This window comes from Sinohyriopsis cumingii, chromosome 11 (assembly GCF_028554795.1).
Source record: "Sinohyriopsis cumingii isolate HCF-2022 chromosome 11, ASM2855479v2, whole genome shotgun sequence".
NCBI classification, from domain to species: Eukaryota; Metazoa; Mollusca; class Bivalvia; order Unionida; family Unionidae; genus Sinohyriopsis; species Sinohyriopsis cumingii.
This window is the reverse complement of record NC_142971.1, coordinates 82,713,253-82,835,148: the sequence shown is the minus strand read 5'-3', so window position 1 is coordinate 82,835,148 and position 121,896 is coordinate 82,713,253. Positions and strand designations below refer to the sequence as shown.

The window sequence follows — 121,896 nt, the reverse complement described above, 5'->3', positions numbered from 1 at the left end:
TTTTCGTATAAGAACCCAGAGTATTCATCGTTCAAACCATTCTGCAAAGAATACAAAGAAGATGGCGTCAAACCAAATGGACAAGATGCAAACCTTGCAAGACGTTTTAGACAACTTAGGAATAATGGAACAGATGCTAATAAGACTGGTTGAAGACCATTATTCCTATAGTCCCCATCGTGTAAAGATGGAAATTAACAATTTAAGAAAAGCAAAGGACAAGATTAGTTGTGTAATGAAGGAAATAAAGGAGGAGAAGGAGGATGAAGAGGAAAAGATAAGAATAAGAACATGGAACGAAAAAATTGAAAAAGAAGAGGAAAATGAGAAGAGGAAGAAAGAAGAGGAGGAAGAGAAGAAAGAAGAGAAGGAGAAAAAAAAGAAAGAGAAGAAGAGTGTAGGAGATAAAATAAGAAATTGGTGGAGAAAAAGAAGAAATTAGAAGCAGAAGAAAACCCAAAGGCCCTTTTCAGGGCCAGCCATATTTCTCGAAAAGAGATAGTCTTTGAATTGCCTACCCCTTTTTTAAATTTAAATTTAAATTTAAATTTAAAAAAACTTTTTTAAAAAAAAAAAAAATCCCATGTTAAATTCCCCTTGTACGTATAGTATCCCACGATTTATTCCCATGTTAATTCCCCTTGTACGTAGAGTGTCCCACGATTTATTCCCATGTTAATTCCCCTTGTACGTAAAGTGTCCCACGATTTTTCTCCATGTTAAATTTCCATTATACGTAAAGTGTCCCAAGGGTGTTTTTAATGCTAATTCCCATTATACGTAAAGTGTCCCCCTTCACTACTTATATATGTACCCATACACTGTATAGTAGCAATATGAAAATGTACCCCTACACTACGTAGCTGCAGTATGTAAATGTATGTCTACATTGTATAGTAGTGACATGTACATGTCCCCCTATACTGTATTCGTAGCGATACCCAAATGTACCCCTATACTGTATCGTAGCGATACCCAAATGTACCCCTATACTGTATCGTAGCGATACCCAAATGTACCCCTACACTGTAGAGCAGCAATATGAAAATGTACCCATACACTACGTAGTTGCAGTATGTAAATGTACGTCTACTTTGTATAGTAGCGATATGTAAATGTCCCCCTATAATGTATCGTAGATATACGTAAATGTACCCGTACACTGTATAGTAGTGATATGTAAATCTCCCCCTACACGGTGTAGTTGTGATATGTAAATCTACCCATACTCTATAGTAGTGACATGTAAATGTACTCCTACAATGTGTAGTTGCAATATGTAAATGTACCTCTACACTATACCGTAGTGATATGTAAATGTACCCATACGCTGTATAGTAGCGACATGTCAGTGTATCCCTATACTGTATAGTAGCGATACGTAAATGTGCCCCTACTTGTGTAGTAGCGATAATCAAATGTACACTTACACTATTTAGTGGTGATGTGTAAATGCACATTTGTTCTGAAGATGATCTAGTGCAGAGAAAGATTATGTTTAAAACAGTTTTCAACTGGTGGAGGTTCTAGGACCGTCAGCTTCCCTCGGCTAACTGTAATGTGTGTTACTTTAATCATTAATTAGACCGGGTAAAATGTCCAATCATTTTATTTAACCATTAATTAGATCGGGTAAAATGTCCAATCATTTTCTTTAACCATTAATTAGATCGGGTAAAATGTCCAATCATTTTATTTAATAATTAATTAGATAGGGTAAAAAACCAAATCATTTTCATTAACAATTAATTAGAGGGTAATAAATCCAATCACATTATTGAATTATTATTTACATCGGGTAACATGTCGAGTTATTTTATGTAACCATTAATTACGCAGGGTAAAATATCCAATCATTTTACGGTTTCTTTTTCAATTAAATACTTCAATATTATAATCTTTAGGGTTTTGTTAAACCTTTTTGTTTTACGTCATATACTGTTTTGTCTGAGTAAACTGAAAACACAAATTTAAATACTTGCCTTAAAACCATCTTCCTTAATCATTCTAGGTTTACATTCCTTTAAGATTTCTCTGATTTTCTTTGAGCGCTATTCGTTGTCTTGACTGCCTGATATTTGTCTAAGCAGCTAGAAATCCAGGATCCTAGTAGATATGTCTTAAATACTGTCTTATGTCGTCATCCATAACGATATGTAAAGATCCAATTAACATTTTGTACATTATGCATTTGCTGTAGTTTTTATCAAGAAGTTGACATGCAGTCACATTGAAACATGTGTTTTGATTTTCAACAGTTTGAAAGGTTTCCTAATGTTTGCAAATACATGAATGAAATCAGACTTACTTAAAATTGGCTATTCCTGGTATAGTAATTTTGTACACCGGGTCTTCATATATTGTACATATAGCTGAACATAAATTTGTACATTAACCCAAAATGTTCTTTATTCATTCTTTATACAACATTGTCTTAACGATGTTACTCTTCAACCAGATGATGTTTATTTATGTTATCATCATTAAAATTAGTATTTAAGTCTGCATCTTTTCTGAAACATAGGAGCTTATCTATTTATGTTTTGGAACAGTGTAATAAATATATTTGTCTTTTAGAACGATGGTAAATATTTAGTTACGTATGTAACTTTGAAGTATATACATTTTTCTTCTTGGAAAATTGGAATATATTTATTTTTCTTTTGCAACTTTGGAATAAACTTATTTTTGCTTTTGGAACATTGAAGTTAATTTATTTTTCTTTGAGAACATTGGTGTATATTTAAGTTTTCGAAATAAAAAGTAATATCTGTATTCACTTGAATGGGACTCTTCGAAGTTATTAGCTTTGAAAACACTTTTACAAACTTGTAAATAAAGAGGAATTGTCTATTGCTGTCGACAATATTGTTTCTTGTTAAGTTTGTGGAATATTTCTCTCAAATGTTTTTAAAACGCTGAACTCAACACAGTGTAGACTTGTAACATGATTTATACCGTACTGGCATTTTGCATGTTCCATTAATTTTCGTAGCCTGGCTGTTTTAGTAACATTGGACTGATCTAATAGTTCTTAATTTTTGAAAATATAACTCGCGTATATGTGGTTCGTTCATTTTACAGAAGGGAACCTTTTGATAGTTCCGAAATTTGAACTTATGGATGAATTTATTTATTTATTTCATTATTTAATTACTGGCCGAAAGTCTTGTTTTCGCGAGACTAGCAAAAATCGCGAGATTAGCAAAAGTCGCGTAAGCAAGAAAGAAAACCCTTTCCCAGAAGATATTATATTTGTCTTTTTGTGAGAATGAGTTTAAATAAAAATGAAAATGTTAAACTACGTAAAATGGCAAATAATGGACCATCGCAAACAAATTGGTATTAATAATGACATATATCAAAACAACAATAACGACAACAACTCCCAAAACAACACATTATACATTATTATTTTCCAACATGAGTTGATACAATTAGAAAGTGATTTGGATAAATGCATCCTTCCGACCAAACCGGGCATGTACTCTCGTAAAATCCCGTCAGATATTAGCATACTGAAAATCTTTTATAAGGATTCTGCTGGTACTGCTGCTGCTGCTACTACTACTACTACTACTGACTTAAAAACGACTCTCTTCGAGGCCAGATCAAAATAACGCTATTCATTTACATGGACGAGAACTCATGCGTGATATAATGATTCTCACAGGTATGAAAACAAATAAATACAATAACAGTAATAAAGTGGACTAGAGAATCCATAGTGTAGAATAAACGAACAGCCAGCCGGCAAGACAGTTTCGTAAAACTGTCGACATTCTAATATAAAACAAATGTCGCATAAAATGATATCATAGACAATCAATCGTGTATTCGCTCAGTTTTGATATGCATAATTAATAATTAGACCCTCAAAATTGCGACATCTTAAAATTAAAGCGATATAAATTAATTTTAGTTATACGTGGAATCTCGGCTGTTCAGGCACTTGCTGTAAGCATCGGAGCATACTTCTAGCCCCCTCCACATTCCCTAAACCAACACTAAACTTCTCCACTATAATAAAACAGCGCCCCCATCGAGATAAAGTCTATGTTTAGACGATCCCAGACCTTAACCCCTCACCCTTGAATAGAAGTCGAGGTTACCTGAGAACTAGACATTCTTTCCTACCCCAAATATGTCAGCCCCCAATATTATACTCATCAATACCTTTTCATTTTTAGATATCACAAACACAGACTTCAGTGTCGAAATGTCTAAATTCAATGATTAACTGTATATACCTATTACTCTGCATAAATCGTCAACGAGATAATTCACACTTAAGCTTCAGAAATAAAGATATTATCGAGATATTTTGCAATTATATACATTATGTCATGTGCAAACGAGTAATACAATAATGTATTACTTAGAAGCACAGTTATTGTCAATGTTTCTGCTTTAATTGCTGAAACAAATAATTTTGTGCCTTGGCACAACAGAATTTTTTTTTTTTTTTTTTTTTTTTTTTTTTTTTTTTTTGTGTGAAGTTCGTGAACTCTTTCGAGTACGTGATCATTGATCTGAAAGAAAATTCCGGGTTTGCTCGAAATTCTGGGCTTCAGTTTTAGGTTACATAGTTTGAGCTAGAAACTTTAGCTTCGTAGTTTTAAGTAAAATTAATTTTAAGTAAAACTAATTAATTCAAGAAAGAAACATATAGATTATCCGATGAAATTAGAATGAATTTAGCATAAAATAGCTATTCTATACCAAGAAAATAAAAAACTGAATAACCGTAAAGTACTAATATAAGAAATTGTCTATCTTTATTTGTGTTGCCCTGATCAACCAATGTTGCGTCTTAACTTGACAAAGTTGTCGTAAAATGTCTCGGATTTCCTCGACATTCGGCAAGCAAAGTAGTCTCAAATCATCGCAGAAATCTCTAGGAGGTTTGTAGCCTTCTTATTCTGCAAATATTTGAATAAGTTAATGCCCAGTTTGCGCCTATTTACTATTTAGAGTTCTAACTCTTAGCAGAACACCGACCAACCTATCCTCCCTCCAAAAAGTCGGCCTATCCATGTCTTTGAATTGCCCGCCTTTCTCCGATTACAGTCCCAGGGTCACAAATTTGTCCTTCACGTTAAAATTTCCTGACTCCAGACACGCTGACCACTGAGCATTGAGAGCATGCACAAAGTTTTATTTTTTCTGACTTGGATGAATTTTAAAATTTGAGATGACCTCCCGAATATCTGAACCATTTGGAGTTCAGGGCCCTGACGTGCTTGAGTGGAGTAGGTCTCTCAGGTCTCGTAGTCCGTCCCCGGTAAAGCATACAGCAACACGATCCCGTAGTCCATCTCCCCGTGTGAGACCACTCAGTTCTCGGCACAATTCTGCATATACAGGTATGCTACATTGTTTAGGGTTTCAGAAAGATAATCATTAGGACTTTAACTTTTGCTTTCACTTGTTTAAGAGTGTATGCAGGTTTAGGCTTGTCTGTTGCTTTCAATCCAAGCTTTGTTTTGCTTTTTATTTTAACCATTTGTATTAATCAATCTTCCCATGAATGGTATGGACTCTGATTTTGGAATGCAGTCATCAGTTTGTCTTGTTTTCTGAGATTTGTTGTTTTAAGAATATACTGCATCTATCATTTGAAGAAAAAAAATCTTTTCAGTGAAGGTGATCTACATCATAATGCAATATTTACATCAGCAGTCATGCTGGCTCAGTAGTTAGTATACTGGACATGTGACCAAATCAGGCTAAGTAGTTAGCATACTGGACATGTGACAAAATGAGGTGAAGTTGGAACAGCAGTATAACTAACCTGATGATATGTCAGTACCACACATAGAACTCACAGCCCTGTCGTGCTTCCTGTCAAATGTCAGAATGGGAAGGGAGTTCAGCCATGGATTTCTTTAAATCTACTTGTATATTATATTAACTGATGTCCTATCATATTACTATAATTAAAATGTAACTGATAAGTTAACAATATTTATTCCTTTTTTGTAAAAACTTGTTATAAAGAGTAAATATTCACAATATCATGTCTGTGATAGAAAACATGAGATTGGCCTTGATTACAGGATGGGAATGATATATGATAAATGAAAGAAATTGTGTTCATGTATGTAATGGAAGTATGTAATGCATATAAATGCTACTTAAAGGTGGCAAGATCCTAGAGTATAAATACATTCACATAAAGCATTATAAATAAAACAAGGCCCAGTCTTAATTCTTGCTTTCAATGTTTGGACCTTGCATGGGCAAAGAATCTTGGACATTTGCTCAAGCCAGATTTAAGTTTGATATGGGTGCCTGCAAGACCCATGTGAATACTCCTTTGACTCAGGCAAGCTGAAGTTTTCAAAGCAATTGCCAATGGGAAGGTACGAAAATATTGAGAGAGAGAGGACTTTTTTTTATTAACCCTGAATTAATGATTATCATTACCATTCGTATGATTTTAAATTGTGCCTTTACCTAATTATGTGTTTACTTTGCTTTGAATGCACAAGTGCCACTTATGTCTTCTAATTAGGAAGATGAAAAAAAAATACTGAGTAAGACCATACCAAATATTTGACTCCATTAACTTTTTTGTGTAGAAATGCATGAATATGAAAAAATAGGATTTTAAAAAAAATTAAATGTCAAATGCTATCATGAAATTTCTGATATTACAATAATAATAATAATAATAATAATAATAATAATATTAATAATAATAATACCCAGTAAATTTAAATAACTGCAGTATATCAATCATGGCAATAATATAACAAAACTTGAAGAAAATCAGTTCGCAAATTGAACTTTTTATTTTTTACAAGTCATATTGCCACAAAAATGTAAATATGTCATATGTATCATTGCATCATTACAGCTCTAGTGGCTAATTGGTTAAGATTTTAATGTTCAACCAGATTAGCAGTAAGCTGTTTTATGACATCTCTGGTGGCAAATTGGTTGACATATTAATGTTCAACATAAGAGCTGTCAGGGTCATAGAAAAGTCCTTGTTTGTTTATAAAATTGCTTGCAAATAATATTTGGACTAATATAACTGGAATATTTTTCCTTTGTAGGGGTTTATTTGACAGAAGTGCCACGTGCGATTCATTCACCGTCACCTCCCAGAATGGCCACATCACCCTTATTAAGGACACGTAGTGCAGCTGTACGTAAAAGCACAGGTAGCATTGCTGCAAGTCTGGGTGGAAATGCTGGGTAAGTTTTCTTGTATGAATCAGGGATTTTCTTGCAAAGAATGTAGGTATGAATTCAGGAAAATTATTAGCATTCTTAGGAACTTAATGCCATTGTTTAAGAAGGAAATTCACGTATAATATTTTTTTTAAAAATCAGGGCAGTATTAATGAGATAATAAACATTTTAAGTTCCAAATTAAATTGATTTTCTTACAAAACAATTCAGTTAGCTGAAGCAAACATTCATATGCAGGGATCAACCTAGACTTGAATTTAGGGAAAAGTGACTTCTCCTTTTGGACAGAATAGGGAAAAGTGAGAGCTGAACAGAGGGAAGTGGGTGAAAAGCAAGTCATGCAATATATATATATAGGGTTGGCACTGGCTTTAAAAAAGTTGTTGCCAAAAACATCGCCAACCTCAGTATTTTGTCATCAATTTTCAAAACATGTCGCCATTTTCATAATACAGTTCTATTCGTTTATCTCAACATCCTTGGGACCAAGGTAATATTGTCAACATAAGCAGATGTTTAGATAAGGTAAGTGGGGGGAACTGAATATATATTGAAATTCAGTAATTAAGTGACATTTTTAAGAAGTGACCTTTCGTCAATGACTAGGATTTATACAGAGAAAAAAAATCCAAAACATTGGAAATTTTGATTAAATGAAGACAAGTAGTCTGAAATACATTTGTATATTGACAACTTACATTTGTGAAGTACACTCCATAATTTGTTAAATAATGTACATGTATATGAAAAATCCACGAATTCAGGTATTTGATCATATATTAGAAAATTCATGCGTCAGTCAAATCCCATTAGAAAACACAACTAACATATATATTTAAAAATTGTCATCTTTTGATTCATATTCCGTTGTCAACAAACATTTTTTACTAAAATTCATTCTGATATTTATTATCCTGGTAGTTTGTGGCTGTATAGTTTTTTTATATGCTACATGTACATGTACTTAAATTGGCCTAGATTTTGGTCAGCCAGAGACAACTACCACAATGCCAAGGCTACCAAGAGGATGAGGCTATTCATGGGGAAATGAAAACATGTGAACAAATGAAAAGTTTAACAAACATTTTTGTGAGATGTCCTACCTTCATTTAACTAGAATGCTAGATATCTATCATTTCAAAATAGTGGAACTTTAATTTGGTTTTCTTACAATGCCATTGGTAGCAGTTGTAAGCACAGACTATTTTGTTGCATACTGGAAGCTTTCATGGCATAATAAATATGTTCCAATTACTCTCAAAAATAAAACAATGCTTTTATGTAAGTTTGTTGATGACTTCCTTTGATCAAAGGTCTTCGGCTTGCTTTGATGTACGTGGATGTGTTATTGAAGGTGCCGCTAAAGGCCCTCTTTGAAGGACCAAACAAATGCTCACTTGTTATTGATGTGGCAACATCAAATAATTGTAGAACACTGACTGAGTCATAATTTTTTTTCTCATTTGCTTAGTATATATATATATATATATATATATATATATATATATATATATATATATATATATATACAGAATGATCGGTACATTAAATGTAATCCATTGTCTTTTAAGTTTTGGCAAAAAAATATTTTTTCTGGCATATTTTTCGAAAAGATACAAATGTGGCCAGCATCTGGTCAATTGTAGTAGCTCAGAGGTGGTCGATTATAGCTGGTCAGATAGCATGACTATTTTGGTTATCTTACGCCAGACTGTAGTACTAAGGCCAGACACAAGCATAAGTGGATTATGATAAAACAATGTCGTGTTAGGGTGGTTTGTCAATATGAACAAAGGATTTGTTTATTTTACAATAGTTTCCTGTGCAATTTTACATCCAAGTTTTTTGTCTTCCTGTCATGGTACCTTTGAATTTCTCCATTCAAAACCCAGACTATATACAATTTTTAACAGCCAAAAATGTGGTCACAAAAAATACATATACGTGTGTGTAATTTTCATTCTCTTATTTGAATTATGCCCTCTATTTCCCAGTATGCATATTTGCATTTAACACTGGTTTTGAGCAATACTTTATTTTCAAGTAGAAAATCTTCAAAGTTGTATCGATATTATAAAACACATTTGGTGCATGTTTACCTACTATCATATTTCTGTATTATAAAACACATTTGGTGCATGTTTACATACTAACACATTTGTATGCAGAGTATTTTGGCAATATGACTTAAAAAGATAACAACAGAAGCTATACATTGTAATGAATTTTAACTGAATACTAACTAGATTACAGTATTGTAATTACAAGTCAGTACAAATGCTTAATCAGCTAACCTTAATCAGGAATTTTTCTTTTTGCTTTCTAAAAGTTCACTATAAAATGTCAGTTGAAAAGATTTCTAAACTTGTTTGAAACAACCCCTGAACCATGTACATGAAAGCAAATGCACATGTCTTTCAGATCATACTGTTTGTCCTAATTACTTTGTCTATGATAAGACATTACTATAACTGTTCATAGACAACACACTGAATAATGAAATCCAATATATGAATGAACTAAACCCTTTTGTAAAAATTGAATTGACACAGCCAACATGCAAGTGCATCTGTGTTTTGAAAGAGGGGGTTTCTTAATGTAACCACTCACAGGAGCTTACTACATATCTGTTGTACATGTACTATGCATCCTTCTCAAAGGGCAGCACATAAAAACATGACCCAACATCAGCATAACTTGGTGTGACTCTGGACAGATCACTAACATTCTAAAACCACCGCAGCAAAACTGAGCACTTGAAACAACCTACTCTGTAAACTGACTGGCTCAACCTGAGGCACTAGTGCTCAGACACTCGAGACATCAGCACTGGCCCTCTATTATTTGACAGCTGAGTAATGCACTCCTGCCTGGGCATGATCGTCCCATACCAAGCTAATTGACATCTCAACACAGCAATGCATGACCAAACACCAACATACCTTTTTATGACTGGACATATCACTGACATTCTACAACCACCTGAAGAAAGACCACCAAAACTGAGCACTTGAAACAACTGCAAACTCCGCAAACTATCTGGCTCAACAGAGGGAGTGCTTGTTTCATACCATGCTAATTGATGTCCAGCTCAACACAACAATGCGCATAATCTCTGGAACACTACGTTCTTCTCCTCTACCATGGCTACTGGTACTAAGCAACATTCCTCCTCTACATCTCTGTTGCCAGGAAGCAACCACAAAACTGCTGACTAAGGTTTATGCCAGTGAGAATCTTCCTCTGTACATGGGCATCACGTCATATCGAGCAGTTCGCTTGACTGCGAGACAGCCAATCTGGTTAGGTTCATTTCCAGAGGATACGATAGCTGTTTCAGCATGGAGTGATCAGTGGTCTTCAGTAGATGTTGTAAGCCACTCCCTTGTAGCTGAGCCATCTGTCTGCCCTCCTGGCTTCAACCTTCCATGACATCTGTAGACCATGCTGAACCATTTTCAGATAGGACAGGGTCATTGTGCAGGCAACCCTGTCCATTGGGGCCAGGACTCTGACTCCTCCTTTAGCTGTGGTGCTCTACAGACAATGTCACACATTATGAACAACTGTCCATTGACAAAGTTCCATGGTGAAGTGTAGGCTCTGTGCCTTGCTGACGATGGCACTGGTAAATGGTTGAGCATGCGCTGCACACGATAGATAAATATGTAATAATACAAGGGAGGATACTTTTCTATCTTCACACATGGCCTATTTAAGAATAAACTGTGATATTTCAGGCTACATTTTGCATAGCGTAATAATTATAGTTACTGATATTTAGGTATTTGACTTTATATGCTTATCCAAAGTTTGGCTTACTATGATATCTCTAAGGTATGCCAGATCAATTTCCCATGCTACCACTCAACATGGCCATGATTTCACCCACTTAATATGCAAGTGCAACTTGCTGAATGAAATACTGTCCTCTCATTGGCCATTGCAAAAGGACATACTGAACTGAATGTGTAAATACTGTTGTTGACACCAATACTGTTGTTGAATCATGACATATTGAGTGTCAGTACTGTTGTTGAATCATAATACAGTTTGAATGTTTGTAACATCTTAACATACTACTGTTTAATTTTGAATTGTTAAAGTTTAAATGCAAATTATGGGAAAATTACAGGGTATCGTATTCAAATTTAAAAATGAAGTCCGTGCTATCTTTTCTTTCCAGGAAGCTAAATAAGAGTGTAGCCCTAGATAACATTGAGGCAGAGTACATCAAGAATCTTCAACAACAGATCTACTTTCTAGAACTGGAGTCCAACTATCTATATCCTTGACATGGTAGACAATTTGAGCCTATATGTACTCATAGATAGGCAGAGCTCAGTAGAAAAAAGAAAATCCATGGCTAATATTTTCTTTTCAGAAAACTGAGAGTTCATGACCAGAAACTGGAGGTTGCGGGATCATTGGTTCAGAATACTGTTTCAGAAATTCAACATATATAGGTCCTTCAGATACTAATTTTCACCCAAAAAGAATTGTATGAAAATCAGGTTTAATAAAGCAAGTGTGTATTAAGAATAAAGTAATAAAAACCTCTATCAATTTTAAAAATAATAACATATGCTAATGAGAATCAACTTTTCTTTTTGGTTAATGTTCATCAGGCTTGTGAAAGATTTACTGGCAAACATTGTAAAAAATAATGATACAAAAATTGTGAGAATGATAGTTTTAGAAATCACAGGATGCTTTTAAGAAACTTGCAGACAAGCTTACAACAATTATTCCTTTCATTAAATGTATATTCTGGATGTCTGATAGTCGCCATCAGGATATAGTCATTGATGTATAAAATATCCCAACACTTGACACAGTCATACCATTAGTTACTTAATTCTATTTCAGTTTCTTTTCTCTCTTTCCATGAGTTTTTTCCTTTTACTATGACAATGAATTGTCTTAAAATGCTAAACTTTTGTCTCAGTGAAAGTCATTTAACGTATTAATATGTTACATGTATGTATCATTTATCTTAATATCAGTAAGTGAGAAAACAATTTGCATCAGATATTTCAAACTCAAGATGTTTATGATAGGTGGAATTTCACAGTTGTGGAGAATAGCTTTTGACTTTTAATAAATTAAGTTTCCTTGAGACAAGGCAGTGGATTTCTAGCAACCCAGAAATGTCAGATCAGGAGATTTACAAAATTTGGTTAGTCTCACAGAATGTGGAGTATTTTTGACTGATCAGATATGTACTCTGTTAAATGGACAAAAATAGCAATAATGAAGTGAGTTTATTTATATACAACTATAAGCACATTCACAGATGTAATGAAAGAGTACCATTCCTTTGCAATAGGTCAAAGGTCAATGGTTAAAGAAGCGCATTACTATGAATTTATACCAGGGTTCTCCTTAACACCAAAATATGTGTAAATGCACGCATGCTTTTTTAAGGGAAGCGGTCCTGGACTGCAACTGTCAAATTGCCATGGAACACACCATATACCTGAATACATACTCTGTTGTGATGTAAATAGAAACTTTACAAACACATATTAAAAATACTACTTTTCTAAGTGTGTATTAACCAAAATTGCTTCTCAACTTTGATTGTCTTTTTCTCCTGTGACCTCTTACTTATTGCAAAGGGACATAACTGTTGTGTTTCTTTGTGAAATGTTGTTGTTGTTGTTCAGTTTAATGCCATTTTTCAGCACACGATAGGCTATACATGGCGGCCAGTATTAATGGTGGAGGAAGAACCCGGGAAAACCCCAGAAAGAACCACCGACCTACGAAAAGCTACTGGCAAGCTTTCTCATGTACCCACATAGCTGAATCTGAGACTCGAACCCACACAGACAGAGTTGAGATGGCAGTGATCCGTAATGGAGAACGCTTTAGACCACTTGGCCACTCGGGGTCTACCTTGGGAAATGTATAATCTGGTCTATTTAGCAGCATAACAATGCAAGAGACTAAGTCAATAGCATAAGAAAATAATTACTACTGTCTGTGTACCCACATGACTTGATTACTTTTTATTTGGTACTTTATACAGTAGTGAAATTTTGGCCACAGTTTCTTCATAAACATGAAATATTTTGTTTCCCTTCCTAACTCCAATATTTAATATAAAACTGGGTTAGTATATATATATATATATATATATGTGTGTGTGTGTGTGTGTGTGTGTGTTTCTATTTGTCTTTATACTGAATAATATCTTATGAAGGATGATGACTTTTTATGATGGTTGGTAACTTTTTGTAATGAATCATAACTTTTAATCCTAAAACTGATTTTAAATCAGCAGCTTAGTCAGAACAAACATATCAAGTTAAATTGGTATCATACAATTTTCTGATAAACAAGTGATGCGATGTGACGTGATTTTGATTTTTAACATTGCTTTAACAATTGTTCAGTCATATCGCTACAATGCCTGCAGTGTGGCAGTTTATAGTGATGTCTAGCACAGGGGCATCATGCCGCAGACATGTAGCATGGATAAACCAGTGATTTTGTTTTATGTTGTACTGTATGTTGGTGGAACAGATACAAAATAGATCAAGGTTTGAATGGAGATAAATAATAGCATACAGCAGCTGTGACAGTGAGAAGTAACAAGTTACTGTTATCTGTTGAAAACATTGTGCAAAACGTTGGTGCAAGACACTTTAGAAGCCATCACAATGTTGATAAATTTACATCAGAATGCCATTTGCTGAGTTGTCAAAAATTGTACCCATTATTTATGCCATAATTTCTATGTCGTCTAGAATTGGTTAGTTCAGAAGTATTTAGTGTGGTCCGTGAAATCTCTTCCATGCACTATCATATGGAATTGACTAAGGTACTTGAATGAGTTTCTTCTCTTTGCTGTACATATAGCATTAAGCACCTAACAGTTTTACCAATAAGTACATGAATTCCATGGACATTTTATGTCATATTTTGAGGGGCCCTGAGTGGCCAAGTGGTCTAAAGCGTTCTTCGTTACGGATCACTGCCATCTCACCTCGGTCTGCGTTGGGTCAAGTCTAGGATTCGGCTAATGTGGGTATGTGAGAAAGCTTGCCAGTAGCTTCTCGTGGGTCGGTGGTTCTTCCCAGGGTTTTCCTGGGTTTTTCCTCCACCATTAATACTGGCCGCCATGCATAGCCTATCGTGTGCTGAAAAATGGCGTTAAACCCCACAATAACAATAACAATGTCATATTTTGGTTTTAAAAATGGGAGTTTTCATAATTTGACATGTTGATACTTGAAGAATTATTTCTTTTTATGGAGTGTAGTGAGACAAGGAAGGCAGTTAATAAATCATCTAGAGATTTTTAGCTTTACCACTTTTATGTTTCCTTAACTGTCATCACTAGGGAGCAGGCACGAAAGGCAACAGACATGCACCCTCAAATGACTAACGAGGCAGAGCGCATGCTGTCCAAACTACGAGTGAGTCCTATTTTTAGTATTAGCTGTAGCATCTAGATTTTTTAATAAAAAAAGGAAATCACCTGGAGAAATGCAGAAAGCACTACTATCAAGTACAACAAAACATTAATAATCCATGTACTGGTTATTAAGACCTTTCACACATCAAGGTCTGTGGAACATCCTCTGAACTTATTATATATTATTTATTGATCGTGACAATAGTTTTTTTTGTTCTGGTGAGTTCTGAGAATTGATTTTTGACTGAAACTGGTAAAGACTACCCAGATTATTGATTCTGACATATGGTCTTTATAATGAAAGAAAGGTGTGTGTCTGTGAAGGTGGAAATTGAAATGCTTCTAGTTTGATCCAGTAAAAACTGATATTTTTTCCAGAAAAATAGAAAAAGGTTCATCATTGCTGTTATAATCAGATGCCTCTATCTCATTCTGAACCAACTTGGAAATAATCCTGGGTCTTTTCCTGGATTGTTTTCAGATTTGTTGATAAAATGCCCTTTAAACCTCCAATCATGAATTTAAGTAATTTTGAAATTGTCTGCAGTACAAATATTAACTTCATGACAAAATGTGTATTCTGAATTTCACAGACTGATGATTGTGCATATGTTTGGTATTTTCAGACATTTTTAAACTTGAAAATATACATTGGCTTTTCAATGAATACCCTAAATGTTTGTCTCTTTTGCTGTCTGCGAATTGTAAAAAATGTGACAAATGTCTAATTTATTATACCCATTTATTTTCACTTGAAGATGATAATGTTGAGTCTTGTTTTGTCACAGAATTAGTGGTTAATGTCTATTGAGCCTCATTTAGTGAGATAGGTCTGAAAATGAAAACCAGGAAAACTAAATGAGGAAAACTATAAAACCATTGATCCAATAACTGTGGATAACAAATCAATAGAGAAGGTAGAGGAATTCACATACCTTGGAAGCAAAGTGTAAAAAGACAAAACTTGGAGAGAGAGGCAACAACAAGAATTAGCAAAGCAAAATCAATCTTTGGTATGCTGAACAACTCATGGAAGTCTAAACAACTTGGACTCAATTAAGCTGAGGATTTGATACAACATTGCCACCAGAGTGCTACTTCATGGTTCTGAATGCTGGGAGCTAACATCAAAAATAGCAAAATGATTTAAATCTTCCAAAATATGTGTCAAAGCCAAACAGGATAAAAAATGAGGCTCTTTGTCAATAGACAGACTAAAAATGTCTTGTTCTGATTATAATATACACAGATCAGTCTCACTTTGATTGAATTCCTTGCTGGAAACATTTAATGAGATAAATTTCTGTATGATTGCTTCAACATTGTAGTTAGAACACATACAGATGTAATGAAATGTCACTGGATGTACCACTCCGGACAGACCTCCGCTTGACCCTAGGTCGAAGATGAAAGATGAGTCGGCCGAAAGAGACAAGGAGGAGGGCTATGAGAAAGGGGTGAAAGCACTTGGTCTGACATGGAACACCATCACACGGAGGGCTGAAGACTGTCAGCACTGCTGCCTTGCCATTGAAACCTTATGTGAGACACAATGAGGGACAAGTTGAGTATGTAATGTCATTTATTTGTCTGGCTGGGAGGATTATTCTTCATATTCTAGACTTGTTTGTAAGTTTGCCATCATTACAACCTATTTCATTATAACACAGCTCTGGATATAGCATCATACCACTATGGACCCTGACCATTATAACATAGTTCTGGATATAGCAGATAGCATCATACCACTATGGACCCTAACCATTATAACACAGTTCTGGATATAGCAGATAGCATCATACCACTATGGACCCTGACCAATATAACATAGTTTTGGATATAGCAGATAGCATCATACCACTATAGAACCTGACCATTATAACACAGTTCTGGATATAGCATCATACCACTATGGACCCTGACCATTATAACATAGTTCTGGATATAGCAGATAGCATCATACCACTATGGACCCTAACCATTATAACACAGTTCTGGATATAGCAGATAGCATCATACCACTATGGACCCTGACCAATATAACATAGTTTTGGATATAGCAGATAGCATCATACCACTATAGAACCTGACCATTATAACACAGTTCTGGATATAGCATCATACCACTATGGACCCTGACCATTAAAACATAGTTCTGGATATAGCAGATAGCATCATACCACTATGGACCCTAACCATTATAACACAGTTCTGGATATAGCAGATAGCATCATACCACTATAAACCCTGACCATTATAACACAGTTCTGGATATAGCATCATACCACTATGGACCCTGACCATTATAACACATGTCTGGATATAGCATCATACCACTATGGCCCTGACCATTATAACATAGTTCTGGATATAGCAGATTGCATCATGCCACTAAGGACCCTGACCATTATAACATAGTTCTGCATATAGCATTATACTAATATGGCATAGTTCAGGATATGGCATTATGCCACTGTAGAAACTGTGACCATTATAACACGGATCATGGAATCATGTAGCTGTGGAAATTGTGACCATTATAACACAGTTCAGGACATGGTGTTGCACCACAATAGACCCTATGACCAAAATTATCAAAATTTTAAATTTCATTTTTTAATATAGAATTTTCTATCTATTGAAAAATGTACGTGAAAAACCAGTGTACTTGAATTGATTACAGATGTGAGGCAGTAATGGTTGAAAAAACAAGATAAAGCTTAGTATTCTATCTTTCTTCTATTTTTACAAGAGAGTTATTTGACAAAATTAAATACACACATTACAAAGTGGAAGAGTATATTTAATTTACAAAAATAAAATCATTACTTTATTTTAAACTGGTGTTTTGTTGATTTATTCCCATCCCACCCTCACCCCACTGACAAACATTAATTCATGCAAGTTTCAATAATTTGTGCTATACCACAGTTTGATATATAGTGTGGTTGGTTGTCTTTACTGGTATTTTGTTCTAGTTCATCCCCTTTCCAGCAGTTTACCCCCCGCCAGGAATACATGTTTGTATTGATGGAGTTTTTTGTATTATTGTTGTGATACCACAAATGGATATCTAATAAAATCAGCAGTTATGAAGGGATTGTAAAAATTGTATGCTTGTTCTTTAATTTTAGCAACTCCAGTCAGAGATGGACAGTATGACGTTGGAGATGAGAAGAAAAGATGACAGTCTGGACATTGTCGAAAATGAGAAAGGAAAACTCTTAGAGCGGTTGAAGGATGAAGAAGGTGACATATACTGGCACTAAAAGTTATGACTAAAATGGTTGAATTTTGACTGAAAAATCAGAATTAGCAAGTAGAACTTGTCAACTGGTTACCCAGAATTATATTACAGCAACAACAAAATTGCAAAACAGATTTCTCGTAAAACATATACCATAAGTTATGCTGAAAAATGTTTGAAGTTTTTTCAGTCTATGACCACTGTGGCTGCCATCTTGAAAATCCTGTTATTGTTACTCCTTCTGATTGTAAAATCATATCAACAATGATTTTCAGAAAAACCAGAAGACTGTCTAGTTGGTTCTGAATGAAAATAGTAATGGTCTGACATGTAATATAGCTGATTGTATTGAATGTTCATTTTGAAAACATAGATATCATCAAAAGACTTCTAATGATCTCCAAAAGGTCCTAAATTAAATGGTGCCAGTCTGAGCAAAAAATATATGATTATCATGGCAGCCATCTTGAAAATTTTGTTATTGCTACTCCTAAAAAGATATTCATATCCACATGTGGTTTTCACCAGAAGGCTTCTTATGGTGGCCAATTGGTCTTAAATTAAAATGGTGCTGAGCAGATATCTGCCATAGCTACCATGGTGACCATATTATAAATCTTGTTATTGCTGCCCCTTAAAAATGGAAGGTCATATTGGCATGTAGTTTTCACCAGAAGATTTCTTATTGGGGTCTAGTTGCTCTTATCTGATATCTGTTATGGCCCACATAGTAGCCATCTCAAAAATGGAATGTCATATTGGCATGTGGTTTTCACCAGAAGGTTTCTTATTGGGGTCTAGCTGCTCTTATCTGATATCCAGTATGGCCCCCATAGTAGCCATCTTAAAAATGGAAAATCGTATTGGCATGTGGTTTTCACCAGAAGATTTCTTATTGGAATCTAGTTGCTCCTATCTGATATCCGTTATGGCCCATATAGAAGCCATCTTGAAAATGGAAAGTCACATTGGCATGTGCTTTTCACCAGAAGATTTCTTACTGGGGTCTAGTTGTTCCTATCTGATATCCAGTATGGCCCACATAGTAGCCATCTTAAAAATGGAAAGTCATATTGGCATGTGGTTTTCACCAGAAGATTTCTTATTGGAGTCTCCTATCTGATATCCAGTATGGCCCACATTGTAGCCATCTTAAAAATGGAAAGTCATATTGGCATGTGGTTTTCACCAGAAGGTTTCTTATTGAGGTCTCCTATCTGATATCCAGTATGGCCCACATAGTAGCCATCTTAAAAATCTTGTTACGGCTTCTACTTCTAAATGATTGATCTTGTTGACCACATATTTTCAGTAAAAGACTTTTTCTCTTATGATGTTTATTTGCTTCTGAAAGGGTACAGGTTTAAATCCTGCCATTGGATTAGCCCAGCCTTTGGCTACCATGGTGTGTCTTTGGGCAAGGCACTTTACTCTATTTGCCTCAGCACTGAGTAAATTACTTATGTTGCTAGACTACAGACAGCAACCCAAGCTAAACTAAAACCTAATTGCAAATGGCGACAACCTTATCTCAAACATGGCCACCATAATAGCCATCTTGAATTCTTATTATTGCTACTCCTGTATGAGTAGTCATATCAACATATGTTTTCATTAAAAGACTTCTTATAATACTACTACTACTGCTACTAATAATAATAATGAGGACTTTGTATAGCACATAATCTTCAGAAGCTCTAAGCGCTTTACAACATTAGACAACACTTATAACATAAAAAACATATATAATGATATAATTACAAAAACAAACACCATAAAATTAGAAAACGCAAAAAACATGCTGAAAATATTTAAGGTAGGAAACATTATTAGGTCTTTAAGTTTGTTCTTTCAGTCAAAAAAAGTGAGTTTTAAGAGCACTCTTGAATGGGATCACTGTGTCTTTGTGTCTAAGTTCAGTGGGCAATTGATGCCATGTTGCTGGGCTCTGGTATGCAAAAGAACGCTGTTATAAAGATATAGCTGGTCCTAAACAAAAATGGTGCCAGTCTTACAACTGATATGACTACCATAGCGGCAATCTTGAAAATATTGATTGCTCCAGATTATCAGTGACAGTTTCGGCACTCTGCAGGTAAAAGGAATCAATTGTTTTATATTGGATTCTTCAAAATTCTTTTTGGCCAGTAGAGTTTCAGTCCCTTAGAGGGATTCTAGAAGAGACTTAAATGAGTAATAATTCTGCAGAACATAGTCATAACTGTATTTAAAATGCATAATATTGAATTGAATCACAACCATTTTCAGATGCCCGCACCCGGGACAAGAGAATGTTGATGGATGAGATAATCCAACTGAAGAAGAACATCGTGGGACTGGAGGGGAGACTGTCAGAAAAGGACGGGCATATGCTTCAAGCACGTGATGAGTTGGAGAAGAGTGGCATGGCTTTGAGAAATGCAGAAGTCAAAATTACCAGCCTCAAAAGTCAGGTACATTTTAAGGCAGAAGATTGTGACCTACATATTTTAAAGATAGTTATTATTGTATTAATAAAGTACACCCTCTTTGTGAGGCTATTCAGGGGAGTCAGAAAAGTGAACTGCGTTATAAAGGGACCTTACTCAAAGAGGGCTCGATTCTGAAGACTGTTCCAACAAAATTGTATTCTGATAGAGCAGTGAAAGACAGAGAGTTTTCATTTTGCCTTGAAATATTTTTTTTTAAAGAAGTTGTAAACCAGGTTTGACCAATATAAGATTAATGACTAGAATAATGAAATTCATGACAAATGTGATGAGATTCATTACCAACATGATGAGATTCATGACCAGTGTCATGAGATTAAATGGCCAACATAGTGAGATGCATGACCAACATGATGATATGATCAGTATGTGATTCATGACCAGTATGATGAGATTCATGATCGCTGTGAGATTTATTACTGTTATGGTAAGATTCACGACTAGTGTGATGAGATTTATGACCAACATGAAGAGATTCATGAACAATATGATGATGTTGTTGTTTTTGGGTTTCTCAGTGTAAGACCGTATATGTTGGTCTGTAATACTGGTGGAGGAAGAACTTGGTAAAAACCCCAGTACAAACCACTGACCCACAAGAAGCTACTGGCAGCTTTATCATATACCCACATTGGCAGAGTCCAAGACTTGAACCCACACAGACAGAGGTAAATGGCAGTGATTGGTAAAGGCAAGTACTTTAGACCACTTGGGGTCCAACCAATAAGATGAGATTCCTAATTATTATATTGAGTTCCATGACCAGTAAGGTCAGATACATGACAAGTTTGATGAGACATGACCAACGTGATTACATTCTACAATCTGTATTATGAGATTAACAACCAGTATGAGATTCATGACTATTATGAGGAGATTCATGACCAGCATGATGAAATTCATGACTAATATTATGAGATTAACAACCAGTGTGAGATTCATGACTATTATGATGAGATTCATGCCCATTATTATGAGATTCAAAACCACTATGAGATTCAAGACCAGTATAAGATTCATGAACAGTGTGAAATTCATGACCATAAATGATAAGTGAAACAGTGGTATACTGAGTAGCGGTGGTATACTGAGTAGCTTTATAAAGAGGGACCTTCAGGCGTAATAAGCTATTCTTCTCTCATGATCAAGTTAATGCACCACAAAGCATTTCAGGAGCTGCATTTTTGCCTGATATGCTTAAGCTGTTGGCAGCTATTTCATTGAGAGTGTTTAAGTTTAAATTTATATCTGACCAATTTTTCTAAATAGTGTGTGTATGGGGAAGGGACATGTTGGGCATTGCATTATTATAGAGGTACAGATAAGATGTTGTGGAATACTTACTCAAAATTTAAGATTAATAATAGGATCTTAAATTGTTTGCAGTTAATTGTTCCTATTGTGCTCTTGTGTAAATGTGGCATTCCAAAAAATCAATTTATTGAACACATAATAATGAAAGAGGGAAACATACCAATAAAGTTTTTAAGTTTTATCTGCCACTGACTCCAGACGTAAAGGAAATATGAATAAAGTATTCATGTACCCTGTTGTTTTTTTTTCATGTTGTTACATTGACTGTCATTTATGAATGTTTGTCCTTTTTATTGATACCTATCTTTGAGCAGCATTTGCTAAGGCTTTTATTTTCCTCTGCAGCTAGAACAGCGAGTAGAGCAGCACAAGATGACACAGATTGCGTTGGAGGAGAAGCGTTCAGAACTCCTGAGTGTGGAGACCCAACTTAAATCCCTGGAAGAGAAATACTACAACAGCACTGTCAACCTGCAGGATAAAGTCACTTCAGATCTTCGAGTATGTACATTAAATAACAATATGTTCATTATGTACAGTAATTTAGCTATGTAGAGTTTGTACATTATATTCTGTAATGTAGAAAGATGTACATTAATGTACCAGTATATACAGTATATGTAGTAATATAACTATATGTACATCATATGCATCATATACTGGGATAGAACGATATGTACATTATGTATTGTAATATAACAGTATGAAAGTCTTTTCTAGCATTCAGGCAAACACTTTTACAGAGACAGAAAATGAACTTTTTCAGTAGTGAATGCATGTTGAAAAAAGCAATGTCTTGTAGAGTTTAGATATTTTGGTACGAGTTGGCAAAAGTCAAGCAAAGTCAGAAAAAAACACATCAGATCAGTATTAGAATGAGATAAAGATGATGTAAATGTAAATTATGATGCTGGGAAGAAAGATGAAGGATGATTTACCACTATCTCAAAATTCTTAAAACTGCTGAATTTTTAGCTGGTATTTTAAGTCATGCAGCTTTCAAATCAGCTGCAAACACCTGTGATGATGATGATGATGATGACAGTGAGGATCATGATGATATACAAAAATAACTACTACTACTGCAAAATTTTGTTCTAATTGGACCTACAAAATATTTCCTGTAGTGTAGATCTGGCATGGGTAGAAGTAGATTCATTTAGGCAGTTTATGGAGAGAGATTATTATCAGTGTGAAAATTTAGTTTACATTAACATTAACACACCTTGGAACATATGCATGTGTATTAATTTTGTCCAGTCTTTAGTTCCACTGGTCACAGACATGTTGTCTGTCATCAATCCATTAGCACATGCTTGTTATCACTAATTCTCCTAAACTACTTGGAGGATTGCTGAGGAACTTTACACACATACATCACAATGTGGTGCTAAATTATGAAGATTCTGAATGGACAGCCACTATGGCTATCACTGCAACCATCAGGAAAAACTTGTTAATGCTTCTCCTCTAGAATAGGTGGTCATATCAACATGGTGTTTTGAATAAAAAACATTTTGTATTGTCTAATTGGTTTTAAATGAAAATGGTGTTGACCAGATATTCAGTGTTGTGGACACTGATGTGCTCTTGAAAATCTTAACACCATTCCTGAATGGAAAGTCATATTGGCATTGTATGTTAACCAGAACAGACTTGATGGTGTCTGGTTGGTCCTAAATAATAATGATGTCACCTAGTATGATCACCAAAGAAGGCATCTTGAAGATCTTATCACGATTCCACCTGAATGGATGGTCACATCAGCATAGAGTTTTCACTACAGATTTCTGTCTCATTTGAACTAAATGAAAGTGGTACCAATATAAAATCCAATATGGCCAACACAGCAACATTTTGAAATTTATGTTAGTGCAGATTTTATCTCCAACATGGCCACCATAATGGCCATTTTGAAATCTTAATGATGCACCTTCTTGATAGAAAGTCATAGCAACAGTGGGTTTTCACCAGAAGGCTGATTATGATGTCCAGTTTGTACAGAATGAAAATGGTACTAATCTGACAGAAGAGTGATTATGAGGTCCAATTTGTACAGAATGAAAATGGCACTAATTTGACAGGCTGATTATGAGGTCCAATTTGTACAGAATGAAAATGGCACTAATCTGACAGAAGACTGATTATGAGGTCCACAGTTTGTACAGAATGAAAATGGTACTAATCTGACAGAAGACTGATTATGATGTCCAGTTTGTACAGAATGAAAATGGCACTAATCTGACAGAAGACTGATTATGATGTCCAGTTTTGTACAGAATGAAAACCAGACTTCAGATGTCTTCCACTGTGTACATATTGACATTTTTGTAACTAATTCTCCTGAATGGATGGTCATATCAAAACGTTCTCACCAGAAGCTTTATAATGGTATCTGGTTTGTTTTAAATGAAAATGGTTCAGATTTTATTTCTAGTATGACTTCCATAATGGCTAATTTTAAATTATTATCACTGAAGAATACTAGAGGTTGTTTTAACATTCAATAATTTAGAAAAGGTCTTGTCTTAAATTGCTGGAAATTGTTTTCTGATAGTAGAATGTCAAACTCTTCAAGGGACTCATGTTTTACTTTAAATCGGCTACATGACATCCACAGAAATGTGTTGTCTAAATTTCTTTTCAGCTTGGGAAAGGGTATGAAAATACCACTGACTTAAAGTTGCTCTGTATGATGACTGTCAGAATTGTAAAGTCACAAGGGACATGTGGCATTGTATGATGACTGAATTGCAAAGTCACAAGGCGCATGTTGCTATGTATGGTGACTGACTGAACTGCAAAGTTGCAAGGCACATGTTGCTATGTATGATGACTGTCTGAATTGCAAAGTCACAAGGCAAATGTTGCTAACTATGATGACTGACTGAATTGCAAAGTCATAAGGCACATGTTGTATATGATGACTGACTGAATTGCGAAGTCACATGGCACATGTTGCTATGTATGATGACTGAATTGCAAAGTCACAAGGCACATGTTGCTATGTATGATGACTGAATGAATTGCAAATTCACAAGGCACATGTTGCTATGTATGATTGACTGGATTGCAAAGTCACAAGGCACATGTTGTTATGTATGATGACTGACTGAACTGCAAAGTCACAAGGCACATGTTGATATGTATGATTGACTGGATTGCAAAGTCACAAGGCATATGTTGCTATGTATGATGACTGACTGAATTGCAAAGTCATAAGGCACATGTTCTGAACCCTATGGATAAGTATCCTTAAGTTTACTGCTTACCTTGTCTCCATGGTAACATAAATATTATTGAATGCTGCAAAATTCTATGTATCCAAAGTCACATCTATATATTAAGTTGATTGATTTGGGTCATGTTGTCTGACATTTGTACCAAATTATCTTATGTGTATCAAAATTACTGACTTGTGTATCAGAATGACTGAGCTGTGTACAATATTGCATGACATATATCAAATTGACTGACATGTATCAAGTTTATGAATGTGCTTTAAGAGTGATTATTGAATGAATTGGTACTTTTGGTAAAGTCTTTACATAAGTGGGCAACGAATAGGTATTTTCGATAGAAGTCTATACATAAGTGGGCAACCAATGGGTATTTATAGTAGAAACCCTTACATTAGTGGGCAACCAATAGGTACTTTCAATAGAAGTCTTTACATAAGTGGGAAACCAATAGATACTTTTAATAGAAGTCTTTAGATAAGTGGGCAAAAAATGGGTACTTTTGATAGACGTCTATACATAAGTTGGAAAACAATGGGTAGTTTTAATAGAAGTTTTTATTTAAGTGGGCAACCAATGGGTTCTTTTAATAGAAATCTTTAAGTACACAACCAGTGAATACTTTCAATAGAAGTCTTTACATAAGTGGGAGACCAATGGGTATTTTTAGCAGAAGTCTTTACATTAGAGAGCAACCAGTGGGTAATTTCAATAGTTGTCTTTACATGAATGGGCGACCAATGGATACTTTTAACAAAAGCCGATATTATCTGTAGGAGGCTATCTGTAAATGACAAGTTTATTTTTTAAAAAGTACAGAACCAAAAATATCTGAAATATTCTTTGGGGACATGTATGAAATTTTGGTTCTAATGTCAATATAAGATAATTTTGCTACAGGGTTTGTGGCATGTGACAAAATCTCTTACTTGTCTAGCAAAAGCAGGATCTTATTCCAGGCTGCTGGACAAAGATTTGCAGTTCTCTATATCCGGCTTTTATTTTGGCCAGCTTGTACTGTTGCATTTCTTAATTTGTTAGGGACACCAGAAAACAAGTAATGTTAATAATGAAAATTATTTTTCATGATTTGTTGTTTTTCATTTCAAAATTAATTTTCACATGCATTGTAGGAGGAGATAAGGGGTCTGCGGCAAAGGCTGAAGGAGGCTGAGCTTTCTGCTGAACAAGAGCGCCATCTACGAGCAAAAGTGTCAGATGATAGCTCACAGATTGTTCGGGAAAATGCTGTGCTAAACCAGCAAGTGATTGACCTTGAAAAACAGCTTGAAAGGGTGAGATAATGCTAATAAAGAATTAATTATACTTTGATAAGTATTTTTCACAAAAGACACACAGATTAGGAGTTAGTAAATATTTATTTTCTTTCTTCTTTGGTTTATTTGATAAAGCCCTTAGCTTTGGAAACAATAAAGTGTCCAGTACAATGCCTGAATCTTCTTAGTGAAATTTTAATAAAGGCAGAACCCATGTCCTATTCCTGATGGGGGAGGGGCTAAACTAAAAATTGTAGGCATGTTATTTTATTGTTTTAACGATGTCTGAATATGCCAAGACTTCTGTCCTGTGGGCTGGGTTGGGGGGTGCTAAAGGAAAAGTGTAGACATAGTATTTTATTATTTTTCACATGTCTGTCTATATATGCCAAGACTTGTTTCCCAGGGGAGGTGGAGCTAAGCAAAAAGTGTAGAGATTTTTTAAATTGTTTTACTGATATCTGTATTTGCCTAGATTTATATCCTGTGTTTATTTCAGTACAATCAAACAAAAGGTACTTGATTGCTTGATGAACTTTGAGACTCATTGTCTTTGTGATGAATTTGATATTTGCTAATTGATATGCGTAAGTAGATTTTTAATTAGATTCTGAAGCCATATGTGCAATTATTGTACATGTATTTTTTTAATATTTTTGGACTATTGATGTTAATTCAGAATCTTCTTGGCACAACTAAATAGAAACCACTTGACATTCAGAAGTAACTAAATGCCTTTAGTAACTTTAACCTTGTAGAACTTTAGAGTTATTCAGAAAATATAATAAATCAGTTATTCTTTGATTTGAAACATTTATCTTGTAAAAATGTTGAAATTAATCCCGAGAGCAATATGAATGAATTAGCATTGTACTATGCAGCTAAATGTGCAACAGATAAATGTTTGTCTTTAAAGAAACTTTTTTAAAGTTTGATTTATCTTCACTCATCTTAGAATTTACAAGTTGGAGATTTTGTGAGTATTTCATGTGTATCTCTTACCTTGCATATTAACTTATAATCCAATTGACCCCCACCCTGTACATGAAACTTTTATCATAGATTCGATTTTGAAAATTACTTTTGTATATATGTAGGACATGGGGGAATCTAAACATGCTTCTTCTTGCAGGTAATTTGTCTGACAAGTGTCCATAAAGTGAATCAAATATTGTACCAAATATGTCCATATGAAAGTAGACAAAGCACAGAATGTGTTGTATACTATGATAATCATTATCCTAAAAACAGACAAAGCACAGGATGTGTTGTATACTACAATAATCATGATCCTAAAAATAGACAAAGCACAAAATGTGTTGTATACTGTGATAATCATTATCCTAAAAACAGACAAAGTACAGGATGTGTTGTATACTACAATAATCATGATCCTAAAAACAGACAAAGCACAGGATGTGTTGTATACTACAATAATAATGATCCTAAAAACACACAAAGCACAGGATGTGTTCAACTTTGTCATATTCATGATTCTAACAGTAGAGAAGGGAGAGACGGTATTTAAATATCCATAATCCCAAAAATAGACAAAGCATAGAGTGTGTTAAACTATGTCATATTCATGAACCTAAAGGTAATGAAGGGTGAGAATGTAGTGAAATATCCATGATCATAAAAATAGATCCAGCACCGAATGTGTTGAACTATCCTAAGGGTAGAGAAGGGAAAGAATTATTGAAATATCCATGATCCTAAAAATAGATAAAGTGGAGTATGTGTTATACAAGGTGCTAAAATAGCACCACTTCAATGTCTGAAATAATATCTCAGAATTATACTTAGAGACTGGAAGAAATTATTGGAATGCCATAACTATCTAGATACATTTTAGTGCCAAGTGTGGATTTTAAAGGATGAGTGCAGTTGTTAAACCATTTTGTAAAGCTGAACATCTTTACTGAGAGATGAATACTGTTAAGTGATATTTCTACATCGCTGTTTGACAAAGAATAAATTTTGCTTTCAGAGGGCATGCTTACATGAAGGCCTTTAAAAAATTTTTGAATAGTTAAGGGTTTGCCATCCAACTTTTAATACAAAAGTAAAAAAATGCCTTGAATGATTTTGTCTCCAAAGCCACTCCCCCCACAATTTGACCAAACTTAGATATCTTGGCATGATTGTGGTGCTCTGTAGATATTATAATCTTCTGAGAGAGTGACAGGTGTAAGGTGATGTTAGCTTCATTTGAAATATGCACATTGGAGAGAATGTTGGCATACCTCTATGTTACTTTCATGTACTGTGGCTGGAAAGTCTTTGGATACTGTATTTGTGGAAATTGTACATGACATAAGCACACAGCTAACCAAAATTACTGCTCGCATGTGTTCAAGAGATCAGACTGAATTAATCTAAAGTACATTAATGGTAGCATTTATTAAAACAGGGCCATACAAATTTGCCTGACTAAACAATACCAGTCTATGAAAGTACAATGAATGTATTACCAGATATATAAATATTAAAAAAATGATTGTCTGTTCTTTTTTCAATTTACCTCTGAAGTCACGGAAGTGAAAACTACCAAACGGATCTTTCAGTTTTTTTTATAAGTGCACATCAGAAGTAAGGCCAAGCTGTATACACAATAACCCATCTTAAACCCATTAATTATGTATCAAAATAAAGAGAATTAAAATTTCATTTAACAATTCCTAAGAGATACAGTGTCTTTTCTTAAACAGCCAGTATAAACCCAAGTGAAAAAACCTGGGAAATTCTTTCTCTTTTTGAAAATCTAACCCTATGCAAAATTTGAAAGAGTAGACTGCCACCCATGGCTTTTGCCTTTATACAAATAATACTGATTGGCTATCTAATATGCCGTTATAAAAATAAGTTTGATTGGCTATCTAATATGCCTTTATAAAAATATTTTTGATTGGCTATTTAGTATGCATTTATAAAAAATAATTTTGATTGGCTGATTAATATGCATTTATAAAAAAGAATTGATTGGCTGTCTAATATGCCTTTATAAAAATAATTTTGATTGGCTGTTTAAATGTCTTTATAAAATTATGTTGATTGGCTATCTAATATGCCCTTATAAAAAACAATGCTTATTGACAATCTAACATGCCTTTATACAAATAATGTTGATTGACTGTTTAATATGCCTTTCGAAAAATAGTTTTTATTTGGCTATCTAATATGCCCCATAAAAATTATACTCATTTGTTATATAATATGGCTTCTAATATACCAAGTTAAAAGACTGTTTGAAAGAAATTGACCAAATTTGACAGAGTATCTTGACATAAAGGCCTGTCAGTTCCTTTGTAACATTAAACTGCTGTTACGTTTGGCCAATATTACTAAATGAAATTAAAACAACTTTCATTGAGTCCATCTTAGTAGATGGCAGATAATGAAACTCTGGAATGCCATCATCATAGGGATTATTGCCTTCACTGTTTTCCTCAATAATTTGTTTGCTTTAATAAACAGAAAACAACCCTACATTTTTTTTATTTTCCAGCAATGTATTGATTTACATTCAGTTTAAGCATAAGAATCTTGTTGAATGTTGTGTTATCATTAATTGATGACATTTACAAAATTTGACCAAGTTTGATAAAAGGCACCCTCAGGAAGCCCTTTATGTTTGTTTAAATGATTCTGATCTGCTATTTGATATAACCACCAGTGCCAAAAATACAGATAACTTGAAACAATGACATTCTAGTGAATTTTAATAAATTAGACATTGGACATTTTATGGCATTAGGACCCATTTTATTTGCACAGTTACGTTCTCAGTAACTTAACATGTTCAACCGAATTTGAATGACTTCGTTTGAAAGTATTCCACTTCTTTAGATTACTTGGCTGAATGCTTCGCAGTTGACTATTTTGATGATGAAAGCCAGGTGAACAATCTCAGTCCCACTCTGGTGTCTTGTTCCACAGCAGTTTTAAATGGAATTGCATAAATGTTCCTTTTCTATCATTAATCTTTTTGTTTAATATAAACTGTTGTTATTTTCACAATCAATATATTTAGATAACGTTTAGATTTTACTAAAGTTAGCAATTAACTTTCTGTTTTTACATTCAGTGCAACATCAAGTGAGTGTAATAGTCTACTGTTGTTTTCATATTGGTATGGAACAGGCTTCGTACCCTTGAAAACAGCATTATTTGATGGGTGTTTATTTAGAAAGATTTGTAACAGGTAAAATGTTTGAAATAGTTGGGAAAATGTTGTGATTTTAAGACAGTAAGTTTAAGCTTTAAAACAATTGGCTAAAAAAAGCTTCCATTTTTCAACTGCTTGCATGTAATGGAAACACTGTGGTCAACAGTAGTGTTGGAAATTGGTTGAAATCTGATGACAGTTGTCAGTTTTATTTAGTAGGTGACACATTCTACATTTTTGTGTGGTTGATGTCATTTTCATATAGTTAGGTAAATTGCTTGTAATGTGTGGATCATATGACTGGCATTTATGTATGGGCATTTTGGGTTGAACTAAACTATCGAAGTCTATATTCACTAAAATATTTTATTTATATATTTTCATTTTCTTTATAAGATTTTATTCCAAAAAGAGTTTAAAAAATGAAAACTTTAATCATTCACATTTGATAGTTCATTATAAAAAACTTAGCCATTTTACTTTTCTGACTAGTCTTTGATTATTTTGATTAAGCATGATGTCATGAATGGACAGACTTTTCAGAGAAATATCCTGATGTATATGTACTTACATACTAGTAAAGCTGAATGCAGGTTGCCGTCATTTTCTGTTAATGGTTAACTTTTGACAATTTTAACACATTTAGCCCCTCACAAGTGTCTTTCAGTACCAAACTCATTTTTGTAAAAAAGGTGTCTTATTTATTTTTAATTCTTATGATGTTTTGATGAATGCAGTTGCTATATTAATGCTGCTTTTTCATGAAGTCCTAACTTTGCATGGGAAACCTGTTTGTTTTAAAGTTTGTGATCAAATCATGGGTGACAAATATTCAGACCAATATAAATCAGTGAAACTAGTTTAAGCTGATTAATCAAAGAATTAAATGTTTCATTTAAGAATCATATGGATTGCCTACTTTAAAATCTGCAGAATTAAAATGGAATTTTAATTTTATGAAAAGGTCTGAAATTTGCTCTAATTGTTGAATGAAAATTTTCTCATATTTACTTCATACAGGGAAACCTCATGAGACCAAAATTACAACAAGGGACCAAGTAAAAGTTTGATTTGAAGAGTTTTCATTTTACTAAGGTTTTCAAAAACAGAAATTGATTTGTAATCAGTTATTTCCCCTTAGCTATAGTATAACATGTATGCTGATTAGTGCCTGCTTTATGTTTCCTTAATATATTGATTTTGTTTCTATTGACATTTTATAGCAAAAGTGTTTAGAGAATTTTATTTGATCTGATGCACATGTACTTTTATGTAAATTTGCCTAATATAATGCTGTTAGACTGGTATATATCTGAGAATATTGTTCCAAAATTTTGTTTTTGTCGTCAGAATGTAAAAGATGAGATAATGAGCATTGTTTGTGTTTAAAGTTGATTGAAGATTTTGAAGGTGACTAGTATTGGACTTTGATAATTTGCAAATAAATATTTCCTTTGATTTGCAAAACTACTAGCACTGTATTACAAGCAAGTAATTTTAAATGCTCTCAGTTTAGTCTCCACTTATTTACACCTATGCTAACCTGTGTCAGCTTTGCTTTACTTCATACATGACTTATGGTTATTCCAGATCATTGGCTGCCTTTACTTCACACATGACTTCAGGTTACTCCAGATCATTGGCTGCCTTTACTGCACATATGACTTTAGGTTATTCCAGATCATTGGCTGCCTTTACTTCACACATGACTTCAGGTTATTCCAAATCATTGGCTGCTTTTACTTCACACATGACTTCAGGTTATTCCAAATCATTGGCTGCCTTTACTTCACACATGACTTATGGTTACTCCAGATCATTGACTGCCTTTACTTCACACATGACTTCAGGTTATTCCAGATCATTGGCTGTCTTTACTTCACATGTGACTTATGGTTACTCCAGATCATTGGCTGCCTTTACTTCGCATATGACTTTAGGTTATTCCAGATCATTGGCTGCCTTTACTTCACACACGACTTATGGTTACTCCAGATCATTAGCTGCCTTTACTTCAGACATGACTTCAGGTTATTCCAGATCATTGGCTGCCTTTACTTCACACATGACTTCAGGTTATTCCAAATCATTGGCTGCCTTTACTTCACACATGACTTCAGGTTATTCCAAATCATTGGCTGCCTTTACTTCACACATGACTTATGGTTACTCCAGATCATTGACTGCCTTTACTTCACACATGACTTCAGGTTATTCCAGATCATTGGCTGTCTTTACTTCACATGTGACTTATGGTTACTCCATATCATTGGCTGCCTTTACTTCACATATGACTTTAGGTTATTCCAGATCATTGGCTTCCTTTACTTCACACATGACTTATGGTTACTCCAGATCATTAGCTGCCTTTACTTCACACATGACTTCAGGTTATTCCAGATCATTGACTGACCTCATAATTAGGTTTAAGCAGCTCTACCAGACCATATTATGAACAAGTTTCAATTTTATGGGGTTCAGTGTAAAAATAAAATTAAATTAAAAATGTGTTTACATTTTCACAACTGATGGCTTTAAGTTTAACAAGTTTTATTGAAATTAAATAAGGAAATATTTGGGACCAAATAATATTTCTCTTGTTTCAAAAAGAATTTGTGTTTTAGAGGGGTTGTAGCCCAGATAGGCTTCAGTATATACATATCAAGGCCTGAAAATTCCTGTGGTCTGAGATTGGGAATCAATCCATTGTAGCTGCAAACTGGTCATATGTAAACAGTACTAGTCATTGAACATTTAATGTCTTTTTTGTTCCTATAGATTGAAGAAAATGTGTTTTTAAGACTTGAAATATATGAAAAGAGTAGTAAATCTGTACTGATACAAGTGGAAGTTATAGTTGAAAACTAGTGGTGTAAACAAGAACAAGAAATGCAATGCATGCAATATGGTGATAACCATCAAAGCTCAGTATTTATCAATGATATTTTGTCTGTTCTTAGCATCACGATATGGACTTATTGTATATTCTAAATGCTATGAGGCTGTTTAAGTATTCATTGATTGGTGAAGGCAAGAATCTATTTAATAGATCACTGGAGAAAGACTTGGCCATGGGTTGTCAGGTATGATGAAAATTAGATTCTATTGTTTTGTTCATCATGAACGGCAAGCTCCGAGTCAGCCAGTTTTTTGTTGTTGTTGTTGTAGGGTTTAACGCCATTTTTCAGCACACGACAGGCTATACATGGTGGCCAGTATTAACCAATTTTGTTGAAATGCCTTGTTAAAGGCACCCATTAATAACACGTGACACAAGCTGTGATCAAAGTACTTGTATCATTTAGGTTATTAAAATAACATAACCATCTCAATCATCAATACTCTCATTGCCTGGGAGTTTACAAGGCTGAGTGTTTAACCAGTTATTCACTGTATTTGAAGTACCAAAACTAGTTAATTTCTGTCCTGAGACCATTCCACACTGACTGCGTTCTTCTGAGAAAACACAGCAGTTGCCATATACACTTCAAGGGCCAAGACAAAAGTTCATTTAAGTTTAGCTAAGTACTCTGAGTTGGCCACAACAATGTCAAAATAGCTAAAACTGGGTGGCAATTTTGGAGGAAACTCAGATAATCTCGCTAAACAAGCTTTGAATGGCCAATGTGTTCTATTTGGTTGTCTAATATTTTGGTCTGGTGATGAGAATGTTAGACTTGAAGTTTTAAGTTAACCAAGACACTGGGATTCAAACACCAATAAAAGGCTTGGTCATGTGATTTTATAATTGTAAAATAAGATGATTAAATAAACAATAAAGTAGTAGTCTGAATTTGAGTTTGCATTAGTTTTTTAAAATATTTTTCATGCCTTTCATTTATTTTAATGCACCATAGTAAATATTTGCCATCAGACTTAGGTGTAGGACTGTTACTTGGCTTGTAATGACATGGGTCCTGCTGGACCTGGACCAATGAATCAGAAATATTGTCAGGTCATGTGTTTGTGTGCATATATATATAGAGAGAGAGAGAGAGGGAGAGAGAGAGAGAGAGAGGAAACCTCTAGTTGGAAGTGTAATGAACTATTCCATGCCAATCATCATTGTCATTAGATATTTTTGTATTAATATCTTTAGAACAGGCAAATATGGATTTTTGCTGTACAAAGATACATTGAATGTCCTTGCAGTACAAGTAAAACAATGACCTTAAAATTATGGATTGTTTTGCATTTTGCAATATTTTGTGACCTAAATAGACATTCATGAATTAGATGAAATCAATGTTAAAAGAGGGATATTATGAAAGACATGTATTGCAAGTTTTGAGCCAAAATTTTACATGTGAAGTTAATGGTACATTTATACAATATAGAGTTATCTTTTCTTTCAGGAGAGAAACCTACGAGAAGAGAATGAGGCGCGACACAGCACAGGAGTGGCAAATATGCTACAGCTGAAGGACAAGGAAAAAGAAGCAAGATTTGAACTGGAATACATCAAGGAGCAGCTGCGGAAAGAGCAAGAAAAATGTCTAGAACTACAGGAAGCGGTAGATAACATTAAATTAAACTCACTCTTATCATATAGAGATGAATGTGGTTTAGAGTGTACAGTCGGTAACTATTTCACAAGTTTAGGAGGGTTGGGTCTGCATGATTACTTGATTCCATGTTTTTACAAGCATAAATTCTTTTTAAGGAACAGTTTAATTGTGGAGACTGCCACCCCAGAATCCCAGCTTGCAAAGCAAAAATATCAAATAGTGTAGTGTGCATTATTTGAAATGATGTTCAGCATTGTCATGTGTCAGTCAATTGGAGAAATGTAGATTATTGGATTAACAGAATCTCAATGTAGATTACTGAATTCATAAAATCTCAGACTTGTATTTTTAACTGTCTGAACTGTTTGTGTCGCAAAATCTACTACAAATAGTTCATGTCTTAACTGTAAAATAGCTTTTCTTGTCTTCATATATTTCACTTTCTATCAAATTGCATTGAAATCAGTTACTGTGAATTCACTATTTTTCATGTGGTATTGATCCTCATGAATTTCCTAATTGCTGGAAACCAAAAATTTGAGGATCCAATGAACAGAAATCTTTCAGGATCCTCCTGTAGAAACAATGGGTCCCATTCCCCAATCCAATTTGAGGATTCAGTGAACAGTGATCCTTCTGAATTCTTCTGTAGAAACAGCAGGTTTCCTTCCCAATCCATGAGCTGAGCCTTCGTAAGAAAGTAAAGTTACTAAAAGAAACCCCACAAACATTGATAACCATGAAATTAAATTTACAGTATTCTTTTGGAATCACTTGAAAATATATCTATAAATAGAGTCTGTGTTGATTTTGGCTTCATTTTCTTCAAACTTCCCTTTTGAATCCAAGGTTAGGAGGGGAAATATCAGTTTTCACTTGATAAGCAAAGTTCCCTGGGTACAACTGGCATCAGATTTCATTGATTTTCAATGCTTGGGTAGAGGGTTCTCAGGCAAAGAGGTTCAAATTAGAGGTTAATAATCCCTCTTTTCTCAAGTTTTGTACACCCTGCTTTTATCAATCATACTTGCATTTCACTTGAGGAAGGGCAGCACCCCACTGAGTCTGTTGTCAGTGAATAAAACATTATGGTCACTGAATTTGCAACATTATGTTTTACATTGTTTTTAATAGCATAGGCATGGGATGGGGTGCATCAGCCAATCATCAGATGACTATTTCTTTTTCAGAAAATGACGATAATGTATATACGTTACACTTTGCGACAAAATAAGGAGAATGGACCTACTATTCACACTTTGCAAGAAATTGAGGATAGTGTACCTATTGTACACTTTGCAACAAAATAAGAATAATGTACCTATTTTTTAACACTTTGCTAGAAATTGAGGATAATGTACCTACTTAGCACTTTACAAGAAAATTAGGAAAATGTAACCCACTTAACACTTTGCTAGAAATTGAGGATAATGTACCTACTTAGCACTTTACAAGAAAATTAGGAAAATGTAACCCACTTAACACTTTGCTAGAAATTGAGGATAATGTACCTACTTAGCACTTTACAAGAAAATTAGGAAAATGTAACCCACTTAACACTTTGCTAGAAAATTAGGATGATGTACCTACTTAACACTTTGCAAGAAAATGAGGATAATTTACTTCCTAAACACTTTGCAAGAAAATGAGGATAATGTAACCCACTTCACACTTTGCAAGAAAAGAGGACATTGTACATATTACCTAACACTTTGCAACAAAATAAGGGTAATATACCTACTTACCACTTTCCAAGAAAATGAGGAGAATGTAACCCACTTTGCAAGAAAATGAGGATAATGTATCTACCTAACACATTGCAAGAAAGTACTTTAATATTATTTGCACTTTGCATATTCAACAGGTTACAAGGAAGGAATCCATATCAAATTCACAGGAGCATGAAATCTCTACTGCTAGAAAGAAAATGAATGAACTTACAAACATGCAGGACAGCTGTGAGAAGGAGAATATCCAGCTACGCAGAGATAAGTCACTTCTTGTCGACCATGTTGCTGATCTGCAGAAAAAGGTTAGCTGTTACATTTTTCAATGCCATGCTCCTTTGTCTTACAGTTGTGGATATCAAAACTCTGTCTTTCTTCCATTTTTGTGTTGTTGCTATCACTTCATTACAAGAGACTGTGATTTTGAAAAATTGGATCATTATATCAATCATAGTCTATGATGGTTTTGTTTTTGTTTCTTTACTTGGCAGATTTTTTTTTTCCTTTACTTGGCAGATTTTTTTCTTTTTTCTTTTTCTAGGCAGATTTTGTTTTTTTCCTTACTTGGCAGATTTGTTTTTTTTTTTTTTACTTGGCAGATTTGGGTTATTTTCTTTACTTGGCAGATTTGAGATCTACATTATTATAATAAGGAATTCTGTAACATTATGAAATTGACAACAATTTTCCATTCACAGTGGAAACTAAAATATGCTTCAAACCAAAATAACTAACAAAATAACTGTATGTGACACCACTGAACTTGACGTAAACATGAGTAATTATGATTTCTAAATGATGATACATTTTATATAAGGATGTGCATTTGAAAACATTGTTAATTTGTCTTTCCATTTCTATATCAGTCTTGTGTACCATTGCAAGTATTTTAAAAAATTAAAACATAAACACGTTAAGGAAGTGTTACAATACCTGCAGGAATAAACTGATATTATCGAGCTTGATACAGAGGTCAATTATACCAGTATTTAGGTGACATATTGGGCATCATCTAATTTTCAGATCTTTAATTGATTGCTTTCTTTGTTGAAACAATGGAAGGTCAGAAATATAAACTGTCCTTAATGATGCGAAAAGAAAAAGAAACATGGATATTTGAATTGACTGTAGACAATGTGATGAAGTATTCATTATACTACAAATTTTATAGGGTACAAATCATCCTACACAGCTTCATGTCACCAACTTTAAAAACTTGAAAATGGCAGTTTAAATTTGTTACTGAACAGAAATTCCTGTCAGTACAAGAATTAGGTTTGGTTTGGTGTTTTACGGTGCAGTAACAGGGTTAGGTTGTTTAGTGCCAATGTATTTTGAGTCTTGCCCATTGATACACCATGCTAAGTTTCCTGGTCTGACTTTAAGGTAGGTTTTAAACCTGCGTCCATTCAGTTGCATGTCTGGGAAATTACCCACTGAGGCACCATAGTCACTGCTTCCATTTATCACCATTTATGACATGCAGGTAAATACCTTGCCTTTTCTACAATTCTGAACTTGTGTCCGGGTGTGTGTGTGTGTGTGTGTGTTTCAATAAAAGCATCAGTTCCCTCCAGCCCAGTTTGTTGCTATAATTTACCATAATCACACTTTCTTCCAACACCTGTCATACAGTTGGAGTGAGACTTACTTTTGTGGATGACAAAAGCTGCAGAGAAAAAGCTGTACTTTGAATGACAGTTAAAATATGCCCTAAAGTTTTATATCCTTGAGTTATTGTGAAATGGATAGGTTGAATGGGAACAAAATTAAGCTAAGCACAGTCAGATTTTGGTGAATTTTTTTTAATTGTGTTAAATTTTCTTTGCAAATGTTACTTATAATTATACATCTTTGAACATGAAATATAGTGGTGTCCATCAGGCAGATTTGGAGGAACTAAATGGAATTTGATAGGCCAGAAATTAGAGATCTATATCCGGAATTTTGCGATGAAAGGTCATTAGGTTTTCTTACGTTTCCAGAAGTACTGCCGTTTGAAGGAAAACCTTGTATATTATTGTTGGTGACTTCTGTAATAAATTGATGATGAAACATAATAAAAGAAATTGTGACATTTTTGTAACAAAATGGCAAAGTTACTTTTAGGTCCTAATAAAAATCAACATCTGACAGGGTCAATATGGCAGCCATCTTAAAGATCTTGTTATCACTCAGATAATATCAGAGTTCAAAAGTAGAAATATTCTTGTCTTGGATTCCTGGAAATTGATTTTTGCCAGTAGAACATCAGCCCATAGGAGGACTTAAGTTATTATTATTATTATTATCATTATTTATTTTTATTCATTATTATTATTTATTGCTATTATTAATATTATTATTTATTATTATTATTATTATTATTATTATTATTATTATTATTATTATCATTATTATTACAGCTTGACTTGAAGAATGAGGAGGTAGTCCAGCTCCGTGGTAAAATTTCCTCCCTCGAGGCTCGTCTACAGGATGTCGAGGAATTAAAATCATTGGAGACCACTATTCAAAGCCAGAAGTGGGGAGAGTTTGAGCGGCTGGCAGAAAACATGCGCACATTATCTTCCTCGATGTCACGACCTCAGTCCCGCTACATTCAGCACTAGATATGTCGGATAATTTGAAAGTTTGCTTAGTTTGATATAGCATCTGTATACTGTTTTTCTTGTTTAACTTTAAAAATGAAAAATTTGTAACTGTACATCATGCAGTAAATGGGAATAATTATAATTGAAGAGGAAATGAAAGTTTGTAAGATTTGGATACTAAAATCAACCAACACTTTGTCTTAGATGAGTTAAAAATATACATGCATATTTACCTATCATTTATGTATGTCTCCAGCGCCAGTGTAAAATAAGTTAAAACTTAAGCAATCTGTGGGGCTTAATTTGTGATTTATACATGTCCATGTATCAGGTGACTCAGGCATGGAACATTAATTAACACCATTTAAGTTAAAAATATTTGATTTAGATGCATGGGAAGATTTATTTCAAGGTATTTTGTTAATATTTGTTTTTTTTTAAAATAATTGTAATTATTGCAGAAAATTTGGTATCCAGAAGATGTCACTTACAGCTGTACAAGATTTTGAATTGTACAGACTGGATTATTCGTACAATGAACTGATGGGTAAATTTCCATCCCATTATAAAAGTCAATAATACATGAGCTTGTAAAAAAAACAACGAAATAAAGCAAACTACAAGGTCTATTCTAATTAATTAAATGGATACACTCTCCTTTACCTAGGATTCACTCATTTTGCTTTTAAAAAATGCAGTAATCAGTTAGAATAACTTATGTTAATTTGCTCATGTTAATTTTTAATAATCTGTTTGATAGTATATATGAATGTTGGATTAGTTACAGTAGACTGATATTGCTGCTGGGTAACTCCTAAATTCAGTTTGTTGAAAGTCCTGCCATGTTGGTTACAGGTTGTTGACTGGTGATTGTATTTTACAGTGTGGTAACCCATACTTTGGACTGATTATTTTACAGTCTGTTAACACATACATTGGACTGATTACTGTATTTTACAGTCTATTAAACATACATTGGACTGATTTCTGTATTTTACTGTCTGTTAATACATTTGACTGATTACTGTATTTTACAGTCTGTTAAACATTCATTAGACTGATTTCTGTATTTTACAGTCTGTTTATACATTGGACTGATTACTGTATTTTACAGTCTGTTAAACATACATTGGACTGATTACTGTATTTTACAGTCTGTTAAACATACATTGGACTGATTTCTGTATTTTACAGTCTGTTAATACATTGGACTGATTACTGTATTGTACAGTCTGTTAATACATTTGACTGATTACTGTATTTTACAGTCTGTTAAACATACATTGGACTGATTACTGTATTTTACAGTCTGTTAATACATACCTGTGACTGATTACTGTAATTTTCAGCCTGTTAACACATACATTGGACTGATTACTGTATTTTACAGTCTGTTAATACATTGGACTGATTACTGTATTTTACAGTCTGTTAATACATTAGACAGATTACTCTATTTAACAGTTTGTTAATACATTGGACTGATTACTGTATTTTACAGTCTGTTAATACATTGTACTGATTACTGTATTTTACAGTCTGTTAACACATACATTGGACTGATTACTGTATTTTACAGTCTGTTAATACATTTGACTGATTACTGTATTTTACAGCCTGTTAACATGTTTGCATATTCAAACTTCATTGTCCCAGATGATTATGATCTTCCCTTCCTAATTGAATATAAACAGACACTTGTTTGCCATGGCAGATCATTGCCAACAAATCATTTAGTTTTGTAAACATTGAGTGAATACAGTAAAACATAGTACATGCATGTACAGCATACAAGTGAATACAGCAAAATATTGTACATGCATAGACAGCACATGAGTGAATACACTGAAATATAGTACATGCATAAACAGCTTACGAATGAATACACTAAAATAAAGTACATGCGTAGATAGCACACGAGTGAATACACTGAAATATAGGACATGCATAGACAGCATATGAGTGAATACAATGCAACAGCTCATGCATAGACTGCATGTGATTGAATACAGTAAAATATATGCATAGAAGATCACACAATTGAATACAGTAAAATTTACTATATACATAGCCATCATACGAGTGAATACAATAAAATATGAATTGGTGGCATGAGCGAATGCAATCAGGTATTGTAGAGGCATGCATAGCATATAAATAAATACAGTGAGATAATGTGCATGCATATACAGCATATAAGAAAGACATGTTTTGCATGTGTAGACAGCTTATGAAAAAATTACAATGAGATATAATACATGAATAGATAGCGTACAAATAGCATGTATGCTACAACAATTTGTGAATCATGAAGTGAGTATTTGAACATCACCAGTGTTGAAGACATTTTATATACATTAATACCTGACAAATTTAAATGACTGTATCAGCAAAGCTTGTATATTCTATATTGCTATAAGACCTCAGTAGTATTTTTATTTTCAGATTTATGTTTATGTATTTGTTTACATAAAATATAAAATACACCTTATATGATAGAGTGGTAGGAACCAGCTGGGGAAATGGAATTGTAGCTAGAGGATATTTAGGATAGATTACCCAGTAAGAATTAGAAACATTTCAAATTTGTACCCTGGTCCAGCAACATATTTTCTCCTCAGTGTCCATGGTTCTGCTAGAGGGACCACATGTTGATCAGTGAGGATTCTAGTAGTGGGACCACACTTTGATCAGTGAGGATTCTAGTAGTGGGACCACACCTTGATCAGTGAGGATTCTAGTAGTGGGACCACACTTTGATCAGTGGGGATTCTAGCAGTGGGACCACACCTTGATCAGTGAGGATTCTAGTAGTGGGACCACACGTTGATCAGTGAGGATTCTAGTAGTGGGACCACACTTTGATCAGTGAGGATTCTAGTAGTGGGACCACACGTTGATCAGTGAGGATTCTAGTAGTGGGACCACACGTTGATCAGTGAGGATTCTAGTAGTGGGACCACACTTTGATCAGTGGGGATTCTAGCAGTGGGACCACACCTTGATCAGTGAGGATTCTAGTAGTGGGACCACACGTTGATCAGTGAGGATTCTAGTAGTGGGACCACACGTTGATCAGTGAGGATTCTAGTAGTGGGACCACACGTTGATCAGTGAGGATTCTAGTAGTGGGACCACACTTTGATCAGTGGGGATTCTAGCAGTGGGACCACACTTTGATCGGTGGGGATTCTAGCAGTGGGACCACACTTTGATCGGTGGGGATTCTACAAAGAAGAGTATCTTGCAGCTTTTTGTATGGTAAACTTGAAGAGATGAAGGATTCTGTACTTAAAATGTGAGAGGAACTATCAGAGGAATTGGCCAGGTTGAGACATAGGTTGTTGAGAACCAGTTTGATATAGGCATATTGTATGTTTGAATTTTGGTCTGATAGTGTGCTTTGGTCACATAAGATACATGTATCAGGATAGGAAGACAGATTTAGTAAGATGTTGGCCAGAGTCAGTAGAGTACAGTGATCTCGGGTAGTACTAATTCCATCACCTACCCTGTGTGTATAGCAATGAAGTGATGACCTCATGAGGTTATGATCCATTGTAACATGTAGTGATGACCTCAAACCTGTTGCATTCTGAAAACAGTACTGGAAATAAACCTTTTTGGTATAGTTGCATTTTTTGAGGTTTGTCTCATTCATGGGGGGAATAAGTAAATAACATGAATTTTCACAAAACGGTCACGGTGTAGCGTTTCAAAGTTCTTCTTTTAAAGAAATGGTGTACATGTAGTATTTGACTTGCCTCAACTAGATCAACAAAATATATTGTACATGTAAATATTTAAATTACCAGTATATTGTCTCATAGGAAAATAAATATAGAATATCTGTCACAAAGCATATTTGTCGAACTTAAAGTTTGAATAGATACAATTGGAAGAAATGTATTCATGTATAATTACTTTTCTTATTGTGTTTGAACAGAGTTTCAATTATTGTTAACCTATTTTGAATCTGTGCATATTTTACTTCCGTCCATTTACATTCCATTATCTTTTTATTTACATAATGTATTATTTATTGGTAATATCTGATAAAAGTACAAAATCTATCAGAAATATGTATCTCTTATCTCATACTCTGTAAATACCTTGTGAAGACCACAAAATATATTTCAGTACAAAATATTAAGATGTGACAAGTTATTGATGGCTAAAATAATATTTTCCTATTTTGATCCCATGCTAATGTTGTTAATAATTTAACAGGTTCTGAATACATGTATAATGTCTGAAAATGTAAGGAAGATTTTTGTTGATGGTCAAGGTTTCAAAGATACAGGTGAAGGCCTCAAATGGTCAAGGCCTCAGATACATGGTCAAGACCCCAAAATGCATGGTTGAGGCCTCAAATAGATGAGTCTTGTATTTCTCCTTATGTCTCCAGTTTTTCAGAATAATGAAAGAAAAGGCCAGTACACTCAGTTTAAGAAGGAGGAATTTCTTAAAATATTCTTTTTTTAAATGGACACATCTGTTAAAGTTTGAAGTACAAAATAAAAAATTCAAAATCAAAATTCTGAATGTAACTTGATAAGTCATGAGTTCATTAAGGACTTAGTGCCATGTAGTTAAGATAAAAACACTGCCAGAAGTTATATTTAGTATCTGTTTATTTTGACTTTGAGTTTTACATCAGTATATTACAATGTTATTGCCATTACGGTGAGGTAATCAATTATTGTCATTATTTTTATTTAAACATAGTAATGATAATATTTCTGATAGATTTTGTCAATAAATGTATGTCTGTGATAAAAACATGTTTACACAAACTGTGTGATGAAGCAGATAGTTTTGATTTTGATTAACAAATGTGGATTTATTTTTAATCAAGGAATTGGTATAAAATGGTTTTCAGTTTTGTTATCTGTATCAAACCTGAGTTTCATGTAATAAATATTTATATTTGTTCAGTCGGTGAGTGCTATAATTAATATGTAATGGAATATTTGATGCTGAATAGTACAGTGTAATTAATTCATTATCATACATTTCATTACTACAACACATTGTAACTGACATGTAAATGAATTGCTACATATTATTTCAACATATAATGTAGGTACATATAAACTGCTTTTTGCTCAAAGGACAGTTTCTTTGTAACTGTAGTTTTTACTTGTGACATAAAATTGAATAAAAATTTTATTTAACATAACCAGGTTTTAACATTTTTTGTCATCCACTGTAATGATAATGTACAAATACCCAGCATATAATCGACTGATTCATACACCCATCAACAAATGTTATATATATATATATATATATATATATATATAAGGTGATTACCACTGACACACGATATACATTTTTATTCTGATTAAATTTGGATTCTTGGGTACAGAATATCACATGTACTCTTTCTTGTGTTATTTTATTCCACTTCTTTAGCAAATATTTAAATTGCTGTTGTTTTTGCATCTAGGCATACATTTGGGCACTGTCCCTCCATAAAGTTGGAGAAAACGGGAGCTAGTCTGGTCATAGCTGTGGGCCTCTCAATAGGACATAAAAAATGTTGCTAACAATGAAAGCTGACCAAGAAAGTGAAAATCAGCCCTCCCAGATACTACTTTTGCTCAAGGGAGCTAAACGTTGTCTGCCGACCTGTGTGGAGGTCGGATAGAGTAGTCTCCCCTTATATAAAAGACTTGGCAACTCAGGCATGATGCTTCCACTCTAAAACATATGAAGTAAAATGACAGTTTCATCCATTGGTGCACAAATGAACATATCTTGCTTCTCCAGGTATCGATACTGCAGATAGGTCAGCGGACAACTTTTAGCTCCATTTATCTAAAATTACTACTTGGGAGGGCTGGATTTCCAAGATCGTAGTTGTTCTCCTAATGGATTATTATTGGGGAATTATTCTCGAAGAAGAATATTTTGCTAGGAAAAATTGGTCTTCATTAAAATAGGAATCAATCACACTTGCAATACAGTCCGAAAACAAATTGAATATATTGTTGTTTTACAAAATGTTCTGAGGAAAAATATGTATAGCATGTTTACTGTCTGCTTACAAAGTTAGAGCATGGTTTATTGAAGATGTGAAAATAAAAAAAACATCTAGATTTTCTTTAGAAAACTTTTCTGATCCAAATAACTTCCAAAAATATTCTTGCTCTAATATGTAGTAAAAAATAAAACTAATTATATTCATTATATAATGGCGATTTTCTTTTCCTATGATAATTTCAGATATATTTCATTGTGTGATTGAAAAATGTGATATTTCAATCAGTGATATGTGAATAAATGTGATTAAAATGGAAGTGAACATATGAAAAGGGCAGTGTGCATAAGATTTTAATTTTGGTTTTGTGGAGCATGCTTTTGGCGATGGAAGAACCTGGGAAAACCTTGGGAAGAACCACCAACGAACGAGAAGCTACTGGCAAGCTTTCTTACATACCCACATTAGCCAAGGAGAGTTGCTACTTTTATGCAAAGGTGAGATGAGAGTGATTTGTAAAGGAGAGAGCCTTAGAGATCTCATCCACCCAGGGCCCCATGTACTCAAGAGTGAACTTAATCTTCAAAGCTTTGATTCAGAAGCAAATCTGGCATCTAATACAAAGACAATTGTGTTTGCTGTGTAAATACAGGATATTTTTCATCTTATGGTCTGTTTTACCATCCTATGTTTGGATGGTCATGTAAAATAACCTTACTGCAGCAAGAAACTTGATCAAGACACGAGAAAGTATGAAAACACTTTGACAAATTACTCTCAGGTAATCAAGAATTTGTGTATTGTGTTAATTTTCTTCAACACATCAACTGCCCATCATATCATGTCTTCCATCACATTGATCTTGGTAATTCTATAGTGTTGTCTCTAGCATGATATAGGTTGGTGCTGCATACTGCCTGCCCTAGATGGCAATCAGCCCTTTCTGGAGTGCACTCTATTTTGGCACCCAGTTGTCTCTGGGTTGCTCCTTGCCCTCCCTGTGTGGTGCTCAGTCCTCTTTTGGGTACACGATGCCCACTCAAGGTGATACCAAGCCCTCCCTATGTGGTACCTAACCCTTTTCATACATCTGCATGTCTATCATATAATTTTGCTGTCTCTCCATACATCAACATGTCTGTCTCATGCCTGTTTTATGCAATAGCACAGAGACTATTAATCTTAGAACCATGAAATTTTACACACTTCATCATTTAAGTATTACAACATTAAGAAATACAGTGTTCCCTCCGTTAAGTATTACAGTATTACTGTTAAGTAAGAGTGTTTTCTCCAATATTACAGTATTAATTTATACAGTGGTCCCTCCAATATTACAGTATTAATTTATACAGTGGTCCCTCCAATATTACAGTATTAACTTATACAGTGGTCCCTCCAATATTACAGTATTAACTTACACAGTGGTCCCTCCAATATTACAGTATTAATTTATACAGTGGTCCCTCCAATATTACAGTATTAATTTATACAGTGGTCCCTCCAATATTACAGTATTGACTTATACAGTGGTCCCTCCAATATTACAGTATTAACTTACACAGTGGTCCCTCCAATATTACAGTATTAATTTACACAGTGGTCCCTCCAATATTACAGTATTAATTTATACAGTGGTCCCTCCAATATTACAGTATTAACTTATACAGTGTTCTCTCCTATAAGTATTACAGTATTATGTTATTCAGTTTCCTCCTAAAAGTATCACAGTTTTGAGCAGTTCTAGGTACTTCAACTTAGCTGCACTAATTTTATTTAAGTCTGGAAAATATAGTTTGCCCTTGAGAAAAACTAAGTTTGCCCTAAACACAACAAGATAATGTATCAAAATATAACTTATAAAGTAAGATAAAACATGGAATGATCTCTTGTATCAGTCTAGAAAATTCGACATACTCTTGGGAATACTGAACATGCCCTAAAACCAACAACAACAGAATGAATAGATATAGAGGTTCCCGGTGCAAAAGAAACCTGTAAAGTCTCGCGCTCTGTCAATGATATTAGAGATTTAAGTACCACGAACAAATCATTAAAATACTTATTTTTGTCAAAATGTATGAAAACAAAACCACCAGGAGCAAATATGAATTTCAGTAATTCAAACGAAATGTTTATCAGCAAATGTCGAAGACGCATTGATGAACCTTTCGGTATATCATGAATTTACGGGACAAAAAAATAGTTGGGTTTGCTTTCGGTATCATCTTAACACAAGACGATCACTGGAGCGAATACTTCTTCAAACTTCAAGGTACTTTACTCCTTTACAAAAGTAGGAAGTTATCGCTTGTTTTCAAATCTAATATTGTCAACATTTAAATGCAGTAATTTTGGTGCACTGCTATTGCAGTGGATTTGTCTAAACACTACAATACCTTGATTAATACAAATATATTTACATGTATCTGAAATTCTAAATTCAAAATCCAAGTAAGAGCTATATGTTATAACAGCTAAAGAGAGGCTTGTCTCAGTATCCCTCATATAGAATGCAGTATAAGAGCACTGGAAATTCAGCACATGGGCACTGGGAATTCAGCACATACAAGAACTATTAAATGACAACTACTCAGCAAAATGGAAATTGTTTGCATTATATTTGATCGCTCTACAGTTGAGAACATTTAAACCAAATTTAAGCATAAAGGTAGTCGCACACCATTTGTTCCAAAATGCTGCGCAAAGTGCATAACCATTTTGACAGACTTCACAGAAAACAACACAGGGCTCAAGTTTGGCGAAATACTTACCAAGGTCATTTATGAATTAGATATGAACAAATTTACCAGTATGTTGGTAAACAAAAGCAAACGTACACACGACACAGAGTTCAAAATTCAAAGGAAACCTCTCGTCTTACGGCATTGGTTCTTTTAAATGTACTTGGTGACCCATTCTGTCTGGAACAGTGCCATCGACTTTCTTCATTGGAAGTTAGCGTAACACTGATGCCAGAAGCTGTTGTATGGCAAGTCATAATATCTTCACAGCTGATCGATGTATTATTATTTGAATAAGTAATCAATCTTCTTATAATATTCTGACACCAACGACTTAAATGTATTCCTTGTCGAATTCTTCTTTGCTTTTCTCTCTAATCTGTATGTAGTAGTTGTAAACTCATTGTCACAGCTCAGGAGTATATTCTGTCTGTACTCTTCGAATCTGTCCATTTACATTCATGTCCTTATTCCATTAGAACAAGTATTGTCAGTGGAGTCTAAAATAAATCTGGCAAAATCAGAAAGAATATAAGAGCCCCGACATTGCTTTTCGGAACCTCTTCGTATCACGCTACAATTTGGACGGTGATGAAATTAAGGTTGTTGAATGCACCTCAAACGGGGCGAGCAACACAAAAAAATGATAGATTTGAATTCTAGTTTCTTGTGAAATTCAAAACTTAAAATCATCACATTTCTAATTAATCATTTTCACAGCGTCGTTTTATAATTCATTTTCATATCTTTGAATGTAACACTGATGACTGGTGTCCAGAAAGTGGTCAACAAAATTATATCTTTTTATGTCTGGACAAACATGTGACTTTTGTGTATTAGTTCAAACCAGAATTAGGGCATGCCCTCAGTAAGTCGCAAGCACTTTTCAGCTGCAGTAATTGTTTAATGCATTGTTGCTTGTAAACGGCTTGACTGACGAATGGTAGCTTGAAAGTGGAACAATTCTTTGTTTTCCATCAGGAAAGCAAAGTTTTGAAGTTAAATACCCACGACATCTCGCTTCGCTTTGAATATGATACTCACTACTCCCTGGTCACATTCTTGGTCGCAATAATATGCGTATCTGAGAAATCCTGTGCTCATTCTAACAGCATCGAAATAATCTTGGCGATGATAAACGTGAGTGTATTTTCCGACCGGGAAATCAGGACCTTCAAACACATGAGCTTGATGAATGACTTGAGGGCATTTCAACGTATTACGTTGTGCCAACACGTTTTGAACCTTTCGCATCTGAAGAACTCTATACACGGTTTTTTCGAAAATGCCTACTTGCTATAAAAGTGGTTATACTACACTCCTTTGTTTGAATTTGTTTCTATCGGATTTTCTTATGATCTCCCATGATTTCGTTCATATAGTTACATTTTGCACGAGTTCCAGCTACTATGATGACAGGGGTTCACAAGAACTGGTCTTCGTCGTTGTTGAACTGGACTATACTTCGTTTAGATATTAGGAAACTGATCCACTGATAAAACGTTTTTACATTATCTGCTGTCTCTTAGAGGTGAAACGTTTGTCATGTGAAGTGCAGCTTTTACTAATTTTCATGTCAAATTTGTCGTTATAATGTTGGAGATTTTATTTTTCCCAACATTTTCGAAAAGGTTACTACTGCAGTTGTACTAAATTCGATCAAGACAGTGTTATGCATATTTGATTTAATTATATCTGATCTAATATATATTTATTTCACTTTAATTGTTTGTCAGTTTTAATTTTCATATATTTTTCATTACATGCTATTGTAATGTAAATTTATTCACTGGAGATGATACTTTTTCCAGAAAATAGTTTAACCTTGACTGTTTTGTAAACACGAGGTGTTTATCTAGATCCTGACCTTGATTCAAAATTAGTAGCTATTTTTATTTTAAAATGATTGCTTTTGTCGAGGTCATGATGGGATTAAATGTTTAAGATGAAAACAATTTTTTAATTTTTTTATTTCTTTGAGTAAAATGATTGGTTTTCGTCAGGGCCACACTGTGTACGTGATCTTTAACAAGTAATTAATTTCGAAGAGGTTCTGGAACATGATGACGTGACCCCATTTTTTCGTTTTAGAATACGATATAACCTTTTCTCGAGATATATTCTCAGTAGTAGTTTGACTCTTACACTTGAAGTTGTATTTTATGCTGTTTAGAGTTATTTCAAATTACTTGGATTCTAAAGGATTAATTCTTTTTTCCTAAAAAATATGTGTGCTCATGTGAAATTCTTGAACAAAGACAGCTCTTATACAAAATTTTTTTATTCAGATTTCCAAAACCGGAGTAATATTTCTTGTTTCTACAAGGAATGTAGACTTCATCACTACATATTACAGCATACGTCATCGTCTTCCATCTTGGATTCTTCGTCGGGACTCGAACTTGAAATCATTAAAACACATTGTCATTAGGATTACTAAAATTTTATTCGTGGATTATTCTTGGATTATTTTTGGGATTTGATTCTTAAAACCTGTAAGTTCATATTTTTTCATTTTACAGAATTTTTTTCTGGGAAATAATTTATTATATTTTTTCAAAGCTTGTTGTTTTCACTCTTTCTTGTGTTACTGTTTGTCCGAGACTAAACACGTAACATAAGAATTGGCTAGCTCGTCCTAATATAATTTTGAATTTTGGATACAATATTTCAGAAAACTTTGTTTTTCTACATTTGAATTCTCCATGTTTTTGAAATCTTAGCGAAATTGGCAAGCTTTTTTCAAAAATGTCATCAAATGGAGAAATCTTTCTTTCAAATCCTACCCAGGAACATAGATCTTTTCAAAAAAGATGAATTGATTCAACTTGCCAGAAAATATGATCTTTCTGAGGTAAAGGCTTCCCTAACGTTACAGGAAATAAGAAATGTTTTGGTTCAGTACTTGGTAGAAAAGAATGTTTTCGATGAAAGTGCTTTGGTCAGTATGTATCAGATTCTGACACAAAAGTAAAGAAATTAGAATTGAAATACAAGATGGAATTAGAGTTAAGGAAGCTGGAACTTCAGAAAGAAGAGAGAGAGAGAGAGAGAGAGAGAGAGAGAGAGAGTGAGGGAGAGAGACGCAAATGCAGTTACAAGAAAAACAAATGTAGTTATAACATGAGAAAGAGGGAGAGCGACAGGAAAAAGAGAAAGAAAAATGCAACCGCAGTTAGATATGGAAGAAAGAGAGAAAGAAGATGAATGCAGTTAAAAAAAGAAAAAATACATTTACAACATTTATAAGCAGAAGAAAGAGAGAAAGAGAGGGAATATCAACGTAGAAAAATGAAAGATATGAGAAAACTGCCAGCAGCTTTCCGTTGGTTAGTTTGTCTTACCAGGGATTTTCTGGGTTCTTCCTCCACCAGTTATTCTGGTCACAATGTATAACCTATCTTATGCTGAGATATGACATTAAACCATAAACAACATCAACACTAATAGGTGTTTGTAATAACTGGTTTATATTAAGTTGTATGGTCCATATGGATTCCTCCATCCGAATCTATAACAGATCATTATATTAAGTTGTTTGTCCATACGGATTCATCCATAGCTATTTACAATAACTGATTCTATTAAGTTGTGTGGTCCATATGGATTCATCCATAGTTATTTACAATAATTGATTCTATTAGGTTGTGTGGTCCATACTGATTCATACGGATTCATCCATAGCTATTTACAAAAATTTATTATGTGGTCCATAAGGATTCATCTATAGCTATTTACAATAATTTATTCTATTATGTTGGGTGGTCCATACGGATGCATCCATAGCTATTTACAATAATTTATTCTATTATGCTGTGTGGTCCATACGGATTCATCCATAGGAATTCGATAGGCTTAGTTCTAATGTGTGTCTTGTATGTAATGTCCCTGAAAACTATAGATAACCTAAAAGAGGATTTCATCTTATTGATCACTGAAGCATTCAAGCTAGGATATGATTTTGATAGCATATATTGCTCAGTAATAGATAACCTAAAAGAGGATTTCATCTTATTGATCATTGAAGCATTCAAGCTAGGATATCATTTTGATAGCATATATTGCTCAGTAATAGATAACCTAAAAGAGGATTTCATCTTATTGATCATTGAAGCATTCAAGCTAGGATATGATTTTGATAGCACATATTGCTCAGTAATAGATAACCTAAAAGAGGATTTCATCTTATTGATCATTGAAGCATTCAAGCTAGGATATCATTTTGATAGCATATAATTCTCAGTAATAGATAACCTAAACGAGGATTTCATCTTATTGATCACTGAAGCATTCAAGCTAGGATATGATTTTGATAGCATATATTGCTCGGTAATAGATAACCTAAAAGAGGATTTCATCTTATTGATCACTGAAGCATTCAAGCTAGGATATGATTTTGATAGCATATATTGCTCAGTAAAAATCTGTGTTAAGCTCAAGAATCGTCAAACCCACATGGAATATTCTTATGTATAATTCGTGACTTCAGCGTTCATGGCACTACAGAGTGTGTTGCAAAAGTTTTCTTTTCAAGATAAAATGAAATATTTCATATTAGTTTTTCAGTAATAGAATATCAATAGAACTGCTGCCAATGCTTTCATCGGTAATACAATACAAATGGAAATACTGGCAACGCTTTCATCGGTAATACAATACAAATGGAAATACTGGCAATGCTTTCATCGGTAATACAATACAAATGGAAATACTGGCAATGCTTTCATCGGTAATACAATACAAATGGAAATACTGGCAATGCTTTCATCGGTAATACAATACAAATGGAAATACTGCCAATGCTCTCACAAGCAATGGAATATAAATATAATTACCGACAATGCCCTCGTCAACAATAGAACATAAATAGAAATCGTGGCAATGCTTTCATCAGAAATAGAATAGAAATAGAACTACTAACCATGGTTTCATTACAAAGGACCCACTCAATACAATTTGTGCAAGTGTGTTGAGCAACAAAGTTAAAGAAAAGGTCATTCAGGGGCAATAGCTTCCAAAATAATGATGTGTTATGGCAGAAATCAAACTCTTTAAAGTTCTCATCAAAATAATCATGTAGGTTGAATTTGCTTGAAATCTAATGATCGTTGGTAAAGTAATGATGCTAAAATCAAAGCTGGGACAATAGGCAACCGGAGTTAATGTCAGGAAAATAAGCAATCTGAGTCACAGTTGGGAAATAGGTGATCCTATTCAACGTCGGGACAATAGGTAATCAAAGTTGGGACAATAGGCAGTCCAAGTCAATGTTAGTTAAAGTCAGGGCAATAGGCAATCCGAGTCAATGTCAGAAAAATATGTAATCAGTCAAAGCCGGGACAATAGGTAATCCACATCAAGGTCGGGGTAATTGGCAATCAAAGTCCAAGTTGGGCAATAGGCAATCTGGGTCAAAGTCAGAACAATAGGCAATCCTGGTCAAAGTTAGGACAATAGCCAATCAGTCAGTGTTGAGCAAACCAAACCCCAATCAGAATCAAAACATCTATAAATCACATGGAGTGATGCATGATTTTCATTTCAAGACGTGAGCAGTATGAATATGCATGCAAAAAAATACCTGAAATTTTACAATCCTTGCTCCAGTAATGCTGTGGAAACTGAAACCGTGAAACAGCAATGGGTGCCCTAATTGGGGTGAGGTCGCATTTAATCATCCTACGTTGGTTGACTAACGTGAATTAAATTTAATAATGAACGCAGAACATGAAATTTCACATGTTCAAGGTAAGAAAAGTAGCATGCATATCAGTTATGGAAAATACTGGAAGATTAAGTTCATTGTATATTAGCCTAACATCCTTGCTGCCAACTATGACATAACACTCTTAATGATCTAGACGCCTTTTCAAGGATGAAACCAGGATATATTCGAATCATGTTAACAACCCACAAGAAGATGCAAAATGTGTTGTACTGTCCCCACATTCTCATTTCAAATACATGTACAGTCAAGGCAGGTTAAAATGTCCAATTTTTAATGACGCATCAAAACTGGATTTGCATGGTAGTATTACTTATCATAGCAAGGATTATATAATAAAATGAATGCAATGGTAGGTATTTCATGTCCAATGGGGTTTCAAAAAAATACAAAATATGATTTTCAAAAAATATGTAATGGTTAGTGTTTAAACTATTTCCAAAATAAACCCCAATAGTTAAAAACAATCTAGAATAATCAATGCATTATTTTTCTTTAGGCAGTTATTTTAATAGTATTAAATTGTTAATTTACTGATCTTTTTAGTTCGGAGAAGATCATTGTTGAATTCACGATATTGAATAACAAGGTGCAATGAAGCATTTTATACCATTATTCATTAAAATAAAATAAGATCCCGTGTAAGACTTTTTACTTTAAATTTCTCTTGCAAAAGGTTTGAAGAAATCCTGAATTGGAGACTGCCATAAAGATATATAAAAAAAATAAGGAATCGTCTCCTAAGCATAGAGGCATAACAGTATGTTCCTCTAGCATGAATAAAGCACTTAAATGATATTGTCTATTTGCAAAATAGGCATCGATAAATAAACTGCATTCAGAGTCACGTTGAACTACTGGAGGATTGAGATATGTTTTGATCCAGCTTATTTCAGTCAAAACTACACTGAAAAGAGCATCCGGAGACCTGTTTGCCTTATTCTTAGCAATTCTAAGGCATGTGACGCTAACATATTATATGAATCACTGACTGATAATTTAGATTTGACATCTCAGCAATGCCCAACATAGATCATCTCTCTCTCCCTCTGTAGTATGATTTGTCTAAATATTTGAATCTTTTTCCAGTCATAATTAATATTACCAATCCAGTTATAATTAACAGTGTTCAGGTCGCCAGTCTCAAGGCCATATGAATTTATGACATGGAATCTACGTCTGGCATTTGTTCTTTTATTCATCAATTACACTTTGCCCCCATCCTAATATGAAAGTCATGAAAAAAAATGAAGAAAATATTAAACTGAAATGTGTTTATTTTGTTTTATTGTATAATAATAGTGATTGATTACGAATGTAAAGCATTATTCAAAATTAATCACAAAGTACAGAATTAAATTAAGTATGCACATCTATATACAAATAAATGAATATCATAATAAATTATGTCTACTGCACAAGAGATAGAGACAAATCAAACAAGTTTTGTTTATGAACAGAACTACTCTTATAGAAGGGGGTATTACTGATTCCTCGCCTAGCAATGAAAAACACAAGCCCTCGTTTACCTCACTTTCACATGCATAATCTCTAATGACCAGTCTCAAGTGTCGAACATTTACTGGATTGTGAAATCAGTGTATAAATAAAATCCATAAGCAATATTTGTGAACTTGATTAGTTCCAAACAAAAAAAGGACACGGACAGGTGTGATCTTGATTAGCTTCAACAAAAAGGAACTTGAACAGGTGTGAACACAATTAGTCTGACAAAAAACAAAGAAAGCCAGAACAGGTTTCAAGAAAATGAAAGCTTGGGCAGATGTGAACTTGATTAGTTCCTACAAAAAGACAACTTTTTTGGGGGGCACATAGGAACTTGATTAGTCCCAACAACAAAAATGCACTTTGAAGCATAAAATAATTTTTTGTGTAACATGATCATGAAATTTAACACTGAAGACTGCTTTACCATGTTTACTAAACAATATTAAAAAAAAGTAGTGGGTGGGTGAATCAGTTTACAATGTATTATGTAATGTCAACTGCCTATAACAGTGTCACAGTACTTCTTGTCTAAATTTTACCAGCTAGGAAACATGGCTCCAATAGAAGGAAAAAGGATCTTGACCACTGCTCAGGGAGAATAGTTTTAAAATGTATATTAAAAAGCATTTAGTAGTTCCAAAATTAGTGCATCGATATCCAGAACCATCTCAGTTTGATTGACATGATATGGAAAGAGATGCTTTGTATAAAACAAACAACATACTACGCATAGTAGAAAACAGGCAATAGACTAGGCATAGTAGAAAACAGGCAATAGACTATGTCAGTCCTATACATGCTTACTTCTGTCCTGTATTTGTTTACTGCATTCTAGTACATAACTACATCAGTCCCCTACTTGCTTACTTCTGTCCTGTATTTGCTTACTGCATTTAAGTACATAACTACGTCAGTCCTCTACTTGCTTACTTCTGTCTTATACTTGCTTACTTCTGTCCTGAACTTGTTTACTTTAGTCTGTACTTGATTACTTCTGTCCTGTATTTGCTTACTTCAGTCCTATAACTGCTTACTCTAGTCATGTATTTACTTCAGTCTGTAACATCATTTACGTAATTCCTGTGAAAGATTACTTGTCTAATACTTGCTGAATTCAGTCCTGTTCGTCATAATTTCACTGCTTACTTAAGTTATATATTTACGTACTACAGTAATCTATTTGCTTATGTATGTCTTCTACATACCTATTGTGTTCCTGTACTTACCTATTCAGTCTGAAGTTTGCTTACTTCATTCCTGGGGGCCTTGAGTGGACGAGTGGTCTAAAGCACTCCGGATCATTGCCATGTCACCTCTATCTGTGTGGGTTTGAGACTCAGGCTTGGTTAATGTGGTTAAAAGAGAAAGCTTGCCAGCAGCTTCCCATGGTTTGATGTTTCTTCCCGGGGATTTCCAGGTTCTTCCTCCACTAGTTATACTGGCCGCTATGTATAGCCTATTTTGTGCTGAAATATGGTGTTAAACCCTACAACAACAACTTCATTCCTGTACTTACCTATCTCAGTCATGTGTTGTGGTTAATTCATCCTGTGTATGCTTATTCAGTACTGTACTACTTATTAAGTACTGTACTACTTATTCAGTACTGTACTACTTAAGTCCTGTACATGCTTACTCCAATACTTAACTTGCTTTTGTCAGTACCGTATGTACCACAACAACCCTGTTCTTGCTTACTTTAGCCCTGCACTTGCTTACCTACCTTCTTAGCTTGTTTATACAATTGATTGTTCCTGACCAATCATATGACATTGTAGAGCTAGCTCTTCTATACTAGCTATGTGTTCAAACACTTTTGTTTTACAAGGCCAACACCATAGAATTACTAAATGATGTTTTGCTGTTGTTGTTGTTCTAGGGTTCAATGCCATTTTTCAGCACAAGATAGGCTTTACATGGCAGCCAATATAACTGGTGGAGGAAGAACCCTGGAAAACCCAGTGATGAACCACCGACCCACGAGAAGCTACTGGCAGGCTTTCCCACTTATTAAATGATACCAATGTACAGAGATACACAAACTCATCAATAACAAGCTCAACACCAAATTTGTTTGACACCAAGTATTAATTAAGGAAGTTATTTTTCTAGAATTAAAGTTATCAGTTTCAAAAATCAGGGACAGTAACTCTGTTAATGGGTGACTTAGTACATTAAAATGTTGCCACCCAGTTTATTGGAAACAACTGCGCCAAAATGAAAGATGGCAGTTCTGATAACCAGGAGCAATATCCCTGCTAAATGTTGGTAGAATGCTAACACTCAAACCCATCTGAGGCATCTTCATTATGAAAGTTCATGCCATATTGTAATTGGAATGCAAATGTAACTCAGGGAGTTACTGTGGATGGATGGATGGGACAGATTAATGAACAGACACATCTCCATCATCCTACACATGAAAAGGTTGCAAAACAAGAAAACATTGGAATATCAACACCTTGGACAAAGATCACAGAAGTTCATTTTGTGATATCTGCTAAATTCACATGTGCAAGAATGGTCTTAGATAAGAATATCTTTCAAAATGACTCAAATAAACCACATGTACAACAAGTATAAAATATAAAAAATATATTAAATACACCAATAAAACATGGTCATATTTAAAATAAAGCACATTTTTATACATGTACATTGAAATTATAACACATAAAAATCATTTTTATAAAACATGTACCAATAAAACATGGTCATAATTAAATAGATCATATTTACATGCACTTATATTGTGATTATAACAGATAACAACTATACAACATATCAGTAAAAGATTGTCATATTTTGGCATATTGTACCAATTATTTCAAAATGTTGACAACAATTGGCACTCAGACTGCTTCCAATTTCTCTGGAAATAACGTCACTTCCCACAGTTTAAGAATGCTGGTAGATAGGATCATATCACACACAGTTTAAGAATGTTGGTATCAATACTAATGCACCTGAATGCCTGCTCCAAAGTCCTGGATGTTGACCTGCTCCTGAGTCTTGCATGTTGTCTTATTTAAGTTGCTTTTGTCTCCACTGCCTCATATTTTCAAAGTGCTAACTTCGGCGTTTTATATGAATTTGCTAACTTCTGGACACAACACCAAGATGCAGATATTTTTTTCCCAGCCATCCCACTAATCTGACTGAGATGTCTATCTTCTGACATTGTCTGTGTAATGCAAGACTTTTTGTCATCTGTAAATAGTCAATTAAACTAAGTTTAGAAAGAACAGATAAACAAGTTCTATTTGCTTAATGCTTAAATTTTCTTTTCAAGTACTTTTCATGATTTTAAACATATAGCTTTCTTCCATATTCGTTTAAAATGTATATTATAATATGTACCAGTTTCTTGTCGATTTTGCTGTAAGAAGCCTTACTGTAAACCAAAGTTAATCACAACTATGTGAAACTACTGTAATCATTTATTGCTTGGTCCCCTTTGCTATACCACAGTAATATACTATATTTAAAAAGAAAACAGATTCCTCTTAATTTCAAGGAGTGCTGTTTACTTTTTGGCCAAGCATTAGCACCAGCTAATGGGAGAGCTTGAGATACACAGTATTGTTACATATTTTTAAAACAATACACAAACTACAATGCAGAAAGCTAATTTTCGATACACTGCAAATATGCAGAACAATTTTAAGCACTTAATCAAAATTGTGTATTTAAATAAAATCTTTTATTATAGTGCACTGAATCCATATAAACTGTGTATTAGGACAAGTTACAGGTGTTTAGTACATGTTCCAAAATAATAAGCATTTAACCAGGACAAGAACACATCAAAATAGACCCCCTATAATCTAGTCCATTCATAGTCCTAATCACTCAGTTACTCTTAGAAAACACATCAAAATGATCCCTATAATCTAGACCATTCACAGTCCTAATCACTCAATTACTCTTAGAAAACACATCAAAACAGACCCCCTATAATCTAGTCCATTCATAGTCCTAATCACTCAATTACTCTTTGAAAACACATCAAAATAGATCCCTATAATCTAGTCCATTCATAGTCCTAATCACTCAATTACTCTTTGAAAACACATCAAAATAGATCCCTATAATCTAGTCCATTCATAGTCCTAATCACTCAATTACTCTTTGAAAACACATCAAAAAGATCCCTATAATCTAGACCATTCACAGTCCTAATCACTCAATTACTCTCTGAACATCCATCAAATAGATCCCTATAATCTAGTACATTCTTAGTCCAGTTCACTATGCCATTATTCAATTACTGTAAGAACACACAAGAAATAGACCCATATAATTCGGTGCAATCGGTCTAACTCCTGGACACTATGCCATTATTCAATTATTGTGTAATAAGCATTAAATAGAGCAAAACAGTCTAATATATTGTTAGTCCTAGTTATTATGCCATTACTCAAGCACTCTAAGAATATCCATCAAACATTTCATAATAATCTTGTGCATTCTGAATTAATTCTGGGCACTATAATATTACCAATCGCTGTAAGGCCATCTAACATGTAGATCTCTATAACCTTGTTACTCTTACATGTCTTAATCCTGGTCCCTATACCGTTACCTGATAATGGCAAGAAATTTTGCAAAAAAAACATGTATTTAATCACTTTCTAGTACTGGTAAATGATGGGTCAACTATTTTGGGCACTACACTATGCTACTGCTTGGATGATTGTATGACAGCCACTTTGAAGCTTTCTTATAAAACTGAATAAAACTGCAGTAAAATCTGAATAAGAGTAGAGTAAGTGATTCATTATATAATCAGCCTGTGTGTAAGATTCCTTTACACAGAGCAATGAAACCTCATACTGACATTAAGTTACAGTAACCTTGACCTTTGACCTTTATACCCCAAATATCAATGTCTGGAACCATTCATTTGTTTCAGTCACTGTGACCTTGGCCATTGACCAAGCTTCATTTAAACCCCAATTGCTAGCGATTTACAAAGTTTGGTTTTAGTTACGTGATGGAAAATTAATGTTACTGTGTGAAAAGTATTTAAATTCTTTCTGTCATAATTACCTTGACCTTTGTCCTTGAAATCCGATCCATCCCCAATTTGGTTACCACAGATGATGTAGGATAATGTGACTGGGTGGGACATCCTGTTACATGGCTGTGGCATGATGCCCTAGTGCTAGACATCACAACAAACTGCCACACAGCAGACATCATAGCAATATGACTGAAATTTTTTAAAGCTATGTTAAAATTTCAAATCACACACACACACACAGACACACTCAAATGGTTTTAAAATATAAAGAGCAGAAATGAACGTTTGATGGAAAATAATTAAATGTTGCCTTGATCTTAAAGAGATTACCAACAATGTGACAGGTAGACATGTACGAGTATATACATGTAAACATGTATAAGTATATACATGTATAAGTCTATACATGTTTTAATCCCTTGATCTCAAACAGCTTTAAAACATTATAGAATGAAAAGTGCGATTAAAATGTAAAATACTGAGATAAATAATCAGGGGTGCTCAGAGAATTTCTTTTGGAGTGGGGGGAGGGGCCAGAGACATGTAGCTGTCAGATATTAAATTTTATGGCTGAAGGCCAAAAAATGTTTCAGAGGTGAAATGGGGAGGGGTGAGAACCAGAAAGTGATGAGAAAAATGAGATGTGACATTAACCTTGAAGATACATGCAGTATCCCAGTATGGTGCTTGAAACATCTTTGTATTTTAGAGTGGAAAGGATGGACAAAATGGTAGATATTGTGTCCCATGCTTTTCTTCAGAAGGGTAGAAAAAATAAAGTAGGAGCTATCAAAATGAGATGCTCACAACTGTATCAAAATATAAGAAGTTTCTGCAGCATCAAACCAGTGTTATGGAAAACAATATTTCATTGGTTTAAAATAACAATAGTTACTGACAAGAAGCAGAATGGATAATAGACCATATTTACATATTCAAGAATGGGTTTAATTAAGTTCGGATGAACACAGCTGAGGAATGACACTGTTTACGTTTTGCATCATGAAATTCAATCGTGTGGTATGGCTTGATTCCTACACGTCTCCAACATTTCCCTGTAACCTTGTTTCCCAGTCACATGCTCAATATCACTAAGCACATCATCAATATTTTGCCAGAAGTCCTCAAATTCCTGTTGACCACACTTTCCATCTGCAGTATGGCCACTGATAGAATTCCTGTATAGACGAATCCGTTCTACATTTGCTCCCAGAGTACTGTCCCGGGATTGATCATTTGGAGCCTTTCCCCATCCCGTTTTTGGACAAGAGACCGAGGAGACATTTCTGATTAGCATGTAAAGCAAAGTAATATCGAACTGGTCGACTGTTGCCATGTATTTACCATTAGGGTCCGGAAAAACCAACTTTATTTGATCCTGGTTTAGCAATCTCTTTCTGGTTAAGTTGGACTTGTTTGCCAAAATTGCCTTGTAGATGTCTGTGTATCCAGCAGGAACATGATCAAGAAGAATTTTTCTCAGGGCTGCACTACAAATGGTTCGCAGAGCCATTTCCAAACGAAACTGGTTAATGTGTTCAAGGGTGATGGGTTGTGGAGTGCTCTGCAAAAGTAATGAAAGGATTAATTTATGATCAGCCGAATTTGTGAAATTCATTTATAGCATGTGTCGATGTAAAAGTTTAACAATATTTTAGTACTTCTGGAATTTCCTGAAACTAAGCCATCAGTAGTCATGTAGTGACAAAAGAGGCCTTGAATACAAAACTTGGAAGTTCCATGTCTAGTAAAAAAACAAACATGTACGACCCAGGTTCAGCTTTTGTAAGATGATTCGTGTTCATGCAGAAATGACATATTCAGGAAAAATGCTGTAGCTCTAGTAACTGCATTGTCTGTATAAATGCCAGATTGACATCTTTGTAGTTTTATGTTATAAAACCCCTGTAGCTCTAAGGTGAAAAGCAAGGTTGCTTGCACACTGCAGTTTGAACAAGTACAAGACAAGGTAAATATGTGATGACTGTTATAAAACATGCACTTATAATAGTACATAGTTTTATAAAATACACATAACCTAGTGTTCGACTGTTATAAGTGTCATAGATATTAATATTTATAAGCAAAACTAATTCTCATTGTCATTTGTATGGGTATGTATACCACAAACCAATTTATTTTGTCCCTCATATGGGTATCAAGCTTTTCCCAAATTTACAAAAGTCAGCTTGCCAGAGGCAAGGTGACTGGAAAATTAAACTTGCCCTTGGAAAATCTGAGTTTGCCCCAGGCATAATATTCTACATAACTAAAACAATAAGATAAAATGTTGTAATTTACGGAAATAGTGTTATATTTAGTGAAATGTGTTTCCTTTGTACCTTTGTAGGCACTTTACTACCATATGCTGATAGTTTAAGATATAAAAAAAATGAATGTGTAAATATTATACATAATTAGATACGTAGATAAGAAAGATTTAGAATGCTGATATAGATGCAAGAGAGAGAAAGAGAAAGAGAGAGAATTAATCAAGATATGTAGATTAGAAAGAGAATGCTGATATAGATGCAAGGGCAAAAGTATAAATGCACAGGTATTTAGTCTAATACAGGGATAAGTAGGAAGAATTTTGGAAATTGCTACAATCTGAAATGAGAGAGAAAGAGAGAGAATTAATCAAAACTCATAACTCACTGGTTTGTAAACACTAATTTTATCCATTAAATCAGTGACATGTATCAAAACAGTTGAGAAACTGACTTTTGTGAATGATTTGAGAACATATATTTTTCCATTTAATTGTTTCCTTAGCTGTTTATGCGTAGTCTTGTTGTTGGTTGACCATCGGGCTCGATGAAGTCAATCCTGCGCTGCTCTTTGCTGATGGGTCCTCATTGGGCTGACGAGTCTGATATGAGATGCACATGTCCTGGAGCAGTGTGTACACTGGAGGCATGGGTTGGTTCTTGACGTTGAGGCCTTCCTGCATTCCTTGGCATTGGCGACTTTCGTTCTGCAGGCATCCTCGAAGGTTTTGCACCCAGTTCTAACAGATGCAAACTAGCCAGGTCTATCCTTGGCACAAGACTTGAGATTTGTCACAGATATCGAGCATCATCTCAGGCTGTCCTTGATGAAGTTTTTCAATCTTTTCTTCAGAAGACCAATTTTTCTGTGTCCACTAGATAGAGCTCCAAAATCTGACATGGCACTTGAGACTCCTCCATATGGATGACATGACCCGTCCACTGGAGTTGGGCTCTCATGACCATCACTTCGAATATGGTAAAGCCTGTTCTATCCTGCACTTCCAGGTTCGTCACTCTGCCTTGACATCTGATGCCCATAATCCAGCGCATGTGGAAACGCTCAAGTTGTTTGATGTGCTTCTTGTATGTTGTCCAGGTCTCACATCCATATAACTGCTTTATATACCTTTATCTTGGTGGACAGTTTGATATTCATGTGATTCAACACATGAGAGCGGAGACGTCCTAATGATTGACTGGCGCTGATGATGCATGCCATTATCTCTTTGTCTAGCGATCCAGCGGAAGATATGATGCTTCTATGGTACTTGAAGTGATCAATGGCTTTCATTTGTTCGATAGACACAATCGAGGGGCAAGCTATGGCACCAGGGACAGGTTGGTGAAGAAGTACCACTGTCTTGTTCAGACTGATAGTGAGTCCGAAGAGTCTCGAAGCTTCAGCAAAGTGAGCAACGATGATCTGGAGATCTGCTTCCATGTGTGCTATGAGAGAACAGTCATCTGCGAAATGTGCTTCAAAATAAGTTTCTCCATTGTTTTGGCCAGGCATTCCGTCAGCGAAAGTCGAAGAGAGAGCCATCCAGTCTGTACTTTATGTACACTCCTTTCTGGAGATCACATGTAGCATGGTTCAGGACACATGTCAAGATTAGGTTGAATAATACTGGGGCGAGAACGCAACCCTGCTTCACAAGATTAGAAACATTGACTGGCTTGGAGACATTCCCATTGTAGAGAACAAATCCCGTCATGCCATCTTAATGAACTTCTTAGGGCAACCGAGTCATGGTAAGATGACCCAAAGTGCATCTCTGTTGACCGTATGGAAGGCCTTTGTGAAGTCTATGAAGACACCGTTGAAGTTCATGTTTTTTTCAATGCACTTTTCCTGTATTTTGTCTGACTGTGAAGATCATGTTGATCATACTCTGATCTGGTCTGAAGCCACATTGGGCTTCCGGCAGTATGGCTTCTGAGACATTACTGACCAAACGGTTGAGAAAAACGCGTACCATAATCTTGCCTGCAATTGACAGGAGTGATATGCCTTGATAGTTGCCACAGTCAGCTTTGTTCCCTTTGTTTTTATATAAGATGACAATAACTGCATTGTTGTACTCCTGTAGCATGGAATCCTCCTCCAAAATATTGATCAGGATGCTGTGCAGTGTATCAAGTACCTTACGGCCAGCTGCTTTGAAGTGTTCAACAGAATTCCATCCGCATCTGGTGCCTTGCCAGAGCTGATCATTTTGATGGCTCACTTGACTTCTTCCATGGTAGGGGGCAAGTCCAGGTCTGAGATAGTTGGCTTCGGGCCAATTGCATCTAACGCTACAGAGTCTACGGTGAAGGGCATATTCAGTAGGTTGGTTATACTCTCATTCTCCTTGAGCAGAGTGGTCCCGTAAGATTAGCGGGGTGCTGCAGGCTTTCGACGAGACATCTTTCAGGGACATGAAAAACTCTTTTGAGTTGTTAGTGTCTGCTGGACTTCATCTGCTTTGTGGTCCCACCAGCTATTCTGCATAATGCGGAGTTATCTTTTGTAAATATTATGTAAACAGCATATCATAAATGCCACCTATGGGTGCTACATTATTGTAATATCATGCTTTGAAATAAAATGCTAGTGGTAGTTACTCATTAGAGACAACTGTCTTTTATTTCCAAACAGGCACCTGTCAAATAAATCTCATGTGCTGCACTTTTAACAATCTTTGAAAAGCTGATTGTTGTGATTCGGGAGGCTACCTTAGAACATGCCTGCACAAAAATATTATAACTACCAATAAAAATAATAAATATATAGCCCTTTTTTATCAAAACAAATGTTTAGTGCAATAAAATGCAAGACTGACCTTGACACTGATTACAAGATGGAAATGAGATATAATAAATGAAAGAAACTGTAGCCAGGTATCATAAGAAAAAAAAAACTAGACAAAAATACGAAATAAGTATGCTGATATATATAGTAACAAGATATCTGGGGATAAACCTTGCAGAACATAAAACATTAGGAACTGATCATGACCATATGTCAAGTAATCAACTGACAAAGAGTATATTTCATTCAAAGCACCAATGTTTAATAACACGTCTTGTATATTGTATCCTTTCTTCAATTTTGTGGACTTGCATGCAGGATAGTGCCTTGCCCAAACTAAATTTGAGCTTGCCTTGTGAGTTGGGCAGATAGATTTGGAAATCCCTCAAGATGTGGACCATATACCAAACCAATTCTCATTGTCACTTGCATGGTTATGCATAGAACATACAATATATCAAACCAATTATCAGTGTTACTCATAAGAATATGCATATAACATTCCATACAGAAAAACAATTCTCACCGAGTGATTACAGTGTATGTATGTATGTATGTATGTATCTAAGCAGCATCAAAATAATTAAATAGACAGGATTGATATTAAAGTAGCCATTTGGGAAGCTGAAGTGTATATCTAAGTCAAACAAAGACCATCAACTGCTGATGCTGAATGTAGTTTTGTATCTATTCTGTTAAAATAAACCCCTGAACAATATAAACCGTCAAGATTGTCATAAACACATAACTCAACTGACCAAAAGCGCTGGAAAATAACCCATTCAGTTTCATAAACAAATATTTTTTCAATTCCATACATTTTCCAAACCGATCCAAAGAGATATGTTCTGTGTTGTATGTCGACATACCCCAATAATTTCAAACACAAATAAATATTACATTTTGGATAGTATTATTTACTAAATAATATTTACACTTAGAAAAAAGTTACCTCATCAATGAACCAGAACTTCAGTACGTCATCTGAAGACACCAAGTGATCACTGTCATGGGAATGACAAGGAATTTCTTGTAGTTTCTGTAGCTCTGACACGGGGAACATACTGTCTAAATAATCTCCATTACTTTTTGGACACTGAATATACAACTGAAACTGCAGGCTTGAGCCAAAGCATCCAATTATTTTGGAAAGATTGTTATGTATGAATTGCCTTACTTCGATACAAACATCCTGGTTTGGGTTTTCATCTTTGCTGCTCATTTTTGCAACTCTTGCAAAAATAACATATTCTCTGAAATGTAGAGTCATTGTATGGGCAAGGTCGATTTGAAAGACGCAACAGCCACAGAAGATCAAGCTTCCACTAGCAATTCCACTAGCAATGGGCCAATGTGCTATACAGGCAGCGAGAAGTCTATGGAAAATCGGAGACGGCAAGAATTTTCCTTCAAATCTATAGCAAAGGACTGAAGAGCTCTTCATCTGGGGTTGTGGGTCAGGTGAGAGAATCTCGTTTGGTGTAGTCTCTTGCAGCATGCAGGGTGCAAGGAAGTAATCTTCCTCCTGAAATAGAAAAATTTTACGATTTAAGCAATGACCCAAAACAATAGCCTTTAAAGACATTAACATAAAGTATAAATATAACCTTTAAAATTAGATCTGTGTTGTACATCTGACATTAGATCGCTTTAGAATGGTAGTACTTATAACTGATTTTAAGAAAAGTAGGCCGAAGTGGATATATGTTGCATAATTTTGTACTGCACACAAAAGAAACCCTGTTATATAATGCATCATTAGATTGTGAACTTAGCTATTACATGGGTCATAGGTCATGGGTTAAGGGTCATGATGTTGTCATCCATATTGGTTTAACAAATCTGTTGATTTTTCCAAAACCAAAATGCATCCTTGCAGTAAGCACATGAGGTTGAGGCAAGATCGCATCATCAAAGTAAGCTTGCAAAAAAATATTTGTTAACTTGTGCAATAATGGACCATTTCTGGTCATTTTCCTACCTTGCCAGCATCTGCAAGCTTGCACAATGCACAGGCTTCCACATATTTCCGGACTCAATTTTTAGAGCATTTTTGTTCAAAGCCTGCTATAAACTGCAAATAACGTTTAAACAATTTCACATAGTAAATGTACAAGAAATAATGTTTTGCTAAAGGTGACCTCAGTTAATTTTATAATGTGGATTATTTAATTTCCAGCAATTACATTTTGTTATATTTAATATTACCAAATTTATATATTTTTTTATTTGGCAAATATCAAAACTTAATAATAATAATAATAATAATAATAATAATAAATAACTCTATTATATACAGATGAAAGACAAGTAAATAAATATAATTCATGTATATTATGTGTCCGTGTTGTCATTACTGTAAGTGTTGTTTTGAATACTATGATATAGTATCATTATTATTATCTGCTGCCAGAAGAAACAAATCATCGGCATTTCTTTTCATTCTAAATAAAAGTTTAAAATGTAATTATTGTTTTCTGAGAGAGAGAGAGAGAGAGAGAGAGAGAGAGAGAGAGAGAGAGAGAAAAAGAAAGACCCATCCCATTCTGCTACCATACCATAAAGAATTCATGAATTTTGCTTTTCTAAAAAAAAAAAATCTAATTATAAAAGGTGAAATGGTTTTCCTTGAGAAACCTAATTTGGCATTGAGACGTCAATGGTGGTTACTTCCCTTGTCTTGAGACTGGTTTACAAATTGAAATCTACACATAACATACCCGAGTCCCAAAAACAAAAGATAGCCAAAATTGGACCGTCACAATTTAGGACACACGGTACTAATGATATGGAAAAAATGGAAACTAGCCTGGAAATGGGTGAACATAAAATAGACTATAATAATTTACTATATATGGGTTTGGCTGACCAGGATTGGTTAATAATGTAAGTTATGTTTTAGGAAAAAGAATCTTTTGCGATCTTATCCTAGTTGTAAGTGGAAAAAAAATAGAGACATTGTTTTATTGATGGAATTTCAGTCCTGAGTTTGGAACATTCATTACTAAAATTAGCACCTGACTCTTTGGTGTGTAATTGAAAGCACATGTTTCAAACACAATTAGGTCAAGAAAATGCCGCAGATTATATCCTTTCCTCTTCACAGAAGCTGACATCCAGGTTTCATCTATACTGATAAATATAGGTTTAATCATGAGCACTCAAAAATTTTAAGCTATTGATTTTTTAATATCATGGTGTTTGCATAGGGTTACTATGGGAACAGAATTAGTACCATGAGTCCTTTAGCTCGTTAATTTGGGAAATTTCACTGCGAGCATTACCAATACATGTGAAGCAACTGATTGTGGAATCCCAGAGATAACTTAAAATCACGGAGTTATCATGTTGTTGAGTAAAATCAAACATTATTTTGCATTTTGCCCATTTACTGAGTGCCGATTATACTGTATTATAGTATTATTGCTATGCAGTGTTTGCTTACAATATATTAAAATCTCAAAAGGTAATTTTGTAATCTTCCTGCACATAATCACTGAGGCAACTTTGCAGATCATTATTTTTACTGCTGTGACTGTCAAACTGCACATTTCGATGCACTGTTGTCAGTTATCAAAAATAGGTTGATGAATTATGAAATTACATGCATGCATCTTAATCTCATTTTTGTTTTCTTATTTACATTTTTCTTCTCGCATATCAAATTCGGCAATGCCCCACTTGCAATTAACTTTGAGACAAGTTCAGAGGTCACTTCATTGATCTGTTTTTGTTTAATTTTTAATTTTCAAAAATGATGGTAGAGTCTTATTCAAAGACCTCAAAATATCACTGAATAATTTCATTGCTTTCTTCTGTCTAAAGATGTGAAATACCAATCATTTGGCAGATGTCATATCCCTTTTAAAATGGATGTAAAACTAATAATTAGGATCTCTTTAAAGGATGGCCAATTTATGTATAACACTTATAGTAATTTATATAACTTGTGAAATATTTCTCCAATGTTCAACTTTGATGAAATGCCTTTTCCAAATAGGTAAATAGTCAAATATATTGACTGGGTTACATGTACATGTTGCTGTTATCTATTGCAGTGGATGGTACCTGATTCTACAAGAAGCAGGGGGAGAATGAAGGATTTTATTCTGAGCAGATTTGTTTAGAAGTGGTTCAGTGTATTCAGATGGCTAACATTCTTGTTTTTCACCTAATAGCATAGTTTTAACAGAAGGGAGGGGAATGTAGCCATCTGACATCATCCTTCCCCAACTAGATTTCTATATGGATGTGAAGTATAAAGTTTCTTAAGCCATGCAAACAGAAATGTGATGTTTTCCCCACATATTCAAGAAAACGGCAGAGCAAGATTCCTCAGACTGAAGAGCTTGCCTTTCTGTGTATCAGTAAGAATTTCTGGAATGTTCCCTTAATAGATTGGATACGATCTGGCTCATGTGATTTTCAGATTTTGTTAGATTCTATTTTCTTGTTTAATATGAGCTTTATTTAAACTAAGCTGATACCGCATTTGCAATCTGCACAACATGACTTTGCATTCCATAAAGTATTACGATAATTTCAAATACAAAACCTGAATACACCCATAATGGTCCAAGTTGTTTTAGTGTCTGGTAAATGCAGTAAATGATGTAAATTTGCTGACATGTGCTTTTCACCTAACAATATTGATATTCAGCAAAGGAATTTTATAAGTTCATATCTTCTTAACACAATTTTAAAACTTTTTACTTGAAAGAAGCTGTTTCAAGACATGTGTATTTTTTGTAAATAAATCTAGTTCAGAAATAGTTGAAATTTGTTTCATATTTTTTATATATATATAATCTCCTTTCTAATTTAACTGCAACAATTTTATCAGGAACAGTATTCTTGAATGGTCTGAAATGTCATTCTTTATGCAACATTTTTACAGCAATGAACCTTGCATAAACTTGCGCAAGCTTGTTCGTCTATGCAATCTTGAGTAAGCTTATTTTTTCATGCAAGCTTAACTGTCCAGACAAGCTTGCACCAGCTTGTTGTTAATCCATGAAAGCTTGGTTGTACATGTTTAGGATTGTGCAAGCTTGCAGCACTCTTCTGCAAGCTTGTAATATTTATTTTATGTGGTTTGTGCAAGCTCTACTTTTTTTCAGTGCAGACTTGCGCAAGGTTCCAAATACTAGCTTGCAAGATAATAGTTTGCACAAGCTTGTGACAAGCTTGCACAAAGAGCTTGTGATTTCGGTTTGGGAATCAATTCCATGATATATTTTACTGTTTTAATATAAATTCCACAAGTCATAAAACAATATTTTGCAGATTTGGTTGAATTATTCTTATTATTATTCATTTCTTCATGCATGTCCATGTTTACTTGTGTTGTCTTTCATGCCCAACACTGTATTGTATCAAACCCAAAAATGCAAATAACCATACAAATGGGAGACTATTATATATGTCCTTCTGAAGTAAACAACTTCAAATCAATGTAGATTTATTTTCTTAGCAACCAACTACTAATGATTCTGGATCCCTTTCCCTGACTGTGTTAACAGGCAGTTTAGGTAAACTTTGCCTTGTCTGATGATATCATGTAAGTAAACAACTTCAAATCAATGTAGATTTATTTTCTTAGCAACCAATTACTAATGATTCTGGATCCCTTTCCCTGACTGTGTTAACAGGCAGTTTAGGTAAACTTTGCCTTGTCTGATGATATCATGTAAGTAAACAACTTCAAATCAATGTAGATTTATTTTCTTAGCAACCAACTACTAATGATTCTGGATCCCTTTCCCTGACTGTGTTAACAGGCAGTTTAGGTAAACTTTGCCTTGTCTGATGATATCATGTAAGTAAACAACTTCAAATCAATGTAGATTTATTTTCTTAGCAACCAACTACTAATGATTCTGGATCCCTTTCCCTGACTGTGTTAACAGGCAGTTTAGGTAAACTTTGCCTTGTCTGATGATATCATGTAAGTAAACAACTTCAAATCAATGTAGATTTATTTTCTTAGCAACCAACTACTAATGATTCTGGATCCCTTTCCCTGACTGTGTTAACAGGCAGTTTAGGTAAACTTTGCCTTGTCTGATGATATCATGTAAGTAAACAACTTCAAATCAATGTAGATTTATTTTCTTAGCAACCAACTACTAATGATTCTGGATCCCTTTCCCTGACTGTGTTAACAGGCAGTTTAGGTAAACTTTGCCTTGTCTGATGATATCATGTAAGTAAACAACTTCAAATCAATGTAGATTTATTTTCTTAGCAACCAACTACTAATGATTCTGGATCCCTTTCCCTGACTGTGTTAACAGGCAGTTTAGGTAAACTTTGCCTTGTCTGATGATATCATGTAAGTAATAAATATTAGATGAGAGAGGGAATTATTTTTTGCCAATTATGGTATCAGTGATTTAAATCTTCAGGTCCATTATTTGTTTGATGAATGTTCGTTTTGTACTAATTTTTTTGTTCAATTTCAATTCATTATTGACTGTTCGTTTTAAATTACATACTGCAATTCATAACCGTATCATTTTCTTTCGTTACATTATTTCAGTTATCATTTAATTCATTTTACTCAGTGTGCATCATTGTGTTAAAATCCAGTAATGGGTTTGTTTTTTTCTGCACGAGTTTGGTGAGGAGATTTCTATATTTAAACATCTTATAAATAAACATCGTATTTTCGTTTACCATTCTTAGTGACTTCATTGTAATCTGACCTGGTTCATCTTCTTACAATTATTATCATGCTTGAGGTAATTGATGCAAGTTATAAAAACAAAAAGACTAATTGATAGGTGTCAACTAACACATCTAAGTTCTTGAAAATGTAAGACCTTTTAACAGGTGTTATCCAATTCATTTGGGTCTTAAAAATGCAAGACTATTTGATAAGTGTCATCTCCCTCCTTGCATCGGTACTGACTATAATCTTGGACGGTTGTACTTGTAGATGTATACCCGTCATGAGATAAGTTAGCTTGCCCCGATTCCTCAGACAGTGCCTCAGTCATGTGCAGATGGTGAAAGGATGGTCCAGTGGTCAAACTTTAGGCCTCCATTCGGGCAGAAGAATCATTTACAATGGACACATAGGAAGGCGACGTAGGACCATGATGTCTGCTGCCCTGTTCAGCAAGCCTAGTAGGCAAATGAATCCCTGTGTGGACAGAAATGGTCTGGACATGGGCCATTACTCAATTGATCAGATGAGTAAAGAACCATGAGCTGATGCTAAGCCCCAATGGGAGTGCCTTGAAATTGTACATGGTGTTGGAGAATCTCAGGAATTTCCTGGAAGCCTCTTGAATAGGGACATGAATGTATGTGTCGCTTAAATCCACACTCATGGTGAAGTTTCCCTCATGGATGGCATTCAAAATGTTCAGTGGTGTTTCTGGTCCATGATCAGTCGCAGAGTGCTGTTTACTTTTGGGACTAAGAAAAGTCCGGAATGAACTATAGGATTCTCTCAGTGCTATATCTGTTTTGGTTATGTGAGAACTGTGGCTTTAGCTGGGTGGAGCTTCGACAGGATGCTCTTCAGAGGTTTGTGTCCAGTGAGTGGCTCTTGGTTCCTTTTGTAGATTTTCTGTACCCTCCTGTACTGATGCTGTGGTTGTGGAAAGGAGGGAAATTGGTATCTTAGGTGGCTTGTTTGCGGACTTCTTCAGCCTTGCATTAAACAGAAGGTTAGAAGATAAAGTCTGTGCTCTTAGCTTGGCTGTATGGTGGTTCTTCAGGAACGTGTAGGCAGAGAGCATTGAGTTGCGTTCCACCGACTGCAAATTGTAGCTGCAGTTATGCCATTGGCTAAAGTGTGTTGAGTGGCTCTGTTCAGTATTCGGTCCATTCTTGAGACAGGCTCCCATGCATGTCCTGAGGTATTCGGAGTGGGAGGAGATAAGCTATGTTCCGCCTGTTGGAAGATAGCTATAGAGACAAAAATCTAACATCACAGCCACAGCAATTATATTGCATACTAACTACTGTGTGTCATCAAAAGCCATCTGACCTCTATGTATGGAGTGTGGCTTTGACATGCCCAAAGCAGGTATATCACTGTCAAGGGCTGGGGTTCCCAAATTAAAAACTGGTGTGTGGCAAAGGTAGAACCGCCAACAAAATGATCATGAAAGTGCGATCAGAATGACTATAACTCTCTCAGACGGCAGAAACAATTGAAGTCAGACTCTTCTTTTCCATTGTAAGTTCAACAGATGCTGGAGTTCTGGTCCAGGTTGCTGATAGAGAGGGAGGAGGAGGACAAAACTCCAGAGGTCAAAAGTAGGACATGTCCTCAATGGAGTCTCGCAAGGCTGAATCTTCATGTACCATTGGTGATTGTAGAAAAGATGACAGTACTGGAGTACAAACAACATCATGGTTGCATGAGGTGAGGCTAAGGTCCCCTATAATGCTTTTGACCTAGCTGGTGAAGAGTGACAACATTTGTCACCAATTAAATTCGTAGAATGCCCTGAATTAGAAACCATGACCTCCAGACTGTCGCTGAGTGAAGAGTCTATTCTCATGGCAGAGTGTAGAGAAATTGCAAAGTGACATCCGACATTGTGCTGAATGAGTGTCTTGAGGTAGATTCTGGATTTTGCAAGGTCTCTTGTGATGAGAACACGGGGTAACTGACATGTTTTTAGGCTTTGCTGCCAAGTCTTATACTTAACTCATTCGGCCCCAGCACTGTTTTTAGTATCTCTGCTGATATGCCTCAGAAGCACAAAGCTGTGTCTAGCTGCTTGTGCCCCATAGTTTTTACCTGTTTGAAAACATCGTGCACATGCATTCACTCTTACCTTAATTTCTCTTCTTATATCCAAACAAAATCCACGAAATTTTCACCATTTATTTCAAATGAATTTGTCGACACATTGATGTAACTTTTTCCCTATTTGTTGAAGTCTTTCACAACTTATTTATACAGCATTTACAAACTTATGTGTAACGTTTATCCGCAAGAACTCCGTCATCATCGCTGTCAGCATCATCATCTTCGGACGATTCAATCTCAGAAACTTCTATGTCCAAATCTAAATCTCACAAAATATTCAACTGCTGAACATATCTTTCCTCAGCTTGCTCAATAATTTCAAGATCAAACCCGAGAAACTCCACATTTTTGCTCTCATCAAAAATCACTCTTTCGTCCGCCATCATTTACGATTTTTCATGAAAAGAACATGTGCAGTTAAACCGCTCTCAAACTTTAGCCTTTTGCTTCTGAACAATTCAAATTTCCACAAATGAAAATAAAATCATTTCTGATTGGTTTAATAGTTGTTTAGTTCCTGGAATAAACCATTTCTAACCAATCAGTGATGTTGTATCTAACACACATTCATCACACCTGAAGACGGGATCGGCCATTGAATGCAGTAAACAATTCACAACTACAGGCGGGATCGGCCAATGAATGCAGAAACCGGATCACGCCTACAGACGGGATCGGGGCCGATTGAGTTAAGGGGAGATTCCTCTGCCTGACTGATACATAGGTTGGCAGACAACTTTTAGCTCTCTTTAGCTTAAAGCAGTATCTGTGAGGGCTGGATTTGCGAGGTAGTAGTAGTTCCACCTAGGTATTATGATTGGGTAATGTATTTAAAGAAAAAACCCTTCAAATTAGCCACAAAGACATGAAATACGGTTCAAAGGGAACTGTTTTTATTGTAAGGCACTGGTATTAATATAGATGCATACACGTAAAAAGTATCATGGCTCTGGCATTAATAGTGCCTGAGAAACAGTGACCTCATTATTGAAGGTGCATATATAGGTCAGTGTTCTACCTTTGCAATACAGGTATTTCACTTGCCAAGATGCATATTTTCATCAAATTTCATTATTCTATGCATATATGTTTGCATCTTGGGTGCAAACAACAGCATGGTAATAAACAAATACAAAATCTTAACCAAGAATTATCACACATATAAAGCAAATACCATGCTAGCCTCCTTCGTCCAAATGCTTCCTACATATATATATATCCATCCCTTTACCATCATCATTATTTACCTATTTCCAAATGAATTTAACACTGAAGGCAAACTTACTAAAACAAATCATGCTGTACATAAACTTGCCTTGGGTTCTTTTCCTTCTTCAATATATATCCTTGGCCTGGCAATAATGTTCAGTTGCTCCATCAGATGTAAAATGTGATCCTTGTTGTCATGGAGTTCGGGGTTGTTCTCTTTAGTCCATATGACATCTTGAAAGAAACAGTTAAGCCTAATCAAAACAGATCAATCGAATTACTGTTGCTTATCATAGTGGGTTTTAGTCCAATATTATAAAGAATTGTTGTTGCCTTGACGTTATAAATAAGGACTTCATTTAGGGCTTCTGGTAATGCACATTTATGCATCTTTAATGCAATAAAATAGAAAAAGATGCATTAAAACCACTAGTGAAAGACCTGCATGATACATACAAAAATTCATGAATGGATGAAAATGAGCAAGATATTTAGCTACTAAGTTATCAACCAGACAAGTTTATTTGTTGTTAAGCTGTATCCATTTCAATTTTGTGGGAAATATTAGAACTAGAGTTTATCGTCTACATATGTGAAATCTAAATATCCCATCCTACACTGAAAATGCACTTTTCCAAGAAAGAGAAAATGACCAAACATCTGCCCACCATTTACATAGAAAACATCCATTTGGTCTGAAATGTCTGCCCATCATTTACATAGAAAACATCCACTTGGTCGGAAACGCAAAAGTGCTATTGTTAGAGATCCTCTAAGAGGACCAAATGCCTAAGAATTCTGGGTCAATGGGATTTTTTTTCTGACAATGCTGTTGGCCGCATATATTTTGAAAATAACTGTTCCAAGTTTTTTTTAAGCGTTATGACTCTATGGCCATGAATAAAGTAATAGAAAAGAAAAGCAAAACTAACAAGTTTTGTAAAGTTAAGTTATCAAAATGTGAGAGGAACTTACAATATTATGAAGTGAATCCAAACTAGTCCTTATAAAGGTCTATGAAAGTCCTAAATAAATGAAAAGATCCTAATACATTTCAAAACTGGAAATGTACTGGTCCTCAATGTGTTATAAATCTATTTAATATTTTCTTTGTTTTTTGTTTTTAAGTCTTGTTATTTCATTATATGCTATTGTCATGTAACATTGTATGCTGGACTTAACTTTCTCCAAAACCAAGTTTATTTTCAACCTGCCTTGAGTTACTGATTATTTTATCTTTTATTTTATTCTGTAAACAACTAATACATAGCTAAAATGTTCTCTATGTATACAAGTTATTTGATAAGTTATTTCTAGAAGGTTATTTTTCTTTAGGTATTTTTTTTAAAATAGAAAATGTTAATTGTGAAGTCAAACAGAGGACTAAATAATCTTGTTACTGGAAAGATTACTTGTATGGGCTTAAGAACAAGCAGAATCAATGTGTATTTTTTTGTGTTCAGTTTTCATTTGGGGCTGGAATTTATTTCTTTAAATTATTTAATTCAATCATCATTTTCTCTGGAAATACAGAGTATTCATAAAAAAATAGATTCTTGGACAGAGATTTTCAATGGGATTTATAGTGAATTCAAAAGACTTTAGCACATCAGCATTATGCAGATCATCTCAGACACATCAACACTTCAGTACTGGATTTAATTGACTTTCTATTGAAGTTTATTGAGAACTTTAAATTATTAGGATTTGTGTCTGTAATTCTAGGATTATTTTGGGATTTAATTCTCAATGCAGTAAGTCCTTTTGTTTTTCATTTTCATTTTGTATTCAATGGAAATAAATTATTCCTTGAATTTAACAAAGCTTGTTGTTTTCCACTCTTTTCTAAACCTTATTTTAAGAACATATATTTGAAACACAAAAACCATGATGTTGTCAAGATGGCATTACCCAGAATTCCTTCTTTATAACAGTTCCAGAATATTACAGTCCAAATAATGAGCACTTTCTATTTCCATTGAACAGTCCAAAAAATATTTCTCCTCTCGAACAATATCTAGGTAGAACATAAAACATGTCTGCAGATTTACAACAAGAACACAATAATTGTGAATGACTCCAAATATCAGAATGAAACTGACTGCTTAATTCTCTATTTATTTACACAGTGTATAGCGACCATATTTTGTAACAGACCTCTCCCTATAAAATATACTACTCATTTTGTGTTGCTTTGTCATGTGACCTAGCTCAACCAATGGGAAGATTTAGAATTATTCAAGAAACATCAAAACCCCATCAGCCAACTAAAGATGTCAAATTTTTTATAATAAATCTGAACTTGAAATGCTTTGTTATAAGTTCATATATGCCAGATACTCCCCGGCCCCAGGTATAAGCTTAATTATGACTAATATGAGTGGCAGAAAAGTGCAATCTGAGCATAAAAAGTAATATATATATATATCACATGTTACATGCCATAATTATGGAAAATCATATCAAGAGTGTACATCTACTTCTCCTACTTACCTGGATCTGCAGTTATATAACATGTTAGAGTCTCATCGATAAAGCCTGTTTTACCTAATATTTGGTGCCATATGTTTTTGTGAAATATAGACTGGTCTGCTACTTAAGCGTCTATCAAACTATAATGAATTTGAAACCGGTCTGTTCTCTTGAAAGCATGTCATGTACAGTTATTATAAATAGAAAATAAGGACACTGTTTGTCATACATAGCCAAATGGGCACAAGCATCGAAAATACAAGATCTGGTGACGAAATTTTGCTATACATCAATGCCACATAACACGAGTCTTTAACTGTACTCGTTATTCTGTGTGTCACTCACTCCTAACGTCATCAGATATATTCATTGATCTGAACTTGGAAACGTGTTTTAGGGTATTTTTTACATGAACTAAACGGGTACACAAAAACTAATTTTATTACCCAGGTAATTATGAATGGCGGGTACCTGAGTACCTGTTGACACCTTTATCAGCCATCGAGAAATTAAGTCATACGCATCATTTAAGTCTTATTATTAAGTCTATTAAACACAGACTTATGAATGCGTCAGTGCATTATACCAATCAAAATGTTTATTTGGGTATTTTTCCCGATTTTTTCTCTTTCCTTCCCAATTTCTACTGCATCTCCTATTTCTCAAAAATATTTTAGATTTTGTGGGGTTACTGATGTAAATGTGTGATTCCTCACTCTCAAACAGGATATGTGGTCAGTTCCAAGTTGAGTGGGAAAGCAAATACTTTGCCTGGACCAGACAAATGGGAAGCAAATACTTTGCCTGTACCAGACAAATGTATTTCTAACAAGATTACCATAAACATTTCCTTACACATCAGCCCCAATGTAAAGTCCTATATGCAGATGACTGAAGTTTTCTTCTTTTGTGACAGTAATCTTGACCCTTAACCCATAAATCAATAGGCTTCCACCCATAAATCAATAGGATTCTACCCATAAATCAATAGGATTCTACCCATAAATCAATAGGATTCTACCCATAAATCAATAGGATTCTACCCATAAATCAATAGGCTTCTGCCAATATATCAATAGGCTTCTACCCATAAATCAATAGGATTCTACCCATAAATCAATAGGATTCTACCCATAAATCAATAGGCTTCTGCCAATATATCAATAGGCTTCTACCCATAAATCAATAGGATTCTACCCATAAATCAATAGGATTCTACCCATAAATCAATAGGCTTCTGCCAATATATCAATAGGCTTCTACCCATAAATCAATAGGATTCTACCCATAAATCAATAGGATTCTACCTGACACAAAGTTTTGTTGTAATGCAGATGTAATGTTATTCTGCAAACACCATTTATCTAGTATCAATCACTGACCTTGACCTTTGATCATTTGAAATCAAAACCAATGACCTTCTTTCATTCCCCATACAAAAGCTGTCAGTGTAGCCTGGATAAAGTATGACATGTAGTACTGTCAGTGTAGTCTGGAATGTAGTACCAATATTATGGCACTGAAACCATTTGTTTCTTTAAGTAACAGTGACCTTGACCAAAGAACATTTGACCTTGAAAATGATAAGGTTTATTACTTACTCCAAGTCCAAGATGTCCACACAGTTCGGAAACTGTCAATCGTGACAAGCTTTCATTATTGTACACAGGCAAAATTCTTTCTTTCAGTCTTAGTGACCTTGAAATTTGAATTTTTGTTCCTGAATTTCGGTTTTTTCCTTACAGAAGTGCAAGCCATACAGTTTTAATCATTCTAAAGAGAGCAGAATTTCATCTTTAATTAGAGTAAGTAGAGTGCAATTAAGAATACCCGCATATCCTTTTCGTTTGCCATGAAATGTTGGTAGTGTATCTTTAAGTATACACCTACCCACCTGTGTTAGTAGAGAGAATTTACTTGCTGACTGCTATAGGAAAAGTCAAGCTTTTTGCAACATATGAGGAATCAATTAATAATCCATATTTTGTAAACCAATTTAAGACTCATGGCATGTGGAATGATTATCTATCTTGATGTTAGGTCAGTGCAATAATCAGTTTGACATTAGTGGTCCAAATAAAATGAAAAACAAAGACAAAAAATGAGTAAGATGGCAAAAATCATTGCATTTGCTAAGTGGCAAAATATGAATGTTTCCATAGGCAAATAACTCCAACATCTCTAGTGAAGAGATGCAATATCACCAGAACATTGACTTGGAGACCTGGACTATAACTGAAGAAATGCACCAACATTTCCTTGTACACTGATGCAGGAATGTTACAAGCAGACCATGACTGCTATTTTAAAGCAAATAATTACAAACCTATCAGTTCATGGGTGAGTTTTCCTGTCTTTATGAATTCATACAACTTGGTGGTGATGGCAGGATTTTGACTGATGAAAGACTCGGCTGTGATGAGGGACTTCAGAGCATCAATCATCCATTGTGGATCCAGGACAATCTTCTCTCTGAGTCCTTCAACACTGAAAACCATTTAAAAGGATATGTTTATCAAACACTTAATATATTGTTCCATATAAGACATCAAGCAGTGATATGTAGTTTTACTGCAAAAGCCCAAGGAATATCAGGGTTGATTGCCTTTGATTAATTTTGTACAGACATACATCTGTTAAGATGCATACAAGTTACTTTCATCCAATCTACAAAGATTTGATTGGTATAATTAAATTGTCATACTGTACAATTAAGAACGTATGAATAAATCGTTACAAACCTTATGCACGTCTTCACACAAAAGAAGAATTAATACTTCAGAAGAAAAAGTAAAATTCACTCGATTTGCCGACAATGGGGAGCATTCAAGAGTTCTTGCCAAAATACTTTTTGTGTGGAAAACTCAAATAAACAGCACCATAACATGTAAGGAGAATATCCTGCAGCAGTGGAAACACTGAGAAAATTGTGAGATAATTATTTTAAATGCGAACCAACGTATGTTCAAAGATTTAAATGAGGTCTCTGAATAGTTCTGCAATGCGCATGCCAACAGTACCCCACTGCCAACAGTATCCCACTTGGATTACATGTTTAAGAATAAGAACTATTAATTTATGTCAGCTTGAAAGAAGTCTGTTCTTAAGATAAGAAGAACCTTTAATAATTAATGCTACTTTAAATAAACATATTAAATATATACACACACACACACAGACATATACACACATCTCACAAATATAGCCCCCCCCCCCCACAGAAAGGCCAACCTTTATCCCGATGCAGAAGGGATGGCTGTATGAAAGGGTGATTTTACTTCATATTTCATCCATGTTGTGTTAAAACATCTGTATTTTCCTCAGCATCTCATGATACAGGTTTCATCGTCAATATACTCTTACAAGGTATAAATCACTGTATAGAAAACTTCATTTGCTCAAAACAAAATGGGATGATTTAAATACACAATTTATTGCATTCTTTGCACACCTGACAGTGGATTAATTACACTGCTGCACTTGTCTTACCTGAAGTAGAGGATTGTTCCCAGCTCATGATGGAATCTAAGGAACAGCTCTAATTCCTTTCTGTCCTCAATCTTAACAGATATAGACATATTTATCTCTCAATGAGACTGAGTGGTACAATCTAATGGAAAGAAATGTACAAACTATTATAATCTAACAATTAAGAAGTCAGGTGGAACATGTGATGACCACGTTCAAGTTTTGTACATATCCCACTAATATGACAATAGTCAGAACACATGACAAGCATATTTGGCAAGCCCTAATTAATAGTCTGCACTTATAAATTTCTCATAGTAAATATCAAATGAAGTGTTGAAAAATGAGACATTTTCAAACTTGTTACTTTTCATTTTCAAGAATAAAATATCAAATATAAAGAATAAAAAGAAAATACTACTAACAAAACTAGGAGTTGCCTTTTTAATACCCATAGGCAATTTCTCCTTTGATTTCATAAAATAACTGTCGTTTTGCACAATGGATGAAATTCCTTGATCAATAAATGTGGATGGCTTGCACTTAGTTTATAAAACAAAGTTAAATTTTGGAGCATATGCTTAATAGTAAATCTAAAAAGAATATGAAAGTATCTGCACAGAATGTGTAGTTGAAGTCTGTATACATAAACAGGAGGGGGGGTGTTTATTGAGACATGTTGGTCAATAATCGCTCTGATTTTTCCTACATGGAGTACTAGTTAACACAGGGTGGGTGATATGAAGGCTTGCTTTTTCATCCCGACAGCATGTCCTTGACAAAATACCCACTCTGGCTCCAGGTGATTGCTTGATCCCAAACCTGATGTTTTCGTCTAAAGAAAGGAGATGGGTTCGGTTCATTGAAGGCATGTATGACTACAGTCATAAACTGGCTATGATCTTGCCAATCAGGTGGTGGTATAAATCAGATCCTAGGACTAATTATGCGTTCTCCTGTTAATTAGAAGCTGGAACTGGAGAAGGTGCAAGTGAAGTCTCCCCAAAAACATATACTACAAAGCTGCATTCAGAGTTTCCTAGACAGAAGTGTGAAAACAAAAAAGCAAAGGCCAAGACTTTGGTGATAAGATCTGTTATGAATGATACATTTTTGCCATCCTGTGGAATACAAACCCTCAACAGATTGATGAGGAAATTCATACCCATGTATATGAAGTCCTGAGAAGGGAATACATCCTACGTGCCCAGACTGGGAATCAGACCTAAGTTAGTCACCACGGACCATCAGAGGCACAGATCCTTACAAAAGTATCTCTGATGAGTTCATCAAAAAGTCATCAAAATATTGTTTGAATGTGATCTCTAAAGACCTCAAGTGAGTTGCTATTACCCCCATTATCCAAATAAAGACTTTATCGGCAGAGGCATGCCTAAACGGGTCCCCACAACCTGGTGAAGACACCACGGTCTGAGGTATGACTAAACGGTCCCCCATCAGCCTGGTGAAGACACTAAGGTCTGAGGCATGACTAAATGGGTCCCCATCAACCTGGTGAAGACACTAAGGTCTGAGGCATGACTAAATGGGCCCCCATCAACCTGGTGAAGACACTAAGGTGTGAGACATGACTAAACAGGCCCCCATCAACCTGGTGAAGACACTAAGGTCTGAGGCATGCCTGAATGGGCCCCCATCAACCTGGTGAAGACACTAAGGTCTGAGACATGACTAAACAGGCCCCCATCAACCTGGTGAAGACACTAAGGCCTGAGGCATGACTAAATGGGCCCCCATCAACCTGGTGAAGACACTAAGGTCTGAGGCATGCCTAAATGAGCCCCCATCAACCTGGTGAAGACACTAAGGTCTGAAACATGACTAAACAGGCCCCCATCAACCTGGTGAAGACACTAAGGTCTGAGGCATGACTAAATGGGCCCCCATCAACCTTGTGAAGACACTAAGGTCTGAGGCATGACTAAATGGGCCCCCATCAACCTGGTGAAGACACTAAGGTCTGAGGCGTGGCTAAATGGCCCATCATCACTCTGGTAAAGATAAGGGCTAACCTTTTAAAATTAGCAAGGAATGTGGAGAGAATGACCCAATTAATACAAGAAAGACATGACTGTACAAAATAGATTTTAAGAACAACAAAGGCACATTTTGTTTCATGACTTGACAAACATGTACTCATGCAGGAGTCCAAGTAAAGGGAAAAGAAATTTATTCTGCTAGCTATGGCAAATAAATTACACTAGGATCACGTTCCTTTCAATTGTGAGAGGGACTACTTAGATTTGTCTGGGACAATAGCATATCGGAACTGAAAAGCAATGAAATATTAACATATAATGTATTATTGCTATTAAACTAAAGTGTTTAAGTACAAAAACAATTTTTCATTATTCAGTTGCAGAGACCTTGACTTTAGACCTTTTGACTCTAAATTATGTAGACTTACCCCAAATGCAAGCCATCTGCAAAGTTCGGTAAAGATATATCATTTTAAATTGAAATCATAGTACAGAAATGAAAAAGGCAACTGATATGTGTATGGGTGGATGGGTAAAAACATTGCACACTTCTACGCTTCAACATTTAACATGTGTATAAATTTGTCAGAAGATTTTCTGATAACCGCACCTTGGAACCAGAAGCTTTTAGTGTCATGATCGCTTGTTCTAAGGGAAGCCATCGGGCAGGTTTTTCCTCCCCCCAATGAGGCTGCTGTGATGAAAGTTCAAAAATTCTTCTTTTCAACTCGTCCAGCATGGGGTCCGGCTGGGTGTTATCGATGGCAATATCATCTATCAGGTGACGTATGGTTGGCTTTTCTCTCAACATGTACCGGAGTTCAATAAAGTACTTGTCAATGGCTTCTTTTTGAGATTTCTGTAAATAAAATAAATTGAATGTAGAGGTTTTGCATACAGTAAGACAGTAAGAGAGTTTAATTCAAAGCACGACATTCTATAAGAACCAAAAATATTTCTTTTTAAAAAGGATCTAATACATGATTCTTTTTTGGTATGCTATGTTTCTGTAGGCAATACATAAATGTATAACATTGAGTGTCATTTTCTGGAGATATTTTTCCTCTGAAATGATCGTTATAATGGCTATGGATAATTGGTCTTTTGTAGGGTGGTTAGCTCTAAAATGATCTTCACAATTGCATTGCCAAACTTAGAGATATCTTATACTATTATGCATTTAATATTTAACTCTGGGAAGCCTGTTTTTCTTCTTTCACACAAAAGTCCATCATACTTCACACCTTGAGAATGATCAAGTCCAGTTGCAGTTGAAAGTTTATAGCTCCATGAGGAAACATGTTCCACAGCTATATAGAAGGTTTTCTTCTAAGCAAATATTTAAATCTGCCAATTAGCTGAAAAATTATCAGTTTTTGTTGATGAGATCTAAAGAGCAACATTCATAAAATAAAAGTCGAATAATACAATAACTTTTTTAACAAATTTATTTTGATTACTTCTGCTGGCCTGATTTTTTCTATTTTTACACCAAATATGGAACAAAACAGGCAATGGTATAAGACAGTATTAATGAGAAAATGTCATCCTTTATTTAAACAAAAGTCTTCTTTGGATGCGTTTTGGAAGCATTAATAAAAACATCAAAGATACATGGTTCACACTTCATCATCACGTTGAGGCAAGGACAAGTAGAAACAGTCTTTAGAGTGAAATCCTGAAAAGAAGCCTCACTCAATGATTCATATGCAGTTTTGGTTAACGACCAAAAAACACTAGAAATATTACAGCTAGGCATAAGAGAGTATGAGTCAGATTTCTACAGCTCTAAAATCTTAGTAAGATTGATAAAATGCAGATCCAAACCAACTTCTCTGCCTTGAGAAAATTTAAGTCTATATTAGATGGCAGCTCTCCATCCTTTGATAGTGGATACAGAGCATATTTTGTCCTCAAAGAGAAACAGAAAGAAATCAGCAATAGAATTTATAGGGGGGCAGCTATAATCAACATGTTTCCTACAGCACCAATCAGAGAAGATTCTTCATCTGGCATCATAGACCTTGGATGTAGAAACTCTCCTGGCCTGAATGATGCAACTGGCAACTTAGCCTGAAAAATTATTCTGCAGAGAGATCGCTTGGGATAGAAGATCCCTCCCGAGAGAGACCTAGGTAGAGCGATCAACAGGTCTTGGAAATCACTAAATCATGAGCACTGAGGCCATAGGGGGTTCTAGGAGAATGATCTGAGCAGTGGAAGCTGTGACTTTTTGCAGAACTTGAGGAATCAGTCAGAAGGGTAGAAAGGCATAAGTGAATAGCCAGTCCCACTGGATAATGAACGCATCCACTGCTATTGCTCCTTCATCAGCTACAGGATAAAAGTAAAAGTCTTTCGTTGAGATAGATCAACTATAGAGGCCTACCACACAGCGAGAAAAGGGACTTTAACAGAGTGGTGAAGAGTCCATTCTGTCAGACTGGCTCTGCCAGTTCTGGAAAACTGTTCTTCATCCTCGAATATGCCAAACTCTGAGCATAATATTCTTCGAGGTGGCTCAAGGCAGGAAGCTCCAGACTTCCACACAAAGAGAAGGGACATGTGAACCTCCTTGATATTAGAGATAAGCTACAACACATCGACTCCTTACTCTGACAATGCACCCTTGTCAAGCTGGGTAAACAGCCTTATTTTCTAGGTTGTTTATGTGGAGAGACGATTTAGAAGGGGTACAAAGTCCCTGTAGAATTATGCTCTCTGGTTCTAAATGTGTGCCCCAACTGGAATCAGCTGCATTGGTGAACAAATAGGAGTTGGGTTCGGGTGCATGTACTGCAAATGGTGATGAAATGTTGGTCCTAGGAAAATCAGTGTTGATAGAGACTTTCCAACTAACGAGAAGGAAAGTTGTTGTTGTTGTAGGGTTTAACGCCATTTTTCAGCACAAGATAGGCCATACATGGCGGCCAGTATTAATGGTGGAGGAAGAACCCGGAAAACCCCCGGAAAGAACCACCGACCCACGAGAAGCTACTAGCAAGCTTTCTCGCATAACCACATTAGCTGAAACCGAGACTCAAACTGATGCAGACAGAGGTGAGATGGCAGTGATCCGTAACGGTGAGTGCTTTAGACCACTCGGCCACTCAGGGCCCCGAGAAGGAAAGACTGTAGAGGTCACACATGAAGATGTCATAATAGAACCTAGTCTGCAGTGGCAATCAAGGTTCCAGAAGGGACAAGTATAGTCAATCAAACAAGTTTTTTCTCGCAGCATCTCTAAAAGAGCCAGGATTTGATCTATCTGATCCAGTGGAACTCTAAGTTCTAGTTTGTTAAGAAATTCATCCCCATGTAAACAAAGTCTTGTTATGGAGTGAGTTCCTATTTCTTGAGGTTGGGCAAAAGGTCCCAAATCAATTACCACTGACCAACAGTGGTACAGATCCTGATGATGGGACTGGCCAAACATCAAAATACTGGAAAATTGGTATTTACAGCAACTGGAGAGGTGATATACTTCCTTTATTGCCATGTCAAAATACCATATCTTCTCTTCAACATCTAAGATAGATGAAGGAACAGGATTAAGAGCAGGCATCAATAGCGTATCCTCCATGTCAAACTCATTAGAGTCTACTAAAATGGTGATTGCATCTTGGAGGACACTCTGAGCTGGAGAGTATGTAGGTATCATCAAATCCCTAGGAGGTGAAGAGTGTATAGGAACACACTGTAGGTATCATTAAATCCCTAGGAGGTGAACAGTGTATAGGAACACACTGTAGGTATCATTAAATCTCTAGGAGGTGAAGAGGGCATATGAACACACTGTTGGTATAATTCAATCCCTAGGAGGTGAAGAGGGCATATGAACACACTGTCGGTATCATTAAATCCCTAGAAGGTGAAGAGGCTAGGAGGTGAAGAGGGCAGAGGAAGACACTGTAGGTATCATTAAATCCTAGGAGGTGAAGAGGGCATATGAACACACTGTAGGTATCATTAAATCCCTAGAAGGTGACGAGGCTAGGAGGTGAAGAGGGCGTAGCAAGACACTGTAGGTATCATTAAATCCCTAGGAGGTGAAGAAGGCATAGGAAGACACTGTAGGTATCATTAAATCCCTAGGAGGTGATGAGGCTAGGAGGTGAAGAGGGCATAGGAAGACACTGTAGGTATCATTAAATCACTAGGAGGTGAAGAGGGCATAGGAAGACACTGTAGTTATCATTAAGTACCTAGGAAATGAGGAGGGCATAGGAACACACTGTAGGTATCATTAAATCACTAGGAGGTGAAGAGGGCATAGGAAGACACTGTAGGTATCATTAAATCACTAGGAGGTGAAGAGGGCATAGGAAGACACTGTAGGTATCATTAAGTCACTAGGAAATGAAGAGGGCATAGGAAGACAATGTGGGTATCATTACATCACTAGGAGGTGAAGAGGGCATAGGAAGACACTGTAGGTATTATTAAATCACTAGGAGGTGAAGAGGGCATAGGAACACTGTGGGTATCATTAAGTCACTAGGAGTTGAAGAGGGCATATGAACACACTGTAGGTATCTTTAAGTCACTAGGAGGTGAAGAGGGCATATGAACACACTGTTGGTATCATTAAATCCCTAGAAGGTGACGAGGCTAGGAAGTGAAGAGGGCATAGGAACACTGCAACACTGTGAGTAGGAGCTGAAGGAGTAGAATGAGTTAGCATAGATGAGAACATATGTCAGTCATGGAAGAAAATATGGTATCATTAAATCCCTAGGAAGTGAAGAGGGCATAGGAACACACTGTAGGTATCTTTAAGTCACTAGGAGTTGAAGAGGGCATATGAACACACTGTAGGTATCTTTAGGTCACTAGGAGGTGAAGAGGGCATATGAACACACTGTTGGTATCATTAAATCCCTAGAAGGTGACGAGGCTAGGAGGTGAAGAGGGCATAGGAAGACACTGTAGGTTTCATTAAATCCCTAGGAAGTGAAGAGGGCATAGGAACACACTGTAAGTATCATTAAATCCCTAGGAAGTGAAGAGGGCATAGGAACACACTGTAGGTATCATTAAATCCCTAGGAAGTGAAGAGGGCATAGGAACACACTGTAGGTATCATTAAGTCACTAGGAAGTGAAGAGGGCATAGGAACACACTGTAGGTATCTTTAAGTCACTAGGAGGTGAAGAGGGCATATGAACACACTGTTGGTATCATTAAATCCCTAGAAGGTGACGAGGGTAGGAGGTGAAGAGGGCATAGGAAGACACTGTAGGTTTCATTAAATCCCTAGGAAGTGAAGAGGGCATAGGAACACACTGTAAGTATCATTAAATCCCTAGGAAATGAAGAGGGCATAGGAACACACTGTAGGTATCATTAAATCCCTAGGAAGTGAAGAGGGCATAGGAACACACTGTAGGTATCATTAAGTCACTAGGAGGTGAAGAGGGCATAGGAACACACTGTAGGTATCTTTAAGTCACTAGGAGGTGAAGAGGGTATAGGAACACACTGCAATACAGTGAGTAGGAGATGAAGGAGTACAATGAGTTAGCAATAGAAGAGAACATCTGTCAGTCATGGAAGAATGCCTCTAGCCTTCCAAATGGTTTCCACCTGATGATGAGGAGATGGTAGGGCACAAGCCATAGTAATGCCAATGTTAGGAGGGCAAGATCCAAAAGCCCAAAGAGGCATATATGACCAAGGCCTCTGAGGTGGATGGACCCACGTCCCATAGGAATTCCTTGGCATAATATGAAAATGGATTGGATGCTGATCTGATCCCCTAGCCTGGTCATAGGAAATAACTTAAATTGAATACAATCTTTAAATAAACTTTAACACAAGACTGGTCATAGGAAATAACTTAAACTGAATACAATCTTTAAAATGAACTTTAACACAAGCCAGGTCAGAGGAAATAACTTATACAATCTTTAAATGAACTTTAACACAAGCCTGGTCATAGGAAATAACTTAAATTGAATACAATCTTTAAATGAACTTTAACACAAGCCTGGTCACAGGAAATAACTTAAATTGAATACAATCTTTAAATGAACTTTAGCACAAGCCTGGTCAGAGGATATAACTTAAAACTGAATACAATCTTTAAAATGAACCTTAACAATTAAATCCCAGCTAGTATACCTCTGAAAGCTTATCCACATGTGTGCCAACCAAAATCATGGGAATGATGGCTTCAGGTGATGGTATAATGGAATGTACGGAGTTCATCCAAATCTGAATCAGGTCTGAAAAGAAACGAAATTACTTTGTGTATAATTGTATCGGGTGAATAATAATAATAATAATCATAATAATAATAATAAAAAATAATAATAATTTATCTGGATGACAAAACAATCAAATATAAAACAGTTCTGATTCTGTCACTGTATTAGTGTATATATTTTACATTTCAACAAATTCAACATATTATACTAAGTATTCAAAGCTACAATTAAAAATTCATTTCCTGGTAAGTATCCACGGTTCTGTTAACCACTTTTGGCAAGTATCCACAGATCTAAGTGTCCACAAATCTGTTTAATACTGAATGTATGATACAAGTTCAATGGATTCGGCCAATGTGGGTATGTGAGAAAACGTGCCAGTAGCTTCTCGAGGGTCGGTGGTTCTTTTCATTGATTTCCCAGGTTCTTCCTCCACCTTTAATAATGGCTGCCATGTATAGCCTATCATGTGCTGAAAAATGGTGTTAAACCCCACAACAACAACAACAACAAAACAAGTTCAATAATGTCCAGCTTTTGCGAGCCTTCGACCGTATTGCTATATATGATGAAACAATCCACTGTTGGGGTCAAATGGCCTTATTCTGACAGACATAACCATTTCTCGACAATTTGAGGAATCAAGTTGAAAAATGGCTGCCAAAATGTTCCTAATAATAGTAAAAACAAAAAAGTTCCAAAAGGCAGTGTAATGAAAAATGTCATATGGTCTTGGCCAATCTGTATAAGAGAATGCTGACAATTTGGACCAATTATAATCACAGAAATGGCTATTTGGACCAATTATAATCATAGAAATAGATTTTTTAACATGCAGTCATATAAAAAATATGAAAAGCACATACTATAGGAAAATTGTACCTAGTATGTGATAATGTTTATATAGCAAATTTTAACCCCGAAAAATAATGTACCATATTTACCGTATATATGGGACACAATAAAATAATATTCTTTTCCTATCACAGAAATTATGGTGAAATTGTTTTCACCTGGGTCATATATCCCAAGGCTTAAGAAATGAAATAAATTTGTGTTGAATTTGCACCTGTTCCCCCAACTACACGCAGCAATAAAACAGATAAAATAATTAATTGATATTTATTCTTCTTTTTCTTGTGAGGGCCAGAAGAGACGAAGATGATTTTGCCGACAATATGATAATTAAACATGGATGAAACTAAAGTGTACTGTGATCTCATTCTTGGATGGAATGTTAATGAGAAAGGGGGTTAAAATTGTGAGAATTCGCGTGACTGCTGCAGATAAACAAAATCTAACTTATTCCTTGCAGTTTCTGCAGCAGATTTGTTGCCTCCAATAATAATTGTTAACAGTCTGAGGATGCTAACATATTCATGCACTGAAGGATGGATTATACGTGTGCAGGAGAAGGGTTGGGAAGATGAGGTGATGATGCGGCGGGTTAAAGAGTTTAATCTCAGGTACAAAGTTTAATCTTTATCATCTGATCAAATTTAAGTTCGAGTGCATTTTCTTACACGTATTTTTCGAATGACTTAAAATGTGTCCCACAACTTTCAACTCGAAATAAAAGATGTGCCCCAGAATATACAGTGCACAAAAAAATTACTTAATATTAAGTTATGGTGTCCTAACAAATATGATGTCCCAATATATATGACACATATAGAGTTACATATAGACCTCAGAAGAAACATTAAATGTTTCTTTGGGGGAGCTTGCAATTGTTTGGTTGGTTGGGGCTCTTGCTGTAATTGTCATCTATGTTTAGCTTCTTTGGCTTGTTGTAATGTTACTGGTAATTATCAATAAAGCTGGGCAATTGTTTTAATTATTTATTTCCTTCTTATCTCAGAATTCTACCATATAAACGCTGAATGTCACATTTATTTTAACACAATTTACTGATGTCAACCATACTTATAATTGTACTTTATCATCATAGTTTGGTTTGGAGGAGTTTTGTTGTAAAACTCTATTGTTAGTTTCATGATTTTCTCTGCTTATCCCCTCTGAGTTATGAATATGATTTTGTTTGTAATCTACTCCCATTTAACTTTTTGTTTGTTTTCAGCAGTATTGTTAAAGATAATCTTGATCTTTTTGAACTTGAGAGCTTTCTTATTCCATTTTAAAAATTATACCAATATCTAATTTCTAAGGCTGGCATATTGGCTCCTTAAGAGAACAGCTATATGTATCTTTTATGTACAGATTTTTAAGAACACTTTCTTATGTTAACTCTGTTGCCAAATACTTCCAATCTCTTCTCTCTCCTGTCTAAAAATACTGTACTTACCATGAACTTGACACAGTTTGATCCCATGTGCATCTAGGAAACATTGGTCATCTTGAATGAGATCTGTGATTTGTTGACTGAGATCGATGACCAAGAGATAAATTGCTCGACACGTGAGAAACATTTGATGAGTAGTATAGAAAGTGTATTGACCTGCAAAGTCCCATATTGACAATGAGGCATATTTCTCTATATCCTTCACTAGCTTGTCCGCATTTTCATTGACCAAATGAAGGATTTCCATCATTGCATCCTTCTTCTTCTCACTCTTACTGGACTTTGCATCACTTGGTGGAACAGCAACAATGCCTGTCTCTTTGTCTAAAGGCTCCACATCGTGTATCCCATCCCCCTTCGTAATAGATAATTGAGTGGAGGATTGAACTTCTTGGTCTGACGCTGATGTGGTTGACATACCACTGCTTTTAGTGGCATCTATTTCAGAAGTTATCTCTTTCTGATTGATAACCTCCACGCTACCATCTTGTTCCTGGCTGGCATCTGGTTTCTGATCTGGTCCAGATAAAAGCTTATTCAGACGCTGAAGTGTGGACAATTGATCAGAATCTGAAAAGTAGAAAGCAAACTGCACTGACACAGGTGCCCTCTGGAAGGACATTCTACTATCAAACAGTATAATTATCATAGACTAAACACTCATTATTATTATTATTATTATTATAAATCTTCAATCTATATACTTCAAATCCACAAAACTTTACTCATATCTTTTGAGGCAAGGGGACTTTTCAGGCAATTGTCACAATTTGCACTAACAAATTAGCCTTAAAAATTTATCATTCTAAAATTCTGAATCAAAACAGTTGCATTCACAAATTTACTCAAGCTTTCCTTTCATCAAGTTGTCATAAAGTTCTTTCTTGCTTATATATACAGTTCTAAATTTTCTTGTCTATTACAGTTGGAATCATCAGAAATATTGTCAAACGTAAATCTAAAGGTCGCCTCAGCTCTCTGTCCTTGCACATGGTAAATCATAACTGACATATTTTTCATGCATAACCCGGTGCCCACTATCTGGTACATGATTGGTGCACACTACTTGATCAACTGTCTATGGCCATTATCAATGAGACAATCAGAGATGATAACCTAATGAGGGAATTTCTATTTATGGAACCCGAGTCGGACAAAGGAGATTTGCTCCATCTGTAATTGGCCGACTAAGCAAAAAGATTACCCTACATCAGGAGGACTACTTGCTACTGGCAGGTGGCAACTTCACTAATGGGAAGTGCCAAGGATCCCTCATTTATAAAATATTGCATCTTCCTTCCCCCAGAAATTGTGAGTGATCCTGCCTTGCTGGAATTAAATGCCCATGCCCCATACGGAGACATGGACCCCATCCATTACAAAAGCTGGTAACTTCCCTACATCTAGATGAGCCCTAGAACCCTTCATGGAATGGAGACAGCTCTACCAATGAGGAAGATAAAAGTCCCACACCTTATCAGACCTAAGGGAACATATTATACACAAGAACCAAGCTAGACTTAAATTTCAGTGAGAAGTGACATCTTCTTTAGGACAGAACAGGGGGAAGTTTCAGCTAAATACAGTAGTCCCCCTCTTATAAGGCCACCCCTAATGCAGCAGGGAAGTGGCCTTATAATGCGGGTGGCCTTTCTAGAGGGGGATGACAAATGCGAATAGTAAATACATATGAAAAAGTCACAAGTACATTTAATTTTAAATATTTAATATTTTAATTAAAAAATTACATGCATTATGTGAAATAAACGAAAAACAAACTTTGTCATCATTTGCAAAAGAATGCTATGAATAACCATTGATAGAGTTTTAACACTGTCTTTATAATTATGTTACAGTTCACATCACGTCACTTTGTTGGTAACAATCTAAAAAACAAACCAGTCTCATCACATTAAAAATATCCTTGCTGTCATATCCCCTGCATATATCGTTTAGTCTTTTGTTCCAGTCTTCGACAACTTCATTATTAACATCAGCTGATTCGCCGCTAATGACAGAACACTTGATGCTGTGTCGCACTTGAAATCTGTGCAACCATCCGTTACTTGCGGTAAAGTCGTCATATCCCAGTTCAACTGACAAAATTTTTGCTTTTTCTTGTCTTTCAAATCAGGATTCAAACGTCTCCTGGCTCAAACAATCTTCCTTTCTCCGTCCATTTCACCTTTCCACTTCTGCAGAATTGTTTCATTATCTTTCACGATATTGTTTATCTGAGTCTTCCCGACGTTAGTTTTTTGCAAGGATCCTTGACGCCACGCGCCCCCCCCCCCCCCCCCGTCAGTTGAATTACTTTCACGTTCTCCTCTAAACTGAGAATTTTTATTTTCCTCGATGACATGTTGATCTTTTTGCAGTAAGTTATTCATGTTGCCAACTACAATACTGATAAAACAATTTTGTATGCATCTAAACAAATTGCCGTGTGTTTTTAAAGGAAGTGATCTTGTCACGTGATTCGTTAGTCGCAGTCTGGTACCCTAATGTTTTTATACATTTCTTGAAACTAGATGAGAGAAGCCAAAACGGCTTCGATATGTACCATTAACATCACGCCCATTTGACCTCGCGGCCGCTAGGATTCGTAATTTTGACAAATATTGTCAGTAGTAATAGCCACTGATTACCAAAGTGAACAAGCTCAACATCTTACTAAGGGAAGCCATAAAGGCTATTAAACCATTTTCCTGCTGACCTGGGTATTGTACATCGATACTGCCACTTCTCAGCTGTTTCTACTGTTCAATAATTGTATTCTTAACAATTATCAGAGTGACTAAACCGGACATCTTATGATAACACAGCAGTAAGGCTAATTGGATTACATGTACGTACCCTTTTGTATCGATTAAAATTTGGCTTCTCGTGAGGCGTAAATGATATAATATTAACCTTAGTGGTAAATGTACTTGACTCGACACTTCTTTCAGTAACGAAAACCTGACATGGGGAAACAGAAATCGGATTACTTAACACACGTTATGAATACAATACTGGTTCTGGATACATATTCAAATAAAATGCGGCCGCTTGTGAGGGGTAAATTTTATGATTTTGCACTAATATGCTGGCCGCTGGTCGCGTTAGCCGGGTGGCCTTTCGCGAGGGGTACTTTTGAACACAAACTCGTCGGTGCCAACGGATTCTGGCCGTAAGGAGCGGGTGGCCGTTCAAGAGGGGGACTACTGTAGTGAGAAATGGAAGCAAAGCAATATATATATATATATATATATATATATATATATATATTTATTTTGGACTGTCACGTTTGCTAAGCCCCAGCTATAAAGTCAAGCATAAACTATAATCTACCTGTTTTGAAACAGTACCGCGGCCATGTGTTTAATGTCTAAAGACTGCCACAGGCTAGTGTTAATCTCTTACGCAATGTTACATGACCAGCCAGAGACCCAGAACTTGAATCAGCAAGGCAACAGATCACACAACTAATGCCTACATGTTAATTGTTGGTCTAAGATCAAAGGGAGCCCACGGGGTGAGCAAGCTGTGTTGTCATTCTTCCCCACGTTGACAGACAGTGAGAGGGACATTGTCTGCTAAGTTTGAATGGATATGTTCACAGCGATATCTAATCTGAATTAACATAAAGGGTGCGATAACAATTTAGATCCAAATGATAAAAAATTTAGTATTCGCTTTCACAGGTTGTTAATCAATGGGGTTACCATGAAAACAAAGCCACTTGTAATTTGGCGGTCAAGCATAGAAGATTCTAAGGAAAGACAAAGCTCTGAAAAGGTCAGCAACTTATCTGTTCGATTTTTGTAGAATATTATGGCATAGTAATTGTAATTATTTGTTGTATGTATGCTTAATTACTAGAATCATTTAGTATGCACAATTGCCTTTGTAGTGTTTTATTTACATGTGTATTTGAGAAATAGGCTTGAATATTATGTAGAGAATTATGTAGATTGATAGCTTGTGGTCAGAATTAATTTTGTAATTCGCTATTAGGTTACTTCGTAGTAAACTAGTGCATTTATTAATGTATTATGTTAGACTTTACACATGCTTGAATTGTGAATTTGGGAAATGGTTAGTATAACGGGATTAGGAATATGTACTGATGTGACAGAATTTATTGATGTTTGTATAAGTAATTGATACAGTGCTGTATTATGATGTTTATTTTACCATACAAGAATGCATAGGCATCTCGATGTGAATGAATGCATGACCGAAATAAATGAATAGCCATTATCTGATGATAGACTGTGTGCAGTGTGAGATGAGAGGGCTAAAGAAAACTATTGTACCGTTCTTGTGTTTTCACAGGAAGCTTTTTAGGGGACAGAATTTCCGGTTCAGTTGAGTCCCGAGTCTCTCAGCAGGGAGACGGAAGTGAGACTAGCAGAGCAGTCGGAGTCAACATAGTCTAGCAAGTAGAGAGAAGGTGGAGGAGGAGGAAAAGTAGTCTGGAGGAGAAAGTGGTGGAGGGGGAAAAGGAGTAGAGAGGAGTCAAGGAGGAGTATAGAGAAGTCGAGGAGGAGAAGGAATTTTGAGAAAGTTGGAAGGAAGAGAAGGAATTGGGAGAAACAGGAGAGACGAATACACAGATGAGTAGAGTACAAGGACAGGTGGAAATCTAACTCACACTACTAATCAAGTGATGCAATAGGCTATCACAGGGTCGAGCGGAAGGAGAGTAATTGGGAAATTTGATGCACTTGACTATTGAATTGTTATTAAATTATTTGTTATTTGGTGGCATTGTCTGACATCTGAATTAGACATAAATATTATCTTTACAACCTAAAGTATTATTTGTTAGGAAGTATTAGTAGACAGTTGTGAGATATTTTCCATCCTGTGTATTTTGAATTTTTATGATTTCAACTTGTGTATTTTATATTTGATATTTGCATGCTTGGTAGATTTCAGTTAACTTGCAGTAATTGTGAAGCAAATATCGGGCAAAATATCTTACCTAAGCGAAGTTAGCTATTGTCAACAGTAAGTTGTTTTTGTTGTTGTTGTAGGGTTTAACACCATTTTTCAGCAAAAGATAGGCTATACATGGCGGCAAGTATTAATGGTGGAGAAGAAACCGGGAAAACCACGGAAAGAACCACCAACCCAGAAGAAGCTACTGACAAGCTTTCTCACATACCCACATAGGCTAAATTCGAGACTCGAACCCACGCAGACAGAGGTGAGAAGGCAGTGATCTGTAATGTTAAGCGCTTTAGACTACTCGGCCACTCGGGGCCCCCAACAGGTAAGTACTGGGGTAGGAACACATAACATCTGTCAATTATTTCTAAGTCGAGACAGGGTATCACTTACTGTTAGTATCATCAAAAATGGCTATAGACAGATGATTAAAGAGTATCGCGCCATGGCCTCTGAAGATCTAGGGTACAAGGGAGATCGCCTTGCAGCATTCATAGAGAGAATCAAAGAATGGAGGGCCGAAAAAGCAGCTGAAAGACAGGCCCAGAAGATGACCAGGATGGCCAAAAGAGAGATGGAGCTGGCCAGGGTAACAGCAGACAGAGACAGACAGAGCTGGAGCTGGCCATGATAGCAGCAGATTGAGAGGCAGAGACGGAGCTGGCCAGGAGAGCAGCGACCGCAAAAGAAAGAGAGCTCGCTCATGTCTCGAAATGGAGAAATTTAGGGTAGAAGTTAGGACCCATTAAAATAAAATAAAAATAGAACTCCAACTTTTACCCTTCTGCAAATGCGCGAGCCAAATAGCCAATGAAAAATGATGTTTCTAACACAACTAGGCAGTATGTTATTGGAAGATCACCTGGAAGTTGGTGTTTTAGGATTTATTCAGAAATAGCTTTCAAAATGTGTTTCCTACTCGAATTTCAGACGAAAGCGACAAAAACCTCCAGGGGTTAATGTGTTAATAATTTTTTATTTATTTAATTGGTATTTAATTCTGAAAGTAATGCCTCCACTAGGTGTGAGATTTTCATTGATCAAAATTTCATTGAATATCATTATTTACGGTGTACTAGGAACATCATTTGGAAAGAAACTGCAACAGAAATATATTATTACAAGTTGATAATTTCATAATGTTGATTAAAATTGCAATGTCCAATCTACCATTTTCCACAAATATATCAGAATCTCAGTTACCAATTGTTATTGCAATTTTCTTCAAGTTCAACAAATAGGATCAATTTGCTGTTATTGTGTGGTAACAAAAATGGGATGCATGCCTGACCCCATGTTACAAGCAGGTTAGCCAGTTATCAGGTGCGTGTTTAGGGGCGTTGTCTTTTAAAGATCTAACCATGAATATATGCTATGTGAAGATCATTTAATAATATCAAATGTTGTATATATTTCCTGGAGATTATATAGGCAAATTAACACTTGACTGGTGGATTGATCAAAATTCAAAAGCTGGCATTTATCTCAAAATGACACCAAAATATCCCAAGGTTACAATCATCATTTTAATACTGGAAAAGTAATACACAACATTACCCATGCACTTTTTGGACAGGCAAAATCATGTAATTATTTTTTCTTTATAAAATTTGTGGATAGTGCTGGCTTACCTTCAAGCTGCTGTATCCATTCCCCTTTGTCCACAGAGACTTTGCAACAGTGTTTATGCACATCGATTCCCTCCGTGCTTTTCCTCTCAGATATATCAACCTGCTGACCAAGGAGGCGCTTTATCAAGGTTGTTTTTCCAACCCCATACTGCCCTACCACCATCACCCTGATATTGTAAACCTTCTCCTTTCCATCCTGCAGGGCCTTTTTGTACAGCTGAATGGAATTAGGGTCCATACGAAGGATCTCCGCAGGAAGGGCTGGGTCTGAAATTAAAATATTTTGACATTTTTAAATTTCAATAAAGAAAGGAAACACAAAATTGCTGACAATGTATACAACATAGCATTCAGTCATTCTTTTTGCAATGCAGAAAAGTGATTTCTTGTTTCAGGGCCCCGTGTGGCCAAGTGGTCTAAAGCGCTCTTTGTTACAGATCACTGCCATCTCATGTCTGTCTGCGTGGGTTAGAGTCTCGGATTTAGCCACAGTGGGTATGTGAGAAAGCTTGCCAGGAGCTTCTAATGAGTTGGTGGTTCTTTCCGGGCTTTTCCCGGGTTCTTTCTCCACCATTAATACTGGCCGCCATGTATAGCCTATCTTTTGCTGAAAAATGGCGCTAAACCCCACAACATTTCTTGTTTCAGGCAGTTCCTAACAGTACGCACTAAGTTAAATGTAAACAGGATTACATAGTGAATAAAATATACATCTAGTTTGTTTTTAAAAAATATTTAGGCAAATTTAATGAGGATAGAGCTTGTTAAAATATTCTCACAACGACAATGTCCTAAGCAATGTTAACCACATGTATATACAAGTGAGTTGCCTCCCTTGTCAATGTTGGGATCTCTACACTTATGAAGTCCACTGTTGTCCTGCTAAGGCTGACCTCCAGGTTTCAATTCTTTTTCTTGATATATCTTCAGGATATTAAATCAGCTATCAATGTCACATGGAAGGTACTGTACCACCACAATCAAGAACAGAGCAATTTAAAATGAGCTTCCAGTACTCTGGTACAGTTCTGTGGAACAAGCTTTCACTACATGTAAAATCTGCTGAAAATATTAGAGTATTTAAGAAAAGATATCATGAGCCTGTATGTGTTTCTAATAGATAATGGAATTTAGTATTTTAATACTAAACATGTTAAAATAAACAGTAATTATTGTTATCTTCATATAATGTGCATTGTTATACTCTCCTTAAGAGGGCCTCATGGGAGAATAGTCCTTGACTAATGAGTCACCCTCTATAAATAAAGCATTATTATTATTATTATTATTATGTCCAATTATAAAGAAGCCATGTTCTGTCATTAGATAGGTTATCTCCCCTTTGACTAATGAAAAACATTTCAGCAATATTTTTTTTTAAATCTGCACCTTGCAGCATTAATATGAATCAACTTTTTATGCTTACAACAAATTGACTTGTAATCTAAATAATGAAACACCAGTTAATCTGATCACTTGTTTAGTAAATACTTGCATAATAAAGTAAGGATCTTCTATGTGCTGACACTTTTTATACACTTATTCATGTGATTCATTGTATTATAATTATCATGTACACCAACTGTTATTTAATGATGCATTTTATACCCATTATTCATTTCTGTGATTTTATAGGGATTCTTTTTGCCCTTTCAATAATTTAAAGATTTGGATTCCTTTTTATTTTTTATTAATCAAATTATACTGGTCAAAAAAAAAGATGTTAGCGGTCGGTGGACTGTCCCTATTTTTCATTGCTGATGCCCCACTCCACCACACATCCGTGGTAAAAAAAACAACAAAAAAAAACATATATAACTAATCAAAATGTTCAATGGAAAATAATAAACAACCTCCCTACCTATCAACCCTATTTTTTTTCTATGGCACACAACCCTGGCTTATATAATGATAATCACAGATTATTGTTCGACACTTTTGACATGATCCCCGCCTTCACATAAGGTACAAAGAGTCATGTAGCTTCTTTTTTACTATATCATACCTTTCTTGTACCTAACAGATACGTGATTTTGTATAAATTAAATTCCACATACCTTTAAATGCTGATTATTCCTTTTATTTTCTAGTCACGAAATATTCCTTGCAAGATCATAATCTGAGCTCATCAAGAGAAACATGCTACAACACCAATGTACACGTATGCATGCCGCCATTTTCAGGCAACGCTAAGCCATCTGAGTAAACCAGTCATAACCGGCTTTTACTTTGCGTGCTAAGAGTCTCAATGAAAGCACCACCTGCCAGCAACAATTTTTGACTATGCTTAACAAGCATGACTTTGTCATCGGCCGGTGATATTCGTGTGTTTACATTTTTTAATGATAACCCAGCTATACAATTATTCAAAATAAATAATAAACATACCTATTAAAAAGTAGCTTAGTATTAAATTCAATAACAATAAAGAAAATATTATTTATAATTTACTTAAATAAATAAGCCTACATCTATATAGATGACTGTTTTTTTTATCAGACTTCAATCATAAAAATGAACAATGTTATTTCAAATATAATTTAAATTTAATTTTATTTAAATATTTTAAAATGTTTGTCTTGATAATAAAATTATAAATGTGTTGTTGATGTGAATGAAGTAAAAATAAAATATATTACTTGCCTTGTGTTTCATACATGGTGATCACATTAACAGCCGTTACGTACAGAATTCCACTGTCCCAGAAAATGGCGTTGGGGTCATGTGGTATCCCCTCTGTATAAATGGCCAATAACTCACACTGACTTGTCAGATGATGAATGGAATTGTTAATCCAGTCACACATAAATAAATATCCATTCTCATCTACAGTAATTCCACGTAGCCCCTGTCCCTCAGGCTTGTATCTGAATGACGGTTGACTTGGACTCAGTAAATTAAATCCATACACACCAATGTCGTCAGGGGATTTAGCATCACACAAGATATAAACCATGCTTTCTTTTGCTGTCAAGAAACTAACTCTCCCTCCACAGACTTTGTGTAAATTGTCAAGTCATCCATCTTGTAATGATACAACACACCAATATATCGTGTTGTCTTTTACAGCACTTACAACAATTTTGTCCCTGAATATAGCAACACCATCACAGCGATCAAATGATGGTCGTAAATGAAATGTTTTACCCCTAGAAATGAGACCTGAGTCCTGTACCGACATAAGTGTTATGGTACTGTTGTACATAGCTACACAGACGTCTGTGTCATTCACACAACATATGCCATAGGGACCTGACTCCAGTCTGCCTGATGAAGACAGCAACATGCCATCATGGCGTCTGTACACGTGGACTTTACATGACTCCCATTCTGTGATTAACATCTTGTCTCTGACCACAACGACACCACAAGGGTCAAGGTTGTCTGTAAAATAAAATGATATAAACATCAATAATGACATGTATAATTATACTAAAATACAATACAACTTATAAAGATCAACATAGATTGAATTTATGACTTTAAATAATAGTCTACTGTCACAATTATTCACCACAACAACAATCATCATTTTCTAGTTCTTGTTGTTAATGTAACTTGTTATTATTATTATTACTATTATTATTAGAGAAATCTAGATTAGACTTCACATACATTGTAAATTAGTTAACCAGGAAAATACACAAAATACTGTATGATACTCGTTGTATTATTATTATACTTGTAGTTTTATTAATTAAAACATTACTGTACAGAGTCATGAATCATTATAGTGTGATAACTAGTTCCATGTGGAAACTGTTGTTTTTCCTGTTATTTTCATTGGATAAACAAAACTAAAACTTGGGTCATCAATATTCCAATAGATAGGTGTAAACTGTGCTAACTGTATCATTTTCATTATTCTTTTATTATTATTATTATTATTATTATTATTTTAAGAGGGATTTTGTACCAGTCATCACATGGAGCCAGTAAACACATTATTATAGTTCCGTATTGGATTTTAGTAAGTTTAAGATGTCAGATGTACCATACTTTTATCTGGACATTTCTTGTTGCTGTTGTTATAGGGTTTAATGCCATTTTTCAGCACATGATAGGCTATACATGGTGGCCAGCATTAATGGTGGAGGAAGAACCTGGGGAAAACCCTGGAAAGAACCACTGACCCAAGAGAAGCTACTGGAAAGCTTTCTCACATACGAGACATTTGTAATGTATTCATTTTAAAAAAATACTGTGTGATAACTGGGTCTATGTGGAAGCTGTTGTTGTCCCTCTATCTATGTATGGGTCGAATTTTGAATAAGTATTGAACCTTAAAATTGAATGCACTGAGCATTAAAATTGTATCACATTTAAGCCGGAAAAGTCTTTATGAAGGGTCACTTCAAACTTTCTGCTGCCCCTCCCATGACAGTCTTAAACTTGAAAGGCCAGCAGCTACAACTCATTGAGATTTGACAGGGGCATCGTAATGCTGTCCTGAGAAAGTAAATATCTGAGCTATAACCGCTTGATAGGAACCCATGTCAAATAGTCATTTTCAAAGAGAAGTTGATATGCAACGTAGTTCAGAGATTCTAGGCTGTCCAAAATCTGATGGAAGAAATGATTATCTTGGGAAAAACTAGTAATGTGAATTTAAAGTGATGACCTTGGTCAAAATTCTTTAGTCCGAATATTACCGAGAAAGAAGTTTGGCTCCAAGGAAGCCTAAAAAGAATAGTGCTTTCCTAGTTAAACAAGAAAAGGGGACCAGGTGGTTGTTTTGGAAGATAAGACAGGTTTTAGTGCATGGATGCGCAATTTCTGAAAGAGAACAGCATTAAGGTGCGCAATTTTAACTTTTTCATGTAATTATCTATTTTTGATTGTTTTGTTTTATGCAAATGTGTTTGATATGACCTTGATCCATATTGTGTATCGTTTATTCAGTTTCATGGAAATCTGTTGCCACTAGAGTTGTTATGTAATTTTTCTCATTAATTTTACAGTTACAAGTCCATTGATAGAATTGATGGATTGCCTGCGATCCAAATTTTCATATGCGTATGATTTCATAGGGTTATATGAATTAATTTCCTATGTCTCTTAGGACAATACTGATTATTGTGAGTTAACGATAATTGCATATTTATATCTGATTTTGTAATATTTAAATAATCTTGTAGGCTAGGAATTGCTGTGAGATAGAATTTTGTGAATTTTATGCAATAGTAACTGAGCATGTGGTAGCATTGGTAAAGAGATATGGTAAAGTTAGATCCACTGCTCACGTGTTAATTTATGGTCGCTGTGAAGTGAGAGTGATGGTCTATCGAATTAGGTCTCAATTTATGCAGTGTTTGGATAGCTAGTTATGCTTCTGAGTAACATAAGTGAGGGAATTTTATGTACGTATAGAAAGTGATACGTATAGAGATTTAGAGGTAATTTTGTAATTAAGGAAACAGCTTTCTAGGAGAGATAGGACAGTCCAAAGATGTAAGTCCGGAAGAGACATGTTCAGAATAAAAGACTAGGAAGTCCAGAAAGAGATAAAGTGTTCAGAAGAGGAAGACTTCAGAGAATAGGAAGATGTGTTATTCACGGGTCAAGAGGAGGAAGGTGGTACAATCAATCAGTCGTGGACATTGCGCTCTTTTCACCACTCATTATTACGATGAAATAAATCCAAATCAGACACTGCTATTAAATTCTTTTGACATAACTTAGGAATTGGATTTGCCGCTATTAATTTAATATTGATTAAATTTGTTATTTTTCTTGTCAAAGGGGGCTCGTATTGCATTATTTCTTCCCAATAGTCTTGCTCAGTTCTCTGTTGATATTCTACCTGACCACTCACACTGGACAATCAGATCGAGGGAGGTCATCCCCTAGATAATGCCAGCCAAATTCAATTGACCACACCTCTTACTAAGAGGGTGAAGTTTTACAATCATTTCCAACTCTTACTACACTACAACTACAGAAATAAATTTGTTAAAATAAAAATAAATATAACAAATATGCAAAAACTACATAAATAAAATAAAACTTGGGTCACTCATATATTCATAAGCGTATATTGGTAACAAAATTAAAGTTCTTACCGTAATATTGGGGTGGGATGGGGCATATGGGTAATTTTTTTTTAATAGAAATTTCAAAACAAGTCCTACATCGATATGAGCATTCGCAAGGTGCGAAATACATTTATATGACTCAAACTGACCCCAGGATTTATCTGTATCTTACCCACCCCATTTTGATTTTAGGTCATAAACTGGAACCAACTGAGATGACAAATTAATATACATATACTATCCAGATGGACTGAATAACCATAGATACACTACTCAGATGGACTGAATAAACATGGATACACTATTCAGATGAACTGAATAACCTTATAGACACTATTCAGATGGACTGAATAAACAGATACAGTACTCAGATGGACTGAATAACCATATATACACTACTCAGATGGACTGAATACACATAGATACACTATTCAGATGGACTGAATAACCATAGATACACTATTCAGATAGAATGAATAAACAATTACAGTACTCAGATGGACTGAATAACCATATATACACTACTCAGATGGACTGAATAAGCTGATACACTATTCTGATGGACTGAATAACTTTGCATACACTACTCAGATGGACTGAATAACCATAGTGTTATGCTGGTACGTCTGGTTTAAGTCAACAGCGTAAACTTTAGCATGTTTACAGCATGGCATTTCTCGTTCACTGCACTATCGTAATATATATCTTGTTCATGAAGTGAGCTATTTCATGCAACTAGGAATGACCCTATTAGTTATATGTACATTTTATGCATAAAATGTCCCACTTTTAATTCACAGATATGTAGACTTATTTAGGCAGATGTGATTTGAATGTTCATTCATGCGGAGTGCATGTGTGTATTACAGCTACAATGTGTTGTCAACGGACATTTTGATCACACGGCTTGTCTACTTACATCTTAAATGTATGACACCATGTGTAGTTGCATTTTATTTTGTAATCATTCGTGTGGAAATCTGTAGAATTAATTCTTTAGTATGTCTCGTGTTCTTGGGTCTTCATGTTTATAAGATTACGTCTCATTCAGCATAGAATGTTTGATGTTTGATATTGATTGGTCAATAATAATAGTATAAAAGGAGGACAGTGTTCACGACCATCAAAAGTGAAAATCGAAAGTCAACACAGCGTGACCCAAACATGTAATGGGTGCATGACACCCAGCTGATTGACAACATTTCGGAAAATCAAAAGTACACCATGCACACCAGATTCCAACTTTACTTAAAAACAGTAGTGAAATTACACAACTCAAAGGATTATGAAAATTACATGAGTGGCTTACAATTGGAATAGATTTCTGTCCACAGGCACTTGATTCCACAGAATCAAGTGCCTGTGTTTCTGTCCACTAGTATAACAGGACTTGATTTGATCTTACGCTCTTTGCCGTTTCTGGGCATACAGCTTACCTGTGGCGTTTCGTGTCCTGCGGGTCCTTTGCCTCCTTCCTCGGTCGGACATGTTCATGAATTAAAAAGTGCGACATTCGCACATAAAAGCAGGAATGTAGTGCCGTAGCAACAGGGGATGATTTTTTCATAACTACAGAATATATAAAAATGGAATGTTTTCTGCATAATTTGAGTGTGCAGATTTAAAAAATGAACCCATCTTTATGATATATTTTCAAATAAATTCACAGGAAGCATTCAAACACATGTACCGTCCACCATTTTTAATATTGGTCTTTGGCAATTTTTGAAAATTTCTTACATATATTTTATATAGAAATGTTTTGTGAACAATTCATCGTTAAGAATAAATTGACTTTTTATATGTTCCAGGTAAGACCCCTGTGCGTTTTTATCAACCCCCCCTCCCAACTTTTTTGCCTGAAATACTATATTTTTGAGTCATACACAAGTTGAAATTATATGTTGCTTTTAAAATGGAATATTTTCTGCTTAATTTGAGTGTGCAGATTTAAAAAATGAGCCCATCTTATTTGATATCTTTTCAAATAAATTCATAGGCAGTAATCAAACACATGTACCTTCCACCATTTTTAATATTGGTCTTTGGTCACTTTTTGAAAATTCTTGACCTCATGTTACTTCATGCTGCAAGTTGCATATTTTTTACATATGGTTATATATATAAATGTGTTTTGAACTTTCAGCTTCAAGAATAAATTCACTTTTTCTATGTTCCAGGTACTTCTGAAGACTTTCTGTGCCTTTTTATCACACGCCCCCTAACATGTTTGCATGAATAGCATAATCATGAGTCTCTGTTCCTTGGTTTATGATGAAAATATTCACAAAAAATGGCATGACAATTTTAAATGAATTTGTTTTCATTCTTCAAAATTCTGAAAAATAGTTGAACTTTTACCTCTTTTCCGTCCCTACTAAACATGAACATTTTAATTTTAACACCAATGTCTCTAAATAAGAATCGTACGTAGAACAGATGACCTGACAATCACATACATATTAGCAATACATCTAGTATCACGGAGTCGGTGAGTGATACTCCCGTCGAGTCTCTAACCTCGAAAATATATTATACAACAAAAGTTGTACAAATATTTTGCAGTACGTTTGATATAATGAATGACAGTACGTCTGTATAATCTGATTCCTTGCTATAAACGTCTGCCTTTTCATACAATCAAGTGTTCGTGTAATGTGAGTTTTTTAACACAGATTGCGTCGTGTTGTTGTCATTGTTTACATTTTGTACGTACCCATGTGCCGGGAAGAGTTACCGTTCTTGCTGGCATGGGTGACCGTTGAAAATGACGTAATTCTTTGGTTTTCCGCAATATTCGCTCACATTTTATCATTATTCTCTTAAAAAGAACTCCAAAGTATTTAAAAAGTAGGCGTAGTTGAGCATATATGTTCGTTTATTTAGTTTTTCAGCGTTTTGAAAAATTCGGTTTTCGTTTTTTTCCGCTGAATAAGTTGTAGAAATGGCCCAGTGTCATATACGCTAAATATAGACATTTGACCTTTCAACCATGAATACGTTCGGATGTAATAATGTCGGCTTTTTACATATTAAAGCGGAGAAAGTACCGGGTGTAATAAGGTTGACATTTTGAGAAAACGTTAATCTTGATCGCCAGTGCCCTCTAGCGGCGTCCCCTGTTGCTACTAGTAGTGGCTCCATTCCTACAGTCCCGATCAATTGAAAATCTCGACCTTCGAGACTTAACCAGCTTAAATCCTTTAATTGATTGATTGATGACCTTTGTCGCTCTCCAGTCTTTGTCAAAGGAGCTAAGTACAAAATGGCTAAACCAACTTCAAAAACAGATATGGCTATGCTAAAAAAAAATATTAGATGCCTAATTTCATTGGATAAAATAACAATAGCTGAGTTTTATTTTGTGACTTTAGTAAAATTACGTGTTTTTAACTTATTTCTATGGAATTTAAACAGAAGGTGAACTACCTACATCTGCATATTACAACTCTATTTATATTCAGTGAGATACACGGATGGCCTATTGGTTAGAACGTCCGCCTCGGATTCGGAAGGTCGAGGGTTCGAACCCCGGCCGAGTCATACCATAAACTTAAATGGTACTAGCAGCTGCCTCGCATGGCTTTCAGTATCAGGGTAATGTGACTGGGTGGGGCATGAAGCTATATATCTTCGGCATGATGCCCCAGTGTTAGACATCCTATAAACTGTCACAATGCAGACATCGTAGCGAAACGGCTGACAAATTAGTAAAGCTACGCTAAAACCACACACGCATGCGCGCGCCCACGGAGATCACTCTCTGTCAGACAGATCCTAACTTTACTTATGCTAACCACACATTCTAGGTATCTTTTCAAATTTTGTAATAAAATAAAAATGAAAATAATGTCACAATAATATATGTGCTTTCATGTAATACAACATTATTTTATACTGTCTCACTGCATATATCTTGATTTGATCATATTCGTCTTGTTCGTCGATATGTCCGTATATTTGTATTTAATATAACTTGATTGATCCTAGTTGTTCTGTTCGTCGATCTGTCCACACAGTAGCAGTGAATATTATTTGATTTGATCATATTCGTTCTGTTCGTCGAGCTGTCTATATATTCGTAACAATATTTATTGATCTAATCATATTCGTCATGTTGTCGGTCTGTCAATATATTTGTAGCGCCAAACCGGGCTTGTCTCTAATAGCATGCAATTGGGGAGGAGTGTCGCTGAACACAGATACATTAATTAAATTTGATAGGATTGTACCTGAACACAGATATATTCAATTTGGTAAGCTTGTACATGTGCGTAAATATGATAAATAATAAATGTTTCGCGCTTTCAAAAACACTTTTACTTTCATTCAATAATTACTGAAAAAAAAATTGAAAATTAAATTTATGTTTGTTTATTATTTGAATTTAGACTTTTTGGATGATTTAAACATTTTCAGAAGGTTTAAAGAAACGAAAATCCAAAGAAAATGTTCTTTTAGCACACTATAGGTTATACGTGACCGTCAGTATAACCGGTGAGAAAGGTGACAGTCAGTATAACCGGTGAGAAAGAACCCGGTAAAACACCAGTACAAAGTACCGACTCACGGGAAGGCACAGGCACCTTTTCTCCCATACCCACGTTGGACGAGACTGAAACGCATGCGAACAGAGGTGTGATGACAGTGGTTGAACACTCGCCCACCTAGGGCACCAAACTAAAGGCTGATTTGTTTTTGTTAAAGAACTATGCCATATATAGAGTCTCAAACACTGAATCAAAAATATTTAAAATAAACATGACAACATTAAATTTGTCTGCCTTAACTGATATGTGCTTAATCATGTTATATATGAGTCATTTTGGGGGGCATTGCAGTAATGTAAAAAAAAATCAGAGGATCTACACGTGAATACAAAATTGTTCCAGTTGAGAGAAAAACCCAACAACAGTGTAATCCTATTATGTCGTCTCTATTTGCATTGTTACACACGTTATGTCCTCGTGCGATGAATGTCTTCATTCGAACAGTCCAGGTCAAAAAGGTTCACAATTTTTACAATAAAATATGAAACCTTGGCATACGAACCTGAAACTCTAACCATGCACTTTTCATTTCTGTATACATGCGACTGTTATTTCATCTGTATACCTACCTTGGTTTTCCTTGATCTTCATTTTGAAAAAAGGTCTATGATGTGATTGTGATTATCCTTGTGTGTGTGTGTGAGAGAGAGAGAGAGAGAGATAGATAATTTTCACACTACAGAAATTAATCTAGATCACTTCCACAGTACACAGTGTAACATTATGCCAAGATTGGCAACTGGTGGGTGGGTCTTAAGCTCGTGAATGAAAGAGACATTTTATGAAATATAAAAAATCGGTCTTACATGCAAGAGGGTGAAGCTAAAAAAGTGAAACTGAAACCCAAATGAAATATTCATTCCTTATCTATTGCAATGAACTTAAATGAGTTGCAACGATTTTACCGTTGATGATGTTGATAACTGCATACAGATCACAGTTATTTTTCGTTTTATAATGCATTTGGAAGAGTTCATATATATATATATATATATATATATATATATATATATATATATATCCTGAAATGAAAGTCGATACAAATGCCAAAATGGTTAGACGTCTATTTTAGTTAGAAGGAAGGATTCGGCTAATGTGGGTATGTGAGAAAGCTTGCCAGTAGCTTGTCGTGGGTCGGTGGTTCTTCCCGAGGTTGTCCCGGGTTCTTCCTCCACCATTAATACTGGCCGCCATGCATAGCCTATCGTGTGCTGAAAAAAGGCGTTAAACCCCATAACAAAAACAAAAACACAATTAGAAGGAAAAATAAAAGAGATTTATCGTATATTTTTATATGTAAGTCACGTACATTTTTAGCTTGCAGATCAACAAGTTCTCTCTCTCTCTCTCTCTCTCAAACACACGCTTACACACACACACACTCACACACACACGCAACCCTGACCACCAAAATGTACAGAACTGGTTTAATTCAACATGGCACATACGTTTTCTGCATTTTCTCCCAAATTATTGTTGTCATTGTCTTGTTATGTTCGTCATTTTATCCATTTAATTTTGTCGTTCCGGATATTGAAACTGGAAAAATGCAAGTTTCTGGTAATATATTTTTCTTAGAGTCAATTTTATGTCATCACACATTCAGCTTCATTTCGGAAACAACAAAAGGAACGTACGTGACTTGTCTGAGTTTGAACTAGAGGTGCAGCAGGATTGGTTCTAGTTCTGAGAACACATAGTTCCCTTAGTGTGAAACTGACCATGTACCAATTGAATATAATACAAAACTAAGATCAGTAATGGAAATTATGTAAACGCTATTACAATATAGGGGATTGATTCAGATATTAGCCCTGTCTTACTGTCTGGTATTGAAAAGGCCTGTGTCAGAGAGATTTCTGGTAAAGAGAACTTAATTAAAGAGCGAGATGGTCTGATGATGCAATACATTCTCGCCTGATTAATTAGTAATTGACATATATATATATATATATATATATATATATATATATATATATATATATATATATATCGGTTCAACGCATGATCATATATATATATATATCAGTTCAACGCATGATCATAGTTCACTTTTGGCACATTTCGCTTTGCTATGTTTGTCTATCTGTCTGCCCATTAATCCGGCCGAAACGTTCTCTTTGTCATGTGACCTTTCTTCCTTTGATACAACTCTGGATTATTTTGCCAAATATTTTACAAAGTTTTCCAAGACGTACAAGCTCTTTGTAAGCCGAAATTCACTACATAATAATTGTCAAGAAATACACATTAGTGTTAAATTTAATATTCTTAACTCAGTATTTTGTAAAAGTAAAACATAAGCCCAAAAAATATGATTTTGTTGAAATTATCGAAATGAGATCACACTGGCTTGAGGTAGAATTTATGAAACTTATACTATACGACTCAAGAGTATGTGTGTACAGTCCGAAGTGGTAGATGCAAACCCTGGTTGACGGTGTGGTGTATGGTGGGGCTATTAATAGTTTTTTGTTGTTTCTACCTACGTCATAATAATAGTATGTTCATAATGTGCTCATATAAAACTAAATTAACAATATTGAAGTGAACTAGCCATGTAAACTCTCGTTTTATGACGTGATCTAGCCATGTATACTCTCGTTTTATGACGTAAACTAGCCATGTAAACCCTCGTTGTTAGACGTAAACTAGCCACGTAAACCCTCGTTGTATGACGTAAACTAGCCATCGAAACTCTCGTTGTATGACATGAACTAGCCATGTAAACTCTCGTTGTATGACGTAAACTAGCCATGTAAACTCTCATTGTTGACGTGATCTAGCCATGTAAGCCCTCGTTTTATGACGCGATCTAGCCATGTAAACTCTCATTGTATGACGTGATCTAGCCATGTAAGCCCTCGTTTTATGACGTGATCTAGCCATGTAAGCCCTCGTTTTATGACTTAAACTAGCCATAAACTCTCGTTTTATGACGTGATCTAGCCATGTAAACTCTCGTTTTACGACGTAAACTAGCCATGTAAGACCTTGTTGTATGACGTGATCTAGCCATGTAAACTCTCGTTTTATGACGTGATCTAGCCATGTAAGCCCTCGTTTTATGACGTGATCTAGCCATGCAAGCCCTCGTTGTACGACTTAAACTAGCCATGTAACCTCTCATTGTATGACGTGATCTAGCCATGTAAGCCCTCGTTTTATGACGTAAACTAGCCATGTAAACTCTCGTTGTATGACGTAAACTAGCCATGTAAACTCTCGTTTTATGAAGTGATCTAGCCATGTTAACTCTAGTTGTATGACGTGATCTAGCCATGTAAGTCCTCGTTGTATGAAGTGATCTAGCCATGTAAGCCCTCGTTGTAGAAAGTGAACTAGCCCTCGTTGTCTGAAGCGATCTAGCCATGTATGCCATAGTTGTATAATGTGATCTACCCATGTAAACCCTCGTTGTATGAAATGAACTAGCCATGTAAGCCCTCGTTGTCTGAAGTGATCTAGCCATGTATGCCCTAGTTGTATGAAGTGATCTAGCCATGTAAGTCCTAGCTGTACGAAGTGATATAGCCATGTAAGCCCTAGTTGTATGAAGTGATCTAGCCATGTAAGACCAAGTTGTTTGACGTGAACTAGCCATGTAAGCCCTCGCTGTACGAAGTGATCTAGCCATTCAAGTCCTCGTTGTATGAAATGAACTAGCCATGTAAGCCCTCGTTGTCTGAAGTGATCTAGCCATGTATGCTCTAGTTGTACGAAGTGATATAGCCATGTAAGCCCTAGTTGTACGAAGTGATCTAGTCATGTAAGTCCTAGCTGTATGAAGTGATCTAGCCATGTAAGCCCTCGCTGTATGAAGTGATCTAGCCATGTAAACTCTCGTAATATCAATCAGCATTTTCTATGTGCAGAATATACCCATGTACGGCTAAACCAGACATGAAAAAGTCGATTAATCAAATAATTGTACATCACAACAGAAGTACAGCGCCATAGATGAAAGGAATGGGTAAAATGGCGTTTCACACAACGAGGATGATATTGATAAAATAATTAAAGCCAACAGGATATATATATACAATCACTTACCGGGTTTCAGTGTCAGAGTCCCAATGTTACGCAGGTCGGATCTAATTTCATTCTTCCCTCCGGTGGCCATGTTGTCACTCTAAGAGCTTGTTGTCAATGTTATTGATTCCAGGTGAAGAAAGTTGTCAACCTGTTTGTAAAATGTAATGTCTGAAAGCCCGCAAGTAATTTTTCTATGTGCAGCATTTTGAAAACGATTGACAAAGCATGAGAAAGCGTGTTCAATTAAAAGTATTACTATAATAAAAAGTCATACTAATCACCTGTATAATTCAATCAGTGCAACAATTAATGAGAAGTTTACTGGCTGGTGACAAAACTGTACATGGATAGGTTAGTGGCTGGTGTATATACTGTACATGGGTAGGTTAGTGGTTTGTTTATATACTGTACATGGGTAGGTTAGTGGTTTGTTTATATACTGTACATGGGTAGGTTAGTGACTTCTTTATATACTGTACATGGGTAGGTTAGTAGTTGGTATATATACTGTACATGGGTAGGTTAGGGGCTTGTTTATATACTGTACATGGGTAGGTTAGTGACTGGTGTATATACTGTACATGGTTAGGTTAGAGGCTGGTGTATGTACTGTACATGGGTAGGTTAGTGGCTGGTATATATACTGTAAATGGGTAGGTTAGTGGCTGGTATATATACTGTACATGGGTAGGTTAGTGACTGGTGTATATACTATACACGGGTAGGTTAGTAGCTAGTATATATACTGTACATGGGTAGGTTAGTAACTGGTGTATATACTATACACGGGTAGGTTAGTGACTTGTTTATATACTGTACATGGGTAGGTTAGTGCCTGGTGTATATACTGTACATGGGTAGGTTAGTAGTTGGTATATATACTGTACATGGGTAGGTTAGGGGCTTGTTTATATACTGTACATGGGTAGGTTAGTGGACTGGTGTATATACTGTACATGGGTAAGTTAGTGGCTGGTATATATACTATAAATGGGTAGGTTAGTGGCTTGATTATATACTGTACATGGGTAGGTTAGTGACTGGTGTATATACTGTACATGGGTAGGTTAGTAACTGGTGTATGTACTGTACATGGGTAGGTTAGTTGCTGGTGTGTATACTGTATATGGGTAGGTTAGTAGGTAAGTGACTGGTGTATATACTGTATATGGGTAGGTTAGTAGGTAAGTGACTGGTGTATATACTGTATATGGGTAGGTTAGTAACTGGTGTATGTACTGTACATGGGTAGGTTAGTTGCTAGTTTATATACTGTATATGGGTAGGTTAGTAGGTAAGTGACTGGTGAGTATACTATACATGGGTAGGTTAGTGGTGGATGTGGATGGTGTCGATGGAGAGGGTAATAATTGGTGCCAATACTGTGGATAGAGGAGGTTAGTGGTGGGTGTAAATACTACACACGGGGAGTTCGTGGTGGGTATACGTATTGTAGATGGGTAGGTTATTGGTGGGTGTAAATAATGCAGATGCAGAGGTTACTGGTGGGTGTAAATATTGTAGATGGGTGGGTTAGTGGTGGTTGTAAATACTGTATAAAAGGAAGTTACTGTTGTTGCTGTCGTTGTTGCTGTTGTGGGGTTTAACGCCATTTTTTCAGCACACGATAGGCTATGCATAGCGGCCAGTATTAGTGGTGGGGGAAGAACCCGCGAAAACCCCGGGAAGAACCATCGACCCACGAGAAGCTACTGGCAAGCTTTCTCACATACCCACATTGGCCGAATCCTAGACTCGAACACACGCAGACAGAGGTGAGATGGCAGTGATCCGTAACGGAGAGCGCTTTAGACCACTCGGCCACTCGGGGCCCCTGTAAGGAGGTTAGTGATGGGTGTAAATACTGTAGATGGGGAGGTTAGCGGTGGGTGTAAATACTGTAGATATGTAGGTTAGTGGTGGTTGTAAATACTGTACATGGGTAGGTTATTGGTGGATGTAAATACACTAGATAGGGAAGCTATTGGTGGGTGTGAATACTGTACAAGAGGAGTTGGTAATGAGTGTAATTAATGTATATTGGGAGGTTAGTGGTGGGTGTAGTTATTGTAGTTGTGGAGCTTAGTGGTGGCTGTAATCGTTGTGGATGAAAGGTTAGAGTTGCGTGCTGATATTGTGTATGGGTTGGTGGTGGGTGTAAATACTGTTCATGGTGAGTTCGGAATAGACGTTAAGACTATATAGATGGGAATGTTAATGGTGGGTGGAAATAAATAAATAATTAATTAATATCATTTAATGTACTGATGTGATTAAATGTACGATTCGGTCAATTAGCACAGCTCTATTTCCAACAGCATTTCAAGTCTTGGCTCAACAAGAGTTATTTCCAATAAATAATAGTGTTTCACGTACTGAGTCAGTTGGAGTTCACACAGTTGTGAACCACAGGTGCTCGACGCGAGCTTGATGTTAAGAAAGAACAAAACAATTATCTAAAGGAAAAAAAATCACCCAGAGTGACAAAAATACCTTAGATTACCCCCATGGCACGTTCTGACATAGGACCCTCTATATCATATATATATATATATATATATATATATATATATATATATATATATATATATATATATATATATATATATATATATATTATGATAGAGAGGGTCCTATGTCAGAACGGGCCATTGGAGTAATCTAAGGTATTTTTGTCACTCTGGATAATTTTTTCCTTTAGATAATTGCTTTTTTTCTTCTTAACTTCAAGCTCGTGTCGAGCACCAGTGAACCAAACACACGAAATTTTGTACTCGTATGTAGTGTATTTATATTTACAGAATGAGAATAAATCCCTTGAATGAAGGTAGTGAAATGACTATACATTCCTTGAGGTATAAGTCTTCCAAACAAAGTAGTAGAATTTCTCATTATACCAGATACGTGTGTCTGAAGAAAGTCTTGTTGGTATATACAGAACCAGCTCATCATTACTGTGAATTTCTGACATCCTTAGCAACAAGGTAATAGATGAATAGTTATAACACTACCAATTGTATCACCCCCATGTGGGCGGAGCTTAATGTGAAGGGAAGTCTTTTCAGAAGAGAACAACAAAACTAGATGTGATTGGTGCATTATGTAAGACTTGTAACTTCTCTCAGGCTTAAAAAATGTTATGTCTTTTAACATTATGCACGATTATGTTAATTCATATCTAGATCATATTTTGTATTTCTTATGATTTATTTCAAATGTGATACGCATTGCTGAAAATGCATCCATCTGACTGGATAACGTTTATCCCTGATTAGTTCCAACATAGTTATCTACCTTAAATATAACTGGTTACAGCCTCGTTAAATTGACGATATAGAGAAAGGAGAAGTCTGTCTGGGGTCCCCAAACGTCAACTGAACCTCTCTATAGCGCTGCTGATGCAATAAAGCTAAAATTCTGGCCAGTTGTAACTAATGTGGGCAACCCCTAACAACCAATAATGTGTTAGTTTCATATTTAATAAACACAAACGTACAAATTACAAATTGTATTAAGTACTAACATTCTATTTTTGAATTTTTTTGTACATAGTATACATTAGTTTTCTAAAATATGTAAACAATTAGTGAATAAAAGTTAGTCGTTTTAATTTAGTCTCACGCATTTTAAATTTTTCTTTGTATGGTTGTGTTTTTACCGCGGCTAAAAAACGGTCGAATTTGTGGTTTGAAACATATGAAAGAGTACTATGAAATGGGGTTTCAAAAAGTCGAAATGAAAACACCACACAGTGAGACAAATTTGATCAGTTAGCCACTGAAAAAGTCCTACTCAGTATCTTCTTCCTGTGTGCTTCAATCTCAGGAAAATTTTGTTCACCTTTACATCGACAATCTCTCCAGGCTTGCGGTCTGTTATTCGCAGGTCCAAGAACTTCTCACTTTTTTTTGTCTCCTATTTCTGGCCTGCTACACTCTTAGACTGGTACCCTCTCCGTCGGTAATTCTAATGGTTACAACAGTGTACTCTGATATCGTCGTCCACGACTACTGCGAGGGTTGGTGAGATGTAGGTTGGCCATCTACTATGAAGAATTGTCACGCATTTGCAGCTACGCCACTGACTTCCTTGTGTCTAAATCATAGGCTGGTCATTAGCTGTACGTAGCAGTCCATGGAACTACCACACGTGGTTTCCTCCCCTCTTCCTAACACAGCAGGCGCGACACGATCCTGATGGTTGGGCAGATGGGAGCTGTTTCATGACGCAACATTAGGTTTACTCTTAGAGTCTTCTAAGTTGTAAACGTAAGAAAATCGTATGCTATTTCGTAAGCGTGTTACACCAAGATATCCGTAGACCATTTCGTCAAAGAAATGCTATTTCCTGTGTTACACAAAGATATCCGTTGGAAGATTACGTCTAAGAAATACTATTTCTTGTGTTACAAAGATATCCGTCGAAACATTACGTCTAAGAAATGCTGTTTTGTGTGTTACACAAAGATATATGTAAGACAATTACATCTAAGAATGCTATTTCGTTTGTTACACATAGTTATCCGTATGACCATTACGTCTAAGAAATCTTTGTGTAAGTTGCTCCTTTTATGCGAGGTAGAAAAAAAAATCGGTAAAATATACCAGGGACTTACAAAGGACGGCGACGAACGCGTTGCCATGAACAACAATACCAATACAATGACCCCGCACCGCCCCTCACTAATATTGGGCCAATTATGTCTAGACTATTAATTATGCTGAATGAAATATATGTATTATTTCTGATAAAAAAAAATAACTCGCATGTGTATGAGTGCGTGTGTATCTCCGTGTGTACAGCGATGGATATATAATCATGCCGCCAACACCCACTGTTATAGTTGCCACTGTCAGAGAAGTATCACCCCTTCTCCGTGTACACAAAATAAAGACTTAAAAGCAGGTCCTTTAAAGACCTTCACGCCTTTAAACAAAAGCTAGGTTTGTAACTTAAAAGGCGTCTTTGTACAAAATAAATACATGTTTTAAGTTGACACATCCATGTTTTCATACTTACAGAACACTCCACACCCAATATTTCCACTGTGGGCAGTATCATTATCTGCCTGCTGGGCAAACGTAACTCAGTGTGTGTGTGTGTGTGAGAGAGAGAGAGAGAGGAGTAGAAGTCGATAAAAAAGAATTTAATTCGCTTCTTGCATGAAACAGCTAAGCCATGCTTCTTTAGTTATATATATATCTAATGACGTCATTATATTTACCCGACTTCTTTAGTTATCTATATCTAATCACTTCATTATATTTACCCGACTTCTTTAGTTATGTATATCTGATCAATTCATTATATTTACCCGACTGTTATTTATAGTCCCGATGAGATTTTTACGAACAGTGGGCAAGAACCATTTAAGAACCATTTAACGTTTACGAAGTTTTGTTACGATTCTTTCAATAATACCTTGATGACATGATTTGATTTCACTGGTCAACAGTGAAATCATTACTGACTTGAAAAGGCCCTAATCTGTAGTATTTTGGTGTGCCGAACACGAATATAACCGTGAAAAATTTGTATTGGCTCTCGTTTTGAAGATATTCATATACCTCATTTTCTATGTTTCACTGTGTAAATTTCTCCAGTAGGACTGCAGCAACATCTGGAATAATGATGTAACATTGCATAATACCATCATGCTCACATCATCCACAGTTGATTGCATCATTTTCTGATGCAATGCAATACTAATGCCATGCGGCTGCTGAAGTAAGTTGACGTCAGCAGTGTACTATACATGTGTAGGCCTATTATACTAATGCCAGGCGGCTGCTGAAGCTGACGTAAGCAGTGTACTATATAAAGCCCAATCAGATAGGTTCAGCATTTAAAATATTTTAGACGTTGTGCGAGACAGTTCAAGCTACTGTTACATAAAACTTATTATTTTATCCATTTACGTACAATAAAGAACAGTAATGCCTCGAAAGTGTGTTAATACCGCGGACAATTTTTGCTATATTTGTGGGGAAGTGACATTTGCCAACCAGAAGAAAAGTATCAATTCTCAAGTGAAGAAGGCACATCATCTTTACTTCGGATGCAAGGTTGGTGACCAAGACAAGCCTTGGGCTCCGCATATATGCTGTGCTACATGTACAACACAGCTTTCACAGTGGTTGAATTGCAAAAGGTCATCAATGCCGTTTGCAGTCCCAATGGTGTGGAGAGAGCCAAGCAACCACCTAAATGACTGTTACTTCTGCTTGGTTCCTCCTCTTTCCGGCGGAATAACGAAGCGAAAGAAGTCGAGAATAGTCTACCCAAACATTCCGTCTGCATTGAGACCAGTTCCACATGGTGAGGGACTTCCTATTCCAGAACCTCCAGCAGAATATTCTCTTGATTCATCTGACGAAGACAAAGGTGAGTCGACCTGTTCTTCTCCTGGTCCATCAGCATGCAGTGATCCAGATTTTCACTGTGGTGCATTATCAACCCCACACAGAATAACACAGGAAGAACTAAATGACCTGATTCGTGATTTGGACTTATCAAAGAACAAGGCAGAATTGCTAGGATCAAGACTCCAACAATGGAATCTTCTAGAAGAAGATGTCACAATTACTGCATATCGAAAGCGCCACCAGCAATTGGAGCCTTTCTTCAGAAAGGAAAGTAATCTGATATTCTGTTCCGATATTGAGGGCCTCATGAATGCTTTAAAAATCACTCATGACCCACAAGAATGGAGACTATTTGTGGACTCTTCGAAACTGAGTCTCAAGGCTGTGCTTTTGCACAATGGAAACATTCTTCCATCTATTCCAGTAGCGTATGCTGTCCACATGAAAGAGACATACGATAACTTAAGGCAGCTACTGAATTCCATTGAGTATAACAAGTAGAGCTGGCACCTCTGTGGTGATTTGAAGGTAGTTGCCCTTTTAATGGGACTGCAGCAAGGATATACAAAATACATGTGTTTCTTATGCGAGTGGGATAGCCGAGCAAGGGAAATGCACTACATGAGGAAGGAATGGACTCACAGGCAGAATGTAGCCATTGGAGAGAAGAATATCCAACACCCAGCTCTGGTTGAGGCTCAGAAAATCTTGCTACCACCCCTTCACATCAAACTAGGTTTGATGAAGAACTTCGTGAAAGCCATTGACCGGACTTTGCCAGCATTCCGATACCTGCATGAAAAATTCCCTCGACTCAGCGAAGCAAAGATTAAAGAGGGAGTTTTTGTGGGTCCTCAGATTCGAGAGCTTTTCAAAGATGACCGGTTCAACAACTTGCTGGAAGGTGACGCGAAACAAGCATGGAATGCTTTTCGCCTAGTTTCTACAAACTTCCTCGGAAATGTTAGGGCAGAAAACTATAAGGAACTAGTAGAAGACATGTTGATGAAGTATAAGAAACTTGGCTGCAATATGTCTCTAAAGATTCACTTCCTTCATTCCCATTTGGATTTCTTTCCTAGCAACTGTGGTATTGTTAGTGATGAACACGGCGAACGTTTTCATCAAGATATCGCAACAATGGAACAAAGATACCAGGGAAAATGGTCCACTACAATGCTGGCTGACTACTGCTGGACACTCCTCAGAGATGCTCCCGAACAGCTGTACAAGAGACAGGCGAAGAAATCTAAGATGTAGTCAATGACTTGATTTTTTATAGGTAGGCTATTACAGTTGACCTTTTACTATTGGAATGCATTTCGTTATGTAAACATTAATTTCTTGCAGATTACAAAAAAACTAGAGCCAATTTTGCAATTTGACTGTCATATTCGTGTTCAGCACATAAAAATTGATAAGAATTGACTAATTTTATTTCAGTAACATGACTTTTGTAAAAATTTGTTGTCCAGTGTTTTCAGATCATTACAATCATCCTTTTTTGTATTTTTAAAACATTTTTAAACTGTTAGGAGTTAGAAATTTAAAAAAATAAAATAAAGAAATAAATAAGATAAAGTACCACATGCAATCATCATCGCTCTCGATGCATATAACATCCGCTGAAAATATAATCCTTTCAATATTTTTACTATTTTGAGCAGCATTTAGACACCCAAAGTACGAAACATCCTTTCCGTTGAAGAAAATTGCATATTAAGATCATATGCCATTGTAGAGATCTATTAAATAAAGAGAGAGAGCAAAGAACTACTGTTTTGAGATGTCAGAATGTCACTTTAAAAAGACTCTCTCTCTCTCTCAGCCCGAATTTAATTAAATTATATAAATAGACATTAAATAGTCTTATAATAACACATTCAAATATATTCAACAATTTTGGAGAGAGAGAGAGGGAGAGGTTTCTTTCTTTCTTGTTTATGCATCTTCTCATTAAATCCATCCGGAACAAAGCAAAGAGGTTGTTCCGACTTATCTGTTTTTCATTGTAACCAGTATCACACATCATCATCACTGTCACAGGAAACGACGTGCACACGATATAGGTATGCGTCAGCTGTCACTAATTACGTAAACATATGCCTTATTTTAAATGTAAAGCTCTCTACACATTAAATGACTTAGTTATGAATGAGTTTGTTTACAATGAGACATAATACACTTTCAGCGCTGTAAAAAATTAATACAAGTGGCAGTCACAGTTCACATCACAATGATGAGACAGGTGTTGGTGACTGTACAAATCTATAAAATGATGCAATTATTCGTTATGCATATATTTGTATGCAACAGCTGACGTGTCAGTAATTGCAGAACTCCATCCATTCAGTAACCTAATTGTAAAAAAAAACTGTAAAACACAGGTTCAATTAAGAATGCATTATTAACTGCACATCTCTCTATGTTTTCAATGAACTTGATACGAGTAATGTTAAGACTAGGCCCATTAGCACAACGCTATTTCCAATATCATTTAATTTATTGTCATAATGTGAGTTATTTCCAATATTGTCATAATGGGAGTTATTTCCAATATCATTTAATTTATTGTCATAATGGGAGTTATTTCCAATATCATTTAATTTATTGTCATAATGGGAGTTATTTCCAGTATCTTTTAATTTATTGTCATAATG

At 35.5% G+C, this 121,896-nt stretch overlaps 3 protein-coding genes across 6 annotated transcripts; 1 reads left to right on the top strand and 2 right to left on the bottom strand.

Moving 5' to 3' along the window:
• The first annotated feature begins 4,786 nt into the window (after positions 1–4,786).
• On the top strand, positions 4,787–44,371 carry LOC149788862 (uncharacterized). 4 transcript variants are annotated; one of them, XM_089974976.1, is made up of 12 exons: positions 4,787–4,904; positions 7,065–7,206; positions 11,390–11,488; positions 14,552–14,630; positions 17,764–17,878; positions 20,145–20,329; positions 22,025–22,180; positions 26,052–26,213; positions 27,151–27,171; positions 34,719–34,877; positions 36,736–36,903; positions 39,004–44,371. In XM_089974976.1, exons 1-12 carry the CDS (start codon positions 4,838–4,840, stop codon positions 39,205–39,207), a joined length of 1,557 nt encoding a protein of 518 aa, XP_089831102.1. In that variant the 5' UTR covers positions 4,787–4,837; the 3' UTR covers positions 39,208–44,371. The 4 variants fall into 4 exon arrangements, with proteins under 4 accessions (XP_089831102.1, XP_089831100.1, XP_089831101.1 ...); XM_089974974.1 differs by lacking the exon at positions 4,787–4,904 and adding an exon at positions 5,065–5,366; XM_089974977.1 differs by lacking the exon at positions 4,787–4,904 and adding an exon at positions 6,216–6,365.
• A 10,351-nt stretch (positions 44,372–54,722) lies between these two features.
• LOC149788861 (uncharacterized) lies at positions 54,723–100,522 on the bottom strand. The gene is made up of 10 exons (XM_089973556.1): positions 98,252–100,522; positions 91,686–92,252; positions 89,295–89,398; positions 83,782–84,030; positions 81,193–81,263; positions 80,030–80,190; positions 75,338–75,465; positions 66,199–66,771; positions 61,172–61,743; positions 54,723–58,363 (listed from the first exon to the last, which is right to left on the bottom strand). The coding sequence occupies exons 1-9, from the start codon at positions 98,487–98,489 to the stop codon at positions 61,189–61,191; spliced, it is 2,646 nt and encodes an 881-aa protein (XP_089829682.1). The 5' UTR covers positions 98,490–100,522; the 3' UTR covers positions 54,723–58,363; positions 61,172–61,188.
• Positions 100,523–100,592: 70 nt separating this feature from the next.
• On the bottom strand, positions 100,593–113,016 carry LOC149788860 (uncharacterized). The gene is made up of 2 exons (XM_089974972.1): positions 112,890–113,016; positions 100,593–101,635 (listed from the first exon to the last, which is right to left on the bottom strand). Exons 1-2 carry the CDS (start codon positions 112,957–112,959, stop codon positions 101,268–101,270), a joined length of 438 nt encoding a protein of 145 aa, XP_089831098.1. The 5' UTR covers positions 112,960–113,016; the 3' UTR covers positions 100,593–101,267.
• Between the last annotated feature and the right edge of the window lie 8,880 nt (positions 113,017–121,896).

Excerpts from the sequence above, each read along its gene's own strand:
- LOC149788862 (XM_089974974.1), top strand. The coding sequence starts at position 5,195 with ATGACCTCCCGAATATCTGAACCATTTGGAGTTCAGGGCCCTGACGTG. Across the intron at positions 11,489-14,551 it reads GAACTGGAGTCCAACTATCT|TAGGGAGCAGGCACGAAAGG; the intron begins ATATCCTTGACA and ends AACTGTCATCAC. Across the intron at positions 17,879-20,144 it reads GCGGTTGAAGGATGAAGAAG|ATGCCCGCACCCGGGACAAG; the intron begins GTGACATATACT and ends AACCATTTTCAG.
- LOC149788860 (XM_089974972.1), bottom strand. The coding sequence starts at position 112,959 with ATGGCCACCGGAGGGAAGAATGAAATTAGATCCGACCTGCGTAACATT. Across the intron at positions 101,636-112,889 it reads GACTCTGACACTGAAACCCG|ACAACCTTGACCCTTGTGGT; the intron begins GTAAGTGATTGT and ends TTTATTTTACAG.
- LOC149788861 (XM_089973556.1), bottom strand. The coding sequence starts at position 98,489 with ATGGACCCTAATTCCATTCAGCTGTACAAAAAGGCCCTGCAGGATGGA. Across the intron at positions 89,399-91,685 it reads CAAACTGTGTCAAGTTCATG|ACCTGATTCAGATTTGGATG; the intron begins GTAAGTACAGTA and ends GTTTCTTTTCAG. Across the intron at positions 75,466-80,029 it reads ACTCACCCATGAACTGATAG|ATGTCATATGGACTAAAGAG; the intron begins GTTTGTAATTAT and ends GTTTCTTTCAAG.